At 46.0% G+C, this 144,179-nt stretch overlaps 1 protein-coding gene across 4 annotated transcripts; it reads right to left on the bottom strand.

Moving 5' to 3' along the window:
- Positions 1-42,749: 42,749 nt before the first annotated feature.
- Positions 42,750-142,156, bottom strand: LOC117223059 (protein groucho). Of its 4 annotated transcripts, XM_033475170.2 has the most exons (13): positions 141,887-142,156; positions 141,455-141,664; positions 99,087-99,184; positions 94,118-94,181; positions 83,198-83,242; positions 78,735-78,872; positions 70,223-70,502; positions 67,468-67,493; positions 61,108-61,251; positions 56,988-57,529; positions 51,146-51,421; positions 45,567-46,170; positions 42,750-43,631 (listed from the first exon to the last, which is right to left on the bottom strand). In XM_033475170.2, exons 2-13 carry the CDS (start codon positions 141,518-141,520, stop codon positions 43,524-43,526), a joined length of 2,391 nt encoding a protein of 796 aa, XP_033331061.1. In that variant the 5' UTR covers positions 141,521-141,664; positions 141,887-142,156; the 3' UTR covers positions 42,750-43,523. The 4 variants fall into 4 exon arrangements, with proteins under 4 accessions (XP_033331061.1, XP_033331060.1, XP_033331059.2 ...); XM_033475169.2 differs by having other exon boundaries at positions 141,455-142,156; XM_033475168.2 differs by lacking the exons at positions 141,455-141,664; positions 141,887-142,156 and adding an exon at positions 110,007-110,504.
- Positions 142,157-144,179: the final 2,023 nt, after the last annotated feature.

Here is a 144,179-nt window from a genome sequence, read left to right as displayed (position 1 = left end):
ACGTCAATATACCGCCGAACCAGCAGGCTTTCGCTTCGCCCGGACCCTCTCCGGCCCCCTTTCGCGAGCACCCCCCGCTCGCCCTTCGTCGCCCCTCCGTCCTCCGGCAATCGGCCTCTTCTGCGCCGGAATCGAGTGCGTCCGTGATACGGCCGTAAGTCGCGCGGCGCTGGCGTAACATGCGAGGAGCGGACAAGGTGCTTTTCCATTGTTTCCCGGGCACTTTTTAACGAGGACCGTGTTCCCGCGGCTACGCGCGGCCGGGAACCGATTAGAGGAACGCTGTCAAAACTTATCGGGGACAACGGATTTGAGTGGCGGTTTCAGACCGGGAATATACGTATAGAAAGAGCGAGGGGTGGGCGCGAGACGGAGAGAAACGGGGGGAGACAGCTAGCTAGCGCGCACCCTGTACCGCCGTGCCGGGGAACGAGCCTCGACGAGCGAATTTGGGTCGTGTCACGAGAGGGTGATGCGGCGAGAACGTAAGACGCGCCCCGGCCGGTCGGCCGTCTATCGACCCCCGTTTCACGAATTTCAGATTTGCCCGCGCGCGCGGTGATTACGGTTCCCCGGCTCTAATCGCGAGCTCGCGCGCGGCCGCGCGCGGTGTCCCGTGTCTACGGCGAAACGAACGATCCGGCAATTACGGAAAACACCGTCTCGCGCCTCGTACACGAAGAGCCGAATTCCGTGCGCCACGGTTTATGAAGTCATTAATCACCCGGGCACGACGCGGCATTAACCCGTAATTATTCTTGTTTTCCTTTTTGTCGGCCCCTCCTTCGCTCGTCGCGCTTTTCTCATCTCTTTATCGTTCCTCTCTTTTGTGACGCGACGCGGCTGGCGCGGCGTAGCGCGGCGCGACGGCGCGTGTTATTTGCGCGACCACTCGAACAGAGAGACTCCGGCGACACCCGTTGAAAGACGCCCGGGACAAGGATACCCGGCCGCGATAAAAGGGGGATATCGCACCGATAATGATCGACTTCGGGAAAACCGCTTTCCACCGCGCGGCGCGGCGCGGCTCCTCGTCCAAGGACTGCATTTCAATTTCGCGCGACCAGAAATTACTTAACGAGCGCCTCCTAAGGCGTCGACCGTCGTAAGTATCGTTGCGATCGATCCCGCCGAGAGATATCGCGGACGACTCGCGACCGGTCGGTCGTGTTTTCGCGCTAACCGACTGTCGGATAATCATCGTTTTCCTCGTCCGCTCTCTCCCCGACGTACGTTTTTTTTTCTCTCTTTCTCCTCGGTTGGTTTTCAACCGTGTCGAATGAAAAATTGAACGGAAAGCCGCGTTGCGTCGGCTCGCGTGTGTCAGCGCGAACACAAAAAGATCGCGTTTCCACGTTGTAACGGATGCTCGAACGACCGCCGGTTTTATCACTGCGGAAACTTCCTTAAATACTTAACCGTCCCGTCGCCGCGACCGGCGTCACCCAATGATCCTTGATGACTCTCCTCGGCTTATAAACGACGCGTCCGATACGCGTCCCGGGTAATTAACCGCTACATGGATTTCGCAATGATTATTTGTGGCCACTCGATTCGTAAAGGTCGTTCAATTTACATCTGTAAATTGATAATGGAGACAGTGAAATAAATTGAACTGGAAATTCGGATATACATGCATACATGCATGCGTGCATCGTCGAACGGCACGAAAATATCGCCGCCGGTCGATACGCGGGTATCGTTTTAAATAGAGTATGCATTTAGTTGGCGAACATTTTTTATTTCTAATTATCGACGGTTCACGGATCACCGGAATGTCGAGACAAGGAGATCGCCGTTGCGCGGGGTAGCTCGGCAGTAGTTTCCATGAAAAATATACGAGCCGTTTAAAATCGGAGATGATCGATTAAGCAGTTGATATTCGTTCCAGTTTCGCTTTATTTTCAGTTTATTCGGACGTTAGGAACCATCGAAAGAAATTTAACAACGTCTTACCGAAAACCGTATCCCCTGTTTATCCAACATTAATTGCCCCTCGATTTTAAATTCGTACAATGGTAAAATGCGTGCAACGGGGAACGAACGATCCGTAAATTTTTGCTACGGAAATCGAGAACTGCGATGCGACGGAACCAGGTTGCAATAACATTGCATCGACGGTTCGCAAGCGATGAATCTATGTGTTTAAAGGCCTGTATAAATGTCTTTAACCCGCATCCGCTCTTCGCAAATAAACAGACGAGACGCGTTAAAAGACACGGTTGTTTCTCACGAAATGTCAAGTGTTACGCCGGGCTCGATGGAACGTTTGGAACACAGTATGCACGGAACTTTTAAACGCATTTGAAATTCGAAGTGAATTTTCTCGACGACGGAGAAGCGTCGCTCGTATTCCCTCGGTTTTAAGTATCGCGCCTGACTCCGTTTCGCGCGCAACCGATATCGCCGACTATTAAAAACTATTGCAACTTTAACGCGCACCGTGACCAACCGTCGAATAATTCATCTCGATCGTACGAACTCGCGAACTTCGTTCTCCGCGCGATTTTTCAAAGCGGCACGTTATAAAGATATTAAAGGCTATTTGCCGCGAAAACGCGAGAAAGGATTTTATACGTCGTTCGCCGGCTAATCGGTTCATTTGCAACTGAACTGGAACTATAACGAGCGCGACCCGGCTCGGCCGAACCGTTCAGCGCGGATTAACCGGCAAGAAACATCGATCAAGATCCAAGGAAGCATAATCTAATCATCGCCGGGTATAATTCAATAACCCACACGGACGAATAATAAAAGTTTCCTACCGACCGATGGATCTTCGATAATACGTATATGCCGGCTGATCCGGTCTGCTCGGCCCGACCAGTCACGGTTATCACTCAAGATACCCGTGTTCGAATCGACGCCATTAACGCGGACTGCTCGTTAAACTGGTTAACATTAACAAGCTACAAAACTACCGTTTTACCGGCGTCGACGACGCAACCGCGGCTCGGAACACGTTCTTCGCACGGAAAATTCACCGAGATCTCCGTCCGGCGAAAACAAGGCGAACTAATTCCGACCTGACGATGCGAACAAGCCTAACATCGAATCGTTCTCGGCGCGGATGAGCCAAGTGCTACGCAAATCAATGTTCCGCTGCTATCTATTTTTCGCTAAGTTTTAACACTGTTCGAACAAACATTTATTCGAGGAAGGTATGCGTCGTTCAACGTTATTACTCCAAGATTTAGTTCGCTGTTTCTGTTAACATACTCGTGAAGAAGACTGAACTCGATTAAGGCGGCGTCGTTGCTTTTATTTGTTATCGTTGATTCTTTAATAAAAACTGTTACATGTAATTAACGCATCAACCTTAGGATGCTCGAGGTATTGGAATATCTGAGCTATGTTTCAAGGCGGATCATTTCGTGTCAGAAAAATTGTTGTAAATATTTTCTCTATTCGGAGCATATTTATTTGTATCGGCACCGTTGCTTTATTCTATAAACGATATTCTGTGGACATCTAGCATTCCCTTACGAATGCTAGAGTTACTAAATAAATAAATAAATAAATCATCTATTGTTTCTTAATACGTCGATTGCTTTAAGCGACAATATTAACGTCACCTGGTCTCATTTAGCGCAAATATTCGCGTCCTGTGCGTTCAATTTCCGAAGGAGGTCGCCTGCCGCTTCAGAAATCGGATACGCGATTACAAAGAAAAGTGTATCACCGCGTTTCGCTGCAGCCAGATGATCGACCTTTCCGGTGCCACCAATTAGAACCAGCTTCTTAATTATTTAGCCACTTTGTCTGAAACAGAGGCGTGCGTCCCCTTCGTCCCGCCTCTCCCCAACCGACGGCGGTTCACTTTCGTTCCCCCGGTGGAAACTTGATTTACTAAAATCACGTAGGGAGAGGGGAAAAAGAGGAAGCGAACGAGGGGCCACGGGTGGGGGAGAGGGGATAGAAAGAGGATGGATCACCAGACTGTCTGATTGCTCTTCCCTTTCACCGCGTGCACGCACGGACGCGCGCGTGTGCGCTCACCCTACGGCCCGATCCCGATGCAGGAGGGTGCACACGCGTCGCGATACACTTCCGTGATATTAAAGGAATTCCCGGCTGTTCCGGGCGTTTCCTGCGAGCAGGAACCGCGAACAACTTACTCGGTCGCCCTTTTCCTGCCCGTCGCCCTCCTTTTTATCCAACGATGCTATTTTTCCGCGCCCGGAAGAAGACAGCCGCCTCGCCGCGAAGAGACCGACACGATACGCGCGCATACATTTAGAGGATCACCCGGGTTCGGCCCGGGTCGGGAAAAATCGGACCGGATTGGTCCGGGATCCCTACAGTATCACCGCTACATACGGATGTTCAGGGTCTCGACGGTATCGTGCTACATACGAGTGCGCGGGATACCGACGGTATCGTGCTACACACGAATACTCGAAAAGTTTCCTGCTACATGCGAATAACCGGGACCTCGAGGTTACGAGAGGCCTCTATTCGGGGATCACGTGTACGCGGAGTTGGACAGAATTCATTCGATCGACGAGTAACGAATAAGAATACAATTTTTATATTCGCTGCTGGCGAGTGACGAATAACGTGCAACCGAAGAAATCATGGACAGAACAGAATAAGCTTCTGCGTTACGTTACCGTTTTATGTAACTTTCATATAATCGTGCGAACGTTAATCTTGATTTATCTTATATTTATTATCGCAACGAAACATCGTTCTGATTAATTGTCTGGAGAATTTCTACTCCTTCCTGCGCCTCCTCTCGCATAAATTCTCCCTAATTGGCGCTCAGATTGTGCACAAAAATGGACAATTTCGGAAGAGGAGACACGATTATTGGAGCCTCGCGGCTCGTTTTTATAATTGTTGGCGATCGGTGATTATAAAAACGAGCCGCATGGCTTGGATAATCGTATCTCCTCTATCCAAATGGTTTATTTTTATGTAGAATCTGAGCGTGAATTAGGGATGTCCCGGTTATTAACGGAACCCGTCAAAACGATGGGTCACTAATCTTTTCATTTACGATTATTCGTATCGTAAAGATACATTTACGGGTTATCTATTCAATTTATATGCTACTTACGGCAAATGTTCCAATAAAACTTGTTAAAAATCAGAATAAATGTCATACTGTTACTTTTACAAACTAATATAAAACAGCTGCTTTTTGTGCTCCGTAAATCTAGTGTTGAACAAACGCACGTCAAACTGTGCCGTCCAATCTTACAACAAAATCGTAGAAACAACGAAGATCCAGCCGGTCATTAAAACATTTTCCCGTGGAAAATGGCGTCCGGTCGTCGACGCGAGGGTTAATATGAAGCAAGAATATCGGTTGTCGTTTTGTCCGCGGGGGTACAGGATGTTCTAAAGATAAAAAGTAGACGAAGGGCGACGGAAAATACGACAAAAGACCTTGGGAAGGAAAAAAAGAATTGTTTGGTACCGCGTGTCGGGATGAACCGTGTAAAGCGATCTTCGGCCCGGTTACGCCGGCAGTTACAAGACACCCCGTACAAGACACAGGGCTCGTCGGCAAGTGAGAAAAGGGGGCTGGAGGGTGCCGGAGGAAGACGGAAGAAGACGAAGACGGGAACTGGAGGCCACTGAAACCAGCTGCATTCCCGGCCATTAGAACTCCGCACGGTAGTGAAAATTTACTGTCGTAACCCAGTCCTAATGCACTGCACCGCCGCGCGCGCTGCTCGACGCCGCAGTTATGGACGTTCCGTTCGAGCTGTTTGAAAGTGGCTCCCTTGTGGAAGTGTTCTACACCGGTGCACGACGGTCTCGGGATTCAGGTTTCGCGCGTGTGGGTGCACGGGTGCGCGGACGGGTGCAGGCGCGCGCGCGCACGAAAGAGCTCGTACAAGCGGAGGAGTGGCCGTGGTGGTGCAGCGAGACGAGACGAGGACCTTCGTTGCGCGCCTGTAGGTATCTGCCGCTCTCGGTGCTCGAGTAGTTCTACCAAGAGCGGTGGTGTCATGCAGCAATGTTATCTGCCACCCCGCCTGACGAGACCGAGAGACCCCGAAACAGAGAGGAACGGAGAGAGAGAGAGAGAGAGAGAGAGAGAGAGAGAGATGCCGGGAGAAACCGAGAGGAAGACGCCGCGAGACGGAGACGGAGACCGACCGACGGAAAAGCCAGAGACAGCCAGTGTCTGTGCCTCGCGGTAATGGCTTATAGCCAGGGCCGCACCGATCGTCGGAGACATACTCGATCGTGGAACACCGACCGATACATCGTCGCTTCCACTGACGAGTATTGAACGCTTCCCCTCCCCCTTTATCGAGCCAGTCCTCTCCGATGGTTCTTTGCTTTTCAGGAATTAGATACACCGAAGGGATCAGGAAACACTGAAAGGACGGGATTGTTCAGCGCTGATTGAAACGATAGGAGACTTAATGGAAAACATTCGAACTGTGAATACGCCAGCTACCTACCCCTGCAGCAACGCAGATCGGCACCGCGCCGAGGCGATCGTAGGCCAACGGACACGATTCAGCGTTGCCTTTATTGGCTCGCTTTGATCGCGTCTTTTATGGCGAGCTTTGCTTTTTCGCAGCCGCATGGTCGCGTGCGCGAGAAACCGTTTCTTCGATCCCCTTGGATAGTTTTAATAATAATAATGAACTGCTGACAAGTCTGATAAACGTATCGTTGGTCGGCATTCCTTACAAGTCATCGCGCGGGAAATATTTTAATTTCAATATTGCTAAGAAGCCATAGTTGTTTCGCTAGAACGCGAAATGCAAATGAAATGCAAAATAAAAGTTGTCTGCATCGATTGCAAGATGCAGGAGCTTTACAGGCATTTATTTATTTTTCTTTCAAAGCTTAACGAGTCGAACGCGATACAGTAGTATCTTTAAATTGCTTAAATGTGTTTATTAGTTCATCTATTCATTTTTGTCGCGGATGCGTAAAATCCGCGGTCTGGTTATTACTAGATTGCGGTGCTTCGAACAAAATAATAATTGCGTTTTAATAATTTTTTGAATAAACTCAATTCGACACATCGACGTTCCTCGATTATTCCAGCCTTCTTATTGTTGCCAATTTGCACCTATCCATTGTCGACGTAAATAAGTAATACCCGCAATCTAGTTATTACCGTGACCCTTTCATACATACGAAGCTACCATTAGTGCGAGGGTGGTGTTTTCTTGTGAGAAACGTGTGGGCGGATCTATCCGGAAATATTTATGCCGGCGCGAAGGAATTGCAGACATGAATTCAAATCTAAAAATTATCGAGTGAACGAACGTAGGGGTAAAAACCCACTGAAAAATGTATTAGAAAGACCTCGTGGTTCAAAAGCAACGATTTCCAGACTGCTGATCTTTCCGCGAAACAAAACTTTCCTCCAATTCATCCTGTCAAGAAACGAGAGTCGACTACAAATTTATCTTTTCTCTTAATGATTTATTCTCCCGCGACGTTCCTTCTATTTTGTATTTCACGTTACCATCTGTCTCATAAATGCATAAAATGCATTTTCAGCGATCGCAGTTAAACGTTCAACAGCGCGCGCGTTACGGACCCGGCCGATGAAACGAAACGGGACCGTTTAAAATCCTTTGGATTGTCCGACCATTTTCGAGAACCTTCGGCTGCAAAGGGGCCAGCTCGAACGCTCACTTCGACGGCATTGAATGGCACCGTGGATGCAGTAGCTGCGACAAAGGAACAGCGATGGTCGAAGGAAAAAGTCCGTTGGGCCTAGAAACGCTGCGGGCGAGTTTGGGCCTAACGCGTGAAATTGATATTGCACGGACGGTCGGCCGAGGTCATCCGAAACCGGAGCGAACCGAAGTTTGGCTAATTTTTTCTGACCTGATCGAAGGGGACGGCGCGCCCCCCGGCGCGGCTCGGCGATAATTTAGGGCCACTCTGTCCTCTGAAAAGGAGCAGCCCCGGAGGGAACGGACCTGCCCCCTTTCGCTCTCGTTATTTACGAGGGACTCTCGACAGACGTTTCCAGGACCACTCTCACGGTTTCGTTCCACGGATCTGATCCGGGGAAGACGGGACGAGACGAGACGAGACGAGACGTAGCCTCGGCCAAACAGACCCGGTTCTTCCTTCCTTCTGGACTCCGAGAAAGAGCCTTGGCGTTTTTTCCTGCCCGGCGCGGCGTGGAAACGCAAACACTTTCCGGCCCCGACTAATTTTAGTTTCATGATCGTTTCGACCGGTCGAGACGACGCGGCTGCTCGTAAATCTCCGCGAGTGTAGCCGTTAAACGGCACCTCCGATGTAATCTGTGGAAAGATGTAATTTGTCGGATCCGGGAAAAGATCCGCGCCGGCGGCGACGGGGGGGGGGGGGGTGCGGCGGCTCGCTAGAAATTCCAGAGAAAATAGAAATTTCCGAAAGCATTCGAAGCACTCGTCGAAGAGGACACGGGGGCGGTAAGTGGCCGCGTTTATCAGGATTACGCGTCGCTTAAGCCCCGCTCCACGTAGGTTCGAATCGTTCACGATTTTACTGGCCCGCCTCTGTTTGATACTCCTACGCATTCCTATTGACCGACCAGGCGAAACGTGTTTTTCCAGTCGGCTACGTATCCTGTGGCTCGAAAATATGGACTTGTATCAGCGAATTTAATCCCCGGCGCTAGAACCTACCGAGCACTAAAGCTGACTAGTTTGCACTGGATTATAAAAACGGCGGGGACTACATTCGTTCGGATCTTGCGCTAAGTTTATTATGGTGGAAAGCCGAACGAATAATTTATTCGATAACTTTTGCGAAACGACAGCGAAATCGGTTTTAACGCGTTACTGTAAACGCGTTTACCGTTTGTATGCATTGTTGCTTCGCGGAAGGCTGCGAGGCGACACGCGTCTCGCCGAGTCCGAGCGTGTGCGTCGGGAATTTGAACGAAAGTTGTATTCTTAATCGAAAGTTACGATTAGATGGCGGATTTTATGCATCCGCGAGCAGAACGCGTGACATAAATATGACATAAAATGTGCGCATTAAACACATGGCATAAAATAACCTTGACACAACCATGAACAGATGAAAAAGAGAACGATGAAAATAGTTGATCATTTCCAGGATACTGTTACATTATATATCTTCGACACAGGAAATATATTTTTATTTGTTCGACCGCTGCTTATCGCAATCGAGATATCTTCGCCGCTCCCTGGGGTAGTGGAACCAGTTACTGTAGGCAAGGTGACCAATTGCTGTGCCTTCGATTTATTTTCGGGCACGGTCAACTTTATATTTATCGAATAAGTCGTATTAAAATTTTCTCGTTCAAACGTAAACAGAATGAAAGAATAAAAAAAACGTAACGTGTCTCATTCCATAAATATAAAGATAATTATGCCCGAAAGCGAACCAAAGACACAACGATTGCTCACCCGACGCTATACATATGTATATCGGCAAAAACGAGCGAAAGATATTTGTTCGTCAAATTGTTAGAAACGGCGTTATTGCGCGTTCGGCCAGTTTTCTCTTCCGGCCGAGAATTTCGCTGATTTTCGGGCCGACGGTTCCCAGCTCCCCCCGTGCGCCCGCAGTTTCTTTGCACACGAAATCCCCTCTTTCCCCCTTCGCGTTTCCAATCAGGGGCCACCGGAGCGACAGAGCTGCGAGCCAGCATCCCGAGAGGCGATTTCAATATCGGCACTAATAGCGGTCCGATACGATAATCTCGGCCCAGTGGCCGTACTTAACGCCGACTTAACGCTAATCCCGGCCGCGCACCGAACCCGCAAACGTACCCTACCCCCGGGGGCGTTATGTATGTACGCGCGTGTATCACGTCCGAATAAGTGGATAGCAGACGGTGCCCGCGCGAGAGAAACGAAACCCGCCGGCGAATGCGGCGTGCCGCTCGTTCCAGAATGGGAAAGGAACAGGTTGCGGGATCGCGACGAATGTCGCTATAGAAACGAGCCACTTGGCTGTTTCGAGTTCAGTATCTGTTGCTGGTACCGCGATGCTTCGATGCTATTCGACACGACTGTAGCGGCGCAGGGATTGGCGGTGCCGGTGATGTTGCCGGACCAACTACAGTAATGTCTCTCTAATTTGACGCTCGATCGATTGTCCACAAAAATGGACAATTTTGGAAAAGGAGATACGATTGTTCGAGCCTTGTGGCTCGGTTTTTTATGGTTATCGATTGTCAACGACTATAAAAACGAGTTGCAACGCTCGAATAATCGTATCTACTCTTCCCAAATTGTCCATTTTTGTGCACAATCCGAGCGTCACTAAGGGAGACATTGCTGTAGCCGTTCCGATGATTTTGACGGTCAGCTAGTTCTGCCAACTTTACACTGGATGATTGGAAAAATTTGCTGGCATTTCGTGAGAAAGTCGACTTTTTCACCCTGCCTACAGTAACTGGTTCCATAAGCTTACGAAGCGGAGAAAATTCGGTCTCTATAACTGTATGCTTATATTTGGCTGGTTTGAAAATAAGAACACTTTAATCTAATATTCCGCCTATTTTACCATTTTAACAAATATATTAATCATATATATTTGTTACATAATTGTATTCCTATAACCGAGGAATACAATTTACATTAAGTGTCCAAAATTTGCTCCTTCTGCTTCGATGCATTTTCGAAGGCTCTTTTAAATATTATTAATGATCGTCGCACATTCGGTTATCGTAATTTCGTTCCGCGCATTTTGTGAAGTTGATTTCAACTCGTTCGTCGATTTGAGTAATTGAGTAGCCTTCAGCAATAAAAATTCTATGTTCTATCTTGTATTTGGTCAGATTTCCTTTCCTAATTACATTGCCATCTTCCAAATTATACCATCAACACGGGTGAATAAACAGGTAAATTACAACGAACAAAAAACTGTCCGGCTCTATTAGGAAAATGTGTCGAACTTGAGAAAGCGTCGTTTTCTTAATATCTTTAATAAACAACAGTGTCGTTTCTAACTACTTCAGCCTTCACGAATTTTCTAATTATCAGGTTCTGCAAAATGTTTACAATTCCTCGCCGATATTTTACCGAACCGCATCGACGACAGGTTTGGTACATTTCAGACACCCGGTACGAGACCCGGAAGCTAGACCCGAATACGTGTTGCCGGGCACGCGGTCGGCCATTTTCCGACACGGAAGCGAAAAGAAAATAAGGAAATAGGGGCGGGGAAGAGATGCGATCGAAGGCGGAAAAACGACGATTACCGCGGATATAGAGAAAACACAATAACTGGCGGAGGAAACAAAGGGCGCCGCGGTAGGAGCGGCGGAAACGAAGGCAGCGAGGGAGGCACGAGCAAGAGGATGAAGCCAAGAAACCGGACAGCGGGATCGTTAACCGGCGCGGGAACCGGGATCGGATTTACGTCGATTTATAAATCCGGCGACCACGATCGCCGTTCCACGTGGCCCTCTGTGTTGCACGGAACGTGCACGATTCCGAGCTACTCCGGAATCGGTTACCATAATGACGTCGTTCCCCGTGTCAAGTGCTGAACAGCGGCGCGGGCGTGCGCTCGCGCACACGCGCTGCCACGCACACACGTCCCGCTCTCCGCGTCGCACGGACCTCGCCGTGTGTAATGATCCTTGTGATCGTGTATTAACATAGCACGGTCCCGTAGTTAATCACCGAAACGCGTTCAACCTTATTTCAACCGAGCCTGACACGAACCGAGAAACTCGCGGAATGATGCATCGTTCCGGAAGCTGTGAACTTTCCTGGGATCGTTTTTTGTGGTCGCGGACAGACGGACCGGGTTAAATTGTTTGAAATTACGTGTACAGTGTGGGCCGGAATTCGCGGTACAGCCGAGCGGAGAGCGATTCTACGCGAAAAAGAGAATAAGAAACGAATTTGGTATAACATTTTTGTATCCGAGTGCTTCGTTTTTGGGAAGATCGACTTTAGAGTTCGTTCATCCTTGGATTTAGTTGTCTATTCTTCTACAGCAGGTGTCTCCGTCCATTTACAAACATCGACGATTTACTACTTACGCAAGTTAGCAACAATTGACGTTTGTAAACGCTATCGATCGATCCGACGGGCATCGTCGCGAGCGATAAAAAGAACCGCGGGCGCATCGAGGGACACCGATTAATACCTTTGTTGCTTCGGTGTCGCTTGCAAGTGCGTGCAACCCATCGCCAGAAACCGACCGGAATCGCGCGTTCATTTCCGCGGAAAAAAATGGCGGCGACCCGTCTCCGTCCGACCGGTTGCAGGCCGGTGTCCGTGTAAAAGAGATCGAGCGAGCGGCCCCCGCTCGTCGCTTTATTGTTACGCGCGTCGGTTCGGTTCGTCGACGGTCGACTCGTTCCCGACGAAACGTATTTAAATAAGCGGCGTTGTCGACGCGCTCCGGATAGACGCGATCCCCGGCCTGGCTTCTGTCTCTGTTTCACCGGTCCGGATCGAAGATCGGAGTCCCGCCTCGAAAACGTTCAATTATCTCGGCCAGAGGCTGGATACCAGCAGGCGATTAACGATCGTTTGGCGTTTCAGCAATTAACACGAGTCGATATCGTGGCGCGTTCGCTCGCAATAAGGAGGACTCGCCGCGCGACTACGAGGCGAGCGCGCTCGCGCGCACGCGGACACCGCACACGTAACCGGTCCGCACACGGTCACGCGTGACACAGAAACCGTCGCGTCGCGCGTTGGAACAGGCTTAATTAAATACTGGGCTCCTTTTTTCTGTCCGCTTCTCGCTCTATTCCTCCGGCTGTTTCTCTCGCATACACACGCCCTCTCTCTCTCTCTCTCTCTCTCTCTCTCTCTCTCTCTCGCTCGCTCTTTCTCTCTCTCTCGCTCTTTCTCTCTCGTTTTCGATCTACTCAGTCGGCGAACTCTAATCGTCCGATGATCCCCCCTCTAATCAACGAACTCGCTCGCCTCCGTCTTCCTGCCCCGGAGCTTTCTCATCCACGAGCAAACTCCCGGTTCGTTTCCTTCGAAACTGTTCTATCGGCGAGCCGTCGCGTCGGATGTTTCTCTTCGATTCCCGCCGCTCTCCCACAGGGAACGGGTCGAGGGAACGAAACAATCCGTGAACAAGCTACTACACGTAGCTTCCCGATGTATCTCGACGATTAGATTCAGGGAACGGTGGCGAGAGTTTGTACCGGATAAACGCGACGCCGTCGAGTCTGTCTCTATCTCTTTCTCTGTATACATGTCTCTGCTACCCCCTTCTTCTCTCACTCTGTCTCCCTTTCTCTCTCTCTCTCTCTCTCTCTCTCTCGCTCTCTCTCGCTCTCTCATTCTTCGTGTCTCTCTCTTTCGCCGGCTCTTTACGGCGAAGCAGGAAGAACGAGGGCTTAATTAAGAGACGGACGGTCCTCCTTCTTCTGCTTCTTGTTATTCTTTCACCGTCTTTTTTCCCCGTCTCGTCTGGTTTTTCACCGTGTTCCCCCTCTTCGTTTCGCGTGCTCGCGACGATAACGTTACGGACGATTCGGTCATCGGTCCCGGACTGGACGCCGCCGTTACGGGCGATCGCGTGTACTCGATTTAATGAAATCAACCGTCCGGAGGAAGCCTTTCCTTAATCGTTTCGACGAATTTTAACGCGGCTCTTAGCCTAAGCAATTAACGCTGATATAATGGCTCGCTTCTTTTCCTCGTGCGAGCCGGCCCCGCGACCTCGGTAGACCGCGATCGAAATCGATTCGGAAACGGCCGGAGACGATGGAAGAATGTGTAGGATGTGCCAGACGTTGCGAATTTAACCGGCGATGGGGTGAAAAGATTAATTGAAGGCTCCTCGGGGAGTATACGATTATATGTATAGTATACAGGGTGTCCCGAAAAATGTCTCGCGATCCGGAAATGGGGGGTTCCTGAGGTTATTTGAAGCAACTTTCTCCTTAGCGAGAATGCGATCCGTGGCTTTGTTTGCGAGTTATTAACGAAAAACACGGACCAATGAGACGCGAGCTTGACTGGCGCGACACCCAGTTCCGCTCATTGGCTAGGTCGTCTCGCGCCGGCTGATCTTGGCTCTCATTGGTCACTGTTTTTCGTCAGTAACTCGTAAACGAAGCCGCGGATTGCATTTTCGCTAAGGAAAAAGTTACTTCAAATGATCCCAGAATCCCTCGTTTCCTGATTGCGAGACATTTTTTATATATTATCATTATATTTATTATTATGTACAGGATGTTCCGTAGCATGCGGGAACCACTCTGGGAATAAATTCGGAGGATTAAGGAGCCGGAACATAATGGCCAACAAATGCTGCGAGTATTCGCATGCTCGTTACGCCGTCGATTTTCTGGTTTACGAGACGGCCATTCCCGGTCGTCTGAAAGCGTTGCCTCCGATTCCCGTTCAGGTTCCGCGGGTCGAGTCAACGAAGGGAGCGGAGAAATCGAACGGGCAGGAAATCTGCAAACGGTGGAAACAAGCATTCCCCGGTGTGTCCCGGATCTCTGTTGGATACCGAAAAAGCCAATATAAGTCGAGGCAGATAAACGCGACGCGCCGTCCCGTTGCGGCGCGGAGGAGAGACGAAAAAGGGCGGTCGGGAAGCGATGGGACTGGCGTGACGAGGGTGATGAGGGGAGAGGAGAGAGAAGAAAGAAGAGACGGGAAGAGACGAGACGAGACGAGGAGGAACCTTTAGCGTCTGGAAGAACGAGGAGAAAAGGAGGAGAGGAGATCGATTCCGCTGGAGGGAGACAAGCCGAAGGCGGATCAAAGGAAGGGGGAGAGGGGATAGGGTCATCGAGACCACTCCGATCTCCGCTTTTGTTCCCGAAGACGAGAGATATCTCTCTTTATCCGGATTAAGAGGTGAAAGGGGTCAAGACTTCGGGATTAATAATTTGTCGGGGGACGGAGTCAGCGATCGGGCTCGACGTATCAGCGAATGCTCGTGTCTTTCTGTCACACCGAGGGTTCCCTTCTCCCGATCCCCATCCACTTCGTCTTCTTCTTCTTCTTCCTACTCATTCTCCTCCTCCTCCTCCTCTGTGTCCGTGTTTTGTCAACCGAGCCACGATCACTCGGGAACGTCGAAAATTGCCCGACACCGGTCGAACGGTACCAACGAGGACCCGAAACGACGCTGCCACGGGAGATAAAGAGACAGAAGCGGGAATGGAAGGACGGGAGACACCGTGGGCAGAAATATGGTGAGGCGGAGCAGATAAACGACGTATCGAGCACGCCTGTTCCGAGCGTTTTCGTCCGATAAACAGAATAATTTGGTGTCGTCGTGGTCGTCGGCGCGCGATTGATAAAACCGGACCCCGCGGCCGATCGGAACACGCTCCGGAGGCTACGACCGTTGTCCGCCACGAGATAATACGCGCTCGTTCCGCTGATTATTTAGAAGAAACCGACCGATCGGTCGTCTAGCGCTTGTTACAGCCCCGGCGCTCTCGTGAAACGACCCGATGATGTCCCGAGGGAGCGGAGCCTGGTCCCAGATACGCGAAAACTTTCGACCTTTCTCGCATAATGAATTAGCCCCCGATTCTTTTTCAATTCTCCGGCAGAAGTGTGCACGCCGTTTCCTACCCGACTCCGACGGCCTTAATTGTTCTCTTTGTTTATACGCGGAGACGCGAACGATAATAAATGGACCGCTTCGTCCGTTCCATTCAACCTTGTATAAATATTAAATATGATCTTGTATTTCGGTTCGAACGAAAAAAAAATTAATAACCACGTTGCGAATTTTACGCGTTCGTGGCGACATCGAGTAGCTGAAATATAAAATTGCGAAGACGTAACAAAGATTTGATAATATTCGTACATTGTACGCGGCTCATCGAACTTATTAAAAGAAACAATTTATCTTTATGTAATTTCTGTTTCTTACGATCGTCTTAGAAAATGATTATTTTGCAGAAAGATACGCGGTCTATTAATAACTAGACACTCGATAAGCATTTGTGTTTATTGTTACTTGGAATATACATATAGTTAAATGGATCTATTTTTGCGTTCTCCCGCGAAGTGGGGCATAGTGGAAAGACTATGTTTGTCGTGCTCGAGAAAGAACAAATATAAAATGATTAAAGGTGAAAATTTAAAGATTGGAACTTCGCTGATTGCGATTTTGGCACGCCGATTACGATTCTATTAAAATAGAATCTTCGACGAACGTAATTCAATGATCGTCGAATCGAGCTATTTTCGGGAAATCGGTTCTTTAAATCGTTTACACGAGGCTTTCTCCTTAAGAAATGCAAACAATGACTGTGTTGCTTCAAATTTACATGGCATTACAGAGGGTAAACCCATTTAATCCTTTCGGCGCAGAACGCTCTAAGAACGCTTTCTCGCCAGCGATTTTGCAGCCGATTTTTCCGTGTCCGCATTCAGCTCGCTGCCATTTTTTTGCACGCCTCTCGCGCTCGAAGGAATTACCGGAGGCGTAAATCTGCCGCGAATGCAAACCGATTCCTGTGGGCATTCGGCCCGAGATAATGCCGTGAAAGAATCTTTTTTTACGCGGCGGCTAATCTATTAAGATATCAACGTAATTATACAACGAGCAGCTCGCTCTCCACAGTGATCTTTTGTTGCGTACATTTATGTAACAGAGAAATTGCGGTGGACGGGTATCTGCGGTTGCAGGGCACGAACGACTCGAGTCGCATTTTCGAAAAACGTGATTTCCGATCTCGATCGCACTTTCTCACTTTTTCTATTTTCGATTACAATTTAGCACCTCTGATACCGATCACTGGCGGGATTCTATGCAAATAAAAATTGTGCACCTAAATCGTATGATATAATGAAAATGTACCTTCTTCTATTAACCTTCCGCGAACCGGGTGAAAAAAGTGAACATTATCCGTCTACAAATGCATCATTTTAATAAGGATACATGCCGAATGAGACGGACCTTATTATTAACAACAATAGTTCTAAAACCACCGGGGTTAATAGTTTGAATAAATTGAAAATAACGTATCAACGTTCTTAAATTCTTCCGATGACTTCGCCGTTCCGTATATCACACTTGCCAATGTTTGCCATAACAGCATAAAATCCGCCGTCCATCGACTACAATTGCGATCCTAGCGTCGAACTGTCGCGCGCATGTTTAAACCATTCGGTGGTACGAGCATTTCTCCTGCAGCGTTCATTTACTTTCTAATAACACGTTTGAACGATACTCGACAAAAGTTTGAACAACTACCGATCCTCATCTTTAATTCAGCGTTCGAGCCCATGTATCTATGCATCGAATGCCCCGTCAGCGGTCGTATTTAACGAAACGCTCGCGCGCACCGGTGATTTATTTATTACGACGTATCGGCGACGGGTCTCTTGCGGACGAAAAGTCAACGAATATCAGAGAATCGAAGACACGGAATGTCAGCTACAGGTGGAGCGAACTCGACGGACCGGCGAGGTGATCATGGGGGAACTATCCTCGGCGTGTCGCGTCGTTCCGGCAGAAATCGAGTAAATCTCGAGGAGATAAATTTATCCCCGAACGAAATCAACGTCGGAGCTGGATTACAAGGTGGAGAAAACGTGGCCGTCTGAAACGTGGAAACATTTTCCGATCCGATGCCTGTCGCGTGCTAATCCGCGGCAAATATTTCCACAGGGAAGTTGTGTATCCGAAATGGTGATTTCCGTGGACGGGGCGACGCGGTAAACAACTTCTTGCCACTTTTGCCGGATCGAGATTCTCTACCCGCGGATTCGTTAGCAAGGCGGAAGAAAAGCTCGATCGCGGCGATCGACGGCCCCGCGCGGCGCGGAATTAACGATCGTAAAACGCCGCATCTCGGGGAAGCTTTCTCTTTCGAGCGTGCGAGCGTCTGGCACGGTAGTCGCCCCGTAATCTGCCTGTAAACGGTTTAAGTACGCTAATTCTCCGTACCCTAAGAAAACATCTCCGCGACCGAGGCTTTTAGAAACGCTCGTTACGGTCCGGCTTGTAAACCCGTGATTGGTACCTAGGCCGTTTTACGGGGATACAGGCACCGGCTACGTGAGAAACGAAAGTCGTCGCGAAAAATTTGCAAACGTATCGGCGGACCGTAAACGATATGATAAGGGACTCGATATATTCGTTGCACGTTTCTGCTTCGTTCCATCGGGACGACGAACGCGGCTCTCGCAGTCTACGCTGCTGTTCCGTGCGTCTGTTTTCCGAAATATTTCAGTTTCTCGGAATACGTTCGAACATTTCGGTGCGAAAATTTCGAACGTCGTCCATCGAATATCGTTCGTTTCTTTTAAATCCTTTCCTTTTTTATTCAGCACCCTGAATCTCGCCTGAGATTCGTATCGTCTTACAAAAAAAATTGCAATCCGCAAGAAATTTTTAACAATACGTGCAAATGCAGAATGGTATATTAAATATAGGCATATAAATATATCTGGTATAATAAACCAGATGGTATATTAAATTAAGTATATGTATATGTATATTGCATTGTGTTACGTTGAACGAAGCAAATAGCTAAATCTTTCGACCACGCGTTTTCGTGAAATGAAAAGATGCATAAACACGTCTTAACATTTGGGAAACCAATGAACATTTCCACACTCAAGGGCAAGCAAATATTTTGTTTCCACAACTGTTCCATTAGGATAGTGCGCTGCATGTGGAAAAGCTTGCACTGTCATACTATGTGATTAGTATCTTGGTTAGGATAACCACACCGACATTGCGGATTATCTATGTGTAATTCTAACTCGAACAAGCGATGTATTTAAACTATAATGATTTGGCCTACATCGATCGATGGCCACGATGAACTCAGTTTTCCTAGAGACAAACCACGGCTTCGTGTTGTTTTTATAAAAATTTTGTATATAGTTTTGCTCCTTAAAATGGCCTTGTTGATTAGGAATGTCTTGAGCATTTCTTCCGAATCCTTCAAATAAATCTGTGGAGGGAATTTTAATGGAATCGCGGAAGGGTAGTTTAATAGCTAATTTTGCCATCTCGTCAACAATTTCGTTGTCTCGAATACCAATACGCTAAACAATCCAAAAGAATTGGGACACAGGGTATCCCAAAAATGTCTCGCAATCAAGAAATGCGGGGTTCCTGAGGTCATTTGAAATAACTTTTTCCTTGGCGCAAATGCAATCCGCGGCTTTGTTTACGAGTTATGAAGGAAGAACAGTGACCAATGAGAGGCGAGCGGATGAAGGCCAGTTCCGCTTATTGGCTCGGCCGCCTCGCGCCAGCCTAGCTCGCCTCTCATTGGTCACTGTTTTTCGTTAATAACTCGTAAACAAAGCCTCACAGAACATTTTCGCTAAGGAAAAAGTTACGTCGAATGACCTCGAGAATCCCCTTTCCAGTTGTTAAGCACTCTGTATACAGAGAATACTTATTCTAACAGAAAGTATAATTTATCCTTTCAAAATGCAACGAAAGAAACAAAAGAAACTTTCTCTCTCGCGAAGACATTTATTAACGACAAAGAAATGCTGATCAATGTAACCATTTAATCTGTGAATGAAATCGTAATGTATGGGGTTAAAACTACATGTCTTTCTTTACAAAATACTCGTTTTTATCGAATATTAGCTACTATCTCGCAAACGTTCGTCTATCGGTTTCTGTAACTGTTTGCTATTTATATATCAATCTCGGATAGTTCCGATTGTATTTTAATAGTTCAAGGACTTCGCACCCACATACATACATACTTCGACCCCCAGCCGTCGCGTTCATCTGCGGCAAACAAAGTAATTAAATGCGAGAAGATGTTCAAAAATAGTCATCGCTATCGTTCGCATAATTAGAAGTGGTACGGTATTGCATCACTGTCCGTATCATGAGTCCGTTTTTCATGATCGTATTCTAGGAAGCTAGACCGTTTGATCGGCTCAATAACTGCATTGAAGCCGATTTGGAGCAGCGTTCATGGACGAAGTTCGGTACGGACGTCCAAGATCGTCGAAACCAACCGAGAAAATCGTGAAAGCCACGGACGAGAAGTGTCGGCTCATTGTCCACAGAATCATCGGTTTACCTTGTTGCATCTACGTGTTATCTGTTTTATATTTAGGGTACGAATCTTAAGCATCGGTCATTCTTCTCGACGAAGAATAACTGTTGCAGCGCGATTGTCACGAGCGAAACCAACGATTGTTAGAACGAAGTAAATTAGATCCGCGAGTAGCTCGATCCGCAGCGATCCGTATGCGAGGCTTGTTATAACGATCGATAAGGATTTAATGCGGCATCGAGTCTCGTCGGGATTTTATTTAACCCGAGAAAGATAACCTACGTCGCAGAGGCGCCTGCGAAGACTGTTGATTTTTGTTAATTTTTCATAGAGGTCTAGTGATTTAAGTTTAAAATTACTTAAAATATAAAAAAATATAATATAAATGCATTTTATTTTTACAATAATGCCAAACCTTTAAAATGACTAGATCAACTTAAATAAATATCCATTGTTAGTATAAAATTGACGCCTTAGAAAAGCATGCGCCTCTGAAGCGTATAGTTATCTTTTACGTACGTTGTCATGTGGTTATCTTTCTAGGGTTAATAACACGTTATAATAAATGCACGAGTACAATATAAATGTAAAGCACGGACAACGATATCGCGTAACGTAAGGCACGAAATCAATAATAACAAAAACGAGATCATCGTGCGCTCTTTCCGTATTCATGTAGAACACACTTCGATACATCGATTCGACCGACCATTTCTAACAGGTCTAATTATCCGTTCAATTATCCAAGCGTTCATATTGTGGCCGGGTCGGATAAGGTTCTACCGTACGGTCCGAGTAAAACACGGACCTTCGACTAATTTCTCCCTTCTACCATCTCTAAATATGTATGTATTCGTTATCGCGTACTTTTCTACGCGGTGTACGATTCCGGCAGTGATTCACGGTAACCACGAAACTGCGCCCGATCCTCTTAGCTCGGCGTGCAACAGCGGCAGCGAAAAGTCGTGGAATACATAATTCTGTGGCGGTAAGAGGAAAACCGTCGCGAATTTTTTCAAGAAAAAAAAACATTTCGGTCTGCGCGTTGATCGAACCGCGGAATACAAGATTAATTTAGCGGAGAACAGTCGCGAAAACCAATTATTGAATAGGCTGAAAAAATGAGAGGGGTTGGAAACGTTGCCGTTACGAAGCAATTAGCGAGGAGAACTTCGAGACGGCGATATCTCGAACGTGAAAACACGACGCGGTGTTTTCCGTCGGCGACCGCAGAATTGGGACACCGGGTAGAGGGAGTCGCGCGCCGCCGGAATCGGGACTAATCTATGCACGGTTTTATCATCGCGGGGGTGTTCGGGCGGCGGCGGAGCGCGCGGAGGGGAACGGTCTCTAAAAACCTGGCCCGAAAAACCGCACGTTACCGTCCGGGGTAATACCGGTGAATGCTCGGCGAGTTTTTCGGTCGGGTCGGGGGCTCTCTTTCTCTTTCCCTCGGTACTTTCTCACCTGCCTACACGGCAGAGTACACGGCGGTACCCTTAGCAGAGGGGCACCATTGTGTATACGCATCGCGTATTCACAGCCACGCGAGACAAAAGAGCCCCAGCTCCTTGCGTGGTTCGGGGACGACTGGCCCGGCCGAGAGATGAGACGACGCGTAGTACTCGAGCGTGGATTCGCGGCTCGGCAGCCGATTGGTCGGGCGCCGGCGTCGATTGGTTGGCCGACTCCGCGCCGTGCCGACGGCTAACTCCGCGCGGACTGGCGATCGCCTGTCTCTGTCTAGCCCGCGATAAACAGAGAGCCGTTTCGGTCGCACCGACACCGTCACCGGGTTCCGTCTCAGTCGGTCCGATCCGGGCGTATTCGAACGTCCTCGTTGCACCCGGCTCCGAGCACCGTACCAACCACGGACCGGCTGTTCTCGAGTCTCTCGTTCTCCTTCACGCGGTCTTTCCTTGCCTCTCGGCTCTCTAATCCTTCTTTCTCTTTCACCCTTCTCACCCTTTTCCCGGAGCCTGGCCCCGGCAGTCCCTCTTGCTCCGTCCGTCGTTCGGAGCCGTTGCTCGGTCTCTGTCCCTTGAAAACAGTCTCTCAGCAGCAAAGCAGCGAGATCCCCCGGACGAGATATGAATTCACGTTCCTCCTTTTATATTCCACGCTCGCCTGCCCTCCATTTTGCTTGCTCGAGTCCCTTGTCTGGCTCGCCGATCTGCGACTACCGTATGTGTCTGCTGCACGGCTATCTCTCGCAGCCTTCTTCTTCTCTTGCTCCCTCCCTCTCTCTCTCTCTCTCTTTCTCTTCGCGGACGTCTCTCGGCTGTTCCCCTGCCGCGCCGCGTAGACGCGTATGATCGTGTTGTTCCCGACGTCGACGACGTCCTCGACTTCATCTTGGACTTCTTCGGATGCGTTCTCTTCGTCGCCGCCACCGCCGCCGCCGCCGCCGTCGTCGTCGTCGTCGTCGTCAAGCTCTTTTACGTCGTCGAGGCTTCGCGCTGCGCCGCCTTTGTACGATAGCAGTCTACGAGCGGTCAGATGATGCCCTCGGCGCGACGGTGTGCGCGTCTCCGTGCGCCTGTACGAGCCGTGCGCGATAAAACGAACAAGCTCGAGGGCGTCTGCGTGTGCGTGCGTGTCCCTCGTACGGCCGGAGAACCTCGGGACGACGGCGCGGAGAGGCGGGAGGGGGGGGGGGAGAAAAAGAGAAAAGACGACTACACTGGAGGCGGCCGGGTAACGCGACCGTCGGAGAAGGAGGAGAAACGAAGCGTTAAATATTAAAAACAATCCATCAATTAGCGTTAATGCCCGAGCATTAAGCGAGCCCGCTGCTGGTGTGCTGCTGCCGGTGCCGCTGTTGCTGCCGCCGCTGCTGCTGCTGCTGCTGCTGCTGCTGCTCTCTTCTCGCTGCGCGGCGACACGTGTTCCCGCGCGGACCTCCGCGCGACTGGCTGCGTGTGTCCAACGCGGGCGAGCGGCTGCGACTACCCAATACGTGTACACGTGGCCGACTACCGGCTAGATATCATTTCGGTTCGTTAGGCGCGGCCCGCTGTCGTATAGGCGTTACGCAGTGTACATACGTCCTGCGCAAGGTATACATATGTAAAGTGTACACACGTGCGGTCGCGCTATGCCTCGCCCTCGCCCTCGCCCTCTCCGTCTCGTGCTCGTCTCCAGCGCGTACCCGGCCGAGCCCGCGCGGACACGGAGAGATGCACGGGCACGGTCCGTGCCGTGTCTCGTGGCCATCGCTTGTCGACCGATGATTCGCCTCGTAGAAACGTTTCCTCCGGTTGCCCGGCGCCGCCGCCTCCCGCCGCCCGCCCGCCGCCCTCTGCCCGTCCGCCGACGCCAAGAGCCTCGGAAGGGTTAATTTCTGACTGGAGACACGGACGAGGGACACAGACGCCGCGAACAACGGCTGTTCTGGGATCTCGTGGTGGATTAACGATAGGGATACCGGCGGAGTTCCTGGGACTCGGATATCCGGCTACAACGAGGACATTGCGGACTATCGAGTTACCTCGGCTGTGGACACGTTACACGGGACTGACCGACCCGCGCCGACACTGCAGGGAGCCCCGCGGTCCTCGATAGTTTTATACGATTTCTGTTTCGGCTCGATTGCACGGCTTGTTAAATAATTCGGGCCACTTCGAGTGGCGTTGAGTTCAATCAATTTAGAATAAAACTCGCGCAGTTTTCATTAAGTCGATTCGGTGTCGCTCAATTACGGCGTTGAATCGTTGCGCAGCGAATATTGTTGCGAGGTTTGATTCTCTGTGACGATTGTACAGGGTGTATAAAAAAATGTCTTGGAATCCAGGAATGGGAGGTTCCTGGGGTCATTTCGAGTAACTTTTTCCTTGGCGAAAATGCAAGCCGCGGCTTCGTTTGCGAGTTATCGATGAAAAACGGTGACCAATGAGAGACCGCGTTCGGCTGACGCCCCGCCCTCGCGACCACTGCCGCTGCGTTAGACGGCCGACGCGACGTGGCATTGGCCGCAAGGGCGGAGCGCCAGCCGAGCTCGCCTCTCATTGGTCGCTGTTTTTCGTTAATAACTCGTAAACGAAGCCGCGGATTGCATTTTCGCTGAGGGAAAAGTTATTTCGAATGATCTCAGGAATCCTGATTGCGAGATATTTTTTGGACAACCTGTGTATGAAACGGCAAATCGAAAATGTAGAACGATGCTTTTTTTATTCGAGGCTTTATCTTCAGGTTTTTGCATAATTCATTTCAGCGTAATAGTTTACTTTATGAATTAGATTAATAATACCAAAATATTCTGCCTCCTTTGGTACCGTCTATTTCAAATACGCTCCGTCGTTCACCAATTTAAATAGCACCTTAAATATTTAATTCTGATTTTCTCGTTTCTGCGTGTCACTCACACGATGTCTGACACATGTTACGAGCTGATATTATAAACGAACATTTGTAGAGTTTAAATAAGACGAAATTACTTAAGAAGTATCAGAAAGACGAAGAAACGAGAGCTTTGCGAATACTGGTTCATAAATGCTCCATCCTTTTAAACGGTCTTTCCACGTCCTCGGTCCTGTATTTTTAAAGTTCGACGGAAAGTTACGAATGTTAATATCGAATTGAATACAGTGCCCTTTGGAAGACCCTCTCGAGGTCGCATTTATATGCCCGTTATCGCCTAACGTGGCAATTCTACACTGAACTCGAGCGAACAACGAACGAAGTTCGATAAATTATAACGAGGACGAAACGACGATACGAAGAAAACTTTATCCTAATTACCATTGTATGCGGTGTCGCGAGGGAGCTCCACCACGGGCCATATTCTACAGCATTACACCGTGTAGTGGCGTCGTTCGAGAGTGCTAATGCGATTACACGGAGCAGTAGACTCGATTCTCCATAATCAATGACTGACAGCCCGCTTCTATCATGTCTTCCCACACTATCCTTCTACTTAGTCGATTGTAGCCCAGCTAGCCTAGTTACTATCGGATATCCCGATCATATGGTGCTGCTAAATCGCGATTCTACAGAATGTCACGTGTAAACTTGACTCCGCGGAAGATCAATCGATCTATATTTAGAGGCCGTTGATTGTACGCACTATCGTTCAGCGAGTTTGCAAATTCGGCGAATACGCGTCTGGCCATGATCTGCTGATTCCGCTTACAGATACGAAGACGCTACATACAGCAATGTCTCTCCAATTGACGCACAGATTGTCCACAAAAATGGACAATTTAGGGAGAAGAGAGACGATTATTCGATCCTTGCGGTTCATTTTTATAGTCACGAATCGTCAACAACTATAAAAACGAGCTGCAAGGCTCGAATAATGGTATCCCCTCTTCCCAAATTATCCATTTTTCTACACAATCTGAGCGTCAGTTATGGAGACATTACTGTACTTGCAGATAACTGGACGGTTGTTTGATCTCATATTTCTCGAGTAGGAAGTGCCAAATAACGTTTCAAAACGGAAGGATATTTTTCTAAAGATTTTCTAATTTCTTGAAATTAGAGTAGAGCTGTAATTCGAAACGCTAGGAAGAAAAGGGCAGATTCTACGTGAAAAAATAAGTCGAATTTAAACGCAATCAAACGACTGCAACGTGTTAACATTAACATAAATTACATGTCCCTCGTTAAACAATTTCTCGGCGTTGCCACTTGAAATTGTATCGAATATCGCGCGAATCGATCGGTTGAAAACCGTGTTTACCGATTTCATCAATTTCTAAAATAAATCCTAGTTGTTGCACTATATTTTTTCGCACGCCAAAAAAAATAATTCATTTTCCCGCTGCACGCGTCGCCGCAAACATTGTAACAAGCGACGTCTGGATTTTCTGCACGTACACGGACCGTGCGAAAGGACGTCCAGAGATCCTTTTCGCCTGTACGGAAGCTGGCAAGGAAAGGGTTTTCCGATCGATGTCGCAATTACAGGCGGGTCCGAGCGGCGAGATTAAAATCAGCGCGAAAGCGGAGCCGATTGCAGCGGCCTCGCGCAGAAAATACGGCGAACGCGGCGCTGGGACCACGTAAGACGGCAGCTGGTCCACGGAATCGTAAATGCAGCTAAACATGTGTACGGACATAAAAGTCGGCGCGCCCCGTTCGCCCCTCCCAATCCTCCGCTTGCGCGTTGCATAAATATACAGGCGCCCCTTTAGCCGATGAGTCGTGGTACGCTTAAGTTCCTCGGTAGCTAGCCGTAAACTAACGGGGATGGTGTGGGGTAAGGTGGGGAGGGGGGGGGGGGGGCAGCGAGGGCAGAGGGTTTTGTGGAAGGGGTGGAAGGCGAAGAAGGAGGAATTTATCGTGCAGCCCGGGCCGGTGCAGCTGAGTGAATCGCTGCAATTACATGCCAAGGTAATTGCACACTGCGACCGGAGATTTTTATCCTCGCACCTTCCACAAAGAACTTCCCCTCCCAGGCTATTCAATTTATTCGTTCGTGTCTACGATCGCCGGCACGTCGCGCGGGCGAAAAAAGAAGCACCCTACATTGCGCTTTTTGCGGGCGCCGCGCCGAGCCGAGCCGAGCCGCGCCGCTGAAAAATGCCGACCACCGTTTCCCGGGGGCGATTCTCGTGGATCCGGAGAATGCTTCGGGGAATTTTCGACTGTTTGTTGTCGAAGACGGCAAGCAATATGTAAATGATAGCGTGCGGATCGGCGAACCGAAAAGTATGTAACTTTTGTTTATTTCCACGGTTATCGCGCCCGGCGCTTTGATCTGCCGACGGGACCAAACAGTCGCATTTTCGAAAAGTTCCTACGACGATCTTGCTGAACCTAAGTATGCAGATTGATACATTTTTGTGGAAACCTGCGGCAGGTAGCTTTCTTGCAAATCCCAAATACGTATAAACCATGTTGGATCTCTGTCCGCGCACGCGATATACATACGAAAATTATCTTGAAATTACTTCTTTTCATTCTGAAGACAATGTCACATTGTGCTTCTCGATTGGGTCTTTACATCGGCTATTTATACGCGGATCGATAGGGTCTTTGACGATAGGGTCGTATATTAAAGACGTATCTTATTAGTTCTTTAAAACAAAGTCCTAATTACGTTGAAAAGTGTTTCAAAGCGTTTTATTTAACAGCCGAATTTCCAACAGATCACTTTTGAAAAACCAGAGTTGAGAACAAATTTAACGAATCAACTTACGATAAAAACAAAATAGAAATGGTACAATTATTTCTCAGTATTTTCTACATGTTTTCCGACCTTTTTGCAAACGTGCAAACACTGTAAATGTACGAGGATTCGCAGTCTACTCGCGAATGAAATTGAAATGTGTCTACTCGAAAGAAGGCTTCTACGAGGTTTCTTTGCTCAAGGGAGTATTCTAGTTTAGAACTTGCGAAAAATCGATATTTTCCAATTCCTACTCTTTTATGAAACATTAACTTTTTTCTTTCGGTAAAGAAAGACTGGCAGGTCTTGTTTTCAAACGCAGAGGTAAGAAGAGAAAATTGTGTTCTTCGAAACAGGGCAAGGTAAACGATAAATACTTTGAGAAAGCTTCGTTTCATTTTACGATGCGTTTTCTAGGGAGATCGGGAAAACAGTTCCTTTTCAAATTAACATTTAAGCGAACGAAGCATAGCGAAACGAAACCATCGGCTAATTTACCCGTCAATTAAAATCCCATTTGATTTTCACACTTGGGATCGTTAACACACTTATCACCATATAAATACCCAATCATTTCTCCTACGGTCACAATCCTTTTTTACTGTTATAAAATTCACGGAAGCCTGACACGTGTCCGTATTCCGTTGCACTTTCATTTGTTCTGTGCATGCACCTGTGATTGCCAGGCAGAACAAGATAAATTACACGTTTTCACTTTCAGCTCGCTGCGCATTGAAGTTTCATCTAACATCGGTCCGTCGTGGTCGACTTTGTCATTATTCGATGATATCGATACGCTACGATTTAACGCTCTTTAATATTCAATATTCTCCGTGCTAAAGAATATAATTCGTTTCAAAAAGTTTGCACAACTTGCAAATCTCTCGCGCCACAAGCGCCCGGTTAAAAGACTGGCATTTCGCGTGTTCTCGGTACCATTTATCCTTGACATTCTTCACAATTTGTGCTGGGTATCTCGGCGCATTTAGCGATTCTTTAACAACTCCCAATAAAAGATCAAAAAGTTCGTTGCAACGATGTTTAATTGCTTGTCCAAGAATTTTTTACCGGAACAACGTTATATGCGCCGATAGCGCTCCGCAATTATCTTCTCCATTCAGGAATGAAACAGCCATGAATGGCCGTCGTTTTGCAACCGTTGAAGACATAAAACAGAAATCGTCGAGCGAGCTGGATGCTATACCGCAAAGTGCATTCCAGAAATATTTCCGAGATTGGAGAAAACGTTGACACAAACGTGTTATAGTTATGAAAATTATCTCGAAGAAGGGAAACGCATCTGTACGAGCGTTCCGTATACATACACGCTTCCTCGAATAGATAAAAATCGAATCAATTTTGTAATCGAGCGTCGTAAACACCGACTCTCTTGAAACGGGATTTGCATTATTATGCGTCGCGACGAACGCGTTCGTATCTAAACTGTTCGTGTGAAGTAAAAATTCTGTGCGTCGATACGTCGAGTTCTGAAATTCCCTTGATCTCTCCACCGTTTGAAATTCCACCTATCCGATTCTGCCATAAATATATGAAATTCGGTCTACTCGTAGCATTTGGGATTTCCAATTAGATAATTCCGAAGCCTGACAGGCGAACACGTCGGTATGATAGATCTTCGAGCAACACGAGCATCAGAAATTACAAGTTGCCGCTGTCCTTGGCAGTATATGTACGTCAAGGTCAAGGTTGTCGGCAAGATTACCCCTAAGTGCCCTAAATGATCATCCAGGTGCGCTTTAACTGGTCGACCAACTTACCTGTTTCCAACGAGTATACCGGTCGCGAAGGAACGGCAGCATTTCGCGTTAAGTTAAGTAAACAAATAAATGTTGGCAAAAGAATTAAAACGCGAGGCATATCCTTTTCGAAGAGATTACAACAGCCAACCGGTTAATCGAATGGTACGCGGAGGACATTACGAATGTTTGTGTCGCTCGAAGCGACGACGCAAAAATGCTGACCGATTTATCTTTTTGGATCGCGCGACCAGAGAGAGCCCGTACGAGAAAATACTTCGAAGCCAGAGTTTTCTTACAACGTTGATCCGGGGAGCGGGACGGGAGGAAGAGTCGGGCATAGAAGCTACCAGAAAATGCTCAAAGAGCGATCGCTGGGAGCCGAGAGGAAAAATAGAAGAAGACGAAGGAGGCGGCGCGACAGCTCGTTACCGTGTTCTTACGGGGGGCACGGATGATCGATAGGAGCGAAATTAGCGAGATAAGCGGGTGTAACGTTGGCGGGTATCGCCGGTCCGTCCAGTGAATCCGTGTGCAACGCTAACGGGGCTGCTCGGAGGCGGCGGAGGTGCAAGCAGCAGGCGAACGCGGAGGCGGAGGCGGAGGGCATCGGCGGCGGCGGTGGTTATCCAGATAGCAGATAGCCAGGACGGTGGTCTCGTTTGCGGTTTGACCACCCTTGTGGTGCACTGCCCTAACCGCCCCTAACCACTATACCGCACCATCCGCAGCCGCGCGGTGTGTGCAACCGGCGATAATGTCGCCCTTGCTGCGGCCGATGCATGTCGTTGCACTGGCCACGCTCGAGGCACAAAGTGTCCTAGCAAATGCTTCCTCTCTGTCCCTTACGTTACTTCCATTCCCTTTCTCTCTCTCTCTCTCTCTCTCTCTCTCTCTCTTTCTCTCTGCCGCCTCCCTCCTTGGCCTCGGGCCTCTCGAGAGCTCTCCGCCTGCCCCCTTCCCCTTCCTTTTCTCTCACCTTCGCCCCTCTCTTTATCTCTCGTTCCCGCGCTCTCCTTCGATTAATTCCGACCGCGACAAAAAAGAAACTCCGCGATACCGGATGATCCCGATTAAAACGACCGAACATGCTGGCTAAACGTCTTACCGGATTACTCGCCGGAGTCCGATGCGGGACAGGTTCATCGACGGGGCTGCGTTTCACGGCTTATTTTATGGAGAACAGCGATACGGATGCGGGACACGCGAGACATGTTAATTATGTTCGTGCCGATGCCTCGGCGTCGCCGCGATTCCGCGCGGACTCTTGATACCTGCGCGCGTACCCTTTCCGGTGCAGTTTGCCGGGGAACGGTTGACGCGGTGGGACCGAATGAACCGAGAACGACGCCGGCTCGCAGACAGGAAGCTCCGGCCTGGGACCGTTCGGATCGTCCCGGTTGTTACTTAGTTGGAGCACGTGTGACCGTAAGAGCTGTTTATATTCTCTTCGCTGACCCCTTCTCCTCGCCGTACAATTTTCTTCACGGTTCAAATTTGTATCTGTTGCACGCTCGCGTTTACTCGAACGAGGAGCTATCGATGACGGGAGAGAACGGAATTTTATTTCGGAGATTTGAAAGAACCGAATTAGATGCGTATTGAACAGCCTATTACTAGAGACTTACAGTTGCTCGTAAAATTGAGCGTGCACTCGAGTCGGCAATGACGATCGGCAGGGGAATAAATGAAAACGGACACATTTTCAAAAGTAAAAATACGATATATGCTTTATTTGGGTATTTCAACGGGTGATCATTTAACCCATTATCCACCAATGTTCCATTTTTGGGACACTTTTCTAAATTTCTTTCTTTCAAGAACTGCAACTCTTGAATAAAATACGGACATTCAAATAGTGAGAATATGTCCCGTGCTCCATGAAAGTATTAAGAATTCCCGCTATCTTGTTTTAAATCATTGTAATCTTCGGGTTGACACTAATAACCTCAATTTAATTACTTTTTTTTTGTATTTTCGAATTGCGGCGGGTAATGAGTTAAAAGAAAATTTAATGAGATGAATTATATATGTATATTTAACTATAAACGTAAAAATACTCTTATTTCGTCGTCACAAAATATAGATATTATGTACATACAGATAATACATTATACAAAAATAACAAACTTAAACGTAATTTTAATGTTTCGTTGCGCAACCTTTTGCATCGATAACTGCTATTAAACGCCTAGCCATCGACTCGACTAGTTTCTTTGTTGTTAAGCTCGGAATTTTGCGTCCGACTTGCTGCTAAATCTGCAATCACTCGATTTTGATTTGAATTCCTGTCACAGGTGCTCGATTGGATTAATATCCGGTGATTGTGCGGGGGTTTTTCATGACTTTGGAACGTTGTAAAATCGCCATTTTTGGACAACATCCTGTTGGAAGTAGTAGACTTTGACAACATTTAGTTGTCTTTTGTTTCTAGATGCTGAGCGATTTTTTATTTATCTACGATTGTGTCGCTGTCAAATGTATTCGTTTAGAATATGTTGTTCCGAGGGAAACACGGTTCGTCCAATTAAAGTACGAAACTAAAAAGTGTGAGTCGAAACGACTGAAAGATAGCTTAATAACTAAATAAACAATTCCGAGTATGGCAAATGTCTCTCTAATTCATAATTCGTTTACAAATGTACAATTCGAGGCAGGGCGAATCTTCGCAATAGATACAATTTTATCTTCACACAATAGTCCATATTAAGCGAAACAATTTAACATTTAATAACAAACACAGCAAATAAGATATCAGCGACTGCACTTTCTGCATGCGCCTCGATTTGCAGAATAATCTCTTCACAGAGGTTGAGACTGCTCGATAAAACAAAATATCGTTCGAAGATCGTCGAATAAAGGCAAAATCGACTCATCGAAGAAATTGTTCTTAACAAAAACAAACACGGTAGTCCACGGTGTGATTGCAAAAACGGAACCCCGACACAGGGCCGGGGAGGATAGGCGGAGGAATTGCGTTCGGTTACGGTCGGTTCCGCGCGCCGGTCGTTAAACGATTCGTCGGGTATTGAAAACGTAAAAAGCGGAAGCCGAAAATCCATTGTTGCCGGACACGAAGGGAAACGAAATTTCAACGTTATGGACACGCGGGAATTGCAATATCGGAGCGGGAAAGAGAGAGGAAGCGAGAGCAAGAGAGAAAGAGCGAGAGAGAAAGCGAGAGGAAAAGAGAGAAGAGCAACGGAGAGAGAGAGAGAGAGAGAGAGAGAGAGAGAGAGAGATTCGCGCGCGCGGTTTCGACACGCGCAAGCAGGTGCGCGGGCACGCAACCGCTTCGCGTAACTGCAATTTTTGTCGTTGCGTTAACACGGCAGAAAAACAACCGCCACGGGGCTGTTGCTGTTACATTTTCATGGGCGCCACGTCGCGCCGCCTCAACATCTCGCGGCGGGGCCGGAACGTGGAAACGCGGCCGATGCTCGTGTTTGCTCTCCGTAACCGAAAGTCACGGAATTACGTGGAAAGTTTTTAAGTGACGCCGCTGAAAATGATTCGTGGAACGCTCATCGCCACGGGGTTTCTATATACCTAGAAATTACGCCATTTTGCCGTGGAAATTTCACTGTCCTCGGACTTTGAACGGTTAGCGAACAATTGGACCATTTTCTGCGATATCTATTTTATCATTTTAATCGACAGATATATAAACCCAATTGAACACTCAAAGAGGGGGGGAGGGGAGGGGGCAGAAATAAAACAGAATATTCGAAGTAATTGTCACCAAAAATCGTGTCGAGTTAATGCAACGATTGATAGAGGGGAAAAAATACCGTCGGACTTTACAGAAGAATTGGTGAAACCGCTGTTCAACCATCTAAAAGCCATAATTTTATCTAAAGGATATACCGTATCAGGTATTAACGCTAGATTTACGGAAAAATGACGGGTAACTAATTCGGGTTTAATTATTCGTATGCGATTATTCATATCGCAAAGATACACATTTATGAATGATTTATTCAATTTATATGTCACTCACGGCAAATGTTACGATAACGCTTGCCAAAAATCAGAGTAAACGTCTCGTTGTTACTTTTATAAATTACTATAAAACAGTTGTTTTTTGTGCTCCGTTAAGAGCGGTAATGCTAATTTCCTTCGACGGCGATGTCATTGGTTTGTAAGTGGACGAACAGTTTCGAGTCTCCCATCGAATCGCGATAGCTCGTCTAATTTTTCATTACGTATAACAATTACATAGGACGATCGCAATTACGATAAGGATAACGACGTCGGAATTCGGTTATAATGAACTACTTACGAACACGATTTGCCACTTTGGTTTGCGATTACGGAATCGATTTTACCGTATTCCTAATCATCGTCAATTTCGATAATAAACAAACTAGTTATTTTAAGACGCACCGTTTCTATAATTACGAAGTATACCGAACTACTGCGAGAGAATGCTATACAAATTGTGAACGGTGCAAACGTTATCCGTGAAAGTATTATCGAAAAGATAGTCGGTCGATGGAAGATCGTCCGAGGAGCCTGTTATCGGCCGCTTATCGCGGAATTAATTAGTCGAGGAAACTGATCAGAAAACGTACTACGAATCGGTGGCAGATAGCATCGGCGACGCGCGTCGTTTCCTTCCTACGGCACGTTTCCTCTGTTCGCATAATTATGTAAAATCATTCAAAGAGGATTCACGCTTCCACATATTTCCCACCCTTTTGCACGACGGTGGCGGAAATCAATTTCCGAAAAAGTCGGCTCGCGCGTGCACGGAAGAAACGAGCTTCTGATTTTAACGGGAACCCACTCGGCGATCGCATCGCGGGGATCGGCATTTTTTTCACGGCTACGGCCGCGAAACGAACCGCCGATAACTCCGCGTTCGTCCGATACATGCAAATCACCGTAGATCCCGCGATCGGGCTTTCACCGTCGCTGCCGTAAGATTACATGTCACCGCGGCATCGGCTCAGCGATTTCCAGGAACGATTTCCTCCGCGAATCGATCGATCGATCGATCGATCGAGGAGTCGGCGAAGGCAAAAATATTCAACGAAAACCTTTATCGGCCGTAATCGCTGTTCCCGGAGACGCGAGTCGCGGTTCGATGTTGTTTCGCTTTCGTTTAATGCGAACGCTGGGAAAACCTAACGACGCCTCGTTCGATTCGGCACGAATGGAAAGTCGCGGGCAAGGCGATGCTCGCGGGATCGTCTCGTCGAAAAATAGAGTCCGTCCGTTTTCCTTGGTTTCGCAAAGCGGGGACCGTTTCTCGGGGATCTGCTGCATCGGGAACCGTTCCAACGTACTCCACTTTTGATAAAAAGAAGAACGCGGTTGGCCGATGCCGTGTCGTTCCAGTTTCGTTAAATTACACGCGCTGTGTGCACGCATGAATTTGTACAACTGCACGCAATTCGCCGCGAACGGTGCCCGAACAAATTCGCATGCACCGGCTTGATCCGGATTTTCTGCAGGAAATATTAATCTATCGGCGAGTCGTTCGCGCAGATACGATTGGACTCTCTTGTGGAGAGAATATTGGAATATCTAGTTTCACGATATCGCATCGCATCGCGAATTCGAGTATTTAAGAAATCATGTTAAGTGGAATAAATTTTCTCGCGCGATAAAGATGTAATTGGAGAAGGAGCCTTCCTTGGGCGACACGCGCTCCATCGATTTCCTAAACTGTAAGTTTACGTGCACGCTTTTACGTACAAAGATATGGAAATATTGTGTATATAACATTTTTAAATAACGACCTAAAAAGTGGGTTACCTGGTCGATGAATACGTACAGACGTGTATGACAACGTTGTGGAATAATTACGCCGCAGATCTTTATGCGAAATAAAAATTCTCTATTCGATCGGAACAGTTTTATTCTTGACACTTTTAAGAAACTGAAAATAATCAAACTTGTATAAATAGTAAAACTTATCGCCCGTATTTACTGTTCTGTAAATATGCTTTTGTCGCAAATGCACGAAAACTTCGCAGTTCGATAATAATATTTAATAACAACTAGACCGAGGATTTCATGCATTTCTGTGAAGATTGGATAGTCGCGATTTAAAATAGTGGAAAGATTAAAGCGATTTCAAAGTGTGTCAACGTATTATTTCCAACCTATTAGAGTTATCGAGGAAAGAAAAAAAGCTTGCTATTTAGTCCATGCTCTCTGCAGTCGACGAGGACAATTTTCATTCTGCACAAAAATCCGCGGCCCGATAATGATATTCCCGGATGAAACAGGAGGACTACATCGGCCGAACAAAGGAGCAAACCCGAAATCCGTGGGAAGGTTAAAACGCGGAGTCACGGGCGACAAGAGTCTCTTTTTTTTCCACGTGCGTCGAAACATCCGCTGCTTTATCACTCGCCGGTGGCAACAGGGCACTAACAATGACCTCGCGAAGAACCGCGCGAAGTGGCATGCCTGAGGATGTCAAGGACAAATGAGGCGACCAAAGAGAGTGCGAGAGAGAGAGAGAGAGAGAGAGAGAGAGAAGTGAGGGGATAATCTCGAAACCACCACGGATGAATAGAGAAAGAAAGAAAGAGCGAGAGATATCGGCGAGACACCGAGCGAGCGCGAGACGAAAATAATAGAGTGGAATGCTAGAGGTAGAACCAGCCCGAGTTGGACAGAGACGGGTGTAACATGACTGGATGGTGGAGAATAGTAGCGGGATAAGGGATGCAGGGATGGGTCGGAAGGGAGGGAGGCACGTTGGCGCGTTTATTAGTGTCCAATTGTGACGAGAGAGGCGCGGGGCAACACGAAAGCGAGCGCGTGAACTCGCTCATTTGCGTGCCTGTTAATTTGCCACGTTTGTGTGAGCACCGTGCCGCGCCGCGTAGCTAGGGTCGCCGACGGACAGAGAGAAAATTAGCGCTTTGAGTGTGGGTGCCTGACCGCCTGCCTGCCTCTCTGCCTCTGCCTCTGCCTCTGCCTGCCAGCCTCTGACTGCCAGCACACGCTGCTTCTATGGCTCGCAACTCGCAACTCGCAGCTCGAAACGCGAACGCGCGTACGCGGTACGTGCGTGTCGGGCCGCGTATCAACGCCTGGGTGGTCTCTGCGCCGGGCCCGATAAAAATCGACCGGCATTCGACGCGTCGTTTTTCCCGCCGCGACGAAAGCGTAAGTAGAGTGCTGCACGCGGCTCGACGGGCTAATCGATGTTCCGCGGGGCGCAACGCGCGCCGACGAATTAGGATCTTCGACGAGCAGGCTACTCGTAAAACCGACCTACCCGAGGGGGCTCGTTGTCGAAGAGATAAGGCCCAACAAGGACCCCATGCTGCGCCGGAACAGGTCGCGGTTCCGACGGTTCTCGGATTTGATATTGTCGAGCGTTTCGCAGCGACTTCGCGAACGCGACTCGCCAATTACATCGACCTGTGCGATCTGCGAAGAGTTCGCGCGTTCACACGAAGGGTTAAGAGACAATTTGTCGAACCTCCGGCGTTTGGATGAAAAATAATTTTCTGCGAAGGCGATCGAAATCAGGGAAGATTTCGAGAACTCCCTCTGAATTCGTTTCATCTTCTGTGCACGACTTTCGAATGACCCTAGAAAACAGAGAAAGACGTCTTTTTAGGCTACTAAGTATATTCGGTTAAATTTTGCACACCCGTGGATATCTGTTTTAATAATATCCGCTAAAACCACTGAATTAATTCTCGCTAGTATCAGTTCTGTTTTAATGATTAAACTCGGTAAGATGAATCCGCGCGAGCGCCACTTTCCTTATTAATAACTCTTTAATAGATGAAGAACGCCGAGTAAAACTTCCACAGTAGTATTCAGACATTCAGAGCGACGACTCTGCGGCATTTTAACAAATTAAGAAGATCGTACCTATCGGTAGTTTAAACGTGTCATATATTTTTGACAGAAATAACTATTTATATTTATATCGTGCGCAATTTATCGATCCGCGGTCTATTCACGATTCGTGCGACAATTAAGCGCAGTTACGACAGGTTATAAACGCGATTGAATTTGATAATCTAAAACATTATTTAAGAACGCGATACAACAATTTTTACCGTTGCTCGCGACTCTGCTCGAGTGCAAATTGTCGAAACAATTAAATGGAAAAAGACGTTTCATTCGGCAGAAAAATCCGCGGCCTGGCAAACGAATCGTCCCAGAAACGTTCGGCGGAAACGCGAGCCCGCCTCGACGGCTGCAGCCGAAGCGTCCCGAAAGAGCAACATCCAACGAGGTATCGCATGGACGGTAACGCGGCATCGCGGCAGAAGCTCGTTTTCTCGGTTAGCCTTCGTAAATGAGTTCCAGGTAGCCGGCAGGCCTCGAACGGGGCCCGCGATTCGTCGCGCGGAGTCTCTGAAAATATCCGAAACGGTTGCAACTCACGCGTCCGTGTTTCGTTACACGGTTGGATAGCTTGTCGGGAACGGTGATAGAAAGCGCGAGGAACAGGCGGGGGGGAAGCGGGGCGGAGAGGGCACGAACGATGGAACGCGTGACCAACATACGACACGGTACACGGCCCGTAAAAGGTACACGGCTCTCCGCGAAATTGGACATCGGCCGCGGCGGCGTAATAGGCTCGCGGAACGGAAAGTTCAAGTTACCGTCCGCTAACGATCCCGAATGATAGCGCTACGCTTCGCTTATTACGCCGTTACGTATTTTTACGCGCGAAATGGAAATTACACGGTGTCAGGGGCTCGATCGCGATCGATCAAACACAGCCCGCCGCATCCGCTCGCGGCGACGAATGGAAAACGGGCCCCCGCGCTGACACGGTCCGTCCGCGGATGGAACGCGCGCGGCGTTACGCGGCGCGGGCCTCGCGCGGAAAACGCTGTTCCTAATGAAATAAAACGCCACCGGCCGAAGGTAGAGCCCCGCGTCGGCCGGCCCAACCCGGATCGGATCGGATCGGATCGGACCGGCCCGGCCCGATTAAGTCGTTACGCCGCGTTTACCGATCGAACGGACGCGGAGAGAGACTCCGCTCGTTAATCCTCTTACCGCAGAACAAACTACGCCGGTGTAAACGATTAAAGCGATGACGCAAAGAACCAGCTGACCCGGCGACGCTGATCTCCGGGCAAGGACAAGTCTGCACGGTGTTATGGAGACTCCCCGGTGTGACCGGTTAAAAAACAAATCGATTACTTTTTGCGGTTTTAAGTAGCTCCATGGTCCGGCCGGTTCTCTTCCATTTTTTCAGACTCGGTTCGTCCGATTCGTTGGCGTCGGACCGACGAAACGGCGAAACGTCGTAAACAATCGGCTATGCAGATTCGTTCTCTTTTTGGGAACGATCTCGACTAATTACCCGAAATTATTCGATCTTTGTCGGTAGCTCGTGGGAGCGTCGCTGGCGCGATTCCTTCGACGGATACGTCCGATTTAATGACTCAATTCCGAATGGGTTCCGTGGCCCATTTTTCATCTTTTACGACTCGTAACTTTCGTTGTAAATGGTACTTATTTGGCCAGATTAAATAGAATTTGTGGTACAACGGTTTCGGAATGGTATAACACAACGCGGAGGCGTTCTGCTAATTTTTCCTCATTTTTCCCACGGTTAAATCTTCGCGTTTCGGTTGTTCGATCGTTCCATGGTGTTAATTATCGCCTTATCGCGGTCACGATTGACTATCGAAAGCTCGGAACAGTTCGGCGTGAAATTGTTATTACGAGAAACGAGTTCTACAGAAAATAATTTTCTACTAATAATTCAAATAAAAAAATATAGAATTATGAAAATTCTAACAATAATTTTCTTTGCACGTATATTAACTTTATTACAATTTACGTTATGATATATTATGGCTAACGTTCAGTTTTAAAATTTAGTTTCCCGGTAAATCGATAAATGGCCGTTTCTTCTACGATAAACATGCGTTCCTTCTCACCTTCTATACGCGTTAAAAACTAATTTATCGCATATTATAATAAACAACGTACTTTCCAAACGTTTCAAAGCAATATCACCCTCGAGTCACATTCGACTCCGTATCCGCCGCGCGTTCGAGTATCTCGACTCGTCCTCTGTCCGAGGGTTAAACGGCGCGACGTTCGAACACTTTTGGGAGCAACTGTACATACACGTGTTAGACTCTGAGAGGACCGACCCTGTTCGCGACGATCCGCGAACCTAAATCCCGCGTGACCATCGATATCTTCGAGCGTCGAACGTTCTTCGATACGGTTGATCGGGCGCGCGCATCCGCGTCGAAAGGGTTCGTCGGGATTCTATTTCGCGTTCGGCCGGAAGGCTCGCGCGGGTCCGAATAAAAGCTCGCCGCGGACCGAACAGGTGCGCTAAGATAAATAAAGCCGCGACCGGCTGTTCGCTTTTCCGTCGACTGAATTAACCAGTAATAACCGATGCATTTAGCCGCGACATTCAAAACTTGCGCGTGAAATACCGTCGGCGTTCCGCCGCCCCCGGCCAATTCCCCCGGCCCGTTCGTTTTACCAGCGCCCCGTTCCATCGGGCCTGCCGCGTCGCATATCATTACCATGCAAATACGCGCGGCGTGCGGCGAAGCCCGTGTAAAATCGTCCGGCACACCCCCTGCGCGCTTCCGCGGCCCGCTTCCTCTACCGCAGCGTTCGTCTTCTCCCAGCACGAGCCCCGGGTTCTCTGTCCGCCTCCTGCCACGCCGACTCGTCCACTCGTCCACCCGCCCGCGCGGCCTCCCCCTCCTCGGCAAACTCCCCCCTCGTCCACCCACCCGGCCACCACTTTGCACCCGCGCTACCCAGTCACATATGCAAAACGCGCCACTATTATAATAACATTACGCCGATGAACCTTCCATTGAATATGCGCTCCGCAAGCGTGGATTGCATCGCTAATTACGTACCGGGTGGTGCGATTCGCACGGGGCCTAGTCCGCACGGATTTCATCGGGCTCGGATACGCGGCGCGCTCTCGGTACCGGAACAGGTGTAAAAAGACGACGGAGCACGAGTTATGCTTCCGTTCCGAGCGTAATTGCCCCCGCCCGAAGAACTGATATTTAGCATTTTGCTAATTCGCGGCCGGCTTTTTGCCGGTCACTCCCGGCGCCGTGCTCGACATTAACGTCTCTAGAGTTTTATGTCCCGCTTCGAATTTATGTTTCGACGAATACCTGTAAATTTTAATTGCCACCCGCGGCAAAAACGCTTTCACGCCGAATGCCGCGCGAGAACGTCCGGGCCGCGTTGTCGGAGCCGCTTTTGATTCTCGGAACGGTCCGGCGTTTTTTTCTTCCTTTTTCAAATCGATCCGAGTTCGGTGTATCTTTCTTCGGGACGGAACGGCGTTCTCTGAAAATATGGACGTTGTCGCGGGTGTCGGAAGGGGATCTTTCGCGCATCGATACGGCAAATTCTCCGCGATTGTCCCGCGGCTTGGAAACGAAAGCGTGCAATTTGGGAAGAGGAGAGACGATTATTCGAATTTTGCGGCGCGTTTTTATAGTCACCGATCGTCGACAAAAGTTGTCCACTTTTGTGCACAATCTGAGCGTCGATTAGGGAGAATTTAATTTGTTTAATTTGAAAGAAAAGGTGATCACTACAAAGCATATGTACGCAACGCACGCTTACGATGCTTTCGTCGAGTATATACGTTATATCAAGTACTTAAAAATATCATTGTATACGGTATCAAGTATATAACAATAATTAACCCTGTATAATCAGACACTCTTACGTGGGTTAAAAATAATTGCTGTAACCGATGAATGCAGGAAGCGCGGTCTTTGGATACAAATTAACAACGAATTTACAAATTTAAAAAGATCAATTTAATCTGATATGTGCAATAAGTAGACGACGATTTTTTATACAAAATAGGCATGTTTCTCGTCGATCGTATAAAATAAAAGTTAGATAAAAATTATGATCCTTCTTCGATAACGCCTGATAAAGTACAAGTAATGTGGCAGTAATTCTTAAAATCCTCTTCAACTTTCTCTGCGCAGTCCTTCGTTTAATCATTTTCGCTATAAATGCATCAAATCCGTAGCCATAAGATGAACAAATTTCGATGCACAATCTCCTCGATTACACGGTAGAAACAACGGAACAAGATGAAACATTGATGACTAAGAATGAAATGAAACGAAAAAAAAACATTGATAAATCAGTATGCGACTTCGGCGTTGCAATTGAATGATTGAGCGCAGAAGCGAGCGTTCCCAAAACGAAATAGAACATTTAAAGCGTACGAACGCAAACTTTCGACTGAAATTAACCCCGATGGTGCACCGGTATTAAATAAATGAATTCGATTCGGTGGGATTTTTCTGGTCGCCGGTTCGCCGGGCGAGCGTGTCGCAGGTTAAATATTGGTCCTGAAAGTTTAAGGCGTCGGGACGCTCGGTTTCGCGCAACTGGTCTCGCCTCTTTTTTACCTGTTCCCTCCGGTAAGCTGTTTCGGTGCAGTGGCGTTTGCCCGACACCGTCATCGCGTTCGCCGCAATTTGTTTCCGGTGGGAATCGCATGCGTCGCGGCGTCCGACACGTAGTCCGCGGTTTTTTTTTTTTTTTATTGTCGGAACGGTGTCGTGATTTTCGTGACACGATCACCCTAGCGCCGGGACTAAATATTGTCGACCCCGTGTATCTTTCTCCCTCCGACGGCCGCCGCGTCGCTCCGTCGCTCGGAACGCTGACACGTTTATGGGACGCCGGCAGCTAACGCGGATGGGGTGACGCCCTTGTTTTATAGTTTTGGTGACGGCCGCGGCGGTCGCGCGTTCGAATTTCTGCGGCGCGAAATGCTCACCGCTGTTCATCGGTTTTTATGTTACAACAGCGGCGGGATAATATTTGCCCGTGGTCTTCTTTTTCCGTCGACGAACGTCCACCGCCACCGAACTGCCGGCCGTCGCCTCCGTCTTTTCGACCGGCAAAGTACAATACGCTGCAACGCGCGCGCGCGTTCAACCCCTTTGCGGTCGCAGAATTTTTTCAGCGTCGGTAAGCGACGCTTTATATAATATAAAATAATCACGTATTCCATTTAACGCGTTGACTGTCGTGCCACCCCATTGCGTGAACGACGGAATTATTTGTAAAGATCTTGTTTGTTTTCGATTGATATTTGGTTAGGATCTGCAAAATACGAGAAAATTGAAGCGAGAAAGATTTTGACCAAAGACTTTAATTTTTCAATTTTTATTTCGTTAAATATGTTCCTGCGTTTTTATGAAATCCTCCGGGGTTGCTGGATTGGCGGTGGAAGTTCTACGTGAAATTTGGTACGCGGTCGTACGGACAGAGATTTTATAGAACAAAAATTTCGAATTTGGAGTACGGGATTTTATAATCTGCGAAGACTTTAAAAATATTTCAGAGTACAGTTATACTATTTTTGATATGTTGCCGCTATTAAATGAAGAAATACAGTTTTACCTAACTTCTGCGTTTTTTACGGTTGACGTAGAAACATTTTATTTCGCATAAACGCAACCGAGCATTTTACGTAGCATTTTACGTCTTTGACGTTTCTTTGTAAAATTGTACAGTTCATTATATTTAACTAAACTAATAAAAGTCCGTATGACTTCGCGCGAATCGATATGTTCGCTTTCTCATTTCAATAAATATTTATGAAACTATAAAAATTAAATAAAATATACTATCTTAGACGAAGCGAAATAAGAAAAGATGAAAACGCAAAATTCCGTACGATATACGAATGAAGCATTTTCATTTCGTTCAGTATTCCCTTCGCGAGTCTTCTAATTTAAAAAATTAGTTTCCCAATTTTGTAGGTTTAAAACCACAAACTCCAATTTTAAGCATAGTTTTATCAACTGCGTTAACCACCAGATTCCGTCATTTTTACGTATACAATATATTACGATAAATAAAAGTTCTTACCTTTGTCGGGGCCGGTCCTCTTTCAGTGAACAGAAAAGGAGACTCGCAGAAGAAATTGTCGCAGGTTATGTCAAGGTTATTTCTAGGACACTAGGACGAATCAACAGCGTGCTTAATCTCGAGTATCACTTTTTATTTAATCTTCTCCCGTCTCGATTCTCTTATATCTTCTAAGCCTGACAATATTTACACAATTCATTTCATTAGCTCGCCTTTCGTCTCACTTTTAGGGGACGTAGAAAAATATGACGGTATGCTTAAAGACTGAAATATAATATTTATATATACATATAATATGTATACGTATATACAAAATGTACAAGGGGGGTGGTGCGACCTTAGAGGCCCGGGGGGGAGTGGGCGGGGGGAGAAACGCGATTACGAATGCCAGCGTTTATTCTAATTAACACGCGGTCTCGCCGCCGGAGGAAATTTATGCGCGCAACGAGCGGAACGAAACTGATTTCCCAGACTGCCGGCGAAAAATATTTATCTTGGGGAAACTCGATCGGTCCCGGCATATTAAGAGATCAATCCGGTCAGGAAATAAAACGATTCCCACGCAGTCGATTCAGCGATTGCTTAACGTTTCTTCGTCGATTATTAACTAAACGATTCCGATTCCGTTTCTTCTTTTTTTTCGGCAGCGTCGCGGAAGGGCGCGCGCACCCGACGTTCTCGCCGGTGAACAGAAACGACGTTCCCGGGTTCGTTCGGCTCGTTCTCGCGTCGATCATTGCCTCGCCAAGAGTAACAACAACAACAATAACAAGAACAACGGCAACAAACGTCTCTCATAATGTTGTATAAGAACTATATACACCCACGCCGTCGAGAGCCTTCTCGAGCGAGTCAGTCCGTCTTCCGGTTGCGGTCACGGCCCCGTTCAGTACATCACCTCGTAGACGGTCGCCTTCTTATCGCCGGAACCTGTCACGATGTACCTGTCGTCTGCGGATATGTCGCAGCTGAGCACCGACGACGATTCCTTCGACTGTGAACAACAAATAACGCCGGCCGTGTGAGCAACGATCCGTCGCGCGACGATCCGCCGAACACGAGCTGAACGAAACTCTCGTCGCTCGTGTTCTTATGAAAACCAACAGATTTCTAATCGAATCTGTTAGTGCGGCACACGATTATTTAACGCTAGATTTACGGAGCGCAAGAAACAGCTGTTTTATGTTAATTTGTAAAAGTAACGATGAGACGTTTATTCTGATTTTTAACAAGTGTTATTGTAACATTTGCCGCGAGTAATATATAAATTGAATAAATAACTCGTAAATGTATCTTTGCGATACGAGTAATCGTAAATTTAAAAAATCAGTGATCCGCCATTTTGACGGGTTCCGTAAATCTAGCGTTAAAGATTTATCGGTGTTATGATAATGTTATTACTCTCATTATGACAGCGGATGATTAAATTATCGCGATGGAAAAATTACTCTCTATTTTCACATAGAGTCACGGTTCAAGTACGCATATATTCTAATAAGTATTTAAGTTTTGTCCCGACTATAATCTACAGAGAACTATTATAGCGAATTATTAATCCAACGAGTTGTTTGACATGATGCTGGCACGGCTGTACATTGGTTCAAAAATTGCAGAATCATCGTCGTCATCATCGTATGTCATTGAAAACATAATAACGTTTTATAATTTTAAAAAATACACCATTGTAAGCGTATTTTTAATTCCATTCTTGACATCGAATTGGGTCCAAATAAATGACAAATATGAAGTAATAATTTAATCATCCATCTTAAATTGTGTGTCTCGCACACAGTTAATTATTGTACTTGTCGATTTTTGTCAATGACAGAGTATTGAAAAACCCTCCATCATGCTCGATATAATTCAAGATGACGAACATGGCGGGCATGGTGACTTTAATTGCACAGAAACTGTATCGTACAAGCTCGAACAGAGTGCAGAGACGAAGACGTAGACCTTAACGAAGATTTAATACGGTTTTCGCTTATTATAACTTCTGGAAATACTTAACGTAAGAAAATTTAATTTCCGTTTCGATCGTTCCAATGTTTTCATTCGTTTCTTTCTAAATCCGTACCGACTTGGAGAAACCAATATCCGATGTCAAATAATTAATATCGACCTCTCCGATCAATGCATTCAACTGTTATCTTCGTGTCAAGATTTTCAAGAATTTCTGGCTTCCGACTAATATTGGAACCGCTAAGAATACTAAGAGCCCGATGGAATACGAAATAGACACGCGAAGAGATTGTTAAGTTACTCGGGGCCTGCAAAAAATATTGAATACTTCCGTAGGTGAGAGGTTTATGCTCGTGCAATTACAGGGTAAAAAAATGTGATGCGCGAACTAGCAACTTTCTACAAAGTATCACATCGTTTAGTGCACATTGCGGGATATCCTACAATTTACGATCGAAAGTAGATAGCACAGATTTTCAATACGAAGTCAACAACCTGAGGTTACAAGTGTAACATCCATCCACTACGAAGCACAAAGGTCCTCAAAAATATTTTGTTATAATATTGTATATTATAATATATAAAAATTATATTATAAAATTATATATATAAAATTGTATATTATAAAATTATATATAAAATTGTATATTATAAAATTATATATAAATTATATATTATAATATATAATAATATTATTACAAATACTTTGTATAGAGGCTTCTTCTAACAATTGAGCAGAGTGACGAGACCTTCTCAAACACGTTTCAAAAAGTGCTGCAGTATGATAACAAAATAAAAGAATAAAATGTTCTTGGACAAGCTAATTCGGTTTTAAAATTTCTTCCTATTTACATTACTTTCGACTTACTGAAATGATTCAAGAAATAATGAAACGTGCAAGTTAGTCCCGTTCTTATTTTGCAACGGATGCGGACAATCCCGATTTCCAAGAAAATCCAATCCTTACCTGGAATATCGAAGCTCCGTAAGGCGTGCGCCACGCGTTCAGCAGGTTGTCCTTGCCGGTGGAGACGAACCACTTGCCGCAGGACGCGAATCTCAGCGACAGGACGCAGGACTCGTGCAAATGCAGTTGATACTTGTCCGGCTTGGTGGCGTGCAGCACCTCGACGTTCGAGTTCTCCATGCCGACCGCGAGCCACTCCCCTGTGGGACAGTAGCCGAGGGAGAATATCTGGGAGGTGAAGTCGTGTTGCTGGAGCTGTCTGCCTTCCCGGAGGTCCCACGAGCGGACCGTGTTGTCCAGTCCACCGGTCCAGAGCTTCGACCCGTCCGCGGATATGTCGATGCAAGACGCGCCGTCCGTGTGACCTTGGAACTGTCTGACCAAAGACTGATTTTGCAGATCCCAGACAGCGATGTTGCCGTCGCTGCAACAGCTGAAGCAGACTTTCGAGTCCGGCGAGATCGCCAGCGCGTAGCAGGCGGGGGCAGAAGAGATTAGCTCGGCCTTGATCCTCGGCGTCGGACTGGCCAGATCCCAGATGCTGAGTCGACTAGCCTCCCCGCCGACTATCAGGGTCCTGCCGTCCGGTAGCAGCTTCACCGACCTGGACATTCGACGTTCGAGACCTTTGTTAGACTACTTTCGACTTCCTTTGGTTTTGGTTTTCTTCGATGGAATTATTTGCTCGTATTTGGAAATTAACCAGTTGGCTGTGTTCGACGAGTATACTCGTCATGGAGAAATGGCAATATCTTGTGACACGACGAGTATAGTGGCGCGTAAGAAGCAGCGACCAATGGCTATTTAAATTGTAATTTTAAGGAAAACGAAAACATATTCTGAAATTTCAAGATGTTCAGAATATTTTCAGGCCAATGCTGCGCGAAGTTGTTTACATTGTTATAAAAATAAAATTAGAAAAGAATCACGGTATTGGTGTTCGACGTGCAAAGTGCCATTATATATTGTTCCTCGCTTTGCTAAATACAGCAATTTGAATTTTTAACTTTTATAAGTATTCGATTATCCCTGGGTTTTTCGTTTATTATGTATATGGTATATGTTAACGTCGAGCGAATAAGTAAATATTAGTAATAAAATTGTTAATTTTATCAAATAGAACCGTCTTTTTGATCCAATATTTTGACAGAGGCTCTTAAAATTGCAAGTTTTGTACTTGCCAATAGGCTTTCGTATGCATAAATCGCAATAAATCGTATAAAATAGAAACACTGTAGATCAGAAAATATGTTAAAAATATAATTAAAATAGCTTCGAGTGCAAAGGGTTAACCTTAGAATTGAAATAAAGATCTTGTACTGCTGTACAAGAATAACAATGCCGCAAACAATGCGCAATTTTTATCATAAGATGACGCGCGGATGAACTCGATCGGAAGAGGAACGGAAGAGAGATGTGAAACAATTTTGATTCATCGCTCTCCGTGGTCGATATAACTGCTGTTATCTAATGTTTGTTCACGAAGAAATCGGCTGCATTGTGATTTATCGCCCGAAAGATCCTACGATAAAGATGCGCGCTTGCACCGCGTCGCTCGTTTTCAAACGCGACAACCGATTGGTTCCTGGAACCGTCCGTATGTACCTAACAACGTTGACGAAGTATATAGTCGATGTCGCGCAAGTTTACTCTTCGATTTTAATTCGATTGGATAAAGGACTTTAATTTTATGAAATTTGTCAGGCAGTCGACGCGTTCGACGAAAAGCAACACGATGCGATGACACGTTTCGATACGAGACACGTCAGGGTGGCGTTGCGCGATTTCTGAATCTAGGTATAGACCATCGTCGTACTTATTCGCATAAACGATATCTCTTATTGTCAGCGTGAACTTCGATTCCATTCCGTACGAGTGTAACGTAACAAAATAATCGAAAAAGCGATCGCAACTTTGTATCGCTTAACCCCATAAACGATTCGCCAAGTTGTTCCACGATTTCAAAAGTACAAGTAACACGGTTTCATCGATTAGCCCATTGACTGCCACGCAAATTTAGCGCGTCTTGCCCTTGTCACGGTTTTATTTGAAAGAAAAAAAACACGAAGTTTTACCAAATATAATAATATTAAATTACTGATATAATATTGCAATGGCATTTACAGTATTTTTATTGAAAAATCTCTACAAAAATTCTCTACACTATATACATTTTTCATTCATCCTTTCCAATAGTTCCTAACTCGAATAGCCATTTATAGGCAATCTAAACTTGCAGCACCCACTACGAGATATCTCGTAGCTGGCAGTTTTGGTACAGACGCTTACTACGAGGTATCTCGTAGTTGCCAGTCAATGGGTTGAAGAACGTTCGAGAAATCGGTGGAATAAAATGGCGCGCGAAGCATTCGATTAGCATGCGATTACATTTTTAATAAATGTTATCGAGCAACGCGACCGTCGCGGTCTGGTCGCTTAAAGGGTTAAACGTAAATCGTTGCGACAGTGGCCCGGGAGAATGGTATCCCGGGGGTAATTTACGATATTTTCGCGCGAGCAAAAAGCAACTCGGTTGTCCACATAACGTTAATTAACCCGGGGCTACTATGTTCCGTGCTTTTTGTACGGCCGTATCGCGCGAGGATCTTAAGAACGAGTTCAACAAACACGTAAAAGGAAAAATAAAAACTCGCATCCTTTTTGTTTCAAACTTAACGACCGAGACGCGCTCAGAAATCACCTTTTTGTTTTTCTTTCTTTCTTTCTTTTTTTTTATAGAACCGCGAGATCTTGCCCTACGGTTTAGAGAACGAAACCGTCTAGGTTCGATGTTCGCCTTCTGTTTCGGTAATCGGAACACTTTTGAAGAAGCAATTAGACATCGAAAACGCTTTCCGCGCGGAGAAACAGCGTTCGGCGGTAGAGAGGATTTAAGTGGTTGTAATTCACGAGGCGGCGGTCTCTCTCGTCGCCGTTCGCCGCGCGCGTTACGAAACGCGCGAGGATAAACAAAGAATTTCACGATTCCCGTTTAATATGCAACGACGCGTCGTAAAATCGAGAGGTCCGTTCGCTCGGTTTCACCGGTTATAAAAATGATAATTATTTTTGCGCATCCGTGCGTGGCTAGATCGAGCGTGAGCGCGCGGCACTGGCCGTGATTAGCAACTGTGACTGATGGATGGATCATAAAGTACCTTTTAATGCGGGGAAGCGTGCATTACCGGGGGAAATGTATTGAATTTGCCGGTGGACTGGGCACCGGTGTTCAAAAAACCCGCTGGAGGTTCAATTACCGGCCGTATCGGCGGGCATTAACAGTCATACGGGACCGATATTATTCCGTCCCGCGACGGTGAAACGTGCAACGCTCGCAAATGCATCGTAAAAATGCCGAACATCCCGTTTATTCTATCACCGACACTTCCACGTGATTTTTCAACGTTCCACGGTGCGCCGGGAATACCGAAATACTCGACGCGCGATCGCGATGTTTCACGCGCGGCCGCACGCTTTCTGCTCATAACCGTTTCACCCTTGCGCGCTTTCGAAAATAAAAGGAAATTGGCAAAAAACGTTGTGAATATTGTCGACTCGAAAAATATCACGTAATCCCTCGCGCTCCGCGGAATTCAATTTGCAATTCATTGCTTCTTCGTAATGTTTAACATCGAAAGCGCGGCTTTTATTTATGTTTAATTGCAAACCGTCCGCGATTTTTATCGCCGATACTTCCACGATAATTCGCGTGCATCGTACGCGATTTTCCCGAGACGAATTTCTCGAACGTTGTTTCGATATTTGTCGTCGAATTTCTTTTAATTTCATTTACTCGTCGTTCATCGGTCGACCTGTAAAATCTTATCGTACGATAAAAATGGATCGGGAAATATACGAAGCTTCGATCGCTCGTGTTTTGCTGCTCTCGAATACGAGAATGTAAATTCGTACAAATTCGCTGAGCTCTAACGCGATAAAATTACACGGGTGTCGGACGGACGAAGGTGGCTGCTGGAAAACCCTTGCGTTTCCCATCAAGATTCGTTTATGAAAATTTTGTACAATTATCCGCGCCACTAACTCGAAAAGATGTAATTCGATGATACGTTTGGCTCATCGTGGATACGGGAGAAGCGTAACGGCACTATTCCACGTGGAAGAATCGACGAAGGGGACTTCGTGCTCAGGTGTATCACAAGTAAACACTCGTCTCTCTAGCGTTAAATTGAGTAATGAGAGAACCGTCGTACTGCGAACCGAGTTACCATTGCACAGACGAGGTCTGTCGTTATCGCGAATGAATAATATATGAGCGCCGACTGTTCAAAAGTTTGCCAGTCAACCCTTTGTCTTGTAACAACGGGCCAGGCGGCTGGCTCCCCATTTTGATTTCGCCTCGACTTCGACGCATAGAAATGCGTCGTTTTTATTCGGGATCAAACGGCGATCTCCTGCTTCTGCTTTAGTAAATTCATCGTCGATTCTTTTGAATAAACTGCTAAAATCGTTTCACTTTCATACGTTTGCCCAGTTTTCTCTTGAAAACATATCGAACACCGATGAATATCGAAAAACGGGAACGACTGACAATAAAATATCAGAGCGTGTCTACGCCGCGCGCATTTCTAATTTATGTTCGCTACGCAATATACCGTTGGAAAGCGCAAATACCGCTCTTTCGATTTAACTTGCCCGCGACTTACGGCACGCCGGTGAAAAGAAAACAAATTCGCACGATTTAGACGAATTTACGGTGGAACGTAAAACGGTACGATCCGTTTGTAGTTATTAATCCTATAACCGACGATTCGATTGCAACGAAAACTGATGCGTAAAATAGCTCGAACCTTTGCACTCGGCTGGTGACTCCGACTCGCCGTTTAAAATTGTTACGTAATGTTTCCAAATAATTGTGTTCCAAATTATCGAATTCGTTTATACTTCAAAACAAAATTGTCCGTCGCGCCACGATGAATTTTCTTTTATGCGATACATATAATGTTGAAATATTATCTGCAATAGATAAGTTACAGTGTATAACCATGTTCGACATGTTAATTGCGACATGATGATAATACAAAATTTTAGATATTGACACATTTGTTTGAAATTATATATATATATTTCTATCAATTTGGGCGCGCCGGTCACCGGTGGCCCCCATGGCGTCACCGCCAAGTTAGGTGCCGGTCACCGGTGACCCCCGTGGCATTCAACGTGTTAAATAAAATGCACTCGATAAGTCGTACAAAATGAAGATACTGCAAGTTAGAAAATCTATTTTGAATTCACAGTTGAAAAAGTTAAATTCGCGAGTGCAATGCGTTAATTTTATAGAATCGTTTAGGGTGTTGATATGTCTTCCGCACAAACGTCGACGCGGTGTAATTACAAGAAAAACGAATTCGCGGAGATCTTTTCGTTTCCGACCGGCGCCGTACCTTGCACTTTACAAATTGCAGATTTTGTACCTTATCGATGCATAAAGATTCGTGCGCGGTAGGAGGGGTTCTCGGATCAAGATAGGAGCGAAGGGTGACGGTAGAGGCGCGGAGAGAGAAAAAAAGAAGAGAAAAAGAAACGCGAACCGAATGAATTCGCAAGGGAGAACCACTGACCTGATGTAGTTATCAGGCTGCAGACAGTCGAGCTGCGATACCGACTTGGTGCTTCCTGTGCCGCCCTGTCCGATGTCCCAGACCTTGACGCATCCTTTGCCGCCGGTGTACACGTACTTGGTCGGATTCGAGATCGTGACGGCGCACACGACCTCCCCGTGACTGAGGGTATTAATTTGCCGCGCATGACGCGGTATCCCCTGCGCGATCAGCGCATCCGGTGGGAAGGGCACCGGCTGCATCTGGCCCTCGCTCGACACGTGGAAGCTGTACGCACTGGAACACAGATCGGGAGAAAAAAATGCGACTCGTGCGGCGAACAGGCGTGTTTACCACCGGCGATAGGCTGGTTCCCCACAAGGCAGAATCGCTAGCTGGCAAGCTAGTCGCGCGCGGCCCCGCATAACTCGATGGCTTGTTCGGTAATGAATCGTGTGAACTTCCTTATGGGGTTACGCCTACCCAGAAACTGAAAAATTTCAGATCTTTCGGTATTCGCGTTTCCTCGGAGAACTTCGGTCGGCTGTCGAACGTTCGCCGAGAGGAGGGTAGCCCACTTTGGACCTGGACCTGTTGTTCGACCACTGGGTATCATCGGGGGGAAAAGTATCGTAATTGCAGCGGAAACTCGATTAGCTGAACATATTTCATATGGAAACTGTCCAGTCGTTCTTGTAGATCGATAAAGATCTAGTCTGCGGATAATTAAGCGGATTACACGATCGCAGTAATCGCAGTGGCGTAAGAAATAATTTGCTGATCGCGAGAAACAGGAAGCGTTATGCTTTACTAACGCGTGTGTCGTCTATCGATCAAACTCATTGTTAACGCTCGAACGACGGACTCGGGGTCCATTCGGATCCAGGCTGGAAAAATTGATATCCGAATGTCGAGTTTCTGATAACTAATTTCAATGTTCACGTGTTACAGCAAAGCCTGTAGAAATGCTGAGGTATCTAGAAGGAATGTTATAAAATATATATGTGGAAAAAAATTGACAAATAATAAGATAAACCGAGATATATCGAGTTATATTTTATCAGAAAGAACCGCCGTTGAGATAATTTAGAGTTAAGTTGATTTATAGTAACTTTGTAATTCGTTTCACTTGTGCAATTAACATTTTGGCATTTATTAGACCACATTTTAAGAGACGCGACAAAAATTCCGAACACGTCAGACACGCCACTATGATTTCTGAGCCACCGATCGTAACAGAGGTTCTTCTGTTATAATAGTATCGTTATAAATAGACTGCGGGTTCGATGCATTTATGGGAAAATTGAGTATAGTTGCAATTTCAAATACTAGTTTAAAATGCTACTAATTTAGCGTTGATTCAAAAATTATTACTGAAAGAAAAAAGCTATTCACGAGAAAGAAAGAAACGAAATTTAATTTCTAATTTTTGCAATTGACGCGGCAATTTTTATTTCCCATAAAAATCCGCAGTCTGGTTATAAGTTCCACCTGCAATCTTACAGAGTTTGTGAGCAACACGTTCGCTGGTCCAAACCAGGCTACACTCTCGCGCGCACGCGAGAAACATCGAACATTTGATACAAAAAGGAACAAGAACACGCTGAACGTTTCATAAACAAGATCTGTCTTGATTTTAACGAAAATTCGTCGAACGGTTCGTCGATCGAGTTCTTATTGCTTTTCAATGAATCTTTCGTCTACCCGAAAACGGTGAAGAATTCGTATGCACAACCAGCACCGTCTTTGAAATTGTAATTATTATCAATATATTTCTATCGTGCAGCGGTCGCGCATATTAATCGTGAATCATAAATGACAAGGTAGATGGATTCAACGGTGCAACGATGATAATGTAACAAACAGAATAATATTCCCTTCCTATGATCGCACTGTTGGGTCTGATAACGCGATTTCAAAGAGCAGCCTGCGCGATATTCTCAACCGTTCGCCGATGTTCCATTGTGCAAGGGTTGAGAATGAGCCACGTACCGTTAACCAGCTTTACAAAATAACATCGTAACAGAGGCGCGATCGTTGGAAGGGTGCCGAGCAACCGAAACGAGCGACTGTATTCGCGTCTTTTCGATTTATTTAAAATCCGCGTCGCTCCGCGAATAACTTGAAAGGTTTGACGACCGCGCGTCAGCCCGAATCCGATACCGGAAGTCGAAATCCATTATTCACCCGATCAAGTCGCTAAAATATCGCTTACACATCGGGCGACACCGTAACGAAAATATATCTGGAGGCTGGAATAAATAATGGGGTGATTAATTGGCGGCATCGATCGAAACGAACGCGACATTCCCTATCGCGTCTATCTATGCAGTTTTCGATGTCGTATATTATCTTGTACATTAATGGACGCGGAGGAAAAAACGAGGGGGGAGGAAAAAAAAGAGACGCTGTTACATACATCCGTTGTGTGCAACATTTCATGTCGTATCGCTCTTTATCTTGACCGTTAATCTCGTCGCACAGACATTTGCTTTAAACTAAAAAATATTGATAACGCCGCGTGTTCTGACCGCTCGCAGCCACAATAAACAATAGGGTCGCGGAATTTTCATAGTAAACGGAAATCCCGGATAAATCGTGGTCCGGTTCACCCGGGCATTAACAAAAATGTTATCGAACCGGTCCGGCGGAATATTTTATGGTCCAGTGTACAAAGCGTTTCAGGTTTTCCGTTCTTTCTTTTGGGTTTCCAACGCGCTGTTTTACTCTCGATTTTCGTTAATTATGATCCGTTTTGCGAAATTAGATACCCGAAGACACATGTAACAGTTGCGTAAATTCACTTTAACAGGGTGGAAATTAACCCTCTGTTATTCGGCTATTTTTTTGTTTCATTTCTATAATTCGCAAACTGTACGAGATAGAAAAAAGGCTCGAAACAAAAGTTACTTTTTTTGTCCAAACCTGTTGTCTGGTATATGAAAAATATCCATTTGTTTGTAACCTTTTCAAAATTGTTTAAAAAATTAACAAATCGTATATCGCACGATAGATTTGGACAACTTTCGTTTGAAAACTTGTTCTCTAACTTGTACAGTTTATGAATTATAAAAATAATCAAATAGAGGTCCCCAAAGTTTCAGGAATTTTTTAAATGTCCGGATTGGTATCATCTGAATAAGAGAAATGTAAAATATATAGCAGATAGATTTAAACGAATAATGTTGTCTTAAATCTATTAAAATTTTAACAATCGTCACTGATGCAAATAATTTTAATTCTGCACAACGATTAACAGTCTAATCGTTCTTACGTACAAGAACATCAAAGGATTCCTATAGATAACTTGTTATTATCACGATTACGTGCTAGGTAAAAAACAAATGCATCGCTAATTCGTAAATCTCAGATTTTCCAACAAGAAGTTATCTCCATATTTTCTTCGTAGAACCGCGACTGCTCGAATTGATGCAGAAAAACCGGAAAACCTGTGTAAACGTTTCCTGCTTCTTTCGACAACAGAAGAACTGCGAAAAAAAAAGATCGAATCCGTATGAATATGCGATTTCGTCCCTGAGAGCTTGAAATATTCTTCCATCTGCTGGAATCTTCCACGGTCTGCGCAGAGTTTCGCGAGAGGATTTATTCGTTCGGTTCGGTCGCGTCTATAAACGCGCTAAATATATTTAATATCCTTCGTCCAATATTATACGACGCGCAGTCGAAAGGTCTTATCTTAAGGCACCGACGCATTTTCGATCTACAGGAAAGCAAACAGCTTGTAGTTACTTAGCCTTCGTTCAATTTAGATTTGTTTGGAGAACTGGTTACGAGTCTCGGGACGCACGTCACTTGCCAAACCCGAGAGATATCGTCCGCATTGAACGACAAGGTAAACGGAACACCTTCGCGTGTATGTATAGCTGGGAAAATGATCTACATTCTCATCGAAGCATCGGTCGCGGGACTTGAAATAGACGACGCATCCCGCCGTCCGATTAGCAACCGTGTCGCTACTTTCGAATTACGACGCTAGGATCCAATTTGAAAAGCAGCGGAGTTTCATTCGCGACTCGTCGGTCGAGCGATTACAGTAAATTCTCCCTGATTGACGGTCGGATTGCGCACAAAAATGGACAATTTGAGAAGAGGAGATACGATTATTCGAGCCTTGCCAGATGTTCGCAATTGGCGACTACAAAAACGAGCCGCGATTAAGGAGAATTCACTATAGTACATTCCTCGCGTGTATACAGGGAGTCTCAAAAATGTCTCGCAATCTGGTGGATTCCACAGATCATTTGAAGCAACTTCTTCCTTTGCAAAAATTTTCTTCGATGCACCGTTAACGAGTTATTAACGAAAAACAGTGACCAATGAGAGACGAACTCAGCTCGCGCTAGGCGGTCGAGCGGTCGAATCCCAGCTCAGCTGGCGCGAGGCGGCCGAGCGGCCGAATCCCAGTTCCGCTCATTGGCTCGGCCCTTTTCGTTAATAACTCGTTAATGGTGCCTCGGAGAAAATTTTTGTAAAGGAAAAAGTTGCTTCGAACGATCCGAGGAACCCGCCACTTTCGGATTGCGAGACAGTTTTGGGACACCCTGTATATCAACGTACTTCCAAATCGAAGATCTTTACGACTCGTACGAGTAATTTTTTCGTACGTAATTTTTTCTGAAAAATTAAGCTACAAACAGACGGCGCGGATCATCGCGCAATATAAAAAAGTGCGCAATTGTAAGTCGGCTGCGGAACACAGAAGTGAAATGACAAGCGTGCTTCTCCATTTTTTGGAAAATTACGCGTACCTTAATCGTTTCCGACGTCGCAGAATTTTCTATTTCGTCGCCCGACTTTCCTCGCAAAGCTGCGCGTTTATGAATATCGTATAAACTAAACGCGACGATATACAGGAAGGAAAGTACGAAGCTCGTGTTTCATCAAGATCAAAATAGACATCGATTATGTGACAGGAAACGTGGCTCACCATCGCCGCGCGTTACTCGACGGACACCGAAACACGGTACACAGAGAGGGAATACATACTGTTCGCGACTTCGCCGGCGCGCTTATCGAACCCAACACCGGCAAAACTCGTGGCAAATACAGCAATGTCTCGCTAACTGACGCAAAGATTGTGCACAAAAATGGACAATTGGAGGCGAGAAGATACGATTGTTCGAGCCTCGACATAACCTTGACAATTCGTAACTATAAAAATGAACCGCAAGGCTCGAATGTTGGAATTTCAACGATGACCCATCGAACTGTTTTATGACCCTTTTGTGAGGATGAGCCGTTGGCGACATAGGCCCAGGTCGGCTCAGACGATAGTTAGTTCAAAAGTAGAAACCGAACCGTGAGGTTGCCACCTCGGGATTTCACCAACACCATATTTTCTGTATCTCTGTAGTTTTGTAATATATCACCATCATTTATTTTACTGGATACGCGAATGTTCTGGAGTAGAATTTGTAATTCTGAATAAAGTGCTTTTAAGTATCGTTTCATTTTACAACATCGAACAATCAAATTTCCTCTTCCAAAAATTGTCCATTTTTGTGGACGATCGGAGCGTCAATTAGAGAGACATCACGGTAAAGCGAAGATCGTACGGCAATGTTTCACAATGCACGGCTCGCGCCGAATCGAAGGCCTGACATGGTAGGCAAAAAACACGGAAAATTTGACAGCGATGCTCTTTTCACGAAAACGAAATCGTACAGCTGTTCGAAATGTCCAAGAGCGCGTCGTCCGTCTCGTGCGTAAGAAAGTCTCGTCGCAATTTCGCGTCGAAGAGGTTTTATTCAAATCAAGCCAGGCCGAGCGGACCGGCAATAAAGGCCGAGCTGTATCCGAAGGATGACGGGTTCTAAAGAGCGTGTCGAGGATGTGTACTCACGGTTTGCCTCCGGGTACTCCGACCGATCCCATGGGAGTCCTCATGGCCACGTGGGGATCGTAGAGCTGCGAAGGCGGTGCTCTAGGCGCCACGTAGCCGTTATAGCCCATCATGTCGACGTGAGGATGTTGGCCAGCTGGTGCCAGATGGTGAGACGGAGGCCCGGGAGGATAGTGCTGGAGATAGGCGCTCGGCACACCGGGAGGCGGCGGCCCCTGAAGTAGTTTCCCCGAACCCGAGGGTTTCAGACCGGCTGCGCCGATCGCCGAGCCAGAGGTAGGCGTCAAAGGCTTCGAGATCGGTGTGGTTGGCTTCTCCCGATCCTCCATCTTCTTCGCGGACGGGGTGCTCGCGTTGCTGCTCGTCCCACTTCTAGGAGAGTGGGGCGGAACGTCTTTTTTCGTCTGAATGCTGGCGCTCATGGCGGGCACCTTGTCCAGCCCGTTCTCCCGGGGCGACGTCGTTCCGTTTACCACTGGGCTGGTTGGTCCCTCGCTGGCGTCGTCCACCACCAGGTCCTGATCACTTTTTTCGCCGTCGCTCTGTCAGAGCAATAATAATTCGATTAGCATTTCTCGGCTATTTAACGCTAACCCGTGTCATCGTCGCCGGTCGAATGACCGGTACGACGATTCTTGTTCGGCGATTATTGATATTACAAAGACACATCCACCGGAAACCGTTCGATAAATTTATTCATTCCAACATATGTTAATATAAAAATTGAGAAATATCTAAATAAGTGCGATACTGTAATTCGTGTAAGGCGACGCAGTCACTTTTAACCATTCGGTACGATTAGTGCTAACCGGTTCACCGGTATCACAATTTCTATTTTAAAATTGTTGAAATTGTTAAATTTCCTAGTTCAAACATACAAGTTGTCCCATAATTGTGTCGACATCCGAAGAGGAGTGATTCGTGAGTTTATTTGAAGCAACTTTTTCCTTAGCGAAAATGTTCTACGAGGCTTTGTTTACGAGTTATTAACGAAAAACAGTGACCAATAAGAGGCGAGCTCAGCTGGCGCTAGGCGGCCGACCTAACAACGCCAGCGGTCGAGCGGTCGAATCCCGGCTCAGCTGGCGCGAGGCGGCCGAGCCAATCTCCCGGAACTGAGCTTCGTCCGCTCATTGGCTCGCGCCGGCCGAGCTCTCCTCTCATTGGTCATCGTTTTTTCTTTAATGACTCGTAAACGGAGCCGTGGATTGCATTTTCGCTAAGGAAAGAGTTACTTCAAATCATCTCAGGTATCACCTTCTTCCAAGTGTTAACATAATTACCTTGTCTAAAATATTGTGTAATTATTTGTCTAATAAATTAGACAATCGTATTGACTCAGTCTTGTTATTTCTATACGACAAACATGTTAGTCGGTTTTAATGCTCGGTAAGTTTAGTGTCAAGGCCAAATGTAACCCTTGTCGCGCCAACTAATAATCACTCGTGCGTTTTTAACCCCTTGCCGTATACTTGAAAGAGCCCGACTCCTGATGGAGATATTTTGGAGATCGAGATTACTTTAGTTTAAAATCCTATCCCCCGCGTCACCAATATTTAATCGTTCAAACAAATGTTTGCACACGGATAAATATAAATTTCCGCTTACTTCTAAAGAAGCTATTATCATCGAAGGACTTCTAATCGTTACAACTATGAAGATAATGGCACAGCAAGAGGTTAATATGCCGGGTGAATCTAGGATTGGGCTCTAGTTCTCCGAGTAACTCTTCCTATTGCAGATAGGAACAAATCTCATCGCACAAGTTTGCGCTATTTATCAAACAGTATCGTGCAACAACTTTTAATATTTTTGGAGCAATAAGGTTTAACATATATATAACATAAGGTTTCATATACCATGCTTGTTTATGGACACTTTTGGATTTCCGTTCTCACACTTTCCAGAAAACGGCAATATTCCGAAAAGGTACAAGATGTCTAATCTCTTTTTATCAATGTACACAGACAAAAATACACAAGTATAACAGTATAATGTAGACGGAATAAGATTACAGTACACAGGAATGCATTGTGTTTCGTGCACTTACATTTCTAGCGTAAAATTCACAGTCTGCCGGACAATATTGAATCATGCAGCTCCGGAGAAATTATCTCCACTTTTCCCGAATCAGCAGATAAAACACACCGTGCATGCTGGCGATGTTGGCACAACGTTGCGATAATTTTTGCAGATATGTCTCTTCGATATTCTGATTAAAAGTTTTGGCAAACCCCGAGCGGACTTCTCGAAAATCAATCGAATCGATCTACAAGATACTAACAAGAGATGGAATCGTAAACGTTTTTATTTTTGCAGTGTGAATATTTGAAATTAATTTCGTCGTGCACGCTTAAGATATGCAGACATACGATGATGCTGCGTAAAAGAACGAAGAACGAATTTTATGTTACAGGTATGTTTTTGGTCTTCCTGTGTCTATCGACCTAAAAACTATCTTCGATTGTACCTTCGAATAAAAAGAGAAGAATGATTAATTTTAACGTTCGATGCGTTCCGTGATCGGCAAAAGGACCTACGCCGTCCTCCGTAAGAGCTCGAACGAGCCTAGAGAATTTCTAAAATCTGCACCATGTTTTGTGATTCCCAAAGCCCGATTGCGTTAGTTTAGACTTAACGGAACGAAGGATTTACTACCGACTGAGAGAATGTTTGTCGAATACACATCGCGAAGTTTGCATATCAAAGTTACATATTGGTTAAGCTAATCAGCGTTATCTTATTTAACGTCTCGAATACGGTTCAACGCTTCTTTCGCGCTAGTATTCTATCAAAATAATGATAATTACATCATCGTTGTTGTACGATAGTGGTTTAATTAAAACACCTTGTCAGTCGTTATCTCCGGTAAACACGAAGATCTCGAGAGGAGAATGGAAGCGTCGACATCCGAGAGAAATTCGTTACGATTTACGCGTTACACCGCGCTCGGTCCCTTCGAATCTCGGATCATTTTGCAACGACTTCGTCGAGAACGTTGTACCAAACTGTAATCTCGCCGATAATCGATAAATGCTTGTCGAGCAAATAAACCTACTTGATTTCCGATAAAAATTGCAAGAGTACATCGATTTAATAATTTCCAAGCAGAGCACACTAATGCGATTCCTATAATGCCAGCGTGTGACATAACTTCGGATTATATTAATCGGCTGCCCGTACAAGGGTTATCACAATGGCCGACAATCTTCGGCCAGGTTTTGTAAATTAATTTTTATCGCGACACGTTCGAGTGAACGACTTATTCGATTAGAACTTGCACGATGCATTTTATCTTTCCAGATACGATTTCCAGTACATCGATTTCGTTCGGCCGATTAGCCGTTTTCCGACGAGCGCGATGTTTTGGATATTCGAAGGCCAAGGCGAAATAAAACGAACGAATGGAAGAATACGAATAATTATTCTGAGGAAACTATGATACAATACATGTTTTTAATAAATTTACAATTTATCGTTTCCGTAGGTAAAATCTATTATTGAAATGGGTCCCACATGCTACGGATACCCTGTACATTGTCCGGGTTAGATAATATCCTCGTTATCGCTTACTTTTTGCCACAGATTTTAGGTACACGCTTTCGATATAACAATAATTGACAACAGCCAGACGTAAGAAAACAAAGCGTTGTTCGTCGATATCGATTACCGGCGAACCAAAATAAAATTCTGATCGTCGATAAAATGGTTGCTCGTAATCGTTATGTATAATTCTAACAATCGGTAATGGTTATTCATAACGAAAAACTACGTTTTCGACAATTATAATGGTTACCGGCATATCGAATTAACATTCTCGTCATCGATAATTGTCGTTTGTAACAAAGAAACAATTTACCGTTATCTATAACGGTTATTTGTGACCGAAAGCTATTCCCGTCGTTTCTAACGGTTATAGATAAACAAAAATTATTTCCGTCATCTCTAATGATCATCGATAACTAGAGCACATAAAAGTCCATTCCTTCTCCAATCGTGGCATATTTTTTTCCTTTTTAAATTTCCTTTCAAATTTAACGACTGTTTAATTATTTACTTAATATCTATCATTTACTTTTTGTTTCCGGAGGAATGAGAGGAAGCCAGAGTAGATACTCACGTGGCCGATGTCTTTATCCTGTTCCTTTTTCATTTTCTTGATGTGCATAGGGTGGTCGTGATGATTCTGAGAATGGTGGGAATGGTGGGTCTCCTGCGGTGTTCGCGGCCGACTGTATTTATCACCGGGCGATATCGAACTCCTCTGTAACGTGACGAAAATTACGTTTCGCGCGAAGCCGTGGACACGAACCGCGAAGCGGATAGATCGCGGCTGATCGGCGCGGCTTGGCGCGGCGCGCGTCTCGATCGTATCGGGCCCGCCGGGAAAATACGTTCCGCCGGCACACAGGCCGTCGGGAAACGAGTTTTTGATTTATACGGGCGATTAAACGGGCCGCGGGCCGAGGAAGAAGCGTGCTAACGACGGCCGGAGCAAGAAGACACGCGTTTGCCCGAACGCGCGCGCAACAACCGCGCCGCTCGCAAGCCTCGTTAATCTCTAGTTAAATAACAGAGAACCAGCGCGGACCGAAACAACGGGTTACCCGTGTGTTTCCTGCGGTCCGATCAACGTGACAAAACCGTAATTACCTGCGTCGACGGTTATTATCAATTGTCACGCGAGCCCGTTCGCGATAATCGATTTCGACTTCGCTGCGCACCGCGCCGCGCCGCGCCGTTTCAATGCCACCGGAACAGGATTTTCAGCGTTTCGCGTTCTTGAATGGCGTATCGACGAGACGAAGCCACTGAATACGACCGCGATCATTTCGAAACGGGCTATAACGATGTGCTCGATGGTTTAACCGTTGCTTTAACCGTGGTTAATTTAATTAACCCGAGGAACGGTCTGCCAACCGGACGAACGTTGCCGGAAAAACCTTTCCTCGCCGGTCCCATGTTGAATTACTTATCGCGCGATCAACCCCTTGTCGCGCCGTTTTCATCGCAGTTGTTGCAACGATCGGATATTTTTCGATTCGCAATTGTTTCTTAGACGAAAAAGAAAATTCAGAATCGTCGTGCGATCGCAGTTACTCGAATGCTTGCAGGCTTACGCATAAGTTCGTAGCTCGAACAAATTGTATGCACCGTCTTGTACGTATTTACGAATAATTTGTTCATTTTTATAAATAAAAGCAAATCATTTACGACTCGAATCACCGCTTCTTTTACATCAGCGTAACACGATCGAATTTATGAAAAATATTCAGGTAGGAATTTTTTAAACCGATTCCTCGTCTGATTTACGGGACTGACAAAGGGTTAAATATCGATGACAAGACATGAAAGAACGAAAGTAAAATTCACTCTTAACCCGTCGCAATTTAAAAATGCAAAAAAGAATTAGATCAAGATTATAAATCTCGACCCAAAGTTTACAATGATTTCAAACGAAATAGCGGGCATTCTTAATACTTTCATGGAGCACGTGATATGTTCTCGCTATTTTAATGCCTGTATTCGATTTACAAGTTGCAGTTTTTGAAAGAAAAAAATTTGAAGTGTCCCGAAAGTGGGACATTGGCGGATAATGGGTTAAATTGGGGCTGCTAGAGACCGTCGTCGCGAGTCAAACTCGTCGAAGTACTATAAACGATTAAGATCGCTGAACGAAGAAATCCTCAAAAAAAAAAGAAAAATAAAACTTCGTCGAAAGAGATCTTCCGCGAAGCCGTGTTCTCGCAAGGAATTTACGAATTCGATCGTTCGTCTTTTCGGCATGCTTCGCCGGTGTGCCAATTTCACGCGAAAGGACAAATTAAATAGCTGGCGTCGCAGCGGTACGTCGGTAAGAATCCCGCATGCCAAAGCCGATAAATTTCGACCGATCGTCGTAAACCCGTCGACCGAACGGTTTCACGTTCGCTTCCGAAGCAAGACAAGCTAATCGAAATTAAATACGCGCGTTCGAACGCGATGACCTTGGAATCGAATCGCGACGGGCTATTTCGAAAATACGTCGCTACCGAATCACCGAACTCGGACAAGGCCTCGTCTCCGATCGGTGTGGCCGCGTACCGAAGGAAATCTCGCGAAGCATCGTCCGCGGTAGAGCGGAATCGGCTGTCGTTTTATCCGGGAGCCGGGCTCGCGTGATTCGGCGTTTCGCCGTTCGAATCGGGGCTTGCGCTGAAATTTGCATTTTTATGCAACCGGCACGCGACGTTTACGGGCACCGTTCAATTCCCCGGGGGTCGGTAAATGTAATCAGCGGTGGACAACAGCTTGTCACGAGCGGCGCAGCTCCGGTGAACGGGGATATAGCAGCATCGGAGGGTCGGCCCGAGGCGTCTACGGGAACACCGCGCGCGGCGCATAGAGAGAGAATTAAAGGAAGCGCGATACCAGAGGTGGAGGAGGAGGAGGAGGAGGAGGAGGTGGCGGTGGAACGGTCGGACAAGAGAAAAAAACGAGACGGAAAAGAGAAGAAAAGGGAGGAGAGGAGAAGAAAAGGGAAGAGAGAGAAGGGACAGGAGGTGGATGCTTTGGGAAGAGGTCGATAATGATTATAGAGTCGGCGGAGCGCGGGAGAGAACGAAACGAGGAGACACGCTTCTATACGCACGCACACGCGGAGGCTCGGCCCGGCAAACACACAAAGAGCGAGAACAGGGACGAGAAAGGAACCGAGGAAACTGCCCGAGGATAGGTCGAATAAGGAGAGAGGAAAATAGAATGGCGAGAGGTAGAATGAGAGGGCGTCGATGGGCGTTTCGCGGTCCCGCGATGATTACAGGCTCGGCAAACCTATAATACACGCTGCTATCTCCCCCCCCCCCGTTTCCACCTCCCCTTCTTTATGGCTGCTCCGGCTCTTTCCATTATTTTTTTCTGCCTACCACTCCTCGTCGGTCCCTCTGTCCGCCGTCTTCGTTCGAACCGGGCCGCTCCGTTCCTCCCGGCCGCGCGAGCGAGCGAGCTCGCAAGAAGATCGTTACTTGCATTTTCTACGGGCGAGAGCCGTGCCTTCCCCTCGGCTACGAGAAAACTTTCTGGACGAGGATCATCCGGTGGACCGGCCCCGACACGCGGACCTTATCCCCGGTGCCCGATACCATCGAGTCTAGCATTCGCCCGTAATTACTTTCCTAACTTTATTGCCGCCCGATCCCGATCTGCCTCCCATCCCCCTCGGCTTCGCTGCGCAACGATTTACCGGCTGGATTTTTAATTGACCAATAAGTGGTCCGCTATTTTACTAGTTCTCGGGGCGGGGATGTTTCTCCTCTGTAACGTCGCGCGAGACCGGAGACGCTCCGGACGACTGGGAATGCCGATTTTTGGACTCGCGCGGACCGGCCAACGAACACTGAACGGTTTGGAAAAGTCACGGCTCGTTCATTTTCAATCTTTTTCGTTTCTTTCTTTCCGCAGGTTGCGGAGCATCCCTTGGAGATCGACGTGGCTGCGCGCGCGATGTCCGGCAACGAGCACATCTCGCGGAGTTTTTAATCGCTTCTTTAAAAAATTCATCGTTGAAACTCGAGGAAGATAGCCGGGGGTAAGTGAGCCGATGGGAAATGCTGTGGAAGGAGCCCGTATTTGCGGGCAGGAAAACGACGGCCATTTCGGGGACGTTGTTGTTCGCGCACGATACCGATACCATTGATTATATTTCCAAATGAAATAATAAAAAGTTTGAGAAACATGTGTTTGCGAAAGAGATTTTCGTTTCGTGTCGTTCGCGTCATTCATCGGCCACCCTGTATTCGCACTACGGTAATTTCTAGGATCTTTTGTTGTAATTACGGTATATAACGTCCAACATTCGTCTTCAACTATTATTACCTAAAGACACGTTTTGGCGCGACTACATGCGCGAAAGTACAGTAAATTCTCCCTAATTATCCCTCAGATTGTAAACGCAAACGGAGAAATTGGGAAGAGGAGACACGATTGTTCCAGCCTCGCGACTCGTTTTTATAATTGCCGACAATCGGCGACTATGAAAACTGTATAATCCTCTTCCCAAATTGTCCACTTTTGTTTACAGGCTGAGGGACAACAGGGAAAAAATTTACTGCTATTATGTTCTCAGTGTTTCCTGCGACACCGCCGCGGCGTTTCAAAATGTTATTTTTTCCGGCGCAAGGGGATGGAAATGCTAGACCGCGTTTCCCCAGGGCAGGGAGCACGCCGGGGAAAGAAGAGTCGGCGGTGTTCTTAACGGCGGTTAGGGTTTTTTCCTCGCTGCCCTCTTTTCTCATGTCGCCACTTTATACTACTCTCTCTCTCTCTCTCTCTCTCTCTCTCTCTCTCTCTCTCTCTCTCCCCCTCTCCCGCGTTCGTCGAAAACATAATTGCGCGTACATGGCAGACACTCGCGAGAGAAGCACGCTGAAGCACTCGTTGTACCCTTCACGCGCACGAAAAGTTACACGCGTGTAACGTACCTGTAATACACGGGGGTCACGTCGCGAGTACTCGTGCCGCGTCGAGCACCTTGTACGTGCGTTAAGTTGCGTTACGCACGGCTCCACGTGCATACAACGAGAGCTGCGACCGGGATTAGGAATAGTTACGAGCGGACGATTTGGAGCGAACGGGTCGGGCAAAAGAATAATTCTGTGCCGAACGAAGCGGGATCGTGCTGTGCGAGCGCGCAGGCTGCTCTCGGGACGAACGGACACCGAGCTTTCGACCCCGACGAGCATCGGAGCTCGGAAACGTTGCAATCGGTCAATTAGGATCGCTGGAAGGTACCGTTGCTTTTCGTGACTGCACTTTGTCTATCGAAGAGTCGTGTTCGGTGTTTTTGTAATTGTCTGCGGTTCTAATGGATTTGCGATGAAAATAGGTTGGTGAAATTTAAAACCGTACAGAGATTAGACGAAGTTAGTATCATCTGTATATTATTAGGAGCTCGCTAAAACGATTAAACAGAGAACGAAATTTCCAGCTTCTTCCTTGTTGCAATTTATGATATTTGTAGCCTCGAAGTAACCGTTGCATTTTCAGCGATATTTCGTTCTTTTATGTAAAAATGAAAGCTTAACGAAACGCCATATTCGTATATTTCTATACTAGCAGCGATAGAAAATAGAAATATATAAGCATGTTATTTCGTTAAGTTTTCGTTTCGATATCCGTAATAATGTAAACGTTGCATCGAGTCTGTCCGAAAGTATCAAAAACTGAACATGTTTCAGGTGCAGGAAAATGTCCGAGAAAGTTTAATATCAGGTCTGCCAACAACGGTTGCTAACAAAGATTTGTAAACTATATTAAGTCCCTTCGTACAAAAGTTCCAAAAGTGTTTGTAAATGGACATAAGAAATTAATTTACAGATGAGAGGACGTCATTGAAAACGATGATCGAAAGCAAGTATTATTACTCTTCAGTCTTATCTCCGATTGCAAAAAGATCGAAAGAACGTGTTAAAAAATCCTTCGCGATCGGCTCGATACGTTTAATTTTTGCTTCGTCCAACGCGAGTTCGGTTGCGAGACAGTCTGTCGAGGTACTGCCGAGATCGAGGCAACGTCCGTACCGGAAACGAACGACGGCGCGCATCGTTTTCGCGTAATTTCGCGCGGCCGTGATACGGCGAGACGGTTTTTGTAGCTCGTCGATTCGATACGATTGGATTATTTATCTACGTCATTAAATCCTTCGAAATCCCCGCGAGGGAAACGGCCGGCGAAACGGATAAACGGCGAAAAAATGCCCATCCGCGTTTATTTGTTTATTTATACCGATAGATTGCGCGTAGAAGTTCGACGGATAATCCGATTGTTAACTCGACATTTCGATAAATGATTTGTCTGCGTTCCCAGCGGAGAAATATTTACCGGCGCGCAAAATACGAGAACCATAAATCGCGGCGCGTATTATTGTTTCATCCGTGATAAAACAGCGCCGCGCTGACATAATTTCATTTGCGTAGTAAACCTTAATTACGACACGCGAAAAATAACAGCAGGCGACCGCCCCGCGGCCCTCGCGCCTCGCGCCTGCTGCCGGTCCACCGACGAGAACACCCTCGACGCGCTCTCGCCGGCCGGCTGCTGCGCCACCCCCTGGCTACCCCCGCGGCAACGTCGATTAATAATTTAATCCGAGCCGACGATGTCATCGTCGGGCGCGATTACCGCGGCGCGCCTCCGGAAAGGCTTCAATTATTCGTTCAAAGCGAAAGAACAACGCGGAAAAAAATACGGCAGGGCAAACACGGCCGGCGCGGCCGGCGCAAAACTCTCATTAACGTCCCGATCCCCCGAATACCGAATCCCCCCGGTGCTCGGCACAAATCGGTTTTCATAACTCCGAACTACCGCCGCCGTTCCACTAAAATCGCTAAAACTATCCGCTCCGAAAACACTGCCACCCCGGGACCGAAAAAAAAGAAGGAAAAAAAAACAAGAGAGAGAGCAAAAAAGCGGAAAAAAATCACAACAAAATATTTCTACTCACGTGTCTCTCCTCGGTGGAGCTGAGACCTGTAACGAGACAAATGCAAACAGTCGTCAGTCAAAAGCCCATCCGGTGTCCGCGGGTGAGGGTCGCGCGGGTGAAGAGGGCGGGGAACGAAAATGATTTTCATGCATGAGATCGCGGTGCGTGCAGTCGGGCGGAGAGGGGGGGAGGAGGGAGTGAGAGGAGGGGCCAGGAGAGCGAAGGAAAAATTGTCAAAATTCCGGCCACCGCGCGTCGATAAAATGTTAATAACGTGCGCGTAAAAGGGAGAGACGAGGGCGCGCGGAGGAGGCGGGGATGGACGAGCGCGAGCCGGGGCCGCGGAGGCGGGGCGTGGATGGCGAAAGAGCGAGCTGCGCCCGTATAAATGATCTTCATGCATATTTATGCGCTTTTCGCTCAAAACCGCCGGTGTCCGCTAACAGGGTGACGCAAACACGCTCACCCCTGCCGAAAGCGGATACCCGAAAAGCGCTTTGAAAATTTCCAGTCGAGCGAGTTCCGAACCGCACGCTCACGCCACGTCGGCTACATATTTTTTTTCCACCCTCGCCGCCCCCACCGTCGGTCCACACCTAGCCATCCCCCGATTCCGCCCTCGGCCAGCATTTTCGGTGGCGCGCACCCCTTTCCCTCGCGCTCGCTCGGCGGTCGACTATGCGCGCTGCTTTTTTCCCCACGGCCCGACCGAGCCGAGCCGGGCCGGGTCGTGTCGGGTCGAGTCGGGTCGGGTCGCATCGGGTCGGGTCGGGTCGGGCCGAGCCGAACCGAGTCGAGCCGGGTATCACAAAAGCAGGATCAAACGGATGACGGTGACAAAAAGAGGGAAATCCAGGCCGATGGTCGGCGTTCGCGCGCTCTCGCAGGTGAGATTCGTTATATCGTGTCGCTTGTGTGGAACGAGGGAGGTCGGCTGGGGTCGCTGGAACAGCGGCGGCCGCGGGGACGGGGAACGACGGACGGGGGGCACTCGACGTGACCAAAGGCCGGAATTTCGTTAATTTCTTTTCCGGCCGCGCTCGCCGCAGCGGTGGCAATTAAAATCGTGTGAAAGGGCGAAAGATATGCGTATAACGAGTACCGCGAGGTTTTACGATTCTCGTGGAGCCGGCTCTCTCCCTGTCTCTCTCTATCTTTCTCTCTCTTTCTCTGTATCTATCTGTCCCTATCTCTCTTTCTCTCTCTCTCTCTCTCCCTCGCTCCCTCTCTCTTTCTCTCGTTCTCTTTCTCCTGTTGGAGGAATTCGATCGTAAAGGGAAGGGCGCATAGGGCTTCTGCGGTTTTTCGAATGGCCGTCGGGGAGACGGGAGGGGGGAATGATAACGCGATACCAAAGGAAGCGTGGAAATTAACAGGCAGCGGTAATTTGAATTGATGTCGGCCGAGCTTAAATGGAATTTGAACGAGACCCGGAGATCCGATTTTTATTCGGCGATGCACGCGGTTTTTACCGGCGGGATTATTACGCCGAGTTTTCATGCACGCGAGCCCGCGCGACGCGGTTGCCGTAGACCGATGAAAATTGATTGTGTTTTCGCTACGAATTATAATTAAGCAGAAATTTATACGGCGAGGCTCGAAATTATTGGCACACGGGGATGCGTTCGAATCGGCGAACGCGTCGCTATTCACCGCGAATAGTATTATACTTTTGCGAACGTTTGGTTATCTTAGGACGCGAATCGTACTTTTGGCGTGTACTTTTGTAAAAAGCGATTATCGACGAGTACACTTCTTGCAAATTTAGGGACTCGCGCTGTTGAGAAATCGGCGCCATTCGTTTGATACTTGACGCAAGTATTTCGTATCGACCCAGCGAATTGTGTAATTCCGAAAGGCGCGAACGATCTTGGCTATCCGAAAACAGCTTAATTTATGAAATCAGAGGTAATTAACAACCGCGTAACAGACTTTACTTGCACGCTTATGCAATCCTAATTAGGTTAAATGATTTTCTGTTCCGAAGTCTGTTCGCATTCGTTGTGTACATAATTGTTAGTTGCGGCAAGCGTAATTGTTTTAACCCTTGTACGGCCTTCGTTCGAAGCGGGCTTGAAAGTCTTCGTGGTTATCTGTGCCCATTTACATTGAACAAAAAGAAATCGTTCGGAACAAGCATAGCTAGTCGTTAATATGTATTTAGTAGTCGATGCGTAAGAGTGCATACTTTTTAGGCAGCGCACTGTAACGATTGTACATATGTTGGAACGAACGAGAACACGGTTACATCATTATTTTATTCCTAGCTGTAACAAGGAAAGACGATTAAACATCGAATTGCCGTGTCGGTCACACATGGGTCGCGCTACTTTTTAACAAGGTCTTGAAATTCATTTTCATCGGAAAAACTGAATATTACTAGGATTTTTAGAATACGAAAGAATCGAACTGGCATTTCTCACGGTTAAACTTTAACTATCTAATTTCGGTTTCGTTGATCGAATGATTCCGATACTGTCGGAATTTTGGGGCTTTCGTATTCGTCCCTTAACGCGTTGTTGGTTCATCGCAAAGATCGCTGCAACAATTATTTCGTACGACAGATAATATGTAATTTGAAGAAATGTCTATTCCGCGTTTATTCGGAAGTGCAAATTCACCTACGGTTTTAAGCTTTTTACGGTTTCAAGACTACGCGAGAACTAATTGCACAGACGAAGCAAGGTGCCGGTTGACTTGTCAGGAATGACCAGAAAACCGTAAGAGGGTTAGTCGAGTATAAATAAAGTGAAAAGAAAAATCAATCGCTCACCGCCATTGCTCTTTAAATCGTCGGGCTGGCCACGATGCAGTTCCGGTTTACCGAGCATCGAAAGCGGATGTGCCGCCGTTGTACCGGGTGCTGTGGCAGCTCCCGGCGTCAGGCCAAGACCAAGAAGAGCCGTCGATGCGGAAGTCGGCACCGGAAGTCCAGCACCTGGCCCTAGTCCCGGAAGTCCGGGTAGTCCAGGATGAGCACCTAACGGTGTCCCTGCTGGCAGTTGTTGAGCATGCATTTGCTGCAATAATCTCGATATGTCGGGTCTCTGTTGCTGGAAACAGAAAACATGGTTCTCAACGTCACTGGACCTGGATGATTCGCATCGAACGCAATTACGATCGCGGATAGATGCAAACTAAGGGGCCAATATCGTCGAACTAGCTGCTGAACCGATAACCTAAACTTATCTCGCTCTTCCATGGTAAAGATGATTTCCAAATGTTTCTTTACGTAGATTTCGCATCAAGATTTCAATCCTAAAGCGACGACGGTTTGGCTAACAGAAAAAGGTCCTGTGCAAGATCTGTTCGAATTAACGCTTCCTTATTCATAACATTATTTCGTTAACGCTATTTTTATCAGTTAAACTGAAAGAGGTTGGAGCGTAAATCTATCGTTCAGATTTTGATTATTTTAATATTTGAATATTCTTGAGACCGGCGCCGAGTTCATAGACTTTTTGAAATTAAAACAAATTTAACAATAAAGTGGACTACAGTATTTCTGACAATTAATTCGTTTACTAATTTGATTCATTTTAGTCGAGACTAATTCTACCACGGTACAAAGTTCGATAAAAAATATATATACCACCCTCGCATCCTTTATTAAACCTCTTAACATACAAATGAAATAAAATAAGGTATGAATAAGGATGCTACTAATTATGTATCATTTGCGTAAGCTTGGTACAGCAAGAAACCAAGACAAATACGTTTCATTTCTAATGGCGCGAAAACGATATGACATATCAAAGACGTCTTTGTACGTCAAAAGGTAAAACTCGGTTTCCATTTTCACCGTCGTTTGCAAATTGATCTGATATTTTCTATAGATGCTACAACGGTTTCCAACGATTCTAGGATAACGTTCGTAACATCTCTGATCCGTGAGGCCTAGAATCATCTGAGAATCATCGAGAAGCCGTGCAGTTAACGTCGCCGCGATCGAAGCCTCGATGATTTCAGGCGCACTCCGCCCGTGCAGCCTCCCGATTCGTCATCGGGGAGAAGAACCGTCACCTCGAAAGAAAATCGGTGGTTGGAAGCGCGGCTCTAACGAGGGTGGGAAAGAGAGTCGGTGTTCAAGGACCCTCGCAAACCACTAGCGATTGCCAGGCGGTGTGCGGCGCGGCGCGGCGGCTCGGAAAGCCGCATAAGGAGCGGCGAGAGAGGAGTAATGGGGATGGATAGAGCTGCCAGAAATCAGGGAGAGAGAGAGAGAGAGAGAGAGAAAGAGCACGAGAAGAAAGTGCGAGAGAGAGAGATAGAGAGAGAGAAAGAGAGCGCGAGAAAGACAGAACGCGAGAGACAGAGCGCGAAAGAGAGAGCGTGCGAGAGAGAGAACGCGCGCGAGAGAGAGGGAGCAAGATAACAGCCCCAATCACGAATCCGAAAACAAAATTCCTGTCAAAATGCCTATCACTTCCAATCGATTTCGTACAAGCTTCCTCGACGTTCAAATCAAAAACTAACATTTTCTCATCGAGAGTTAAAAAATTCTTATGTAATGCACGAACAACCGAAACATATTACGCACTTTGCATTTAGTATTCTATAGGGAATTATGATCGATTTCATTACAGCTTACCAAGTTTTACCGTCGAATATTTACGCTACTGTTCGATAGATCGATGTTTCTAGATAACCTAATAGAACGTTGAAATATTTATTCGATATGAATGCAAAATAATAGGAATAATATAGTCAGGTACGAGCGTGTACCTATTATGAAACGCCGTTTTCGCACCGTGTCCCCGTGTTTCATGCTCAATGTCCATTTGAAATGCCCGTTCCAAGTTAGGGACACCGATTACGAAACACGGATGCCAATTATTCCATAAATCGGAACAGTGAAAAAATCGAAGTACACGATACGTGAAACGGTATGTTCTTGCTCAGAGACGCCCGTATACGAATAAACATTTGTCTTTACAACCGATCGTTACACGACGGTATTTGTACGAGTGAATTTACAAAGCGCAACGTTCAAAAGTATGGGTGCAATTTTTCCACCCACTTTCGTAGACTCTATCTATTTTGTATTGTGCTATTGATGCGCTATTATTGTACTATTTATAGTACTTTTATTTATTATTCAGTACTTTTTATTTATTTATTTATTTATTTGTGCTACTGTTTCAGAAAGGGGTCACGATTCTACGGTATTTCATAATTGGTACGTGCAGTTGTTCGAAAGCACTAATATTTTTTTTTATTTCGAAGCTTCGATAGCTCCGGCATTGAAGTTGAAAAATTGGCATTTGACCAGAAATTACCGCTTTCCGGGCTACTCTGCCGAGGGGCGAAGAGAGCGAAAGGGAAATATCGAATGTAAGATCAAGAGGGGATAACAGAGGCCGGTAAACTCGTTACGTGCGCGAATCATGCTTATCGTGGATTTCACTTAGGTATTTAGGGTGCAGACGGCGAAGGGGAGGAGGCGAAAGTAACACACTGCTCGGCGAACGAGGGTCGTGGTCTCGTCTCCGAGGGTGGATTATGCGAAATAACCCCTCTCGGGCTACGCGCCGCCGATTGTGTACGATAGTTATTTTCCTGTACTGTCGCTGAATGGGGCAACACGGCGGCGAAGGGGCCCGAGGGGGAAAGAAGGAGGGCGTAGCGTGTGCATACGGCTCGTATGGTCTTCCCGCAGCACAGTTTACCCCCTGGGGACGTATTTGCGGCGCCGTACGCACGTGCACGTACTCCACGGATGTAGCTTGCAATTTGCCTTGCGGCCACTCGACTTCCGGCGAGGGGCTTTTGACGCGCTACAATTTTTTCCGTCGCGAGACCGCTCGGCGAAATGGAAGGTTTCGAGGCGCGTCGTCGTCCTCGACGGCGGCGGCGGCGGCGGTTCTTTTCTCTTTCAGGCCACGCATCGATTTTTTATCCTACGCAACTCTTTCTCTGAAGGGGTTGAATCTTTTCACGTTTTAGTAACGTCCGATGAATTTTTCTGTAGAGACACGATTTGACTTTGATATCAGCTATGGTATAGTTAGCGTGGAGCGACCAATTGCTGCACCTTTGATTTGTTTTCGGGCGTAATTAACTTTATCCTTGTCGGATAAGACTTATTAAATCTTTTTATTCAAGGATAAACAGAATAAAAGAATAAAAAATCGAATATAGTATAATCTAAAATGTTTATTGGAAATTCTAAAGGTAGATCTTTTTCGCGTGCCGTATAATAAAGATATTTTTATATCAAAAAGTGGACATTTAACACTGTTTATATGAAAAAGTGAATCAGGTATACAGTTTATAAAAATATACAATTCTGAAGACATCGGAGTTTAATAATACTTGAATTGAATAATATCTTTAACTTGTGAAAATTACCAAAAGAAACGGCTTACTTTCATTTGATTTCTCCTTCTAAAAATAATCTTGGAAAATCTTTCTTTCGCATAACGATCCGCGGTCTAGTTACCGATATTTAGTCGTCGGATCGAACGTTGCCACGCGATAAGATACGAATCCTCTTCTCCGCGTGAGAAATTCTTCGCGGCAAACAAGTTTATCCGGCGTAGCTGTGAACGAAACTCCGGGGAAAAGAAATTAAGCAAAGTGCGAACAGAACTTGAAACTTCCCTCGAAAATTTTAGAAAACCAGAGGAAGCGGATTCGCGCGAATCGTTGCAGCGGAGCCGCAGTCGCCCTTTCCGCATCAACAAATTCACTTCAGCCCGGGCAACGCCACGGTACAAGCCCGTTTTCGCCGGTCGCCGAACAATGCTCCAGACTTCATGCAATTTCCTCTGTCGAATTTTCCCGTGCAGTTTTTCGCAGCGATACGCGGCATTTTTTATCTCCGGCATTACAAAACAACGTTATCGTTTCCGCGCGATACCGCCGCCGCGCATTTCGCTCGCGGTGGAAAAAAAAAAAAGAAAGAAAATAAAAAAGCAGTCTGATTATAATTCGCCGCGTGGGTTCAACGACGCCCCTTTGCCGGCGCCGGCAAACAAGCGACGAGCCGTGAATACGTTTTTTTTTTTTTTTTTTTTTTTTCGTTGTGCGCAGGGTGTATCTCTGCGAAAAGAGAGAGCGCGCGAGGGGGGCGGAGGGATGGAAGGAGGGAGGAAGAGAGAAGAACATTCACGGTTCGGGCGTCGAGCGAGCAATAATTGTATAATGTACCAATGGCGAGCGGAAAATGCATCGCACGGTTATTTTCGTCGGAAATCGCGTTTCACCGGGAACAATTACTCGAGTCCACCCCCCGGCCGCCGCCGCTACCCCCGGACTGCCGTCCTCCAACTCGCGGGTTGAAACCCGGCTGGAAAAAAGCCAGGCGAAGTACGTAAGCGAGGCATCGATAAATACAATAGATACAAAGCGAAAATCGTCGCTGGCCGGCTGAACGGACGCGATTCGGCGCGATGCGACGCGACGCGACGGTCCCCGACGGTATTCAATTCGTATTCGAAGCAACGAGCGGGTCCACCGTCATTCGTGCAGTGCCAAACGAAACGTAATAGTCCCAAACGAGGTTTAACGCGCCGTGAATAATACGCGGGAACAGGGTGGAGAGGGAGCGAGAAAGAGAAAAAGAGAGAGAGAGAGAGAGAGAGGGTGGACTGCCGGTTCGTGTCCGAGGGGTGGATTGGTCCGGGGTGGCATCGGCGTTGCCCCGAGGTGCGACTCGTCCATACCTGTGCGTTTAAATACGTGTCAGGGAATATAGCCCGCGCGCGGCTCTACAAACGCACCCCAGCGATGCGTGCACGTAACAAGGGGTGGAAAGAAGAGGAAAAGAGGGGCAGCGGAACGTCGGGGATATAACAGAGAGGTCCAATCAGGAGACCAGTGGGGACATCGAGCGAGAGAAGGGACGTTACCCACGTTCCGTCGTTCCACAGTGTTATTAAACGAAATATTGATTCAACCCCTGTTTACCGAGTAATACATATTCATGGGGGTTGGCGCTTATGTCTATTTGCCTCCGTCGGTCCCTTCAGCCTTTGGCCCCTCGCTCCGCTATTTATATTTCGCTCTCTCCGTTCCTCCAACGGGCTCCGACCGTACCCTCTATCTCCATCTGGCCGACTCTTTGTTCCCCTGTCTTACTCTATTTAGTGTTTCCAACGTCACGGGAGAACCGGAATCCCCCCCGTCGCCCCCTGTGCCCTTCGGCCCCTGCGTCCCGGGGCTCGTCCTGCGACGTAGCCCTAGCACGAGCGAGGAGTCGCGGTGCATGTGCACGTGTCGCACACCCGGCTTCACCTTGTACCCTACTATTCGGTGCGCGGAGTGCACGCACTGATTATGTCCCCACATGCCGATGACGCGTATTACGCAACTGCAGATTGCGGTACGTGTCACGACCTCGATCGAACGATTTGTAGCGGTCAGGATTGTGCGCGCTCGTTAAATCGAGGGCACGCGACGGGACTCTAGTTCCGTCTAGGCCGATCGAAAGCCGTGTTTCTTACCGCATACATACTTCGGATTGTCCCTCTCTTTCGGTGTTACCGCGGTGTCTCCGGTACAGCGATTCCGGTACAGTCTCTGTTCGACTCTCTGTCCCGCGACCTCTTTGGAAAGCGCGCGCCCAGAATGTGCCCGGGAAAAGTAAGCGACGTAACGGCGAATAACGAAGCATCATATTAGATGATTAACCCATCGACTGGCAACTACGAGATATCTCGTAGTAAGCGTCTGTACCAAAACTGCCAGCTACGAGATATCTCGTGGTGGGTGCTGCAACTTTAGATTGGCTACAATATGAAAAATGTTTGAATGAAAAATGTATATAGTGTAGAGAACATATTGATTATCAATTAAAAAGATACTGCAAATGACGTTACAATATTATATCGGTAACTTAATATTATTATTTAAGTAAAACCGTTGCACCCAGGGCAAGACGCGCTAAATTTGCATGGCAGTCAATGGGTTAAGCAAGAAATGTCCGATTTTGAGACCGAAAGTTTGGTTTATTGTATCTCGGGCCTTGCTCTCAGATCGCCCACGTGGTTCATTTTGAATATCAAAATCTCCAGATCGGAATTTTTCAAACTATCGACATACTGTACGTTCGAGAACGTTTCACATTCCTGCCAAAAACCTCGTTAACATTTCGACCCGTCTGCGCTGCATTAGTTCCACGATGGAACTCATACTCGAAAATAACGCGAATTTTTGACTTATCCATGACTTACAATATTTAACCCTTAGACGACAATACGATCGACTGTTAAAAATAAAAGAGTGCGTCCGAAAGCCAGATGGCGTATCCCTTCTCAATGCAAAAAAAAAAACAAAGCACGGTCGAAGTGAAGTATCGGAAACGTCGAATATCATACTTGATGCTTTAGGTAATCGGATATTTCATACTTAATGACCTAATACATATTTTGTTCACACTATACAGGGTGTCCCAAAAACGTCTCGCAATCCGAAAGTGGCGGGTTCCTCGGGTCGTTTGAAGCAACTTTTTCCTTTACAAAAATTTTCTCCGAGGCACCATTAACGAGTTATTAACGAAATAGACCGAGCCAATGAGCGGAACTAGGATTCGGCCGCTCGACCGCTGGCGCTGTTGGCTCGGCCGCCTAGCGCCAGCTGAGCTCGCCTCTCATTGGTCACTGTTTTTCGTCAATAACTCGTTAACGGTGTCTCGGAGAACATTTTTGTAAAGGAAGAAAGTGCTTCAAATGATCCGAGGAACCCGCCATTTCCGGATTGCGAGACATTTTTGGGACACCCTGTATATGCAGTTTCTTTCATAACGGTTATATATGTATATATTTTTTTACTTATTCGTTTTAAAAAACATGTCGAGAAAGAAGCGACAACGTCGATGTTGCGTCGTCTTCGAAACATCTCAAAGGCGAATCAAAAAATTGTTATCGCGAGTAAAATATAAATGATACTCGATTTGTGCACTTCCACGGAATTGTTCGAACACCTAAACTACGAATTGTTCTGCAACGTGAACGTAAAAAAGCCTGTAAAGTCCGAACATCGGAGATCCACCAACGGCAAAGAATATTCTGCAGCTACGGAAGGAACAAGATTACGCAAAGATGCGCGATCCATTTAGCATTCGTTGACGCAACGAATCCGCGTACACTCCGACAGACCAAAAAGACCCCGGTTTAGCGTGTTCGCGGATCCAGCCTGAATAGAAAGCGGCGAAAACTGTCAGCGTACAGTAGTGACGTCCGAATATCAATGGGAGTAACTGTTCGGATAAGAGTAATCGAAGCACGCTTTTAACCCAGTGACGAGCGCCGTGGCTTTGTTTAGCCCGCGGCATCGACATCCGAGGAATTATTCAAGTCGTGCTCGCGAGAACCAACTTGGAACTCAGCTATACGCGTCGCGACGGTCGAATACCAATTTTATCTCCGCCCACCCTTCCGCACCCCCCCCCCCTCCCCCACAGCGATCGTACCGCAGAATACGGCGGCTATAAGTATGAGAAAAACGTTTTCCGCCGGAAGTCCATCGTAGGAGACACCCGATCGAAGAAAAGAAAGGATGTAGCCGTCTCTCGGCGGGACAGCTACACAGCCGACGTGTCCGTTTTCGAAGTCTGTTATGCAAATCGAATTTTGCTCGACGATCGTTGCGACACCCGGAGAAGAGGAGGGACGAAGAAAAAGGTCCATTGAAAAGTTTCGACGCTCGTAAGATTGAAGTCCGAGTCGCCGGTGAATCGTATCGCGGCAAGCTGGATACGCGAGGCGGCAATTAAGTTTTTTTTTTTGTAAATCATGTTTTAAAGATGCGCCGACATTCGGTTTCACGGATAATCGGTGCTTCGAGGATCGGGTGAAGCGCTCGGAACACGAGGAGAGAACAAGTGGATGACAAATGAGATGCAAAGTGGGAGTGAGTCATCGGATCGTTAGAACATTCGATTCGATTTCAGACGCGTTTAGACGTATCCGATGATCCCGACGATATTTTCAAGCACGTGGAATATCCTGGGCGCGAGAGGAGCACGGATTCGCTCGAACCGGAGGCCATTGTATCCGTCGAGACGATTTATAAAGTCGTTAAAACGCGTTCGAAGCACGCCGTTCCCGGCGACTGTTATTACGAACTGGCAAATGACTTGCAGCCGCTCCTTATAATAGGAGCCATCAACGGTGTTATGTAAATGTTTAAGTATCAATTAGTAATTAGCGGCGGTACACGGGATCGCGTCGCGTATGCGAACATGGATGTCGGTAATTGTTCTGATTGTTGACAAAAACATCCGTGCAGGCTCGCAACAGTCGCGGCGAATAAGTTGATTTCATCGCGTTACATGCACTTACCCCTATTATGGAGTTCAGCTCCGTCATAGTGACCTGTTTAGCTCTGTCGACGGCGCTCGCGACTTGCTGTTGATGTTCTTGTGATAGAAATGGCAGGATTTGGCCGATGATGGCGTTCAGTCTCTTCGAAATTTCAGCCTGGAAAAGAATCGACGATCGAGCTTAGTACAACGCGCGAACACTTGGCCCAACGGAACGCTGACTAAAATTACAATTGACCCTACAAAAGTCTGTTCGTTCTCGTTGTAAGTACTCTGCATGCAAGATATGCTAGAAAACGAATTCGTAAAGAACACTGTTCAAAAGTACAGTAAATTCTCCCTAATTACCCTCGGTTTGTACGCAAAAGTGGACAGTTTGGGAAGAGGAGATACAATTATTCGAGCATTGCGGCTCGTTTTTATAGCTTTTGATAACCGGCGACTATAAAATCGTACCTCCTCTTCCCAAATTGTCCACTTTTGCGTAAAAACTGAGCGTCAATTAGGGCTCCGTCCACTTTTTATCGCGTTACTTCTGCCACTGTTTCAAGACGGGGTCGCAACTGCGGCGGCGTTTCTTATTAGGCAGAGGTTTACCTTAATCGCGGATCCGTGTACAATAAAATCCTAATGAAAAATTCGAGCCCGTTGAATTTTCTATCTTCGCGTAAAATCGCACCGTTTAATCGCCCGCGCTTTAATAATTCGATAAATATTCCCGTAGTTTCCGTAGGATTGCATCGATCGTTAAATCGCGCACGAGGGTCGAACGAATCGTAAGCGGGTGCCGGGTAAAGATGAAAATTAATTAGAGGGTCGAACGCGATTAAAAGTTTGTTGAAACGAACGTACGCTGGAACAAGCGTCGCGAACGACCGTTTAAACGCTTCCTCCGGTCGTAATTCCTTGTTCGAATAATAGCTTGCCTATTTCTACCCACGAGTGGCATTCCGGGGTTAACACGGTGGGTGATCGGTCGACGCGTGAGAGCCGCGTAGTAAAACGTTTCGTTAACAAAGTGCATAACACGGCGGGAAGATGGTTTTATTTCGTTTTCGTGGCACGCACATGCCTCCCAGCTGGCCGGGATCGAAAATATTTTCGGCCCCTTTCCGTGAGCGAAATATTTAAGCGCGAACACTTTTAACGGACAACCGGCCAAATTTAGACCGCGCGAAAGAAACCGAACAGTGCCGGCCGCCGGTTGAATTACTTTTAAACGTATTCCAATTTATCGTGCGCCGCGTCCGCCGGGCTACGGAGTAATCGGTGAGTAATTCATGGGGACGGTATTAACGGACAAACTTTTCGAATACTGTACAATCGATTCGGTGTTAACCGGTTAGCTGTTTTTTCGACGAGCATACTCGTCGCGATGAAATGGCAACATTTTATGTGACGACTAGTCGGCGACATTTTTATACAGAATAGAAATTGTCCGCATCGATTGCAACGTGTACGAGGTTATTGCAATCTTGTTTCTCTCGAATTATTCTAATAAGTTGTAATTAACGTTAAAACATTCTTTATCTTCTTTCAATCTTTATCATTAATTCAAGTTTCACCTATTATATCGCAATTTTAGTCGGATCTAAGATATATTCGAATAGAATGCAGACAAAATGAAATGAACAAATGAAAAAATATAAATAATTATTATGAAAAAACTGTGTACGGTGTGTAGGTTGCGTAGTACACACATTTTAGTTGCACACATTTCAAAGAGGTCGCAACAGCCAACCGATTAAATCTTCGAACAAATTTCCATTTTTCTATACTTTTCGTCGAATGCTTCAGAAGTTTTTCAAAATTTTAAAAACACAGAACAGTAAGAAACGAGGCCAGAAACGTTAATGAAAAAATATGTAGTTATTCGTCGCTTATTCTTTATCGCAAACAATTAGCATAATCAAAATACGTTCGTCAAAAATGATTTCTCTCATTCTCGAAGTCAACGAGCGCACCCTTTCTCGAAAATGTTCAACTTCAAAATTTCCAAACAATTTTCTACGCTAATATACAAAAGTTGCTGCAACAAGAACAACAACAACAACAACAAAGTGAATTTTCGACGAATTAAAATAGAGAAATGGATATTCGATCGCGCAACGTTCCGGGAGCAAGGACGTGATTAAATGCCGAAACTTTTGCCTTGCGCCGAGCTAATTTTCCAGTGAAAACCGAGTCGCGGCAATCGCGAGATGCGAGTTATTTGTGAAAAGACCGCCGGTTCGAGGATCACAGAAAGGCATCGGTCTGGTGAACGCGAAAACTTTTCGCCGGGCGCCGTGGTAGCAGCCGGCAAACAAATTGCGGGGGAGGGAAAAATGTAGCTCGGCGGCGGCGGCAGCAACGGTGCGACGGAACAAAATACACAAGAGCCCAGAAATCCCCAGGCCTCGCCGGCGAGTCACCGTATTTCTAGCGTGGATCCTCGTCAACGCGGCGCGTCTCTATTTTTGTCGCACCTCGTAAGAATCCCGGAGCGCCGCGGAAATAAGTGACGCGAGCGGACATAAGGTGGATGATTAACGAGACACGGAGGGATAAAGCGGTGCCACGGCTACGTTCCGCCGGTTTAACGAGCGATCTCGAAAAGGTTCCCGCCCTCCGTCGCGCCGCGCCGGCGAGATCGCGGAAACGACGCGGAGCGGGAACGGCGCGGAGCGGGAACGACGCGATGCGAGGAACGACGGGCAGATCTCTCGCGCGACCGATGCGTATTTTCGAGCCTGGCCGCGCGGATAATAACTCGAAAATGTTTACGAGCCGGCGAATTCGCCGCGTGAGACGACACCTTTGACCGAACACATTGTGCGCCGACGTTTCTTATTGCTCGGTTCATTAGGCGGATAGCGGCGACATACCGATCCCGACGCGCGTACCTCCGCTAACTTGCGAACCGCGCGAGCGTATTTGACACTTTGCTTGTTTACCGGGACGTTGCGTTTCAGAAACGGAATTGATAGCCGGTGCGGGCCCGAGGAATTATGACGGCACGAATGATTTAACGGCCCGTGGGTCGAGCTACTTATCCCGTTTCGTTTCACTTGGATTTCGGTGACATCGTTTCAAACTGTACTCGGAGGCGAGGCGCCGCAGCTTCTCTTTTGACCGGTTAGATTTGTTTGACGAGTATACTCGTCGTGGAGAAGCGACGGTATCTTGTGTCACGACGAGTATACTCGTCGACCATTGGCCGTTTGAATCGGAATTTTAGTGAAAACAAAAACATATTCTCAAATATTCAAGATATTTAGAATATTTCTGGGCCAGGCCGGAATAAAACAAACAAATAAAAAATATGAATAATTATATGAATAGTTCACGATATTGGCGTTCGACGCGCATAGTGCTATTATGTATCGTTCTTTGCTCTATCGAATATCACTCTACAGCAGCAATTTGAAATTTTAACATTTACAAGTACATTCGATTTTTCCTGCGTTTTTTTATTATATATGTAGTATATATCAATGTTGAGTAAATCACCACTCCAGTGCAAAGGGTTAAAAGTGTTCCGGGATGATTCTAGGATGAAACGAATGACTCGACTTATCCAAATTCGGAAATCGAACCTGAAGGATTCGGATCTGTGAACGCGAAAACAAAACATACCGCGTGTAAATGCAAACTCGAGTCCGTAAATCTGCTCTACCGATTTATGAATATCATTTGTCTGAAATGCCGACTCGGTGTAACTAAATTCTGTCCGTGTTGAATGGACGCGATTCAAATTTGTCAATCTCGGAACGGTTCGTTCGGAATTCGTCTATCCTCGCCTAATTCGAGACGTCGCGTATTCCGATCCGCAGCGAACAACTCGTACACCTTCGACTCCGGTTTCATCGAATCGTACATCATTGTTTTTTTTTCGGTTCCCCCGGCTCGCGTTCTTTCCTCGTTCGAAGCCCGTGCGACCGTCGACCGTTTCCCGCGCGGCGTTCTCCTAAACGCGAGAAAATCACGCTAACCGAACCGCGAATCGCTGACAGGTGCTGTATATATGCACACGCGGCTACCGGTTTATCGAACAGACAGAACGACTTCTTGGAACAGCGTTTCTCGGCGGCGTCGAAAGTGCCAGCTCTCGTGTGGCTGTGGATTTTCTCGGAGCCTCATTCCGTGTCGGCGAGTCATCGTGGCAAATGTTTATTCGTCCGTGTACACGGGACAAACTTATCCTCTCCTTAATGACTTCGGCAAACACGAGACGTTAACCGACGCGCGTCTCGCGCCGAGCGAAGAAAGAGTGTTGAACGAGAGACATCGGCGGGCGGAGAGGGGCGGGAAATTGTTCGCCGAACGCGCGGCGGGCGGAGGACGAGGAACGGGCCGCGCGCGATCCCGTCGTTCCGCGTGCGAAATTGGCGCACGAAAATTGGCAGAACAATGTTGCCCGGCCCCCGAGAGACAGCTGCGACGAGCTCTCCCGCCCGCACGCCGTTGGATTCTACGTCTGAACGAGGATTTGAAACTTACCTGTTTGTGCATCTCCACGTTTAGGCCGTAGGACATCTCGTAGTACTGCAACAGAGAAATTAAACTTTGTTGGAGCGGAAACGGGCGCAAGTTCGAGCACATTGTTGCAACACGTGAGTGGAACTAGGTTGGTTAGGGTGTAGAACGATTGCGTGATTTTAGATAGCACACAGCTGCAGGCGTTCTGGAGCGTCGCTGCGTAAACGGATCTTAAGCCGCTAAAACTGTTCCCGAGTTTCGATGAGATAAATGTTGCTTGGGAAATTTTTAACACGTTCGTCGCCGCGTCAGCCAGATCTGGGTGACGGGTATGCTTCCGTGGGGCCCCGTCGCCCAAATATGGGTGACGCTCCTCTTATTCAAGTTAATAGGATTTTCAATTGGATTTTTCAAATCAATTTCAAGAAGTAAGCACTAAAATATAAATGTAGGATATACAACATGCATTGATGCAATTTTTGGTCCGCGTATCCATTAGTTTCTGTGATTAAAAGGCTTATCGCTTTTTTAATCTGAGAATAACGAAAGCATTTCACTTGCGCTAATGCCAAACGATAAATCATCCATCAGAAGCCCACTTTTTCCGGTGAACGAAAACGACTGTTAGCGAATTCGTTCCACTGGATATCGTCCAATGTATTATCAACAGAGTTCAGTTTCTTATGCTCGTCTATAGCGAGTACTTTCAACGTGTCGTCAAGGTCTTTCCGTCTGAACTTGACGAAATTCTATTTATAACTTTTCTTCTAAAACTCAGTACTTCGTTATCGCTACAATCCTCACTTTCAATTAAACTTTCACGCCATCGAATGAACATTTTGAGGATAAAAAATCGCTGATGCGCGTCTCAAAAAAAGTATGCTTCTCGACTAAATGAAGTATCTAGGATAACAGAAGTCCTCTAGCTGAAAATCTTATCGCTTTCCCCATTTAGGAACCTAAAATATAATTGCGTTCAAAAAGAGTTTAAAAAAGGACAGAATCGCTAATAAATACGTTCTTTGAGACGCTAAACCTACCGAGCATTGACCGAGCACTTATTCAGACTTCTCGTCATTTTTTAAATGTCTGTTTGAATTAATCATTGATTCATTTCCCACTAAAATCTTTATAACTGCGATAATTTTGTAGTCAAAACCGAGTATTTATTTTGCCTAGAACAGTACGTTCAGTGTTAATTAGGAGGTTGCGGTGTACAAATAAAACGTTACACCAAGTTCTAACGACATCGGTCTTTCAAAAATCAAATAATAAACGCCTGACGCATCGACATAGCGCAAGATGAACATCGACGCTTGTTCGGCTTTTCCGCAGACGCGTCGGAAAAGAGACTAACGCGAATCCCGAGAAGAAAGAAAACGTTCAACAGATTCTTTCGCCGCGCGGAACAAGAGACAAGGGAGTGCGTTCAAGTTACACAGCGTAACAGAGGGGTTAAATGCGAAAGAGCCGCGAAGATCGTTGAAAAAATACGCTCAGGATAATTTCGAAAGCTTGAAACAGCTACAACGTCGTTGGTCGCCCAAGAAGAACCTGAAGTGTTCGATGGTGCTGCGAGAGGAGCTCGCGACGGAACAGCCTTTGCTCGCAGGCTTTACCTTCGAAGATAAGAAAACGGACTTCGTTTGAAGGCGAAACGACGCGGACGGGAGAAGGAGAGGAAACACGATAGAAGGAGAAGAGACACGATCGAGCGTTTGAAACGGCGCGCAGTTTGTCGTTTGCAGCCCGAAGACGGAAACTCGGAAAGTTCCCGATGCGAGGCGTCTTCCATTGGCTATCAACGGTCGGTCGTTAGCCAGACCGCGAGGATGCGGTTATAATTGCGGTAAACGATCATTTTACCGAAGAGACCGTTTTGTAGCGTCATTACTTAACAGTCGACTCTCCTGCCTCGCCGGTGGTCATTTAGCATCGCGGCGCCCTCGAGGCCGCTCGGCGTCTCTGTTCACCGGCGCGCCGGCAATTTACCATCATTTGCCAGATTTGTCCGTGTCTTGCTTCGTTATTCCGGCGTTTTTTCTTCCTGTCCGGCCCTTCCGCCGCCGACGTCGCGTCATTAACATTCCGGCTACCATTAATCCTCGGAACGAGGCGCCGCGCCGCGTGCACGAACGGCCGAGCCTGTACCCTTTCGCGCTCGGCACGCGGTTCTCTGCACTTTCCGCGGTAACGCGTTATTAATTATCGTTAATCGCGATAAAGTTAATCGAGTCTGTTCGAGTACACTCGAGAGACAAGAGGGAACCGGAGGCCTGGCGTGTAACGGTGGCTCGAGGGAACGAACGAAAGGAGACCAGACGACGAAGGCTCCGGAGAAAGCAGGTGTAAGGGCGAAGAAGGTCGAGGGATCGAAGGGAGGCAGGGACGAAGAGGAGGAGGAAGGGGAATAGGAGGAGGAGGAGAAGGAGGAGAGGAAGGTGAAGAAGGAGGAACAGGAAGGGTAGTAGAACGCGTGCAACACGCTCGAGAGCCAGGTACAGGTTCTTAATTTTACGGGCCATTAGCCCCGTAATTACACGGGCGAATTAATTGCGTCGTAAGTAAGTTATTCCACCCGTGGGAGAAGGAGGTAGAAGCGAGCCAACAACGGGAAGGAAGGGGAGAAAGAGCCGGAGGAGGAGGAGGAGGAGGAGGAGGAGGAGGAGGAGGAGGAGGAGGAGGAAGGGGAGGAGACCCGACGCGACGAGAGGGCGGGGAGGGCAGGAGGCAGAGGTTGTTAAGATCAACTGTACCAGCAGGAACCGGCAGCGGTGATCACCGGCACTGCCAGCGGAGCCGGGAACAGCAACTGCAACGGCAACGACGGCGGCGGCAGCAGCAGCAGAAAGCAGCCCTTAGCAGTAGCACACTCTGGACCAACTTCTGCGACTCATTATGGCTTGCACAACAAATTAACGTGGCGGGCCTCGACCCCTGTGCACCGGCGTCCTTAACGTGGCGCTTGTTAATGAACTCGACAAAGAGAACGAGAAAAAGCACGCGATCTCCCTCGATTCACCGCCAGCATCGCTGCTACCGCCACCTCTTCCTCATCCTTATCCTCGTCCTTCTCTTGCCTCGACTTTCGCTCCGGCTTGACTCTGACACCCCACCGCGATGTACTCTGTACACGTCGTTTAAGCGAGTTAACAAGCGGTCTTTTGTTAGAGACCCGGCCTTTTTTACTGCCGCCGGGTGCTATTGCTCGAACAGCTCCGGGAAAGATCTTGTTACGAGAGGGAGGGATAAATGATCGGGGGAGGCCGAGCCGAGCCCGGAGTGTAATTCGGTCCAACAAATTTTTATCGACCGAACAAATACCGGCGTGCTCTCGGTTATCGACGGCCGTCCGCGGCCGATCCCTTCGAAACCGTACACGCCGAAAGCTCCGCGTCCAAGACGCCGAGAGACAGTCGAATGCCTACATTTTGAGCTTTAAGGGCTTTCGCCGGCTCTGCTATTCCGAAGCTGCGGTGCAGCTTATACTAGCGGTGTTGTGTGTAGCGAAACCAGTACGAGGGGGACGTGCTGTGAAAAACCCTTCCATCACCTATGGTGGGGATCATCAGGAAGGTGGACTGTCCTTTTCAGGAGAAGAAACTGAGCGAGAATAGAAACTGACCGAGAGCTCCGTGGCTTCGGCGGGCTATCAAAGCACTCCGAAAGCCCTCCAAAAACGATCGATAGCTCCCGCCGACCGCTAAGAACTGCCTAAGCACCGTAACACGGCCGTCTACGTCCGCCTAAAACGTTTCCAGCCAAGTTCCAAAGATCACCCGAGGTCTTCGACGCGCGGTAAGATCACTCTGCCGACCGCCGATGGTTGTCGAAGACCTTCGATGACTTCCCGTGGCCACGGAGAACAGAGATGCAGCGTCGTTGAGGAAGTTCGAGAAGACTGACCGAAGATACTCGAGCTCTCTTGCAACGATCAGTCTCGTAATTTCAAACAGAATCCATCGACCACAGATGCCATTCACGATTTCTCGATCGAAATAACAGTTTATTCTTCTGTTATCGATATTTCACGATTGGAGAGGATTCTACCGGGAAATTGACGGGGTTAAATAAGTTCGGATCATTGCAGCTGCGAAGAAAATAATAGGGTAACGTCGTCCGAAATAAGGACGTCTCCTCACATGAGAACTCTAGCTTGGTTACAGATGTTTCGAGTGAATCCGTCTCCTCGCGTATCAAAATTCGATATTGGTTAAAGATAACGTAAATAAGATAAAATAAAAATAAGCTTATGTGTCGGATTTAAAAGCTATTCTAAATCGGAATCCACGCGTCTGTTCGCAAGGATTCCGCTCGATTCTCGGAAAATCTAATGAATTATTTAGCCGCCAACTTCTATTTTCGAAGGGCAAAAATATCTGTCTCTAACGAGAACGATTCTCGTTAGAAAAAACTGCGAACTCCGGGAAGATGTTACGCAGGAAGCGAGGAAATAAATGTAATGTAACAGTGTGCCTCCGTTTACCGGGTCGTTCGCTGAACCAAGCATCGTTTAACGGGTAACAATGCGTTTAGCTCACGCTACACGCAATAATAACGTCCCGGGGGACAACGAAATCTACATTCCACGGGAACAGAAATTATGAGACAGGACGCGTCGGGAGGGACTTGCTAGCAGCGTGGCCCCGTGTCGATAAATCTCCGGAGTCTCTCCAACGGCAACTTCCTACGGCGCGGCGGCGGTGGCGGCCGTGTCGGCTCGTTCGCTTGATTAATCGTGTTTAAACTAGTCGCCTCCGCGCCAATTAAGACTGTACAACGCACGGCGCAAGAAGAGCAAGAACGGCCGGGGCAGAGAGACGCTCCCTCGTATCCGAGCCAGCCAGAGAAAACCGGGAACGTCCCCAACGGGCAAAACCGAGCAACGCGTGGCTGCCAACCACTCGACGGACAACAGTGAATTAGTATAGGACCGATGCCCGATCCGAACAAGACGCTGGCACTCTTTGACTGATTGGCAGCTCGTTAATTCGGGGAACCGTGGCTTAATTCGCTCGTGAATAACGCGCCGCTTGTAAATCGAGCGACCGATCGTTCGACGGAATTCGAAATTCTATGAAACGATTAACACTCGTACGAAAGGACGGGCTCGTCCTCTCCACGAAAATATAACCGAGTACGGCTTAGAATCATTTATCGTTTTATTTAGCAATTTTTGTTCAACGTATTTGTTAAAGTATTTCATCTAGAACGGTAGCTTTTTTCTGTAGAAACGACGAAGCGTTTGAAAATTTAAATCGATTGTCGCCGTCCGAGCGTCGATCGATCCGTCGTTGTTGAAAACAGATACTGTAACTTCGGTTCGAAGAATACGTGTCGACTTTGCTAGAGGTAACAATAAGTACTGCCAATCTGTTAGACAACGAAGAATGAGATCAAAGAAACGAGATACAGACGTGGACAAATATAAATATGTATGTACGTAGACACCTTTTAAAATTGTGCCAAACGTGTTACATTCTTTTCGAGATGTTGGACAACGCGTAACAAATTTGTTGTAAAAATGGCAACTGGGCGGAGCGGCAGGAGTAGACAAGTTTTGAGATTTCCGCAATCGTGATTTTTGCGTTTCGATTCTCTAAAATTCTTCAAATTATCGTTTCGCGCTCGGATAAAAAAGTTGAAAACGCGATGAATTTTTCTCGTCGTTCCGTGGGAATTGCAACGTTCGCAAAAGTTTGTTTACACGTCGTGTAGCAACTTCAACCGTTCTATCGTCTCGAAAGAAGTCGAATAGTTCGATCCAATTGCAGAGAAGTTATTCCGGTTTGAAAGGTATCCGAATACATTTGCACCGACGAGCGTGCAAATGAACGCAGCGATACGCACCCTGCGCGAATAGATCGACGCAATAACAACAACCTTGAGGATCGATCAATGAATATACGATCTTTCTTTCAAACGAACCCGTGGAGAAGATTGTGCAGCAGATCGCAGAGCAACGAAGAAATTCGCGGGTCCCGGCGGCCGGCAACGCGGGCAACTCGATGCAAGCTTTTGCCGTGAAATCGGGTCGTCCCCGATCATCGAGATTCAGCGAGGACGAAAGAAACGGAGGATCGAGTAACGAGAACCGGCCGAACGGATCCCCGCGCCGCGTTTTCGCAACTGTCCAAGTAAACGATAGCCCCGGTATTGGAGTCAATTAATTATGTCACCGGGTCCGCGATAAACTGTTCCCCAGCAGCCTGTCCCCCTCTCTCCCTCCCCAGCGTTCCCACCGTTTCTCCCGCAGTCCAATTTTGCGAGGGTTAACTGCGGGGCATTTACCATGAAAACACCCGGCAGTAAATCGCATCTTGCGTGCGGCGAGCAACGCGGTTCGGATTTCCTCGCGGGACACGCGGATCGGTATAATTAGACTGGTTTACGGCGGTCGATCGTCGACGAGCATTCGGGGTACAAGCCAACGAGGGCAGCTGGCTGCATTATCCTTCGGCGTTGCTCGCGTTACGGCCGTGTTACTTTGTCGTTAGGTGTACGAAGACGCCGCCTCGGCTCCGGATCGTAACCAAGCATCGTAACCACCGCCTTGCCCGGGTCAGAACCCAATTTAACCTGGATTCTCGCTGGCCGATGAAACGGCCGGTTGCTAACCGCCGTCAAAATACTCCCCGATAGGTCTTGCATGCTGATCTTCGCAAGAATGTTTCATCGGAGGATAACGATCGACCGCACCGACTGATAGTTAGAAGCAGCCCCCAACCGTGAAACCTCGCTACGACCCGTAACAACCGCGAATCGCGGGCACTCCGGCTCGGCTATGAGCGTTATCATAGATCGCTATTACGCGGGGGTTCCGCGGCAGATTTCGTTCACGTTGTTACGTTATTATCGTGGGAACCGACGACGACGACTACTGGCAGCAACGAATAGAAAAGTCCAGTTCCGGTGAAGCATCGGCTGTTTTGGCTGGAGATCGCGGCTTTCAACGTGTATCGAGTGTATAAGTTTTATTAACCCGAGAAAGATAACCTACGTCGCAGAGGCGCCTGCGAAATAAACATATTGCTATCTAATTTTTCATAGAGGTCTAGTGATTTAAGTTTAAAATTACTTAAAATATAAAAAAATATAATATAAATGCATTTTATTTTTACAATAATGCCAAACCTTTAAAATGACTAGATTAACTTAAATAAATATCCATTGTTAGTATAAAATTGACGCCTTAGAAAAGCATGCGCCTCTGAAGCGTATGGTTATCTTTTACGTACGTTGTCATATGGTTATCTTTCTAGGGTTAATATATCCGCGTTTTATAATCCGTCCACTTCTTTGTACACGGGAAAATCTTATTTCTAAGCATCAGCTCGATGTCTTGGAAAACATTCTCTTCTTTGAACAGAATCGCATAGAATGCACGTTTGTTCACTTCTGCGACCTATCAGTTGATCTTTGGTGTATCGCAAATGAGTCGCGTAAAAATCTGATATTCGAATATTTTGTTAAGCACGAGCAACCATAAAAAACATACGGTTACCCGAAAAATTGAGCGTACGCCTAAGTCGGCAATGATGATTTGCAGAAATATCAACGAAAACGGACATTTTCAAAAGTAAAAACGCAATATATACTTTCTTTGGATATTTCAACGGTTGATTCTTTGAAAAACTTTTTTTAAAGATGAACTATTTGTCTGTATTTCACGCTGGACGTAGAAGTACTTTTATTTCGTCGCCGCAAACTTGAGCGTACGGTATTAATAAAACCGAGTTTTGTGATACTTATTATGTATTTTTTCGATTTAGAATTTATTCAGCCGTCTCTCTAGATCACGTTGTTACATTGCTACGTTACGCTCGATCTTCATTTGTCACTGTTTATTAGTAACAGTTAGCACGTGTCTTCCAAAAGATAGGAAACCGATATTATTGTACGAAAAATTATGTAGTTATAAATACAGTACTTCCCGCCAATCATCATCGTCAACTTAAATGTACACTCAATTTTGTTAGTAACTGTAGATATTCATAATATGGTAACTACTTGTATACAGAGTGTACCATAGTTATGTTCCTAAGATCATTCCAAGTAACTTTTATCTCGGCGAAAATGCAATCCGCGGCTTCGTTTACGAGTTACTAACGAAAAACACTGACCAATCATAGAGCGAGTGCGGCCGTCTGACGTAGCGGCAGTAGTCGCGAGGGCGGGGCGTCAGTCGTACGCGATCTCTCATTGGTCAGTGTTTTTCGTCAGTAACTCGTAAACGAAGCAGCGGATTGCATTTTCGCTAAGGAAAAAGTTACTTTAAATCACCTCAGGAATCGCCCCTTTCCGAGTATTAACATAATTATGGAATACCCTCTATATCAATGTACAATCCGTGTAGCCGTGCGAGTACAAAGAAGTACGCAGATTAAAACACGGATATATATCAATCACGCGTATTTCTAACACACGTGAAATGGATGTCATCGGTTCAACCAAATGCGAGACCCTTTCACCAGCCACCTGTGCCTTTCCTGTCCTTAATTCCAGAGCGATTATGCTCGGAACGACTTCCTCGATGAGAATAGAATCTCCAGCTCGTTAGATGCCGGTTTCAATGACACAGCTGGGCGATCCTCTGCCGGTTCATACACCGGCCAATAACTCGGGGATCGTTTCCCAGACTTAACAAAGGCCAACGACAGTCGTAAAAGACAGAAACCTCAGCGCTTCTTGCGTCCGCTGCGTGCCACGCGATGGCGTCCCCGTTTCCTAGACAACCGTCCGTGGTGTAGCACCCTGCTAGCTAAGCTCGACTCGCCGGTGAATCGAAATTGTCCCTACTCTCTCTCTCTCTCTCTGTTCTCGTCGTCAAGGAGACTCGGACGACGAGCTCGAAGCCGTCCACCGACGTCCGTGCCGACCGCGGGAATTCTCTTTTGTTGTTACCGGTGTCCTTCGTTAGCGGCGACGGAGCCGAGGGCTCGAACACCGTGGGCAAACCCGATTTGCCCGCGGGCAGGGCTCGGACAGCGTTGCGCCGCGCCGCGCCAAGAGGAACATTAATCTTCGGTTGCCGCGGTGTCGACATAAATAGTGTGAAATTACACAGGTCGAAGCACACCCGCTCGTATTTCCGAAGCGGCCGGGAGAGGTGGTCAACAACTCTCCGCGGCCGGGAAAGCGAGCGCGCAACCGGTCGATTCTTTCGGCCAGATTGCGGCAAAGCAAGAAGCAAATCTGGTTCGGGTTACGGCCGCGCAACCCTGTGTGGGTGAGGAACGCAGCAACGACGCACGGCGGTCTGGGAATTCGCTTTCAGCCAGCGAAATTATTTGAACGTCGCTACGAAGTTTAAGGTTGAATTCGTTCCGACGCCGGTTAGGATATTGTCAAGTAAAACGATACGCGTTAACCCTTTGCACTCGAGTGGCGATCGCGAGGCACCGCTAAAAAATTGTTACATCACGTTACAAGATAATTTTTATATTATTAAAGCTTAGGTATAAAAAAATGATTAAAAGTCTAATTGTTGTGCGAATCGCAAGACTAAATTTTATACGCATTAAATGCACTTTGTCGTATAAGATAGAAATACCATAAGTCAGAAGAATGAATTTAGATTTATAGTCAAAACGGCTTCGAGTGCAAAGGGTGAACGTTTCGAAAATCGAGGTGTCCGGCATTTCTTGCGAACGACAATTTTTTCTGGAAATTTCGATGTTTTAATTCGTAGGAAAGCGAAAAAACATCCGTTTCGGAAATGGCTGAAAAATCGTTTTTAAATCGGATACGAGACGAAAGGTAACGTCCAACGTTTGCTTCGAAAAATCCGCATGTAATTAAAGACCACAAGAAACTGCACTCTAAAATTTACGCGACCCTAACGAGAGTCTAAGATTTCGCGTTGAAAATGTCCCACATCGAACGTTTCATGAAATCAACGTTCTTTCTGCGCGGACTAAAAGACGCTTTTAACACGCACAAAGAGTTAAAGTATACCGATGTGCTTCAATGCATAAAAGTGCAGCAAGGCCTTGCATTTTGACATCTTCTAACGAGAAATTGAAAGAATTAGTTTCAAGCTCGATTTCATATTTTTGAGCCTTTACATCGCTGTATCCGATCACAGAGTCATACGAGTCAACACTAGATTTAAGGAACCCGTCAAAATGGCGGGTCACTAATTTCTTAATTCACGATCATTCATACCGCAAAGATACATTTATGAGTTATTTATTCAATTTATATTTTACTTATGGCAAATGTTACAAAACAACACTTGTTAAATATCCGAATAAACGTACTTATTGTTACTTTTATAAACCAATATAAAACATCTGTTTTTCGTGCTCCGGAAATCTAGTATTAATATCCTCGATTTCGAAGCTCCAAGTCGTTGTCGACAGATGAGAGAAGAAAATGTTGTTGAAACGCGAAAGTTGAATGAAATGAATTTCGGCCACAGATTATCGTTTCCCGAGCCCGTTGCTCCGCGCGCTGTGCAACAATCGAGTCGATGAGAACCGCTGTGCTCTTAGAGCCATTAGCTATGCACAGTAGGTGCGCAAGATAAATATACGGATACACGTGCATCGGCTGCGGTCGCCCGTGTACGTGAAGGACGAATACAGGTGCACGGGCGGCCGCGCGAGCGCGGGGTAACAGGCCAATGTAAAGTCGGTGCGGCGAGGATGCAATTAATGCTAAGAAGCCAAGCTGGTTTAGCGGTCGAGCGAGCATGATTATCCTGGATAGGGAAAACGAGGGACCGGGGCGGCAGCCGGAGGAAGACGGCGAACGAACCAAGCGGACGGAGACATAGGCAAGGAGAAAGAGAAAGAGAGAGAAAGAGAGAGAGAGAGAGAGAGAGAGAGAGAGACCGAGAGAAAGAGAGAGAGAGAGACCGAGAGACTGTGCGACGAATAGAGAAAGGGAGGGCACGGACTTAACCGGAATTAGTGTTACGGAATGGTGATTCCTTACCATCACGTAATGTCGTTGAATCTCGATCTTCTCCGTGGCCAGTTTCTCGCACTCAAGTTTCAACCTGCGAACAGAGGCAAAAAAGCAGCTCGGATTAAATGATTTCCCACTGGATACCTGTGTACGATAGCATCGTGTCCCGATGCGCACGGTTCTTTATCGGTCCCGGACGTTAAGTCCGCGGTGTACAGTTAGGAGAGACGCGTTAAATTCGTGGTACGTTTACGGCGACCTTTACCGTCTCTCCGCCGCGTTAGTGTAATGTTAATATTAATTATCGACGCCTGCGCGCACATAATCGCGAGTACCCGGCGCGACCATTTATGCACGTATTCTAACCGCTTCGCAATCGTTTAAATTGTGTGTACTTTATCCAGCCACGGATGGATGGCTTCCGGAGTAGCGATGGGATCGAACCGATCGCGCGTGTCCGTCTTCGAGACGATTCGAAGAGCTTTTCACACCTTCGTTCGATTTGTTCGGTTTTCCAATTCGTCGAACCACTCTGTTATGCGGGAGATTACGACGGAGATTTGAAACGAAACCCGTCACGTTATTCGAAGCAAGGTCGATATCATTTTATTAAGTAGATGCGGTAAATTCTGCTTAATCGATACTCGGATCGTGCAATTCTTTCCGAATTGTTCATTTTTGTGTATACGGTAATGTTTCCCTAATTGACGCTTAGATTGTGCACAAAAATGGACGATTTGGGAACAGGAGATACGATTATTCGTGCCTTGCGCCTCGTTTTTATAGTTGTTGACAATTTATAACTACAAATCTATATCTATAAATAAAGTAATAAATACAGTAATGTCTCCCTAATTGACGCCCAGATTGTCCACTAAATTGGATAATTCGAGAAGAGGAGACACTGTTATTCGTGCCTTGCGCCTCGTTTTTATAGTTGTTGACAATTTATAACTACAAATCTATATCTATAAATAAAGTAATAAATACAGTAATGTCTCTCTAATTGACGCCCAGATTGTCCACTAAATTGGATAATTCGAGAAGAGGAGACACTGTTATTCGTGCCTTGCGCCTCGTTTTTATAGTTGTTGACAATTTATAACTACAAATCTATATCTATAAATAAAGTAATAAATACAGTAATGTCTCTCTAATTGACGCCCAGATTGTCCACTAAATTGGATAATTCGAGAAGAGGAGACACTGTTATTCGTGCCTTGCGCCTCGTTTTTATAGTTGTTGACAATTTATAACTACAAATCTATATCTATAAATAAAGTAATAAATACAGTAATGTCTCTCTAATTGACGCCCAGATTGTCCACTAAATTGGATAATTCGAGAAGAGGAGACACTGTTATTCGAGCCTTGCGGCTCGTTTTTACAATTGTGGACAAATTATAAATATAAAAATAAACCGCAAGGATCGAATAATCGTATCTGCTCTCTTCCCAAATTGTCCATTTTTGTGGACAATCTGAGCGTCAATTAGAGAGACGTTACTATAATCCGAACGCCGATTAGAGAAAATTTACTGTATTCTGAAACAATTGCTTCGCTTGCGGTTCAAAAAGTGCATTTTAAAACAGAAACAGAAAGGAATAATAACACGAATATGGTTGTCGAAAGAATTATTAAGAGCGTTAATTACAAACGAAACGTAGTATCAAATATGTTCGTCAAATGTAAAAGAAATGCACTGTCCGTCGTTATACGAACGTTATATGCAATTTGAATAGCGTTACAGAGCATCGGATGTGTTAGTAATGTATTCAACGATGACGCTAGAGATCGCCAAAGAATTTTCCATAACAATTAGGGATGATTAAATTGTGCCTCTAGTCATGTGTATAAACAAGGATATTCGCTGTTGCGTAATAAATATTCGCTATCAGACTTCAACCTGTCGCAGTCATTTACATTCATAACAATAGGTTCGATTGTATTCCCCGCAATAGTTGTCTAACTCCTACAATTTATTTTCAACTTCGGACACTACCGATTTATACATATTTTCCAGTCTACACGCGTAATTTTATTTATGACTTCGTGAAAACAAAAGTTTCATATCGTGAAACTTAAAATTTGTGCTTAAAATTCGCATTACTATTCGTATATAATTCTATAATCTCCACTCGAACATTATATTCGACAAATTTATTCAAACAATAATTCTTTATTCGAGTAAATAGATAGAATAATTTATAACGAATAATGAATAATTGAAACATTCGACGAAAATTAATACATTCAGATAATTATCTCAACTAAATATTTATTAGAAACGATTCGAGAACAATGAAAGTGTTAGGATTAAACCGTACCAACAAGTGGAAATAGTAACCGATATGAAACAAGTATTATTTTCAACCGAGAGTTTTTAACGTTCGGCGCACTCACCCCCCTAAATCGTTTTCGAGCTAATATCGAGGAATCGGGGCCGGATCTCGCTTTCCTCGGCACTCCGAACGGTCGCGAGCGTTTCCATCGTCTGAACTTTTAAATCATCGACTGGAGAACTATAGGCCCCCACGTCTGGGAACTTCAAAGGGGGAACGGCGGAGGAAAAACGGAAGACAGGGGTAGGGGGGAGGGCGACGCGACGGTGGCAGGCGTAAAAGGAAAGAGCTTGAAACTTCCGGTAGGGTCTAACGTACAAGTTCCACGTAGAAGCAATGAAAGTTTCGATCCGCGGGACGTTGAAAAATGCAGCCACCGGGGGCTTTCTTAATTCCGTATTCGCGTTGGTTACGGGCGCACGGGTGTCATTACGCGTCCGCCGATAGCCGCGCTGTCGTAAATCACTTATGGCTTTTGTGGATCGCGTGCAGCCAAGGAACCAGCTGCACCGGTTCCCAGGCTATTCCGATCCGCGGCGTGTATCACGGTTACGTATGCGAGTCCGAGACAAAAGACGCGGTAAGCCGCGACGATCGTGCAGGTGACGCGCTCAATCGTGTTTCACCGTGGTGCCTTTTGCCTTGCGGCGATACAAGTGCCAATTTTTCGCGTCCGTCGCTTTTCAACGCTCTTTAGAGGCGGTCTAAATACAGGCGAGCGCTTCGATCGCGGGATTTGTCGTCGAAATTGTCGATGATATTCTCGAAAATACGTTCTCGACTGCGATCGCTACTGAAAAATATGCATTCGAAATGAAGGGAAAATATCTTTGTTCTTTAAGCGTCTTCGACCCGTCAACCGGAGAATTAACTTTGCGTTCGACTCGATTCACAATTTGTTTTCTTCGAAGTGAGAAGTTGGATCGTCGCGCTTCAAGCAATGAATTATTTATTTCGACGAGATATTATAAGACGTATCTGGAAAATGTATAAATCAAATATTTCAAATATTCAATGTCCTTTAGCCGAATCATTGTTAAATATGCGAAGTTGTAACACAGTTTTCCTCGGTGTGTCCTGACACTCTTTCTATACTACATAAAAAAACGTCATAGCGTTATTTGAAACTAGACTGTGCAAATTCGAATTGTTATCGTATGGTCATTTTAAAATGACGAAACATTTCGCCACACCCAATTAACAGATAAAGTATGAGCCACTTCGAAAACAATCGAGAGCGTATAATCTTCGAATTAAGATACTTTAGAACATACCCGAAACGTATATTCTCTTTTACCGAAATGCTACTTACAGTATTTATGATTTATTCGCAATAATCGCGACGACGCGCATACACAGCTTTCCTAACTCCTTGCAATATAACGTGTCAGACTCGTTACGGAGATTTCCAACATAATCTACAAGATGCGAACATTATTCCCTCCTTTCGGATGAAAATTCTTTTGTCAGAATCTAGCAATTACCATTAACGTAGGAGCGCGATAAATATACATTTTTTTTAGCAACGTAACGACGACAAAAAAGCGTTAATCAAATCGCTCGATCGCGCCTATCGTTTTAAAACTCATTCGGCTCGTGTCTCCTTTTTCAATGTTATCGCGCGTTCCTTATTTTATTCCCCGCGGTCATCGAATTCTTTCCTTGCCTCTTATTGGCTAGCCAATATTTGAGATCGTAGCCCTCATTTAGACCGTTTGATCAGGGACGCTTGAATTTTAATACGCATAGGCGTATGTTTTGCTCTCTTTGTTGGGAACACCTTGCGTATAATCGATCCTGTAAACCTACACCACGGATAGCTTCGTTGGGATTAGCTGCACGCGGCACTCCGCCTCTTTAAATATTAATTCCAGAAGGGGACGTTCGAGACTACTAAAGGGAACGACTCCGTTCAACTTGAAACCTCTAAGGGCAACGTGGCTTTTTATGCGTCGTTTCGCAGCCTTTTGGCGGGGGACCGCGTCGCAGGTGCGCGCGATTTTTAAATCGATTTCGTTCGAATTTCATGCTGGAACCGTTTGGAGTGCGCAGGGTGTTCGTCTCAACCCCTTGTACAATATCGTGTCGGACTCGTTTCGAAGATTTCGAACAGGATTTACAGTAATGTCACTCTAATTGACGTTCAGATTGTCCAGAAAAATGGACAATTTAGGAAGTGAGGAGGTACGATTATTCGAGCCTTGCGGTTTGTTTCTATAGTTACGAATTGTCAACGATTATAAAAACGAGCCGCGAGGCTCGAATAATCGTGTCTCCTCTTCGCAAATCGTCCATTTTTGTGCACAAGCACAAAAGTGTCAGTTGGGGAGACGTTACTGTATTAAGCATTCGCCTGTTAAACGAGGATTTTTATCTTTTAAATAAAAATGGAACGATACTTCTCCGTTATCGATTGCGATTTTTGTACCTCGATTGCATCAAACACGAAGTAAATGCAAAAATTTCATTCTTAACACTTTACCTTTATCGGCAGTTTAAATATAATATTTTTAAATATCCTGGAAAATGGCAAATTTGTGGACAAGACATTTTAATTAAACACGGCAGCATAGATCAATTTTCGTTTCCTTTTTCGTAAAAATTTGGAAATCGTTTCACGGTTGGCGATTCATAAGAAATTGTCTTGTACTTACGCGTGACATTGGTTCTGTAGAAAATTGAATTCCTCCTTGATCCTGTCGCAGGACTCTCCGACAGTGAATTTAATTTGCTGGCCCGGTTGCGGTGGACCCTGCAACAGACGATCAAAATTCGTGTTAATAAAGCAGACATTTTTCTTCCAGCGACGATCATATATTTTTAAAACCATTAACGGTTATGATACATTTACAAAAACACACACACATATAAAGTCCTCTCTAATTCCAAATTCATTGAAATTTTCCCTCTGAAAAAGTTTTTCTCCGCCAACATTGGATCTTCGTAATACGCCAGGTGTAATTTAAGTTTCTAACATCCTTTTCTCTTTGCATCGCAAGAACCACGTTTAAATATTCGAATTACGTTTTTTCCACTTCGAATTCCTTCTTTAACGGGAACACGCGCGCACTCTGCTCTCAAGTTTCTTCATTAATCCTTATTCGGTCTCGCTATAATTAGCGCCGCGTGCCTCCACGTTGGGAACATTAAAACGCCGTATCACCAGATATTGCGCTTCGTTCAACTAAATCGCGTATAAACGTACGATAAGGAAATACTAGAACGTTAAATAACACGGAGTTCGGATAATGAAGGGGGGGCACGGTAAGAACGACTCCTCCGCGGTGTAATAATATTTGAGCAACCATAATACGCGCGTTACCCGAGAGCGAAATGAAAATTTACATGGTTCCGCGATAAACATTTAACAGGCGAGGTAGCCCCGTTCGGCGACCAACATTTTTCTACGTTCGAGGAGAAACATCGTGCCGCTTATTTTGCACAGATTCGTTTAATGGCATACATCGGCCTCCGCCGTACCAAATTACGGCTTACAACCGGAAAACAGTGGGTGTAGCAGCTCGACTGTCTAACTACGCCGTGCCATGATATCACGTTATGACGCAGCAGCCTGTGAACCGCCGACAAACTTTTCGATCTAAACTCTGTTCTATTTATCGGGGCATGTGCTACACGGAAACTGTCGACAGAAGATAATACATCATTATCTTTTTACCCGACGCTCGACGATAGGACGTTATCAATAAACAACGGCAGAGGCGTGCATTATAGCCTCTTCTCTAAACATCATTTTCGCTGAAATCACACTTCGCCCGGTACAGAGCGCCGGCCGTATTTATCCAAACGTTTCCACGAAATCCCGTAGACTTCGGTTCGCTCTGAAAATAATTTCTTTTTCGAACGATATTTCTTTCTACGCGCGCGGATAAATATTTTCCAAGTACGCGTCGGTCGGTTTTAATCGCGCGAAAACGCGATTGGCACGAAGCGGCAATGTTTATGAATAAAAATAGACACGGAAGCGTCGGCAATCGTGCGATTAAATTTCTAAATAGATATATAATAACGGCCGAGCAATGTTATTTAATATCTTCGCAATGAACGCTCGCCGATCGATGCCGCGGCGTCAAGATATTTTTATTGCATTTGATTCTGAACTTTTTATCAGAAATATCGAGGGCGATTCGAAGGAACGAACCCTCCCAGTTGTCTGATTTAAACGTAATAGAACACGTTTAGCGCACATGTTCTTGCATAAATACATAATAAATGTAGATACACTTACAATATATATATTTAAATCATTTAATTATATTATATATATTATATTACATATATTATATTATATATATTATATTACATATATTATATTACATATATTATATTATATATATATATATATTATATTACATATATTATATTATATATATTATACTACATTATATATATCATAGTATATTATACTACATTATATATATCATAGTATATTATACATATATATTATATTGTATTATACATACTATATTATATTACATTTCAACATTTCCCTCAAATTAATTTTTCCAAATCATCCGTAAACGTTTCCACGAGACGAAACATTTTCCGACACGTGGTCTACGATTTCGACCGTGACTCACGCATATTTCTGTATTCGTGTCAGTTCCTTATCAATATCTATTCGTCGTACAGCCGATAATTAAAATGTTCGATCGCAACCGTGCGATCAGATTCGCGGTATGTAGTTCCCGCGGCGGGTGTGGGTTGAACACGATCAGACAGTTACTCAAACTAAATAAAACAATGTTGAAGAGTTTCGAGAAACGTTTCGAGCACGCCTCCGACAAATCCTCGCCCGTCGGGAACAAGAAAAGAGACCGCGCTAGAGCGCGAGTGCGCGTCAAATCTCGCCGCGCTCTAAGTATTGTAATTAATTTCGCGCAGCTGTTCGCCGTGATGGAGAGGAATGGATGCAGGAAGTAATGCGTTAGTCGATTCGCGGCTCGACGATGAAAAGGGAATGAGGAGGAGGATGATGATGAGAGGAAGAGGGATGGTGAGAGGAGGAGGAGGAGAAGAGCAATGGTCGTCGACGGCGTGGAGGCGTTTGCAAGCCGCGCGAGCAGCCGGTAAACAGTAAAAGACATTTAAACGCCATCGGCAATCGTGCACGCGTGGATGAACACACAATGTAACGCGTAACATAACGCGATAACAAGATTGCTGCTGGCAGGTGGATCCAAGCAGCCTCCGGCGCGGCTCGAGGATTCCGAGCGAATCATTCCGCTTGGCGAAATTCTAGTCTTTCGAGAGGTTGACGATTCGCGCTGCTGCCCGCTCGATCAATCTGCTGCAAGCTGCATTGTACGGATCAAGTTACGAACGCGTTCACTTCGAATTCCACGAACCCGCGTTCCCCAGCCGACGCAAAATTAACGCTTACGGGGCCGAACATTTGTTACACCTCTTCCCTTCCCGGTGTCAACGCGACATCGCTATTTTCAACAATTATTCCGCTACTTTCAGGGAAATTAATCTCAGACTTATGAATTTTTTTATCTTTCTCTTTTTTTAATGCGAAGCACGATGCAATGAGGTGTGAAACTGAGTCAACGCCTTTTTAAGGCGTTGTTGAGTCAACATTCTTAAAACTGGTCTAAATGACTTGAATTTTTCTGCAAGTATCAGATGGACTAGTTGTTCACTGTAGAACGTCAAAAATATATTTTTTTAATTTTTCTGTTACTTGGAATAAAAGAGATGTGAAAAAACTCTCGTTTTTAGACTTTGTTATCCGAGTCTATAATCGACATTTAAAGATCGCGAAAATCACAGTTTTTCACGAATTTCAACCGAAAATAAAAAATAGGCTCAGATAAAAAAGTGAGCAAACGAGAGCTTTATTATAATCTTTTTATCCTAAGTAATAGTAAAATCTAACAAAAACAAAAGTATTTCAGTCATTGTACAGTAAATTAGACCTAACATCTCCAAAATTGTACAATAGTCATTTAGACCAGTTTTAAAAAAGTTATACCGTTTTAAAAGGTGTCGAGTCGATTTTGCTCCTTATTCTAGATCTGTTATTATCAATGAAACATCATACAATAACGTAAAGATACGACGATATTTATTAGGCTATTTAAATATTAAAAGGCTATTTGTGTGTCAATTTGACATGCATTAATTTCACCAATGCCGTTATCCACACACGCATTCCGATATCGTATAAGTTGTTTCTTTTTTTCAATATCTATGCACAACGTTCGCTTCAATGAAAGTTAAACATCAGATACCTTTACAAATAATGCACATTCGCAAAAACGCTCGGACACGACTCGAATGATTTCCAATCTGTATTCATCGAACAAAAATTTCATTGAAATCGATGATCCAAAGTCCGTGACTTCTCCTTGTACGTACATATGTCACTGTCGTCGCGCTAGTCATACCCTCTAGCGATTTCTCTAGCGATTTCCTGCAAATGTATTACTGCGAGCTCGCTTTTCCTCGCTCTCTTCCGGTAGAAGAGAAGCGAGCGACGCCTTGGCGTCAAGAAGCGAACTCGTAGCTAGTGAAATGTATCAAGTTATTAACACTAAACCTACCAAGCAATAATACTAACTGGCATGTACTGCTTCACAAAAGCGAGAAGACCGAATTTATTTGGAATTTGTAAAGTTGTTACTATAAAACTTGCTCCAATAATATAACTTATTCAATCGTTTTCCACGAAAGAGTCTCGGAACTTCGGAGAATTGCAAAATAAGAAAGCGGTCACTTTGACCGCGCTAAGTTTAGCTGAACCTCCAACAATAGGCCAACGGAGTACACGATGGTTCAATCGACGAGCATCGCGCCCTCGAAGGGTTAAACGGATCTGCTCCGAGAGTTTTTGACGGTTCGGCCGACGCGATGCGCGACACCGGTACATCTTCCGACGAATTGATCAGGCCGTAACTTTCACGGTGCTGTCCTTTTGACGTCGATCGATTTCCGTGAGAGTTCAACAGAGATACAGGCCCGGTTAACGTGGTCTCGGTTGTAGGGAGCGTATCCGACACGATCTACAGGTCGGTCGAAGGACGAGGCTTGCGTAGGCAGGGCTGCGAACGTAGTTAACAGTGCCCTCCCCCCTCTCCCCCCGCGTCCTCTCCGCCGTGCACACGTGCACACCGATCGGCCGTGCTCACGTGCATTTGCACGCCCACGTTTGACGGCGAGGGCGAGGCCGGGGACGAGGGGGCGTGCGTGCGAGCGCCGCTCGCAAGTTCATAGTTTCGGTTGTAGCGTGTAATCCTCGCGGACACCGCAAACATGTAATTAACACTTGCTCTCTCTCTACGAGCCGTTCCAGTCAGTCGAGATCGTGTTGACTGTACCCTGGCCCCGACTGTATGCCCGGCGTAAACGTGTGTGTGCGTTCGCTCGTGCGCGCGCGCCCGCGAGCCCCCGATGTAACGAACGAGACCATTGGCACGAGGTGCCTGGGGACGCAATGCAAATGTTTTCGCCGGCGAAATTTTGTATTGATTTTCCACGGAATTAATGCGGAGACACCGCGACGCTCGCGCGGGACTTGGGGAAAAGAATTTTCTCGGGGGGGGGGAATAACCTTCGAGAGTTTTCGGTGCTGGGCCGTCTGCGAATTTACGAGATCAGCGGACGACGGGTCTTGTATTTTTAACGGGCGAAAACGCGTTGGTCGGCCAAATAAATTTCGCGACTCCCTTTTGTTTTGGTCGGCCGACCTGCGAAAATAGAAATTTGCATGAAGCGTTAACCGCGGGGCAATTGTTATTTCCGGGATTTGTCGAGTCCGCTTGTACGGTTCGCCGCGTATTTTTCAACGATACGTTTTAATAGTCTTGACTCGATCGACCGGATTATTGCTGGGTCGTCGAGCACGTTATCGGTGCTTAAGCAGAAAATTAAATGCAGACGCGCGATAAATTGTATACATTCTATTGTTCCGCTGGGAAACTATCGACGACGAAGCTCTTGAGTCGCGATAGCTGTGACGAAGATAATGCGACCGGTGGGTTAACGCTAATAAACATCTGTATTGTGCAACCGTTCTGCTCGGCGATAAGTACGGAGACGCGGCCGCTTGTAATACCCCGGGTTGAGTCATAACTAATTAGCACCAGTGACGGAGGAAATGTGTTTTGCTTGAAACAAACTCTGCGACTCGTTTGAGATCAATGAATGTGGTACGGGTCGCGGTGATTTTTAAATAAAAATATTGGCGAGTCGTGCGCAGTTGAGAATAACAAGCACACGCACGACAAGTGTGCGCAGCAATCTTGAAGCTAGCGGAATAATATTGTCGATGGAGAAACTGTACGATATCGTTCGCGAGAAAGTCGTTAGTTTCTTCTAGCTGAAGCACGAGCATCGAAATAACAGCACCGTATGAAAAATTAGCACAATATCGAAAAATACGCCGGGTATTCGGGGCCGGAACTGTCCCAGAATAGGGGACTGCTATTCCAGACGGTCGAACCGAAATCAACAAGTACAGTAAATTCACCCTAAAATTGTACAGTAATTTCTCTCTAATTCGCGCTTAGATTGCGCACAAAATGGACAATTTGGGAAGAGGAGGCACGATTATTCGAGCCTCGCGGCTCGTTTTCACAGTTGCCGATTGTTAACAAGTATAAAAAGGAGTCGCAAGGCTCGAATAATCGTGTCTCCCCTTCCCAAATTGTCCATTTTTGTGCAGAATCTGAGCGGGAGAATTCAATTTGGGAAGAGAAAGCACGATTATTCGAGCCTCGCGGCTCCTTTTCACAGTTACCGATTGTCAACGAGTATAAAAAGAAGTCGCAAAGCTCGAATAATAGTATTTCCTCTTCCCAAATTGTCCATTTTTGTGCAGAATCTGAACGGAAGAATTCAATTAGGGAGAATTTACTGCTGATACAAGCGAGCACGTGGTGTCTTTATAACAATTTTACGTGGTCGCGCACTTCTCGCGAATCTATTTCACTGTATTACAGTATCGTAGACGCGGTAAACAATAAATTAGTTTAAGACAATGATTGAGAATAATTCTCGGTCCACGTGCGTGCCGCAAGGCGAAAAACAGAACAAATGGTCACACGTGGTGATCGCTATCTTAGCGCGACGGGCTCGTGACGCTTCGACGTTTGTCTCGCTTGGTCATAGAAGGGAAGGGGGCGGGGAGGAGGGGCGTATCGGCCTAATTATCGGCACGCGTTTACGTCTCGCAGGATAATGAGCGAATTACGCCGCGTGTTCGCGTGCTAATTGTGCGAATCGCGACGTCGCTCTCGCCGCGACAGAGTCGCAAAACCGGCGCGCGTTTCAAATCTGAACGCATCGCGCCCCCCCTTTCCCCCGTTGAATGGTTTCATTCAACGAAACGTACCGGTAAGAAAAGGCGCGGCGCAAACGCGACGACGATATTTGTGCCGTCGTCGCGGTGTTTTGCGTACGCGCTTAATTGCGTGGTGCAAAGTGAGATGCTGTGGTAAAATACATGGTAAAACATACGGTAAAACATATGGTAAAATGCAATGGTACCCCTGGCAATGCGGGGGGGAGCCGCGGTTGGTGCGACTTAACCCAATTAAACTACTGTTTAATGTACACGCGACTTCTCGACAACTGTTTACAAATTTTCTAGCATCGCTGCACGGTATGCACAGGTTCTGTTCGGCACTTGTTACGACGCCGTGGTTTCTACGCGGCGGTGACGGGTGCAGAGGAACTGCGGTTTTCCTCGTCCCCGTTAATGGAGACTGGCAGGAAACAGACTTTGCCGATGGGACGTTTGTATTCCGACCTGCTGCTTTTGATGGCGACGACTCCGGCGAAACACCGTCGTCTTCTGGCTGGCAAACTGTGATTCGTCCGAGTCCTCGCTTGCTCGGAGGCAGTGCTGCGTTCCGGAGGAGGGCGATTTGCGCCACCCTTGCGAGACCTTGGAGCGTTCTCCGTTTCGGACGCTGATGCAGCGTGCGAAGGTAGTCGCTGGACCACGATTTCCAAATGTTCTCGATAAGGCGTTGTACGAGTTGCCGTCAAGAGAGTCAATTTTCGGCGAGATTTACCACGCTCCGTCGAGGCTCGTCGACGAGGAATGCAGGCGAGGGAAAAGATACGAAGAATGCTGTTAGAGTGATATGTTATTTTCAACCGGTTAAGATTATTAAGAAAAGAGAAATACGCTTTTATTTCGCCCCTGTTTCGTATAGTCGGTGTAGAAACTCTTTCTTGCATAAAGCTCCTACAGTCATCGTTATTCAATACTGATTGTTTCTGTGAATCTCGTATGATGCACTGGTCAGTGAAAATGTTCCAAAGAAATCCTGTTTGTCACGAGTAACATTGAAAATGTTCCGCATCAAGATCCAGAATTTTATGACACATGAAAATGCAATTGGACGGCGCTGCCGTAAATTCTGCAATTAACCGTTCGAGTCCCAAGCAGCGCGATCGCGCTGTTCAGATCTTGCGTCGCGATCAAACTTTAGTGACGCACGTACATCGCATAGTTGCTTTTTCTCATATTTTTTCCTTTTTGTTGTGTCTGTGAATCTTGACGAGCGCTATCGCGCCGATTGGTTCTCTTCGCAATCAATTAAGACAAGCGCTATTACGCTGTTCGCCACTTTTCGACCGTGTTTTCAGAATAACCCCTGGGACTTAAACGGATAAAATGACGCTGTGTCAGGACTTTGTAGTCGTCGATATTATCGAAGACGACCGATTTTGGTCGCGAATCGACCTTATCGCTTCAACTGGCAGTAATGCTATCAAGCTTTAGACCAGCGTTCCAGCGTTCTATAAAATTCTTGCAGTGGGGATAAGGGTTAAATTTGGCGCTGCATAGTCCACCCCGGTATTTATAAAGGCCCTACTTTCAGGCGTGACTCTCCCTGTCGGAAGGTCGCCCATGAGTTCGGCAGGTATTTCCGCTTTCTCTCTCTCTCTCTCTCTCTCTCTCTCTCTCTCTCTCTCTCTCTCTCTCTCTCTCTCTCACGTGCAGACAACACACTTACACAGTACTGCGCGGACGGTGGCTCTCGCTCTCACAATCCTCGCAAGCTCTCACGCTCTTCGCAACACCAAGAGTGGTCCTCCATGGAGTGTTTGGAGGGAGGCGTGTATGGCGAATAATGAATGCGATAATGGGGCGAGAGCAGAGAATAACTGGAGTTCTTTCTCCCGGTGATAGCGAGGAGTGCCTTAAACCCCTTCTTGCTCGTATGAGCCCGTCGGCGTCGATAGTGGGCGTTTGTCGAGGAGCTGGGAACGTTTGGACGGGAAGATCTCGGCCTGCATGGTTTTCGACCAGAAGATCTTAGCTTTCGAAATTTCTTCCGAGAGCAGGACGAGCGGAGATAAGGACGTTGGATAACGGTGAGTCGTGTGCTCGTGTTTTCGAGCTGCTGCGACGAACCGGACGAACCTTCGGCCAGCTTCCAGGGCTCGGCAATCGCGGTAACGCACGATCGGTTCTCGCGACAGGTTTCGGCTGTTAACCCATTGACTGCCACGCAAATTTAGCGCGTCTTGCCCTGGGTGCCACGGTTTTGTTTTAAAGAAAACACAAAGTTTTACAGAATATAATAATATTAAGTTACACTGATATAATATTGCAATGGCATTTACAGTATTTTTTTTTTATTGATAATCAATATGTTCGCTACGCTATATACATTTTTCATTCATCCTTTCTAATAGTTCCTAACTCAAATAACCGTTTGTAGCCAATCTAAAGTTGCACCACCCACTACGAGATATCTCGTAGCTGGCAGTTTTGGTATAGATATATAATATCGTATCTCGTAGTTGGCAGTCAATGGGTCAACACGATGACATCGTCTCTGGCCGTAACCCGGAAATGGGGTTCGCACGTTTCATCGTCGGTGGACAACGCGGTTTTGTCTACGATCGTTTCCACTTTCCAAAATTTCCGGATATTTTCGTCGAATCGCTCGAAAACCGCGTCGCGGTGCACGTCGACGCATTCAAACAAAAGATGATGATACTCGAAAGGAACCAACCCAGTGTCGTCGACTGTGCAATGGGTTCATCGCTAGCACGATTATAAAGCTCATCGACAAGCAGCTGGTCGCAAAGGTCAGCGCCGATAAGGATACGTCAACTGGATCCGAACTCGCGGTATCCTCGTCGGCGAGTTTCAACCTTGCAAGATAATCCAAATTAGCGGTACGCGAATTGGACTGCGGCGTATACTTTGTCATTGTTTCTAGAATAATTGCCGCGGTCGAATATGCAGGCTCAACTTGATCCGTGGACGAGAGGCGGATCATCGCCGATTGCATCGAAGTCGAGGCCGAGGATCCGATCCCGGTAATGCAAATGGAATCGCGCTTCGGTCGGAGGGGTCATGCGAGGTCGGCAGTGACCGTCGTCACAATAGAACCCTGATCCCTTTACAGGGTGACCGCTGGTCGAGGAACGGATGTGCTCGCGCTGTCGAAAGCAATACAAAACGTTTAGCGTATGTTTTGCTTACAAGGTGAAAACTTCGCTCGGTGATTGGTTGTCGGCAATATCGTCGTGTCCTCGTGGCCGCTATATTATTTTGTTCCAGTGATTTGGAAGGAAAAAGCAGGGGCGCACGATGGCTCTGGCGACACTCTTTACGTTGGTCGCTCCGGCGTCGGGCGCCGTCATGCTTCGCCGAGAAACACTTTAGGCATCGGCCTTGCGATTTTATGAATTGATATCGATCGGCTTCTTCGCGAGAAATTGCGCACATTTATAAAATAAATAACCGCCTTTGCATACTGGACTAGCGATCGCGACGGCGGTGGTAGCGTGCGCGAAGAGGAACCTCGATTTTGGCGGTTTAGATCAGTCGGCTTTTCATTTTTGGGTGCGATAAATTCGAGCGCATCAATGCGCGACTCGAAAAAAGCGTTATAGATTTTGTACTCGGGAAATTCGGTCGTGATTCCTAACTTTAACTCCCTCGCTTTGCGAGAAGATCGGCCTAAACGCTGCATCCCGAGAAACGCCAATACGTCGCTCCGAAAAACAAACAGGCGTTTTAACCCTTTGCGGACGAGTGTCGGCAAATAGCCGCCCAAGTCTTTTAACCGTTTTTTTTTTTATTAATTTATCAACTAGTAATATAAATTTATTAATTTAACCGTAGGTTCAGAACGAATTTCAGTTTGTCGAGTCAGTCTTTCAGTATCACTACCAGAGAAACCAGCAAAGTTTTTCACATATTTTATATAACATTTTAATTTAACATTTTTATTTTACCTATCGTCTACAGGTATTGTATACAAAAGCCCGTTGAGCGGCTTCGTCCGCAAAGGGTGAAATTCTTGAGAGCCTGGATGGCTCCGCTCAAGCGATCGCGAAGATGCCGCAATTCCGTCGGCGGCTCGGTCGAAACGATCGGCAAGGAGAAAAGCGCGTGCAGGTGCGTGTCAACGAGCCGACGATTTTTCGCGTCTCGCGATCGGACAAGCTTCCATACAATTTCAAAATTCGCGGCGTCGATAAGAAGACGCATTCATCGCGGCTTTAACTTCATTTTTGTGCGGCGAGCAAAGACGTCGCGTCGTTCCTACGTTCGAAAGGGTGTGATTATTTGTTACCGTGATCTCGATTTGATCGCAAAAGCTTTCGTTTTGGTTGCACCCTTGGTCGGACGTCCGCAGGCGTGAAACAGTGCTGCTGCTGGTACTTGACGGCGAGGTGGTCTCCGTTCCTTCGCTTCCGGAGTTGGCCGATGATAACGGGACCATATCAGAGATCAATTCCAGGAAGTCCATCGTTCAATATAATATGTTTGTTCGCGATGTACGCGATCCTGAACTTCTCTGCGTCGCTCGCGAGCTTCTGCAGCTTCTCGTCGTCCCGCAAACGAGCCTCGACGAAGGAATTTCTTCAGCTTTTTAACGCGTGCCTTCGACCCGTAAATTGGGTCCACGGTCCTCGTCGCCCTGACCGTTTCTACCGAAATGTCTATGGCGCGCTTGATATTCCGAATGGAGCGTTTCTGCAACACCAGCGAGATTGGGATATCACACGTGTTCACTTGCGGAGTTCGGTTCACTTTTCGGTTCACTTTTCGGTATACTTTTCGGTTAATTATTCCGCGCCGCAATACGGCTCGACGAACCAAAAAAATTGTTCGACACTGGAACGATCCTGGAGAGGGCAAGTGCTATTCGAAATAAACAAACATGTAGATACAAGCGAACATACTCGGTGTCTTTTTCGTGCGAATCTATATTACTGTACTACAGAGGCGCGTGACGCCAGTTGAAAAACAGAAACAATTCGTCGCACGTGGTGGTCGCTATCTTAGCGGCACGCTATATACATACAACGTTTCGATGTTTGTCTCGCTTGGTCATAGGTAGGAGGGCGGGGGAGGGCGAGGCGTACCGGCCTAATTATTGGCACGCGTGTATCGTCTCGCACGGTAATGAGCAAATTACGCCGCGTGTTCGCGTGCTAATTGCCGCGAATCGCGACGTCGCTCTCGCCGCGGCAGAGTCGCGAAACCGGCGCGCTGTTCAAATCTGAACACACCGGGTAAAAAACTCGCTAATTGTTTCACTGTCGAGGAAATAGCAATTCCTCCCCCCGACAAAGGTGTCGGAAAAAAATACTCATTTAACACTAAACCTACCGCGGTCAAAGTGACCGCTTTCTTATTTTGCAACTGAATAAGTTATACGAATAAGTTATATCATTGGAGCAAGTTCTATAATAAAAACTTTACAAATCCTAAATAAATTCGGTCTTCTCACTTTTGTGAAGCAGTACATGCCAGTTTGTATTACTGCTTGGTAGGTTTAGTGTTAAATGACTCTCCTATCGATGAGCGATGCTTCGTCGCTAAAACGCAAGTCAAAATTACGAACTCCGCGCGAGAAGTGAAAATGTGCAGCTTTTTGGGACCGTTGAAAACATAAGGAGCAATTACAAAAAAATTAATTTGTTACTCTCTCGTACGACGCAGTCATCCGCGAACAGCTACTTTGTTGAGAAAATGATACTTCGGTGATTTAAGAAAGGACCGATGATCAGAGGTTCATTGTCATATTCCTGCACGTGGACATACGCGTACGCGATACAACAATATCTTGAAAAATGATCTTGCTCGCGTTTGCTCGAAAAAAAGATTCTCATGTTTTTAACTTAAACTTTCGCAATGAAAATTGTATATTAGCTCGAATTGCGCGGACATTGCGAAACTGACAAACTGTTTCGAACTAATAATTCATTTCGTTATTTATACAGAAATATTCATTTTATGTTATTAGACAAATACATTACGTATTAAATACAAGTGTATATGAATAAATAAATTATGAATACCATTCCTTTGACTTTCTAATATTCTCGCGTTTGTTCCTTTCAATTATACTAATCCAACACATGCTAAAAACAAACTTCACTATTTTATGACCGAGGACGACTAAATATTAAAATATAATCGAGCAAAATACAATCTCAAAATCCTCTATTTCGCTAGAAAGAAATGTATTTCTCATCGATTAAAAGTGACGATGAATCGACTGAGAAATTAATTTAGCATTAGATTCGTGATCAGCGACCTTGGAAACCGTTCATGCGAAACGTTTTGTACAGCATTTCTAATAAGTTTCTAATGTTTTCAAAACGCTTATCCAGCGTTCCGGCTCGGTGCGCGACCGTCCTATATTCCCGTCGGCGCAACACATTCGCATTGTGCAACAAATTCACGCGAACAGTGAATCATCTTAGCGAAGAACCAGCCGAAAAAGAAAAGGAGACAAGGAACACTGACGAAACACGGTTATTTTCGGTGGCCGTTCCTCGGCGACGGATTCCCGGGCATGCGGCGAGCATTATAATCCACGATTCTTCCGCGGCCGCTTAACAAACATAAATCAGATTTCTCCGAGCAGATACTCTTCCGTTCGTGGAAGCCAGCGGGAAACGAACGCGGCTTAATCGCGTCAATTATTCCGCGAAGCTCGACGCCGGCTCATAAATCCTGCCGAGCTGCTGGAACGTTCGAATCGAGCGGATCGCTCGCTTGCTAGCTCGCGCCACGACCCGATAATTTGCGAAACTCGGTTGATTACTTCTCCGATGAAGACGACCGGGGGGAAGGGGCGACTGCGGGGGAACAAAAAGGTTGCTGATTAATCAACCGCCGCGCGAGTTCCTTGGCTCGAGCGTGTATTCACGGGTAAGGAGCATCATCGATGAGCAAGAACGAAGAAGGCCAACAGGCACCGAGTTATCTCGGGTTAAGTTGTAAGTGCGCGCCGGCTACCTCCTGACCTCGATCACAATCGAGCCGTTGTAATCGAATGAACCGGCAGAGAGTCCCCGCGTTGGCTCCGCCACCAACCGATCGGAATCGATCCCGGAATCCGTTCGATCCCCTACCGTGAAACGTCCTCGCGCGATTCCGTCTTCTTTGTTTCAGACGCTCGCAAATTTATATAATCGGTTGCAGTTTTCTATTTCTTTTTTAACCCTTTATCTACCGGTAGGTTCGTTCGTAATCAAGGACCGACGGTTCAGAATTTCTTAAAAAATTCGTTCAAAAATTACTTCGTCCATAATCTATCCGTAATCATAATCGTTCATCCATAATCCATCAAATATTGCATCGTGTGACGTGACAAGTTCCTTCGAAATTATTATTTAAAAAGAAATTATCGAGCTTTCCTCACGCACGGTTCATTCATTGAGAAGCCTATTAGTAGGCTTCCGGTGAATGAAGTGTAAACGCTAAATTCAACGAGCTCGAAAAGTGACTGTGTTGCTTCATAGGAATGCAAGACTGAATTTTTCAACAGAGGAATTTATTGAATCGTTTCTGAAGATGGAGTCTGCAACGATTTAAAAGTGAAAAATGGGAGACCGTTTTTTCTTATGGTTTTTATATATCGTTAGATCTAAGCTGTACATGTGATAATTAGACTGCTGATTTCACTAACTCGAAAACAGAATTGTAAAGGTATTAAAAGAATTTGTGAATATTTTTAAAATTATTGAAAGAGAAAAACTTTTCCATCTGACTCGCGTTTCTTGCAATCAACTCAGATGATATTTATTTCGGATAAAAAACCACGGTCTAGTCATGATAAATCTTAAAGTATTAACATGTTTTGCTATTTCACAGGAGATTTTAAAAAGCAATGTATACTATTTTATCACTATTCTGTACTTTTTGTGTAGCGGAGTGAATCGATTTGGAAAATGAGCGGCTCATTTCACGTCTCGCTTAAGCAATTAGGTGGGTCATGTAACCCTCGTCGATGAAAAATTGCAAACGTCAAGAATGAAACTACCAAAGGATGTTGATTGTAGGTCATTCGTTTCATTTTTTAAATCTATGTCACTATCGGCTACGAAACAAGCTTTTGTGATAAAGAAGTTAGACCGATATTTATACGAATTAAATTTCAACTAAATCAAAGTTTATCGTAACGATGTAAATATTAACAATTCGCTCGAAAGTAAGAAAGTTTCGAGTCCGAGAAAAATAGGAGGCTTTCCGGTGCCAGCGTGGTAAGACCGAGGAGAGTAATTGAAAGGAAACAATGACGCGGGAGAAACGCGTCAATAGAGTAAATTGAATCCAGCGTGCAGGCAGCGGCGGCGGACGTCTAATTTACTCGGGTGGATTTCTCGTCGGAGCTCGCGAGCTCGCGGTCGGTGATCGCGGAATTTCTAATTTCGGTGGACGGCGTGCGAATGCGGAACGAGAGGAACGCCGACCATCCCAAAGGCGAAATCGGCGCAAAGAGGCGAGAGAGTGGGCGTGTGCTCGCGGCGCGTAACGCAAGCGGCACTTTGCGGCTGTTAGAGCGTTTCGGCTAATGCGCTAAAATGCACTTCGTTACGCCGTGCACCGCAATGCAAACCGGCCGGCACACGGTGCATTCACTCCGCGCCCGCTGCGGTGGAAATAACGTATAGTTACCGGCACCGGGGATTTTCGCAATCCGCCGGCAAATTCGTCGTCCGGCAATCCGGCACCGCGATAAGTTTACAAACAGATGTCCGCGATCGATCGGTCCGATTGAAGAACGCGCCGCGCAGTCATATTTCAGATTTCGCGGTTCCCGTTACAAGTGATTCGGCAATTTGCGCCCTTCGCGCGAGTCGGAATCGACAACGAAAAGAGACAAAAGTAATCCTTTTTTTTAACCCATTGACTGCCAACTACGAGATATCTCGTGGCAAGTGCTGAAAGTTTAGATTGGCTACAAATGGCTATTTGAGTTAGGAACTATTAGAAAGGATTAATGAAAAATGTATATAGTGTAGAGAACGTATTGATTATCAATAAAAAAATACTGTAAACGCCATTGCAATATTCTATCGGTAACTTAATATTATTATATTTTGTAAAACTTCGTGTTTTCTTTCAAATAAAACCGTGGCACCCAGGGCAAGACGCGCTAAATTTGCGTGGCGGCCAATGGGTTAAACGCGCAGCACACCGAAATGCCCTGTGTTTTTGCGACAAAATTCAACAACTTTTATTCTGTTTCAGACGAAGACGCGAAATAAAGTGGCGTATTTTATTCACGTTGAAAACAACGTAACCGCGGCATTATTATAAATGCACAGACGTATATTTAATGCTAAACAATTATATTTGGAGATTATTGATTTATCGCGGATTTTCGGTAGACGTACGGTTTCGTGTAATCGATGTTCGAGAACTAGCGTACATCAAATTTACAGAATTTCGTCGAACAGTGAATGAAATTATGAAAAATCTCATTTTCGATGTCGATAATCTTGTCGAAAATTTGGATCGTTTGATGGACAATGAACTGCAGTTATCAATTATCTCTTCGTACGTAATTAATTGAGCCAATCGATATAACTGACGCGATATCAAAATGCTTTTCGATGCATTTAGTACGTTACAAAATCAATGCACTCGGCGTCATCAATCAGTTGAGATGTTGTCAAGAGTGTCCCTATGCGCAGCGATTATTTTTCACGGACATGGAACAGAGGAGATCGCCTGGAAAAATATAAATGTACACTGAATCATGACGAATGATTTATGCTTCCTTTTTGTTTACAATAAGTGTCGCGACGATACGATCGTTCGATTGAAAACCGCAAGGATCGATCGATCAAAACTGTTTGCGCCAAATATATTTTTCCGTCGAAACTATACCGAGTTCCCGGATCTGTTGCAATTTTCTAGAAATTCCTTTCGAAAACGGCGACACGGGAATTCAATTTTAACCGATGCAAATAAGATTTCAACCTTAAATTCGAACCGCCGTAATCGAATCTTCCGCTCCAAACAGGTCAAACATTAATTTGATAATTGAAATTTAAACAGCTTCCGGTATACGTAGAGAATCTAGTTCGTTGAAACTAGAATTTCAACGTCGAATTACATCTGGCAACGCGTGAATATTAATGTTGATTAACGAAATTCAAGCACAAGTGGAAGAAGCGAATACGACGATTCTGCTTTAAATAAACACGATGATTTCGTTCGAAATAAATGCACGAACGACGACCGATTGTGCCGCGTATCGCTGTAATATCTTCGTAGCGATCGCAGAGAAGGATCGATCCCCGGTGAAACCGACATCCGGTTTCGGTCCCGCGTCATCTTTTATCAGAATCAAAATATTTTTTTGCTCGACTACTTTTCTCGCGGTACGGCACAAATCCGGTTTACGCAAAGCATGCTGCTGCGCATTTCGAACGAAATGCATTCTGCTCACGGTGAAAAATAGGATCGATCCCTCCTTCGTAAACCGCGGATCGCGTTTATCCTGTCAGATGAATCTGTAAACTGTTAACACGAACTCTCTCGAGTTCGAACTTGTTGCTAGACTACGGATTTTTTGTATACACGAAAAGATCGAATTAATATTAGCGAAGAACCGATGCAACAACTTTCCATCTGGTTCCGGTTTCTTACAATTAAGGCGGCACGTTTTTTAGTCTATTTATCACAGTCGACCATGTTCACCTTGTGCTTTGTATTCCATTCTGGATTGGTATCAACATCGACACCGTTCGTCGGTAGACTAGAACTGCGGATTTTATCCGTTTATGGCAAAATTGGATAGTTAAAATAGTACAAAGATTAAACTTAAATTACATTTAAAAATGGCGATCTATTGTTTTTTATCTATTGAAGTGATTAAAGAAAGACCGAACTTGCTGTTGTTGAGCAACACGACCCAACATTTTACTATCCCCCGAATAGTTTCTTAAATGCCATTAAATAATACCATACAACGCTACTTTCCACGATTAGCGTGCCAAATGATTCTTTCGACGATCGCATTCCAATCTCGAACGACTACTTTCAGCCAATGTAAGTAGTACACCCGCGCGCGCGCGTCTCTCTTCCTAAATCTTCGCCGCGTAGATTCCCAATCATTTGAGAATGCAACTCTCCAAACTCTTTCACTCTCTCGGCCAGCGAATATCGACTGTGTCGTCGTGGCCGTGGAACACGCTTTTCCCGGTCGCGTTGCTCATCGCGCGGCAATCACGCGGCACTAACAATCTCGGCGAGTCCATCAGAAAAGTGGGTCTCGCTGATTATAGATCTTAGAGGTACCCGCAGAGCGCGGCATCAGAAACCAATTTCCACGGGGATCACCGAAATCATCGTGCCAGCCAAGTCGAGAGCCGAGTCGAAGCGAGTCGAGACGAGTCGAAGCGAGTCGAAGCGAGTCGAAGCGAGTCGAAGCGAGTCGAAGCGAGTCGAAGCGAGTAGAAGCGAGTAGAGTCGAGTTGAAGCGAGTCGAGTTGAAGCGAGTCGAGTAGAGTCGAAGCGAGTAGAAGCGAGTAGAAGCGAGTCGAAGCGAGTAGAAGTGAGTCGAAGCGAGTCGAGTTGAAGCGAGTCGAGTTGAAGCGAGTCGAGTAGAGTCGAAGCGGGTAGAAGCGAGTAGAAGCGAGTCGAAGCGAGTAGAAGTGAGTCGAAGCGAGTCGAGTCGAAGCGAGTCGAGTTGAAGCGAGTCGAGTAGAGTCGAAGCGAGTCGAAGCGAGTCGAAGCGAGTCGAAGCGAGTAGAAGCGAGTAAAAGCGAGTCGAAGCGAGTAGAAGCGAGTAAAAGCGAGTCGAAGCGAGTAGAAGCGAGTAAAAGCGAGTCGAAGCGAGTAGAAGCGAGTAGAAGCGAGTAGAAGCGAGTAGAGTCGAAGCGAGTCGAGTCAATTGCAGGAAAAAAGAATCCGATTGCTCCTTTGTCTAGCAATTCCAGACGCAATCGTACGTTTCCCTGGCCAGGGCGAAGCGTGTGCGGTCGCCGGTCGACCCCTCCGCGGAATCTCGAGCACGCTGGACAGTGTCTCGCCTACGGTATCATTAAAATCGCTCGACCTTAGGGGACAAAGTACACAGGCGGTGTCGTTCTCTCGGCGCGAAGGTCTGCGGTCAAAGGTTACGCCGTCGGAGAGACTGGTAGTTGCTAAATTCTCGAGATGGTGCACCTGAGAGAGCGGCCGCGAGGGGAGAATGTTCGGCGAGAGGGAACGAGAGGAAGCGAGACGAAGGGCGAGGAAGGGAGAGGGCGGGGAGAAGAGAGACGACGACGAAAGAGAATACGACGACGGCGCGCGAGCGAGACCCGCTGAAATTGCGGAGGAAAGAGGGGCAAAGGTGGCCACGGACGAGGGAAGCTGCGGTTCCCGCGGTCACCGCGGTTGCGGCTTAGGCAAATTGAGATAGTTCGCAAACCGCCGACCAGCTGACCTAACCGTCACGCCAGGTTGCAGCGAGCCGGGACGACGCCGTTGCTCCTGGGAGTGAATTTCGCAGTTCGAAACGAAACGGTGAATGCGAGCGCGGCTTGAGTTCGATCTCTCTCTCTCTCTCTCTCTCTCTCTCTCTCTCTCTCTCTCTCTTCCTCTTTATCTCTTGATGCGCGAGGCGTGCGGTTTCGCGGCAAAAAATATGGGCGAGCTTGTTCACGCGGAATCACCCGATTCGCAGAGATGTTTCCCAACCTTTGAATCGACGAAACGGTTTCCGAAACGATTCGTGGAACGAGTCTTTGTCTTGCTGACCGAGCGGGGCTCCCTGGAACGAATGATCATGGTTTTTCCGTGACCGAATGCTATTGCAACGGGATGTTTCGCTTCGAACCATTCGGACGGCTTTGTAAATGAAAGATATTTTATTGAATGTGGTTTCACAATTTCTGGTCAAAAATTGCCGGCGCTATAGATACGCTTTCGTAGGAAATGATCGATTACGATTTTTAAGTAGACTTTAGAAAAAACGATAGGAAGTTTGAATAAGTTTTGTCTTATCGTTCCTGCAAAACGTCATACATTATTCTACTTATGCTACTTTAGCACTCGGTAGATTTATTTCTTCACCAAGATGTATAGCTAAATCAGACTCGAAACGAGTCGAGCAAGTTGAAATCATAGGTTTTGCGTTGTTTGTTTTATAGTCGCTGGAATTGGAAAATACATTATGATAAAAATAACGAAAGGTCTGAATATCATCTTTTCGTTGTTATAAAGCAATTAGTTATTTTTTAGACTCGGTAGATTTAGCAGCGTTAATTTATTCGAGTGAAATTTGCTTTCGACCGTGTTTTCGTTTAACTCGTTTACGGTTCGTGCACAACATTAAACAATAATGTTGCAAGGGATATCCAGAACCATGAGAAGAATTCGAACCCTTCGGTGTACTGTTAGGACTACGGCAGCCTTCGAGGAGTTTTAGATTCCTTGAATCGAGATCGATTCGAGGATGATCTTCTGACCGACTCGACGTTCTATGCGTTGTTAGCTGTGTTCGTCTGTCCGTGGTTCTGGTTATAAAAAGAACAAAAGTCACATGTTTTCACTTTCAAGATATCAGGGATTAAAGCGTGAAGTATGCATCGATAACCGTTCACTTCTGCGTTGATACTATGTACGTATCTTGATACTGCACGAGTTCTTTGTATTATACTTAGCTCTTGAACTCTATTTTCATCATTTATCGCCGCATCTTTTTTTTCAAAATTATGCAACTTTGTAAAATACAAGAAACCATATTATATATTCCGTCGAAATCGGATCTTCGTCGCCAAATATCTTCGATTTGTCGCGATTCGGTCATTCTCCGACGCTTCGAAAGCGTTGTAAAAGTTTTTCGAGATGTTCTCGAGATAAACTTGCTGACGTTTCCGTCGGCCAGAAATGATTCAACGAAGTCACTGGGGAAAGATCAATTGCACCGCACAGAGCGGACAATTTGTTGTTGCCAGATCCCTGGGTACACGATAAACAACGAATAAATTTTCGTCACATTTGCAGTATTTGTTTTGCGTTGCTAACGCACCAGGCAATCGCGTCGTTCATTGTATTCCAAGGAATCCATTTCTCTCGGTCGGCATACATAGCCGCCTATTGTTCGTACCTCGCGTGCACCTCCGGTAACGCGTTTCTGGCAGTTTGTCAACGACCGCGAAAATAACCGAAGTCCCTCTCGAAGAGTTTAGCCGGGAGGTTTTCTCTCGGTGTCTATTTTTACGAACGCCGAAACAGCGTGCATGGAAAAATTCTTAATGTACAAATCGATACGCGGTTATCGGTGAGCCGCACACACTTCGAAAACATGTTAAACACAAAACCGCGGACACTTAACGTTTATCGGTTATCGCAAATGCCGAGTCTCCTCTCGATATTCTATACAAAATGAACGTTATCGATGTTAACGTTGATCGGCGTCATCAGCCGGTATTAAATTCACCGAATCATCGAACACGCGCATACATACATACATACATACATACACGGGTACGTATCGCCGCGATAACGCCACTACAAAAATCATGACCGGAAAACGCTTTATCGGGGCATCGATATCGCGATAATGCTTGTTCTACAAATACCGAAAATCGATCTTGATCGCCTATCGCTTATCTTGAGTACGTCCTTTCGGCGGCCGTATCGATAAGAGAAACTCGGTTCGCGACTAGACGTTGGAAGCTCGGTTACACACGGGCACTTTCGAACTCCCTATCGATACGATTTCCCGTTGTAATTCTGCCGATAACAACGCGAACTGAAGGACAATTAATAATCGTATCGGCTCGACGAAAATAATATGTTATACGTCGGGAATCTTGTACGTGTGGATTTCGATCGACTGCGGCTGGAATGTAACGATCGAGTGGCAAGGTCCTATCGTATTGGTCCGAGAGGTCGATCGAAAGTCTTGCGTCGGAGAAATATGTGTATGTACAGCGAATTCTCCTTAATTGACCATCAGCTTGGAAACAAAAATGGACAAGTTGGGAAGAGGAGGTGCGATTATTTTTTAAGTCGTTGACGATCGGTAACTATAAAATAATCGTATCTCCTCTTCCAAAATTGTTCATTTCTGTGTACAAGCTGAGGATCGATTAGGGAGAATTCACTGTGCTGCCCGAATAAATTGCGATCGCACAATTAATATCCTGATATTTTCATGAAATCTTGTAATTATTCCATACGAATGAAAAATTGTACATAGACAGGATTTTAATATTAATAATTAAAAAATTACCTACACATACGTGATTATATTCACAGATACAATAACCTGTTTAAAAGGAATACTGTACAAAATATGTTGAGAAAAATTGGCAGATGAAATTACAAACATTCTTAACACGTTAACTCGCAAAAATAGACAGACAATTTATCCATAAACCGCTACATTAAAGTGCACAATAATTCCAAAAAATGAACGCTATTATAGAATTGTACGCGTGGCGACGTGGCGGCTTACGAATGTTATAAAATTCACATCGTTTTGCATCAGAATGAAAATTATTGTTATGTAAACTTCTGTCAAACCGACCCGCCGATCGAGCGTCAAAAAATCCCATTTCGATATCGTGGGAATTTCTGGAATTAAAATATTCAGCACTTAACGTGTCAACCAACGACTAGTTACTGCCCAAGACAGAACTTGTTATAACCAATTGTCGAGTCCACGAGCATACGAAATATGTCTGAGCATCTTCCAGAATCCTTTCCGGGCCGCCATGATGGGAAACGGAGCGAAGCGGAAGATGATTCGAGCAAAAGACTGGATCGATCGTCGGCGACACACGCGGTTTCCGTTTCGAATCGGCGTCGAACGGCGACACATTGGTCTTGGCTGGAGTGAGAGGCGATGGAGACAGAAGAGGAGAGAAATAGAGAGGGGGGAGAGGGGGGAAGAGAGAGGGGGGAAGAGAGAGAGGGGAAGAGAGAGAGGGGGAGAGAGAGAGCGCGAGAGAGAGCGAGAGAGAGGGGGGGGAGCGAGAGGGAGAGGGAGAGGGAGAGGGAGAGGGAGAGAGAGATAGAGAGAGAGAGAGAGAGAGAGAGAGAGAGAGAGAACCAAAGCAATTGCAAACGGGCCGGTGGTATCTCGGCGTCGATCAAAACCGAGTGAGCGCCACTGGCGGTAGGTAAACAGAACTGTATTGTATTTGTGTGCTTAGCCCGGCAAATATTAGCCACCATATCGCTTATGGTGCTTGTTGAGCGAGGGTGATGGTCGATAGTTTCCGTGGTGGGAGCGGTGAAGAGGCTCGGTTCCGTGAGCGAGCGAGCAAGCGAGAGCGGGTGCGCGCGTGTACGCGTCGCGGACGGCTCCGCAGGCTTAGCCGAGTCCATGGAGAGCGATGGTGTGCGATGGTGTACGCATGTCGGCGAGGGTGGTGGTGCGCGGTGTGTGATTCGTGGCTGAGTGTGCTTGTCCATCCGTCCATATAGGACTGTTTGTCCTTGCTCTCCTTGTTTGAAGAACGTCGGGATCCCAGTCTGTGCAAACTCCTCATTATTGCGAACAATGTACACACACCGTTTGGAACGCGTGCGTGCGTGCGTGCATGCATACGTGGATGCGTGCGTGCGTGCGTGCGTGCGTGCGTGCGTGCTCGAGTGCGTGCGCGTACGTTTCCGCGCGCTGTCACGGCATCGCATGCGCTGCGTTCCGCGCGTGTGAACGCTACACGTGTTGCGAACCGCGTGAACATCGCGTGCGTGTTGCGTCGAGGCTCCAACGAATTCGTTTTTTCCTTCGCAGCGAGAATGATGGACACACACGTTCGCGGACGGTAAAACGTTTCGAGAGGAAAGCGTGAAAATGAGCTCCATCCACCGTGAAACTGTACTTTATGTTTTTTTAGAAAGAAAAAAAAGAAGAAAAAGGAACGCGGTTTAATGAGAACCATTTTTCAAAGTTCCCGTTGAAGAGCAGGTGTGGCTCGAAATCTTTCGCTCGAACGCGACCGTAGTTTGTCCCTCTGAGACAATGGTCGGGCTTCGTTGCGGTTCCGAGCAGCGAAACCACGCCTAGGGCGCTCCAAACGAAGGGAGAGCAAGATACGTATTAGGTTGTTGGAAAGTTAATTTGAATTTTCGTAATGTCGAAGACGATTTAATGGTATCGTTCCGTTAAATTCTTTCCTTTTTTATTCTTCGTTAACGTAGGAACGATTTCGTTGCGTCAAGACGGTCTATTTTTCCACCAATCTGTTGTACCTCTCCTATTTTCAACCTTTTCTCAATCTTCGTAGATCGGTCTCCTATTCCTTCCTTTAGTCTGAGACGGCGTTGTGCAAGAAATAATCTAATTACCGATTAACGACTATAATTCGTTAGTTACTATAACTAATTCGTAACAATTGTGTGGGGGGAGTAATCTGATTAACGATTATAACGCTGTAGTTATTATAAATTATTACAGATTAATTGCAACGCTAACGAGTTATGATAGTTGATCATTGCTCGGATCACGTTTTGCCCAAGTCTGGTCCGAGAGAGCTGATCGAGCCGCGACATTCTCCGCAATCGTGTCGATAAACCGACACAAGGTTGTAAAAAGAGAACAAGCTACGCGCATCGAATGACAGAAACCTAATGCAAAAGTCGGCGAGAAAAGACCTGTCCGATTTTAATCTTATCGAGACTGCGCACACGACAGCTGGTACCTAATTTCTAATATTACCGAAAACGTCACTAGCCTCGTCGCCCAAAAGGGCCACCGTTACACGCCATCGGCGCACCTATAAAAATTAATGACGGTATTATTGTTAAGATCTTAAGCTCGTTTGCGGTCGAGAGGAGAAGGACGGGACGCTTTACGCTAAGCGCGGTTTTACTGTACAATCGACAATTGCCTTTGCTAAACAAGGAATCGATGCGCGACAGAGAAACCAAGGTCAGAGTCGAACGATAGAAGAGAAACGAAAGGGACGAAAGGGACGCGAGATTCGAAAAGGAGATTCTAACCGAAAGGAAGGTATAGAGAGAGACTCCTTGCGGAACGGAGTCGGTTACTTTCCGGTGGTTCACGAGCACGATACTCGTACGAAGATGTTTTAATGGTGACGAGGGTCCAAGTACCATTTCCCAAATTCGGTCATTAACACGGAAATTGACGGCAGTTTTAGGGCGGTCCGTTCCAAATTGCCCGGAGCCCTTCAATTTCAAAGTCGATTCCGTCCCCTCGCAATAATCCACACCGGCCGGCATAGGAAATCCGCCAGCGAGAAGCGTAGGCTATTCACGACGGAACCCTGTTGTTCTCACCTACCAGCAGCCGACCTGCTTAAAACTTCTTCCATGCCTTCTTCCCTAATTACACGAGCGGGTCGGGTGAGCCCCGAATGGTGAATCACGTCGTTTGCTAACGAAGGCCTTCCAGCGGAGACCGAAGTTTAGGTACGGCGCATTGTTATATATATTTGCTCCGGACTTATCAACGGTAGTTTATCGTTGATCTGGCGACCAGATGCGTACGCGACGTCGAAGCTTCGATGATTCGTAATCGCCATTCGTAAAATTTTGTTACAATTTCATATTTAAATTGTAATTCTGGCGAGAACTAAATTATATTCGTAAATTTTAATATGTTTAAAATGCTTAGAGGTCAAGACGAAATGAAACAAACAAATGAAAAATATAAATAATTTGAGTTGGATTCGTCGCTTGATCGTTTGATTCATCGCCCGTCATCGCTTGATCATCGCGACACACGCTGGTGGGCGCTTTGCAAAGAGATCAACACAGTTAACTGGTTAAGATGTTTTCCGTGGATCTTTGTCTTAGGAAAGGAAGAAACGTTGAACGCGGTTTTGCGATATCCTTGCAAGAACGTAAAACATCGAAGGAATTACAGCAAACTCCGTTTTTATACAGTCACAGAGCTTCGGACGTGTATCGCTAGCAAGCCCGAAGGCTATCGATGAAGACAACACACGGCGTCATCAATTATTCTGTGCGCGACAGGTCGACGCGATGAAAACAAAAATGTCAGTTCTATAAGTGTCTTTTTAAAAAATTATTCAAAAATGCCATCAACAATGCCATCGATAAGACAAAAAATGATCTATGCTTATCCGTATATCCCTGTGGAAAGTCGCTCGCAATCGGGAAATGAGGATTTCCTGAGGTTAATTGAAGTAACTTTTGCCTTGGCGCAAATGCAATCCGCGGCTTCGTTTACGAGTTATTAACGAAAAACAGTGACCAATCAGCGGCGAGCACGCCTGGCGCATGGCGGCCGAGCCAATGAGCGGAACTGCGCTTCGTGCGCCCGTTGGCTGGGCGTCGCGCGAGGCGAGCATGTAGTCTGGCGCCAGCCGAGCCGGCCTCTCATTGGTCAGTGTTTTTCGTTAATAACTCGTAAACGAAGCCTCGGGGAAAATTTTTGTAAAGGAAAAAGTTGCTTCGAATAATCTCAGGAACCCCTCATTTCCTGACTGCGAGCGACTTTTCGGACATACTGTATAGCGTAGCAACACAATCTGAAGTTACTATTTAAAAGGAAAGTTTATCGCAGCTAGGCGTCCGGTAAATATAAACTGTTAAAATACTTTTCGAAAGCACCGCATACGACGACACTCGACCGTGTTCACATTTCTTTTTCCAGAAGATTACGAAACGCCCCAAGTGCACAAACATCGGCAGTTTAGTTGCACAGCGACGCTCGGTGTACACGGAACGGTCGTCTAATCACAATTTACACTGGTTTATCGCGTAGCTTCGTTCCCCGGAGTCTTTCGATCGCGGTGACTCCGTTTGCAAGCATCTCGACATATTTGTAACAATTTCATTGAGTATACACCTGGAACATCGCGATAAGATAGTCGGTACCGCCGTTATCGGCATCGCCGAACGAGCGATCGTGGCCGACCAATTTCACCAGGTTCGTCGACCAACCTCGCCCAGAAACGACTTCCGCAAACATTGACAAAGTGGGTCGCAAACAATACAACGCTTTTTTTTTGCCAGTCTCGAGTAGAGCAGGCAGGCGCGTCGAGAGCATAATATCGTCGGTTTCGTAGCAAACCAGCGGTGCTCTATGAGCCGTGGAAGAGGAGCTCAACGGTCTATGAACAATGAAACGATCTTAAGGACTCCGCTCGCGAGCAGCTTTGTCCGACATGTTCCGCGAAGGACTCCGAGGCGACAATGGCGTTCTTGATTTTCATCGGTAGCCGCACTTTACAAATTAGCCGGTATTATCGCGGACACAATACCGGCGTTCCTCGGTTTTCTGGCTCGCTTCTAAAAGGATTCGCGGTGACCGATTGATGGCCAGAGCATAAAGCACACCTAATCATACCCTAGCACACCTAAGCACATCCTAGCACGTTTAACCCTTTGCCGTATCATTATCTTCACAGTTACAATGATTAGAACCTCTTCGATTGTAATCATCTCTTCGAAGAAGATAATTTATCGTCTTCCGACGTTTACTTCGATGATTGAGTATTCATGATGGGAGAACGGAATAACTTTTATACTCTTGACAGGTTATTGCTGGAAATCTCGTCACGAAATGTTCACAGAACCTGAAACATATATTTTTGTTCCAACAACGTTCTTTCATAAATCGTTTATATTTTATTTTACAGCTAAATACACTATTTCACAGTTTTGTATAAATAAATATACCTCGAACAGAGAAAAGAATATTTACGGAACTTTTCCTCACGCAAACACAAAATGACTCACCCATAAACGAACCCTACTGAACCGTGCAATACCTTAAGCTTTCTAGGATTAAGTCATAAAGATCCTACGATTTTTGTGCGAAGACAACGTAATCTTGTAGCCAATCGCAAGTACTTCGACATTGCAACGAAAACTGATCGCGTATGAATTTTCTTCCATTTCTTTTTCAGGCGAAGCGATTTCTTCGTTGACAAACTCAAACGTAATCGTATGACAATTTCAATTTAAATTGTAATTCTGAGTTTCTTATAAAAAAAAATTATCAGAGGAATCATAACCCTCGACTTATAAATAAATCGTTAACTCTCGTAGAGGTAACGAAACGCTATCGTAAACGTACACAAAGCCATCAATATGTTTTGTATATTTCCGAATATCTACCGTACGTTGTGCGATTAAAATTTACGACTTTTCTGGACGATTAATGTATTTATAAAAAACCCCGGTTAAGCAACACTTTCATCCTCGACTTTCTATTAAAATAATCTAACGTCACCGTCGTTAAGATTTCTTTTCGCGACGCTATCTGCCAATGTCAATTAATGAAATTGCAAGGGCGGGGGGGTTGGCGCGTTTATGGCCGCGTACCATAAATAGAAATCGCCGCAGGATTTCACGGTCCATTTACTCCGGCAGAGTCAACACGGCGTTTCGATTGAGAATCACGCGAGGACTCGAGTCTCGCTTAACGAATTTTTCCACGGAGATGGATCGTTGTTGCATCATGCTCGACGGCCGCGATAACTTCGCTGGAACGAGCGATTCCTTAGGTGAATCGCGGGTCAAAGGGGAATCGGTTTAATCACGCCGAAACAAAGTCTAGCGGCTAACCGTAGCGAAGATATATGGCAATAAACTAATGACTGACCCGAGATTGCGAGGAACGACGTAATTTGCTCTGACTCGAGCACGTTATTTCTCGACCTAGCGTCGTTCGAAATCACGTATGCCAAACGATCCTCCCCCTCCGCTTCGACGAATGAAACCTCGCGCACAGATCGCCGGGGGCAAACGGTTAAATTGGTTGTATAATTAAAAAAGAAAATTGAACGCGTCAGATCGTTTGGAAATATGTTCGACGACTTTGTAACCCTTGCAACAATATTCTGTCGACAAATTAGCAAAATTGTTGCAAGTTGCAATTTTCCTGGGAAATTAAAAGATCATTATAATTTAACCTTGACATTACGAATGTCTTTAGGATACTGTCATAAATAAATACGAACATGTATTTATGGCTGAAACAAGTTGGCGGCATGCAAAACGGGAAAACAACTTGTCAAAATTATTAAGACGAGATACAACTTTCTATCTTACGCTTAACTCTCATTTGTTGCGATCGGACGAATTGAAAGTTATTGTTCCGAAAGTTGCTCGCATAACTTTCGAGAGGCGGATCACGAAGAATAATTACCGAGCGTAGAGAAAACGTGATCGATCTTCCCGAGCGCGACGTCACTTCGAGGCAGGTTCGATAAAGCGCGATTGCAGATAACACGGATAATTTGTTGGATTTTGCAACTACCGTTCCGCAGATTCCTCGGTGGACATGTCCCACGTGGACCGCAACCGCCGATTAACAACGAATTTTTCTGCGTTAAAATTACGTCCAAAATTACCGTCATGGGATTCGCCGGCTGCGGTCGAACTGTGGGAACAGCTTCGCGAGTTTTTAACGTTTTACGACCGTGATTCACGCGTGTCAAACGTCGAGGTGCCGTTGCATTTAAAGCAAACACAGCGGTATAATGTATAAACGATAATAGTATAAATTATAACTAGAAACTAAATACGACAAAAGCGTGACTGTGTAACCGAGAAATTATCGCTAAATGAAGTTTATAATGTCTATTAGGTACTCAATCTTTCAAAGTCGATAGATCCAAGATGTTTTACCGAATAACCAAAATTGTGTAAGGATATGCAACAGCGGCACGTTACGAAAATCGAAAAAGAAAATATCGAGAACGTCGAACAATCAAATTTTGCGATAATCTTAAAGAAGATACAAACTCAAATTTGCGAGAAACTAAATCTGTTTATGAAGAGAACTGCTCACCGAGGACACATTTTTTTAAGTGTTATACTTTCGAAGATATTGTTTATTAAAAATGAATGTGCATCTTTTTATTCTCAAAAGTCGAATTCAACCTCGAAGGTCGCCGTCTTCAAGCTATGGACTTCCAAGAGGTTTTGAATTGCTAAAAAGGAATGATTCCTGTTGTCATTGGAAACAACTTTTTCCTTAACGAAAATGTTCTTCGCGGCTTCGTTAACGAGCTATTAACGAGAAACACGGACCAATCGGAGATCGAGTACAGCGGACGAATAAAGGCGCGACACCGAATTCGACTCCGATTGGTCAGTGTATTTCGTTGATAACTCTGTAACGAAACTGCTGCTGTAACGAAACACAGAGTTATGACATAGACTATTAACACAGTTACCCTTTTATAATACAGAAAATTCCAAATCATTCGTGTCAAGTGAGTCACGGTCTTCTCGAATGCCTTTATCGAGCGCTACGTCATCGACGAAACCGATTACCGGCGACACGGATGCTCTGTTACAGATTCCGCTGGAAAACCGCGCGGGGATGCATCGAGCCGCATAGATCGCAAGAGGCCGCGATGCGTCGGAGGTGCATTTTGTTGGAACGCCAGAATGACCGAATGCCTGGCTGCGGCGACGAGTGCTCATCGATAAGTCGACCGAGCCAATTGCACGCTTATCGGCCGATATCACGACACGGACTCGTTGCTCTTATAAATAACGCGACGCGTGCGTGTGTGCTCGTCGTTGACGTGTTCCGGGGAATATCTCGAGTGGCTCTTTTCATGACTCGCCTCGAAATTGATTCGAGATCGGCCGCCGGAATCGAATGTGTACTGCTCGATACGTGCGCGCGAGATATCGTTCTACTTTGCGAGCCGGTCGGCTCTTTTTTTTTATTTTCTTCCCTCGACTCCGAATCTGTACTCGGTGTTCCGTAAATGTTGACACGAAAGTGTGAAACCGCCGGGCGAGGGAATTCGAATTGCAAATAACTTCGATTTATTTGCACGCGTACCGTAATCCGTGCAACTTATGCTCCCATTCTGATCACAATTCGCCAGCTCTTTTTTCGACGTCGAAGTTCTTCTTTCGGTCATTCTTTCTTCTTTCGAAACAGACTGCATCTGCCGCAACATTTTCCGAATCCTCGAATCATTTTTTTAACCCTGACTCTTACGTTGACAAACATGTAAATACAATTACGAAGCGCGAAAATGTTCGGCAAACATGTCTCCCGATTTTTTGGGAAGACATGCCGCATAAGATTCGTCGGAACGAAAAACGTAACACCTCTCGCCGAGTCTTATTTACAAAACTTTTCTTTTTATGTACGTTTTTAATACGGTGGCTCGGAAATCGGTACGGGCGCAGGAATTGATCCGTCTACCCTGTAATTTACAGAAGAAGAAAAAAAAAGAAAAGAACGGTTAAATACTGAAATTACGCATCCCGTAAGGATCGGTCGACGAGAACGTAGGATTTCGCGAGATTTTCTCGTCCCGAACGTTTCGAGAGCTCGGTCAGCTCGAGCGTGGAGCGTTAATTCGTCGTGGCACGAAATCATCCGGCCGCGGTGGAGTGGTCGGGCCAGGAAACACCGTCGATACAGTATAACAATCGGGTCGCCGGGAAGTTTAAAGTATCGTCTGGAGGGTCGAGGCGGAAGTGGGCGGCGGGGGTGGCGGGGCAGGGTCCCTGTTAAAACTTTCCGCCTGGAGTTTCGTAATGATCGGCGAGCCAGTTTGCCCGGAAATAATATTTGTACAGCTTGTACGTAAACAACCCTGGCGGCCCTCCAGAGTGCCAATAACACCGCCTGTGTCAACTCGGTCAAGCAGCGAACCGCTTAACTGAGTCACGACGCGAGCGAGAAGAAAGGCGTGTAGCTCTTCTTTGGAACCGGCCGCGCGAAGTCGCCTAACTGCGGATTCGAAGTTCGACCGGCGGCGAAGCGGTTGACGACCCGCGATTTCGGTCGACGCGATCCGCTCGAGTGCCGAGCAAATTAACGAACCCCGGACAAGAAACGTCGTGAGAACTCGCGTTCCGGATCGCGAGAAGGAAACGATGAAAAATTTGGTTCGACCGGCTTCGAGAGCGCACTCGAGAATGGAACGGTGACTTTGGAAAAGTCGGTCGAATCCAAAAAAGTCAAACGAGTCCCGAGTCCCGTTGGCGATCGAATGATGACCATTTGTTGTTCGACGACACCGACGGAGAATTTTAAGAGAATTTCATCGTTTACGGAATTTGGTGTGGTTCCAAAAATCGGGGATATTCGAAGATTTCATATTTACATGTTTCACGAACTGATTTTTATATCGATAAAAGAAACTTTGAAATTTAACCTTTATATTCTTAAAAAAAACAGTTTCGTGGCTGCGTCGATAACCTCGCATAAGATTAAAGTAACGTTAAAATTGCAAAGCAAAATTATATCGCATCAATTATTTGTTCGATATTCCTACATCTTGCAAATCCTAATAATATTAAGAAATCATAACGGATCGTCGGAAAAATTAAATTTCAAATAATTCCGTCATTCAAATCCGAGTGACGCGACGGTTAAAATGTTAACAGCGTAATTGTGACACAGTTTTTTAATAGCGTAATTATAACACTTTTTTAACAGCGTAATTATGACACATTTTTTTAATAGCGGAATTACGACACTTTATTAACAATATAAATAAATCCTGGTAATGATATAATGATGATATATATTTTTAAAAAACTGCGCCGATCGATTTTTCTCATTCAAATTTTCGCGAGATCGCGTAGACGCGACAACAGTCCTCGAAGTGTTAAGAAATGTCAAGGTTAAATTGTTAAAGTTACTTTCAATAGCGAAAACTCTTGGAATCCGTCGAAAGGGCGCGGTAATTCCGTCCTCGACCCTATAGGTCGTGACGGAAATTTCCGCCGTGCGTCGCGGGGGTGAAAACGTTCCGTTATTCGTCCGATGGCGAATTAACGGGCCAGGAACACCGCGGAAGGGTAGGTAATTTTGACGGAACGAAAATAGAGGACGCCCCGCCAAAAAAGGATGGCTAGGCTTGGACATCGATTCGCAGAACGATCCGCGGGAGTGTAGCCGGCCGCGTAGCAGCTATTTGCGCGTCGCGAGATTTATAATGCGCGTCAATTACACGTAACACGCTTCGCTCATTCCGCGGTGTAATTCATCCCGTGTAATTACCAATGCATATTGCGGTCTCTGCGGAAGCTCGCAAGCGTGCGGACCACGAATTTCGTGCAATCGTACTTCGAACCCCTTTATTCGACGCCATCCCCGGCCAGCCCGCGTCCCCACCCACCCCTAATCGTCGTCCTCCTCGTCTCGATTTCAATTTCGCTCTGATCCTGCTGAATATATCCCAGCGACCCCCACGAACCCCTCCGGCACCATCGTTACGCTCTCTGGTCCCCGCGAGTTACACCGCTCCATCCGCCTCCCTCCCTCTTACCTTCATCTCCACGCCAGACGACAATTATATGACGAACAATCGTTGTCGCCGCGCTCTTTGCACGTATCGCGATTTTGTAATTAAGGATAAGGCTTTGTTTGATCGCCGTCGCGATTTCAATCCGTCGGAGCCCGGTCCCCCGATACGGCCGCGCCGATATTTTAATTTTCCCCTAGGAATTTATTTTTGCCGCATAAAAGGAACGGGATTCCGAATTGCGCAGGACAAATCACGGGGGGGTGTATGGTCGGCCAAAAAATGTCCCCGTACGTCTTCCGAATACGAATTACTATTTTTTTCCTAGTTCAAATCACTACTTCGGTATTTTTAGATGCTCCAGAGTATGTGTGTTGATGTAAAATCAGTTAAACCTAGAACTACCCTGTTCTATTTTTCGGCGTAAGTAACATTGTGGGGGTTGCGATGATATTACATATATTATATACAGGGTGTCCCAAAAATTCCTCGCAATCCGGAAATGGCGGATTCCTTGGGTTATTCGAAGTAACTTTTTCCTTAGCGAAAATGCAAACCGCGGCTTCGTTTGCGAGTTATTAATGAAAAACGCCAACCAATAAGAAGCGAGGTCTGCTGACGCGAGGCGGCCGAGCCAACGAGCGCGCGAAGTCTAGCTCCGCTCGTTGGCTCGGCCGTCTTGCGCCAGCAGATCTCGCCTCTCATTGGTCACTGATTTTCGTTGATAACTCGTAAACGAAGCCGCGGTTTGCATTTTCGCTAAGAAGAAAGTTGCTTCAAATGATCTCGGGAACCCTCCATTTCCATATATTGTTATTATTATATACTACAGATTGCATAATATACAATTCGTATTTATTGACACGTTTGTAGATGAATTAAAAATTTCGTGGACTCGCCGACAGCCCCGGTGGATTGTCCTAGTCTATTGTCCCTTAAAAACGTTTCGATTCATTACAGTCGTAAATTTAACATTGTGGAGATATGTAATTTTCGGTATTTTCAAACGAATAAATTCGACGATGCGGCACACTGTACAACGCGTTCTCGCACTTTCCGAGATTTCTGTAAATCGAATGGCACGCAAACAACCGAAGATTGCAGGGAGGTAACCGGTGATCAAGGCGCCGAAAAAGCTATTATCGGTACGCCCGTTATCGAAAGTTGTCGATCGAACGGGAATTACGAAAGTAGCACGGGAGCAATTCCGGAATAAAAATTTCGGTCCCGATTTTAAGAAGGATCAACGAGACCGTAAGAACCCGATATCCGTGCGTGCAAACATATCGTGCTCGAGTAACGGGAGAAAAGATAAACGTGCAACAAGGCTGAACGTCGTCGCACGGTTTCACCAGAAATCGTCGTTTACTTTTGCCTTCGTCGCTGATAAAACCAAGCGTTTCCGAACTACTCTCGAATCAAAGTCCTCCCGCCGTATCGATTTTATTCGATCGCGCGCGATAAACGGTGCTAACTAAAATATTATTCGAAGCTGCGGGCGATTGATAAAAGTGTGGCGAGAACTTCGGGTAACAAGCCGGACGAACGATCGAGGAGGACAATCGAAGGTAAACACGTTCGATGTGGGTGACGATCGCTGCGACACGGGTAACAATTTTTCCGTCCCTCTCGTTTCTGTGCCAAAGAGACCCGCCGCCGTCTTCCTCTCGTTCATTATCAGTCCGGTACACCTGTGTCGACAGTGCGGACGCTTGTCAACAATCAATTGTCTTCCCCGTGAATTGTAGCCTCGCCCGCGGGGGAGAGTCCAGCCTCGAATTTTACGAGTCGGCCGCGTTAATAAGGATTATCGGATTAGACCGTGGACAGCGAAGATGCTCTCCGAGTTACGACCGACGACGACGACGACGACGGCACGTTCGGGGGGCTGAACGCCGCCGACCGTGACGTCGACGCGAATTTTTATATTAGCCCTATCGATTACGGAAACCCATCGGCGACACAAGCACCGCCGCGATAAAACTGAAAGCGTTAACTTCCGTCGACCCACCGATCTTGCCCACGCTTAAACGGTTTCCCCCGTGACACCGATAACCGAGACCCACGTGCGCGATCGTTTCGGCCGCGAACGCAACTGTACCAGGTGTGACGCAAGTAACGAGCTTGGATCGGTGGAGTGAAGTGTGAAACTCGGTGCGCCGTTTAGACGTTAATTTAGGTACAGTAATGTCTCCCTTACTGACGCTCAGGTTGTCCACAAAAATGGACAATTTTGGAAAAGATACGATCGTTCGAGCCTTGTTGCTCGTTTTTTTATGGTTGTCGGTTGTCAACAACTATAAAAATGAGTCGCAAGGTTCGAATAATCGTATCTCCTCTTCCCATATTTTCCAATTTAGTGGACAATCTGAGCGTCGGTAAGGGAGACATTACTGTACATCGGTTCGGTTATGTGTGCGTTATTACATCGGTTTCATCGCATATCCTCAGTTCTTATCGAATTTGGAAAAATGTTAACATATACATAAATCGCGTCTCGGTTTCATTAATTAAATTACTTCGACTCCGTGGAAACTGATTTTCGGCACTCAACGCGTCAACGCCCATCGAGATTACGCTCGTCTTCCAGGCTCGGCTGGGCGCCCCGTTCGAGAATTAGGGGCGACAGGAATAAAATAAAGGGACGATCGCGCGACAGAGGATCGGGTAAAAATGGATCGCCGGAACCGGACTTTCAAAGTGAGGAAATCTGTTCCACTTTCAATACAGTATTGGAAGCGTTCCAGCAGTTCCAGGTAATTCTGAACGACAGAGACGACCCTCCTTATCCGGGATTTACTCCTCCCAGTCGATCCCCTTGGCCGTTCCCTTCTCCCTGCCTTTGCTGGGTCGGTAATCGTCGATACCACGTGTCATCTACACAGAACGACGCCACGTACGGACGTAATGTAATCGTGGATATTGGCCGACGGTGGCGGTCACGGGTACAGGGATTTATTTTCGTCGTTCCGACGAGCTTTTCCGCGTCAGCTAGCGGCCTGTTTACGGCCGAATGAAAATTTGCTCGCCAGCCAAATATTATTCCGCCGGCGACCCCCGTTTACGAACGCTTTTGCCCTCGGTTCGTTCCTTCGCTCCTTTTCTTCGCCGTCTGTCCGTGCCGCAAACGTTGTGCGAACGCGCGCGCGCGCGCCCACCGAACACCAGGTATAAAACGGATCCGGCGATGTAAATTTTTATAGCGTGTTTGCGGAGTCTCGTTGACTTTCTGTTTACTCTCCCGCCGGCGAAACGAATATAGACAAACCCGCCGTCGTCTCGCTTCACCGCGAGAGACGTTTATTGTTAAAAATGTTTATATCGGACTTTTATCACGCTCACGTCACCCATACTTGCGCCTCGTGCACCGAATTTTGGTTCCGCAGAAATTTTAATCCTCCGCCCGTGATCTCGATTTTTCTGTCGCCGTTGTCCGCGCATTGGGTCGCTCATGATCTTGCCATTTTTTTGTATTGTTTAAATATCGTATCTTGAAATATTCTTCGACGGTCTTTGATCTTTCTGACAATATCGTTCAAGAGTTTTTATCGAAAGTACGAGACAACTTATAACGAATTACATACTTTCAAATGAGTAATTCTAATTTGATCTTTCTTAACCAGTTAAGTGTGTTTGACGACTATATCCGTCACGGAGATGCGCAGAATTTTGTGTCGTGGCGATTATATCCGTCATTCGTAAAATTTTGTTACAATTTGATATTTAAATTGTAATCCTGGCGAGAACTAAATTATATTCGTAAATTTTCATATGTTTAAAATGTGTAGAGGTCAAGACGAAACGAAACAAACAAATGAAAATTATAAATAATTTGAGTCGGATTCATAACTTCCTGAGTGCAAACTCGTCGCGACACACGTTGGTGGACGCTTTGCAAAGAGGTCGCCACAGTTAACTGGTTAAATATGATTTAAATTCATCGATGTTTAATCAACGAGTGAATTTTTACCTCAAAATAGCGGTTGACGTAAATCGTTTCGATTTCGTCCAATTTTACGCGATGGTCGAGTTTCTAATCGAGGACGATGATTTTATATAACGTTCGCGTTAACGTCAATTGTCTATTTAAGACCCATCGAAGTTGCCGATGTGAAACGTGTACCATGACAATTTGCATGCGACAACAAGATTTGCATGACTTTGACTCCTCGATAGTTTCCCAACCACTCCATTGAATTTTTATGACAATCGTCAATTGCGACTGCTTCCACAATTGTTTCCCCAAGTTCAAAGAACTATGTCGCATAGGTGCCGTGTTTCAAGTACACACATAGTTCTGTTACACACCTACTTCCGCGGAAGCGTAAGGCAAAGCTGTCGATCAAACGCTTTTAGATGGAAGTTTTCAAGTTAAATGTCAACCGTCCGCGAATAACGTGGCTATGAGCTTATTCGCAAGCTGGACAGTCTGAATTCTTATTTATAGACGAACTACATACAAAGGTGTTCTTAGTAACGCGACAGAAACTTTCTTCTAAAAACATCGCCACGTTGGATTTATAATGGCTTCAAGATGAATCGTGCAATCGCGATTCGTTATTCCGAACTACGTTTCGACTATCCATACGTGTTAGCATCAAATTTTCAGGACTCGCGTATACCAATTACTTTTTCACGTTTCTTGCCCATTCCTAGATCTTCGATTTATACATTCCGGTGCTTTAGATTCGCAGCTATTCTACGTACGTACATATTTATACGTATGCAGAACGCGGCGTAGGTTACAACAGCGACCGTCGATAAATATAAATGCATGCTGAATTTTAATTAATCAAGCACATGCAGCCGATGCTATTTGATTTACGAACCCTTAATATTTCATCGAGTCCAGACATTTTAATCCGACCCAGAATATTTTACAAACAAGAAGCTTGCGCTTACTGTAATTTAAACTGTCGAGCAGAAAACGAGTTCGGTCACGTTCAAATTGTTTCCAACGATGATATGGAAATTTGTAATGTCGCCTCATAGTCGTCGATCGTATAAACGATCTTTCAAGCTCCTTACCCGAGGAAGAATCGATTCAAATCGTCGTTTAACGATTCGTCGATCATTTTAACCAGTTAACTGTGGCGATCTCTTTGCAAAGCGCCCACCAGCGTGTGTCGCGATAATGAGTTAGCTCTCAGGAAGTTATGAATCCAACTCAAATTATCGATAATTTTCATTTGTTTGTTACATTTTGTCTCGACCTCTAAACATCATTTTAAACATATTAAAATTTACGAATATAATTTAGTTTTCGCCGGAATTACAATTTAACCCCTTAACGCACAGTTTTTTTGAGAAAAAATCCGGCCAAAAAATCAATTTTTTTTCTATGTAAATTGTTCCATGGGAAAAGGCTATATTTTATTCTCGAATAAATAAGTGTAACAGCTTACAATCCCATGTAAATGATAAATATCAATAAAACGATTTTTTTTCTTTGCTTCCACATTGTTATTTTCAATTCTCGATTACATTCGAGCGTGAAAAATTATAGCAGCATAAAATACAACGCCGCTCGAATTATCTTGGCCCGTTTAGCGTGCACGAATTAACTCGAGCGTACAAGTTAAGGGGTTAAATATGAAATTGTAACAAAATTTCACGAATGACGGATATAATCGTCGTGACACAAAATTCTGCCGCATCTCCATGACGATTACAGTCGTCGAACACGCTTAACTGGTTAATCATTTTCGTGGACGATTTTGCGTAGTTTAGGATAGTAATCTAGTAATCCTTCGGGCATCTCGAAATCGGTTGCGATCGAAACCGTATTATCTTTTCCAACGTCGCATTCTAAACGAACTAACAAAATTCTCGCTTCTCGCGTTGAAAACACAACACCACACAGCGATATCACGGGGACAAGTTCATCTTTCCGGCAAACGAACGATCCCACGATCGGAAACCGCGACGCCAAAATCCAGTGTAACCGCGGCCTTATTAGCAACGAATAACGTGGATACAATTAACGGGGATACAGATGTCGTCCAACTTCGGACGATCCCGGACCAGCGTGCGACGGCGCAACGGAGCCATTATCATTGCCATTATCGTTATAAATTGACTGTGGGTCGTGAGGCAAGTTAGCACACGCGCAATACGGGGTCTAAATAAGACCCCGCGATCCGGCGTCCAATTAAATTGAATATTCCAGCCGACGAACGAACGGGGCGAACGGTCTAGCGCGTGATGAAGTTTCGGGGCCGTGTGTGTTCCGGCGAAGGAACGGCGAGGAGAGAGGAGCGAGAGAGTTTGGGATCCGGAGGGTCGAAAAACCGGGAGAGGACGGGGGACGCGCGCGGTACGTGGGTAAACTATCGAGAGAAAATAAATACGGGACCCGGGATTCGTTCGACTAACGATCTGAAAGAGAGTCCGTCTGGCAGCGGGTACGCGCGACTCGCCGTCGCTGCCGTTCGAACCGTGGAGCCCGTCGAAAAAAAAAAACTCTGACAGTACTTTCCAGGTCTGCCTTTCTATTCCGTTCGAGTGACGCCAATGATAAAAAAAACACACACGGGCGCGCGCGCGAGCAAAGAGATAGAGAGAGCGAGAGCGAGAGCGAGAGCGAGAGCGAAAGAGAGAGAGAGAGAGAGGACGGGAGACCATGGGCTACGAATCTATCCGACGGGAGGCTCTACAGCCGGCTGGCCGGTCGATATCGGTAACTCGAATTAGCATGGGTAGAGGAGCTCGGGATCGGTATACTGCAACGAACGCGCGATACTTATCGAAAGTACGCTCACAATTGAAAGGATTTTCGAGCACGAGGGCACCGCGCGGATGCGTATTCGATACCCGAGGCGGTGAGCTGCGAGGAAAATCGACGGGAATTGAAAAAAAAAATAGAGGAGGATAGCGATAGGAGAGAGTCCGAGTAACGAAGAAGAGACGCGTACACGTGCATGCATGTATGCATGTATGTATGTACGGGGAAAAAGAATCGCGCGACGACGGGTCGGTTACCAGGTGCAATTTTCGCAACCTTATTTCTTACGGGCGTGCCCGATTTAAATTGGTAGCAAGCCCCGGCAAGGTTGGATTTCATTTCGTCGAGTTTGTATTGCGCCCGAGCGGCGGACACGCCTCGCACTCTTTCGCGCCCGGGAGCACGACAATGTCGGAGAAACGCCGCGGCCACGTTAATCATATCTCGCGGACGATCTGAATATTTTCACGGTTACTTTATACCGGTAATGACCGGCTATCGACAGCGAGATGCGGCAAGGGCGGCCGGCCGGCCATGTTTAAACGGCCTTCTTCGCGACACGTATAATTTCCCGATAAGTAGAAACGTGCCCGATAAGCGGCCCGATCGGCAACAACAATGCGCGATGCATCGCGCGTGATTCATCGCGAACTGCGGTTTTCGTTGCGTGCGATTAACCCTTTAAGAACGAGGCTATCCGACGATCGTACGGTTGTAAAGTAACCTTGCGCACGCGTTCGCGGTCTCGTTCGAAAGGAATTCGAATTTTGTCGAATTTCAAATTGCACGGAAAATTGACCGAATCGTGGACGACGACGTTGCCGCCGTTCTCGAATAATTGTTCAAGAAATTCGAATTTCTTTCCGACAGTTTCTATGCCATTTCGCGTCGACGCGGTCCGAATTTGTTTACTCGATCGCTCGGTTCTGCGAACCTCGCACGTTGCTGCGCGTTGTTCGTTCCCCCGATTAGGTTCACCGAGGTCGCGTCGTCGCGGTAATAACATTTATGAACGAGCGATACTCTTAACCCTTAAATGCATATTGTTGCCAATTGTCTACATTCCAGTTCCACTGAATTTTACTCAAAAACCTGAGTATGTGCGTTTCCGAGCACACGTTGATAACAATAGACAATAGACCATGCGTGAAATAAAAGACTTGACATTACCTTTGGCGAGTAAGTTATATGTTTTTTGACATTTGAATGTGGTGGGTTACTTGGAGAGATATTTTCTTTTTTCAAGTTTCCTATAAAGGAAAGCTTTGTCTCACAACAAAAATCGCAATTGCTTCGCTGCATTTCATTTATAAATAATGTGAAAATTCCTATACTAATAGATAATATAAATACATGACCATTTGTTTACGTCTACAATAATTTTAGTAATAAACGCATATTGTTGCCAAAAGTCTACATACAACTTCTTTTCAAAATAAATACTCGATATTATTACCTAGATTTTTTTATTTACTTTTTACGTAACCTATGACTACGTTCCTATAAAAAACGATTTTTTAAAATTCAAAACGAAAAATCATGCATTTAAGGGTTAAATGCAGCCCCGAACAACGCGAATACAGATGGCGTGCGTTTCCATTGGATTTATAGAGCGTCGTTGATATTTCCGAAATATGTAGTCGATTCTTTGCCGATGTCGCGTTTGTTTCTGTCGAATTTCAATTTAGATCGTTCCCGCGAGCAAACAATTCTAAACTCGGTTTCACAGATTCCGACTTTAATTATCGGGTTGTTGTACCTCGCGTGGTACAAAGAGCAAACAAAAATGTGTTCGTTGATCGCATCGGTATCGCGAGATCATTGTCGCGGGAATTATTTATTAACGCGCCGGAGCCAAAAGCGCTCTAGTACACGCTATTGTTGTCGTAGCAGCGATACCGTTTCGACGATCAGATGTTGCTAACAATGATCCTCTTACGCGCGCGCAAATAATTTGCTCGACTTCGAGGATCCGGTGTTATTATACCTAACAATAAGACTAACGACCGTAAAACGATATAGCAATTTTATCCCGTAATTCGGCGAATAGGAACGCCGCGCGCTGAACGCAGACGGGGATCGTCGCCTCGAGCCGAAATCGCTGTTTCAAGGTGAGAGTTTCAATCTGATTCGTCACTTTAGAAACTGTAGGTGTTGCAATAGAGCGCCGTATACTCGTCGGTATCAGCCGCGTCGAATCGAATTATACGGTCCGACCGCGATTAAACGGTGGAAAACTAAAAATTCTCTCCTCGCCCGGAAATGTCTCGATGTCGCCGATCGTTTTCGATATTTTTATTTTCGCCGGCAGGCCGAGCCAGTCGTTCCTGTCAAACGTGCACGCATGTATGTATGTACGTATGCATGCACATCGGAACGGCAATGCACAAGTTCAAACACGAATTGTATATCCGAAACGATTGTAAACACGAGTACTTAACGATTAAAACGAAAATTGCCGATCAATTCGACTTGGCGCGCGACTCTAAATCGCGCCTAAATATTTCTCGCTATATGATACTCTTATGTTTCCGAATTTCCGTAAATATAAATAAAAATTCGAAGCGCGACATTAACGTAAGATCGCGCGATAAAAGCCGGCACTTCAAAAATGTCGATCCGTTTCCGAATAGGTGGTTCCAAATGCGAACATTCGAATGCGAATTTATCGAACCGGCGGAACAATGAGCGCGGGTTGGAATCGGCCGAGTAACAAATTCGTATTCAAAGTTCAAACAGTTCGAGGCATTATTTACAGGTCTACCAGCGGAGAGAGAAAGGCGTAGAGAGAACGAAAAAGAAGAACACGCACGGAGAGAGGTAGGGCGAGAAGGACGATCGAGCAAGAGAAAAAGAAATAAAACCACTTACCGGGTGCCGTGCCGCAGCTGCCACAGCCACAGCTGCCGCCGCGTTTATACCGGCACTGGGGTACATCTTATCGTCAGAGTCCTTCGAAGAGGTTATGTTGGCTCCCTTCCGTCACGACGAAGTCCTGCCAGGAGTAATGGATATGTCCTCCGTTATCCTCAGGTATATCCAACGGTATCCCAGGTCATAGCCTGTACGCACTGTTATTCACTGGTCTCGAGGAAAGAACAATCAGAACCGAACGAGAAGGAACGATACAACAACAAAAATTGTCGTAAAGCAGGAGGTGGCGTCGAGCCAAGAATAAGTCGAGAGAACGCGAAAGGAAGCGAGAGAAAGAGAGAGAGAGAGAGAGAGAGAGAGAGAGAGAGAGAGAGAAACAAGAAACCGAAAACACAAGGGAAACCCAAGTATAGTCGACGTCGCACACACCACTTTTGCACACTGGTCACTTTCCTCCTCTCGAGAGTCGTCAAACACACTCGCTGTTTCGTGGGCTCGTTTACACAAAAAAAGGGCGGGCGAGAACACAGAAAAGAGAAACGAGGCACGGTTCACCGGCGTACAATAAGAACGCTCGACGGTGTTCGGGAGCACGGTAGAATTGTACGCGGTGCGAATACGCAGCGTAGAAACACACACAGGAGACGACGCAGCTCGCAACGATCTACCCTCGGCAACGGACGGGTATCAACTAATCAACCGCAGAGCCGAGGGGAAGCTCTTCCCTGCCGTTCCCCTGCATCCGCGCCCGTTACGCCCTCCCACTGCTCGCCACGACACCACGTGGTCTCCCCTCGTTCGAGCCTCGTCGCGCTCGCGGCGCCGCTCGTTTCTCGTTTCCCGTGTTACCCCCACCACCGCTTGATCGTTGCCTCTCGCTTTATCCCGTTGCGGCGCACACCTTCGACAATCGGGCTCTTAGCTCGTTCGTCTCTTCTCCGTCCGCGCCGCGTGTATATGCGAGCTGGTACTAGTGCTTATACGTTTCAGCGAGACCGGGAATCCGTTCTCGTCGCGATCCGCTTTGCATTTTTCTTCTCTTCGTCTGTCTGTCTACTTCCCTCTATTCCTCCATCTTCCTCTTCCTCACCTCTCACTATATCTCTCTCTCTCTCGCTCTCTCTCTCTCTTTCTCTCTGTCTCTTTCTCGCTCGTTTTTATCCTTCTTTTACTTGAGCAAAAACGAGATTTGCGCGGTAGATCTTGCGGTGGAGTTTGTAGCTGCGTTACCGGCCGAGTATTAAATTATTACTACGGGACACGATGAACATCGCTAACGCGCGCGCTGGGAAACCCGTGTTCGCCTTCCTCTTTATTACACGCGAATTTGATCGCTTCATAACGAACGCCGGCGAATGCCACTGCCACCGTCGCCACCGCCGACGAGCCGCGACTCCTTCCAATCTGTTATTAAATTGAATCGCGCCGCGAGGGGGCTCCCGGACGATTTTAAAATAATTATCCCTTCGTTCGAACGATTACGCGAAATTTCGCGTTCCGATAATGGCGAACGGAACGGGAGTCGAGTCATTAACGACCACACCGACACATCGCACTCGAGCACTCGTAAATATTATAATAAATATAGCCGAGTCACACCTGCGTTCGAATTTAATGAGACTAAAGTGTCCGTCTACGACAATTTTTGGATAACAGCGTTCCGCGATTTGGGTAATCGCTTTTTTGACAATGGATCGAATTTTGTTCTTTGTAGAGCATATATGTATCTCTGAATGTAGACAGATTTTTATTTTCAATTTGAACAGCGGCTAAAGAATGCCAATGCTCGTTCACGAGCTTAATTTTTTACGATAAGACTAGAGTTTCCAGTCGACTAAATTTAATTTAAACATGTTATTTATAGATTAACCCCTTAACTTGTACGCTCGAGATAATTCGAGCGACGTGGTTTATTATTTGCTTATTGGTAAATTATGCTGCTATAATTTCTCACACTCGAATATAATCGAGAATTGAAAATAACAATGAGAAAGCAAAGAAAAAAAATCGTTTTACTGATATTTATCTTTTACATGGGATTGTACAGGCTATGACACTTATTTATAATAATGTGTTTCTTCCGAAATAGCAATTCGGAAAGAAAGATAAAAGAGTCGATGTACGTGTAACATTGCAATATTCGGCTCTTTTCTGCAATGTGGATCAAAATTCAAAATAAAAATAAAAATTTTGATTATTTTTGGATTTTTTCAACTTTTTTGCCAAGACAATGTTCTAAATGGTGTCTTTTTAAACATAAAAAAAAATTGATTTTCTTTTGGCCGGGTTTTTTCAAAAAAACTGTGCGTTAAAGATTTATATTAAATTTAACGAATATAATTTTCATTGCGAATTCTTCCAGTGAAACTGTTTGCTACAAAAGCAAACGAAAACCTCGTCTAGACCGTTCAGACCCAATCGAGGAACCGATACCTGAGGAACCTCGTTCCAGGCAAGATTTCCATCGGGCCCATCTACAGGGTGATCGTAAAGTCTCTGACAGATTTTCGAAACTCGTAACTTTCTTTGTAAAAAGTAGCTCCTGGTTACAAATTCTTTGCAACAAAAAAATCTGCCTGTCGCCATAATTCACAGGAAATTTCTCGGAACATACAATCGAAACGATACCGAACAATTTTTACTTCAACTTTTGGATATTTTTGTACACAAAGGATTTAATTTAAAATAAAATAAAAGCATTTAACCAGATCTTGGCGCATAA

This window comes from Megalopta genalis, chromosome 4 (genome assembly GCF_051020955.1).
Source record: "Megalopta genalis isolate 19385.01 chromosome 4, iyMegGena1_principal, whole genome shotgun sequence".
Lineage (NCBI taxonomy): Eukaryota > Metazoa > Arthropoda > Insecta > Hymenoptera > Halictidae > Megalopta > Megalopta genalis.
The sequence above is the reverse complement of the archived record's forward strand: the minus strand, read 5'-3'. Positions and strand labels throughout refer to the sequence as shown.

Bases quoted from the DNA above. Each gene is read 5' to 3' on its own strand.
- LOC117223059 (XM_033475168.2), bottom strand. From the start codon at position 110,183: ATGGACTTCCTGGAATTGATCTCTGATATGGTCCCGTTATCATCGGCC. The intron at 61,252-67,467 runs GTGAGTAGAAAT...GTCACGTTACAG, and splicing joins GCTCCACCGAGGAGAGACAC to AGGAGTTCGATATCGCCCGG. The intron at 43,632-45,566 runs GTAAGGATTGGA...TGTTGTTCACAG, and splicing joins ACGGAGCTTCGATATTCCAG to TCGAAGGAATCGTCGTCGGT.